The sequence below is a fragment of the Peromyscus californicus genome, unplaced genomic scaffold (assembly GCF_007827085.1).
Source record: "Peromyscus californicus insignis strain IS unplaced genomic scaffold, ASM782708v3 Scaffold_8__1_contigs__length_139910024, whole genome shotgun sequence".
In the NCBI taxonomy this organism is placed as follows: domain Eukaryota; kingdom Metazoa; phylum Chordata; class Mammalia; order Rodentia; family Cricetidae; genus Peromyscus; species Peromyscus californicus.
The window spans coordinates 93,772,339-93,915,890 of record NW_026294606.1 but is presented as its reverse complement, the minus strand read 5'-3'; the positions used below and the strand labels follow the sequence as shown (position 1 = coordinate 93,915,890).

At 45.5% G+C, this 143,552-nt stretch overlaps 4 protein-coding genes and 1 long non-coding RNA gene across 14 annotated transcripts; 2 read left to right on the top strand and 3 right to left on the bottom strand.

Annotated features, from left to right (window-relative positions):
• Positions 1 to 43,004: 43,004 nt before the first annotated feature.
• Cmc2 (C-X9-C motif containing 2) lies at positions 43,005 to 71,991 on the bottom strand. The gene is made up of 4 exons (XM_052726762.1): positions 71,861 to 71,991; positions 60,376 to 60,486; positions 48,281 to 48,352; positions 43,005 to 43,355 (listed from the first exon to the last, which is right to left on the bottom strand). Exons 2-4 carry the CDS (start codon positions 60,454 to 60,456, stop codon positions 43,269 to 43,271), a joined length of 240 nt encoding a protein of 79 aa, XP_052582722.1. The 5' UTR covers positions 60,457 to 60,486; positions 71,861 to 71,991; the 3' UTR covers positions 43,005 to 43,268.
• A 239-nt stretch (positions 71,992 to 72,230) lies between these two features.
• On the top strand, positions 72,231 to 94,442 carry Cenpn (centromere protein N). 6 transcript variants are annotated; one of them, XM_052726757.1, is made up of 12 exons: positions 72,231 to 72,301; positions 72,839 to 72,963; positions 77,522 to 77,702; positions 80,271 to 80,316; positions 83,917 to 83,976; positions 84,643 to 84,719; positions 86,629 to 86,805; positions 87,451 to 87,552; positions 89,011 to 89,074; positions 89,881 to 89,993; positions 93,428 to 93,554; positions 93,787 to 94,442. In XM_052726757.1, exons 3-12 carry the CDS (start codon positions 77,532 to 77,534, stop codon positions 93,867 to 93,869), a joined length of 1,020 nt encoding a protein of 339 aa, XP_052582717.1. In that variant the 5' UTR covers positions 72,231 to 72,301; positions 72,839 to 72,963; positions 77,522 to 77,531; the 3' UTR covers positions 93,870 to 94,442. The 6 variants fall into 6 exon arrangements, with proteins under 6 accessions (XP_052582717.1, XP_052582715.1, XP_052582719.1 ...); XM_052726755.1 differs by having other exon boundaries at positions 72,235 to 72,306; XM_052726759.1 differs by lacking the exon at positions 93,787 to 94,442 and adding an exon at positions 93,169 to 93,283 and having other exon boundaries at positions 72,235 to 72,306; positions 93,428 to 93,553.
• A 113-nt stretch (positions 94,443 to 94,555) lies between these two features.
• On the bottom strand, positions 94,556 to 98,950 carry LOC128102872 (uncharacterized). 5 transcript variants are annotated; one of them, XR_008215583.1, is made up of 6 exons: positions 98,836 to 98,950; positions 98,432 to 98,480; positions 97,470 to 97,595; positions 97,129 to 97,362; positions 96,456 to 96,614; positions 94,556 to 95,316 (listed from the first exon to the last, which is right to left on the bottom strand). It is a non-coding gene; the product is annotated as an uncharacterized LOC128102872 (long non-coding RNA). The 5 variants fall into 5 exon arrangements; XR_008215580.1 differs by having other exon boundaries at positions 94,556 to 96,614; XR_008215581.1 differs by having other exon boundaries at positions 94,556 to 96,614; positions 97,298 to 97,362.
• Positions 98,951 to 99,063: 113 nt separating this feature from the next.
• On the top strand, positions 99,064 to 117,272 carry Atmin (ATM interactor). The gene is made up of 4 exons (XM_052726754.1): positions 99,064 to 99,402; positions 109,436 to 109,561; positions 111,200 to 111,399; positions 113,059 to 117,272. Exons 1-4 carry the CDS (start codon positions 99,079 to 99,081, stop codon positions 114,860 to 114,862), a joined length of 2,454 nt encoding a protein of 817 aa, XP_052582714.1. The 5' UTR covers positions 99,064 to 99,078; the 3' UTR covers positions 114,863 to 117,272.
• Positions 117,273 to 120,207: 2,935 nt separating this feature from the next.
• CUNH16orf46 (chromosome unknown C16orf46 homolog) lies at positions 120,208 to 142,793 on the bottom strand. The gene is given in 6 exon segments (XM_052727787.1): positions 120,208 to 121,423; positions 127,810 to 128,253; positions 128,255 to 128,821; positions 128,823 to 128,912; positions 130,349 to 130,596; positions 139,932 to 142,793. Coding segments are annotated over 5 exon segments (1,416 nt in total). The 5' UTR covers positions 130,559 to 130,596; positions 139,932 to 142,793; the 3' UTR covers positions 120,208 to 121,318.
• Positions 142,794 to 143,552: the final 759 nt, after the last annotated feature.

Here is a 143,552-nt window from a genome sequence, read left to right as displayed (position 1 = left end):
TGCCACTCCCTATGGGATTGTGGAGACCAATTACGTTCAAACTACCACACTTACAAAACAACACCTCCCCTGCGGACAAAGTATTCAAACCAAAGAGCCTGTGAGAAATATTTCACATCCAAACTATGGCACCAGGCAAGGCTGGCCAATACGGCCTTTCCCTCATGAATGAATCTGTGTAGGATCAAGAGAACCCAGAGTATCTGCTCCCCAAGAGGTCTAAGTTTTCTCAAGATTAACCATTTAAGGATGAAGGATCTGATAAGCCTCATGCTATTAGAAAGAAATTTTCAGGCAGAGTTGCAATGGATTCAAGGGAAGAAAGCACAAGTTTTACATTCTTCTCTGGTCAACAACTATCTTACCTAGTCTCGAAGCAGAGAACCATGAGGGCCCTGAGTTTATGAAAAGGCTTCAGGGTTGTTTGGGCATGTCTCTAATGATCTCATCAGTCCCCTTTCCCTAACTAGAAACTAGTTCTGATTTGGAAAATCCAGGTACCATGGATCTCCATATTGAAAGTGATGCCTTGCTATTTGGAGCTAAAACTGCAAATTGTGTTCAATTATTTATTCATCCAATAAATATTTACAAGTGCCAACTATATGTCGAGCATTATTCTAAGCAAAGGGGTAAAATCAATAAGCTGGTGTCTGAAGACCGTGCTGCTGCTGGAGCCATGCTGATCTGGGTGGCCCGCACCACCAGCTGGGGGCCATGGTGACATCTGGACATGGGCTGCTGCAGATAACCATGTCTGGGTCAATGGTCCTACTGCAGATGGAGTCTGTGTTGAAGCCCGTGGCCCACATTGCCACTGAGGGCTGTGAATGCCCAGGGTCAGTTCAGCTACCTGAGTCCATGTTTGTGGCAAAGGGTCATGCTGCAGCAGGGGCCATGCAAATCTGAGCAGACTACACTGCTACCTGATGCCATGGTGATGCCTGGGCCACAGCTACAAATGAGGACCATGTCTGGGTCTGTGGCCCTACTGCAGCCAGGGTCTATGTAGATGTCTGAGGTTCCTGTTACCATTGAAGGCCACATGGATGCTCAAGATCTGGGTCTAGGTTTGTGTCTGAGGGCCATGCTGCTTCTGGGGCCAGGCCGATCTGAGTGGCCTACACTACCACCAGAGACAATGGTGACATCCAGACCCAGCTGCTACCAAGAACCGTGTCTAGGTTCATGGTCCCACCACAGCCAGGGTATGTGTTGCCATCAAAGGTTACACAGAAGCCAGGGGTCAGGGCCACAACCTGTGGCATTGTTGGCGTCCCGGAGCTGTAAAACCACCAGAACCATCCTGATCTAAGGGACCTGTGCTGCCACCCAGAGCCAGGATGTCATCTGGGCCCAAGCTGCCTGGGTCCATGGTCCTGCTGCAGCTGGGGTCTGTGTTGATGTCTGTGGCCATGGGAACCATGGGTGATGGAATCAGAGGGCCATGCTCAGCTGGCAGTACCCATCGCTGCCCCGGGATAGCTGGCCCTTCCCCTCACTGGATGCTGCAGCAAGAGAGCTGGCCCCAACCCTCATGGGAGAGCTTCCCCGCCTCCACCCACCCACTCCACACCCACCCCTGTGCTCACTTGGGAGAGATAGCTCCATCCCTCACCACAGGCAGGGGAGCCTGACCCTATGACATAGGCATGGGGGAGCTGGCTCTGCCCCTCGCCTGAGGGGGACCCCCTGGTAGCATGGACTCCCTAGCTATGACAAAAGACCATAAAACTGTGTCCTCTGAATATAGTGGTCGTTACCATCCTAATCAGACCAACCGTGGTTATCTGCAAGAGACCCTCAACAAGGTCTGGCCTGTTGTAAAAGAAGGGGTGGTGAGACCTTTAGGCTCTCGCCTGAGATGACAGCCATGCCTTGCTGAACCCCTCTGAGCTGTAGGTAATCCTGTCCCAGCTGCATGTGGTCTTGGGGTACACTATGGAGGAGGAATGTTAACTAAATCAAAGAGCCCACCTGTGCAACTGTGGGAATGTCACCACTAGGGTGGGAATTTTCATTGACACAGCTGTGTTGGGGGTCTGTCATGTTCCTGTAAGTCACCTCAATAAGCTCATTGGTTCACCAAGCTAGACTTGGATGGAACTGTCACTTGGATGTGTCATGGATGTCCTATCTGGGGTGAGTAGACAGTTGCTCACACAACAAAGATAGAGGAAAATATTTGATGAGATATATCAAATTTTGAGGTAATCCAGAATTATATAAGCACTTTAAGACCCAAGGCCTAGCTAGGGAAAGGGTATAAACAATGTATATGGGCCAGCACAAATAGTTCAGAAAGGCATAGGAGGAAATCTATGCTGTTGATTTTTTTAAAAGTTTATTGCATGTGTTTGTTTATGTCTGTGGGCACAGGCATGTCATGGTGTGTTTGTGGAGGTCAGAGGACAACTTGGAGGACCAGCTCACTCCTTACACTTTGTGAATCCTGGGACTTGAACCCAGGTTGTCAGGCTTGACAGCAAGCACCTTTGCCCCATGTCTTAGTAACTTTTCTATTGTTGTGACTAAATATCCTGCCAGGGCAACTTATAAAAGAAAACATTTGGTTGATGGTGGAATGAAGGCATGGTAGCAGGGACAGCTGAGAGGGCACAGCTTGATCCATAATCATGAGGCTGAGAGAGTTCACTGAGAATGTTGTCTTTTGAAGCCTCAAAGCCAACCCCTAGTTGTAGCACGAATTTTAACTTAATAATAAAAACTCAGAGTCAGATACAGGGGCAAGTGCTAAAAGATCAGAGAGACAAAGGAGCAAGCCACAGCCACCTCTTACCTCTACCAAATCCTCAGACCGAAAGGGGTGAGCTTCTGTCTCTACCCCACCTTATCACTTCATCCAGCCATATCACTTTCTGTCTCCACCTCCCAAGTGCTGCAATTAAAGGTGTGTACCACCACTGCCTGGCCTCTAGTGGTTAGCTCCACACTCTAATCTCCAGGCAAACTTTATTTGATAGAGTACAAACAAAATATCACCACACCCAGTGACACACCTCCAACAAGGCTACACCTCCTAATCCTTCCCAAAAAGATCTACCAACTGGGCACCAAGTATTCAACCATAGGAACCTGTGAAGGCCATTTTCATTCAAACTACCACACTGTGCTCTTTGGGAGGTTATGGGACATTTAGGACACAGAGCTTTGCTAGAGAAAGCACGTCATACATAGGAGGTGGGCTTTAAGAACTTACAGGCTCTCTCACTTCCAAGTTCACTCTCTTGGTTTCCTGGTGACAAAATGTCATCAGCCAGCTTCCTGTTCCAGCTGCCTGCTGCCATGCTTTCCCCACCGTATATATTCTAGCCCTCTGGGATTATAAGTCAAAATAAATTCTTTCTTCTTTAAGTTGCTTCTGATCTTGGTATTTTATCACAGCAACAACAAAAAAATAATAACTAATGTACACACTCTCTGAGCAATCAATCATCTTCCCCCTGTTAAATTTCAATGTGCCGCCAAAGAAACCTTGACATGTCATTTGCAAACTTCAGGATTTGGTGAAATTTCATACAAATAACCAATGTGTACAATGGGTCAGGTGGTAATGAAAAGAGAGAGGGAGGGCTTACCTTCATTATGGGTATCAGTATAAATAAAGATGACCTCTTTGGAAAACAGTTGTAAACATTTCCCATAATTTCAGCCTTGGAAATGTATTCTAAAAGAAATAATTCAGCAAAATCAAAATGTCATGTGTCACAAATATGCTTATTACATTGTCAGCTAATACAGAAAAATAACAATAACTAGAAATTGAATATCTCACACCAGGAAAATAGGATGATAAATTATAACGTATCCAGTAAAAATGACATCTGAAAAGCTGAAGAGACTTTAAAAATGCTAATGAGTATTTCTGGGTTTAAAAAATGATACAAAATTTCATGTGCAATAGCTTTTCACTACAAACAAGAACTAAATTTTATTGTCTGTAAACAAGAACAGCCTATATATTTCAAGATAACAGAAGGCAGTAACATTTGAAAAACAAGAACCGGGGTTGTGTGCAATTCCACCTCTCCTTGGCTCCCTCCCCTTACCAACTGTATAGGAGAATCACAGCCCATAAGTGTCACTCCGGGCTTGTAAACTAAGGTAAATAACAAGTGTCAGGGAGGGAAAAGCAGAGAACACTTTCTGTCAGTGGGGAAGGCATGGGACACAGCTCCACACTGTCATCTTTAGCAGCCTGAGGAGTTGTGCCCACCCATCACACGCGCGTGCGCGCGCACGCGCGCGCGCGCGCGCGCGCGCGCACACACACACACACATGCGTCCAATCTTTTAAGGACCTCAACACGGGCAAACCCAGGTTTGTGACTTTGACACAGAAAAGAATTGCAGGCTAGGCTGTGTGAGACAGAGTTAGATATTTTACTAAGGAGATCTTAATATAGACTTTAAGCACAAGAGTTAGGAGAAAGAGGTGTGCTCAGAAAGAAAGATTGGCGTACCTCAGGTCAAGGCACAGGCTTCCAGAAGAGCTACAGAAGTAAGGCAGACTGTGGGTACCACTCGAGCAAGGGATGCAACTGTCTCAGTATTAGCCTCGATGCTATCTCAGGAGCTTTCAAGTTATATTTGCAAAGATTCCTCCAAGACCTTTTGTTTTCACTCTCTCTTGATATGTGAGATTTTAGTCTTAGAAGGTGCCTTGGATAGAGTTATAATATGATAAGGTAAAACCAGAAGCCATAGGTACATAAGAAGGGTTTCTGGTGAGAACCCTAGAAAATGGCAGGTTTATACCTAACTGGGGAAAGGCAAAAGCCTTAAGTAGTTAATGGTGCTGAATTATTGTTTCTCAGCTGGCCAGCGGCTTCAGCCAGACTCGTTTGTTTGTTTATTTGTTTGTTTGTTTGTTTGTTTGGTTTGTTGAGACAGGGTTTCTCTGTGTAGCTTTGGAGCCTTTCTTGGAACTCACTCTGTAGCCCAGGCTGGCCTTGAACTCACAGAGATCTGCCTACCTCTGCCTCCCAAGTGCTGGGATTGAAGGCGTGTGCCACCACTGCCCGGCCCTCAGCCAAACTCTTAGATGAGGGGCTCCTTTTCATTCTCCAGTCTTCATGTTATTTCTAAACTATAATGTACTGTATAAGAAGAGTTTAAATCCCCAGGAAATTAAAAAAAAAAAAACTTAATAGTTCAACATGAAATTGTAAGATGAACCGCAGAACTGATGGCATAAGTTCTAAAAACTTCAGGGGAGTCCTGGTGTTTGTCTCTGTGTGTGCTCACATGTGCACATGTGCTCACAGGTGCCTTTGGAGGCCAGAAGAAGGTGTTGGATCAGGATCCTAGAGCTGGAGAGACAGGTCATTGTGCTGTGGGTGCTGCTGCGTGTGAACCAAGCTCCGGTCCTCTGAAAGAGCAGCAAGCACTCTTAACCACTGAGCCATCTCTCCAGCCCTCTCAAGCCCCTTTGCAAAAGCTGAGAATAGTTCTTTAAAACTTCATCTCTTCTTGTAAATTCTTACCTATGAGAACAACCGCAATTGGGTTAAACTGTTTAAAGCCGGTAAAGATTAATTTTTATTCTCAGTATGAAGAATCAAACTCAGTGCCTCAGACATGATAAACAAGAGCTAAGTCCCCAGCCCCAAGGGTTTGTCTTAAATGGCCATCAGTTGCTGACCAGAGAATATAACACCAGGATGTCCCTCCCCACCCCAGTCCCACCTACTGCAGTTCTAACCCCACCTACCCACCCAGCTGCTCCTGGCCACCCCGGCCCCACCCTGCTGGGGAGAAGGAAAGAGAAAGGGAATAAAGGACAGGGAAGGAATGGAGGGAGGGAGGAAGGGAGTTATTTCTACAGAACAACCAATATGAGTATAAATCTCAATTTTAAAAATTCCAAATAAATTGATAAAACACACAATGAGATTTTTCTTTTTTTATTGAGGCAGAGTTTTGCTAAATAGTTTAGACTGACCTCAAACTTGTGATCTGCCTGCCTCAGCCTCTTGTGTCCTGGAGTTATAGGCATCTATACCAGGCCCAGCTAAGATTTTTTTTTTTTTTTTTTTTTTTTTTTTTTTTTGGTTTTTCGAGACAGGGTTTCTCTGTGTAGCTTTGCGCCTTTCCTGGATCTCACGCTGTAGACCAGGCTGGCCTCGAACTCACAGAGATCCGCCTGCCTCTGCCTCCCGAGTGCTGGGATTAAAGGCGTGTGCCACCACCGCCCGGCAAGATTTTTTTTTTAATGGAGACTTTAGGAAACAAGTTGAGGACCCAAACAACAACACTATAGAGCTAATAAATTATAGAGGACAACAAAGAAAAAATAATTGTATGATGAAAGCTGGAATTATTGAAATAAAAGATCTGTATTACAATTAAAATACCAGATGTGTTAGAACTGTTAGAGAATTTAACAGAAACAGCAAACATCTACTGTGTTTGAACTATTTTTTTAGATAGACAATTCAACAAATAGACGATATCCCTAAAAACGTATACATTTTGTCTTCCTAACGTGAAGACAAAAAAAAATACTAAGATAATAGTCACAAAGGTATAAATGTGGGATGGGGTTATCTTGAAAATATTATACCCAGCCCAATATGCCTTCCTCAAGAAAAACAAGATTCATAAATCATTATTATTGGTGAAATTATTAAGGCCACTCCACGTAGTTAAAGGGGAGGCTTATTTAGTGGGTAACTTACAAATGAAGGGATAGGTAGGTTGCGGGGTCTGGGGAAGGTGTATTGCAGTCCAGCGGTGTTCTCTGGAGCTCTGCTCGGTCAACCTCTACTGTCTAGGGTCCAGGAACAGAGAGAGCGCTGGACCATCCAGATCCCGGGTCTCCAGGCGCCTCCCTTGGCCCCGCCTTGTAGGCGTGACAGTTGCCGAAGCCTCAATGGGGGTTGGAACTTCCAGATCAAAGCTGGAATGGCTACCCACCACACATTATTGAACAATTTCAAAATACAACCCAGATATAAGGAGATGGCAATGGAGAAGAGTGAACAAGGGGAAGCTGGGACCTTGCCACACACATCTGGAATCCCAGCACTCAAGAGGCGAGGCAGGAGGATTAGAAATTCCAGGTCTTCCTCAGGTACATTGTAAGTTTAAAACCAGCCTGGGCTACATGAGAACCTGCTTCACAAACAACAACAACAACAAAGCCCACCACACAAAACAAAAACTTAGTGGTAAGTTAGTGATAAGGATTGTGTCTAAACACAGATCATGGTGCCGGTGAGGTGGCCGCGGTGGGTAAAAGCTCTTGCCAACAAGTCCTACAGCCCAAGCTTAATCCCTGGGCCCCACACAGTGGAGGAGAAAAGCAACTTGTCCTCTGCTCCCTAAAAGCAAGCTGGAGTGTGTGTGTGTGTGTGTGTGTGTGTGTGTGTGTGTGTGTGTGTGTGTGTGTGTGTGTGTGTGACAGAGAGAGAGAGAGAGAGAGAGAGAGAGAAACACAATGGTCTGTAACTCTAGCTCCAGGGTACCCAAGGCCCTCTTCTGGCCTCCATGAGCACCAAGCACACACACGTACACAGACACATGTACAAGCAAAACATCTACACACATAAAACAGAAACAATAATTTAAAAAATTTTAAGGGAAGACAAAAAGACAGAAGTTCAAGGTCAGCCTGTCTTTTTGAAAATACAGATAAATAAATAACCAACACTGAAGACGGATGGGAAATAGATTTATGTAACTCAACATCGTTGTTACAAAAGCGAAAAATTAAAAAAAATCGTAGTATAACTTACAAATCCAGAAGCAAAAGAAGGGGTGGGAGGAGAGATGTGTGCTGAATGCCTTTAGTTTCCCTAGCAGGAATTCATTAACCAGCTAAATCGAAACACATAGCTCTTTCAAATCTCCAACCACTTAATTCTCCCCCTTCCCTCCCTTCTCCTTTCTCCATTTTCTTTTTGAATCTTTCCTAAAGGAATAAGGAATATTTTATTGTACATCCTGTAGTAAAACGCATCTACTTAAAAATTCAACAATTCTTTTCCATTTCACTGTAGCTCCTTGGATCCAAATAAAATTACTGAAGTGAGTTTTTTTTTTTTCATTTTAAAAGCATCTATTTTAAGTTTCGTTTTAATAAGATAGTTATCTCTTTCCTCTAACTGCATATACCCGTAAAATAAAATACACTTGAGTGGTGTCCGTTCTGTTAACTATGGCTATTCCTCAGTAGTGGGAATTTCGATTTTCTCCAGTGTGGAGTGTATTGCATCTTTTGGTTTACTTAAGACAAGCACGCTGCCTCCTAGAAGGAGGTGATAGTCTCGGCATGACGGAGGAGAGGAAAAGGGAGCAGCAGCAAGTGGGGGAGACTTGGGAAGGGAGGGAACCCGGGCTCAGGAGGTGCAGGAAACTCTCCAGGAGGCTGCTGGCCACAGGCTGACCTACTTTCTCAGTAGGGTTTGCAGCCAGCGCTACTGCAAGCCTTGAGCTGAGCCTGAGCCTCGGAGGGAGGAAGCCAGGCGGGCTGCGCGCCAGGGCTTTCTGCGGGGCGCCAAGGGCTGTGGGTTCCTTCCAACCTGCTTCCTGGCGGGACATCCCCTGACGGTGAAGGCCAGGCTTCTAGAAAGAGGTCCAATCGGCTTCCTCACGCCTACTGCGGTAGCGTCACGTCACGTACCTCTCCTTTCACCCTGGGGAAGACTAGACCCTGGTAGTGGGGGGAGGGGTGTCTCTGGGATCCTGGCCTCTTTGGTCCAGGCCCCCTCTGGTTCCCCAGGCCTAGGGACACCCCCAGCGGCCACAAGCCCAAGCCCATGTCCTTCCTGATCCAGGTAGCTCCAAGCACCTGCTACAAGACTAGAAAGGAGCTGGATTTGTCCTCACAGTGCTGGCTGGCTCTTTCCAGCCTTTGACCTTGGACAAGTTAGCTGCACCTGGCTTCCTCTGTTGGCCTCATGAAGATGCTGACTTCACCTCGGTCCTGGGGTGGAGAGTATAAAGAAAGTAACACGTGTGGAGTGCCTGGCAGAGCAGTTGGCACTTGGCACGTGCCTGGTGAAAATGTGGGGTTAGGTTGAAACTGCTTGGTACGACATCTCTGGTCCCTGCATGCTGTGGGATGTTCTGTATGTCAAATGTGTTGCTGATTAGTCAATAATTAAAATACTGATTGGCCATTGGCTAGGCAGGAAGTGTAGGCGGGACAAGGAGGAGAATAAAGCTGGGAAGTGGAAGGCTGAGTCAGAGAGACACTGCCAGCCGCCACGATGAGAAACAGCATGTGAAGATGCCGGTAAGCCACGAGCCATGTGGCAAGGTATAGATTTATAAAAATGGATTAATTTAAGCTGAAAGAACAGTTAGCAAGAAGCCTGCCATGGCCATACAGTTTGAAACCAATACAAGTCTCTGTGTTTACTTGGTCTGGTCTGACGGCTGTGGGACTGGCAGGTGAGAGAGATTTGCCCTGACTGTGGGCCAGGCAGGAAAACTCTAGCAACAAATGGCGTCCAACGTGGTGGCAAGAGTTTCCACCTAAAACCTGAGAAAAGATTCTAAAACGGAGCTAAAAACAGTTCCTAATTGTCTCTCTCAAATGAGCGGCAGCTGCTGGTTTGAGCTACTGGTGGGTTCCTAGCGTGCGTGCTCGACCTGCCTGTGGCGGGAATGAGGCCTTTGCAAGTGGCACTTTGAGCTGCATGGTGGATTTAGCCTTTGCTGGTGCAGAGCAAAAGGGGAGGTTTCTGGGCTACACGCTGCTTGGCTAAAAGCATAGACCCCCGATAGCTCCCAGAGCTGGCGGTAAACCATGGCCATGTTGGGAAGCTGAGGTGGGTGGATCCAGCAGCCACAGCTGCTGCAGTTTAAGGCAATAGATTTACAATAAGACAGATTCAGATGTAATAGTTTACAATGTGTGTAAAAGATACGTAGGCTTGAAAGAGACAAAAAAGATATATAGAGTTATAGAAACAAATACATAGTTTTAAAAAATAAAGTCTTTAAAGAGACAGTAAAGGTAGTATAAAAAATAAGCCACGTAAAAATGGATATTACACAGAGAATCTGCATTGTCTTGTCTTTGGGACTTTTAACTGCAGAAAAACATTTCATTGTAAAAGCTGTTGAGTTACGCCAAAATGTATATTTTAAAGGTACCTTGACTTCAAAATTTGGATATAAGGATATGTTACTTTGGAAAGGAGACTCTGCTTTTGTTCCCACAGAAAGCCAGAGGCTATGGATTTGTTCCAGATTAAGACACATCAGGTTTGACCAGCCAAGACCCCCTGAAAGGTCTCCGATGACACCATGGCCCAGATGATCCAACATCCAGAACGGTTTGAAGGCATCTGGCTCAGACGATACAGCCTCATGGACTATTCCATAATCCTAAAATTTTCTTTGTTTCCCCATAAGATACAGCGCCCCCCTCCAGCAGGAAGTAGTAAGAGAAGCTACGCCCAAATTCCCAAATTATATGTAATTTTACTTTGTTAAGGTTAAAACCTTCCTTTTTGAAAAAAAAAAAGGGGGAAGTGCTGTGGGATGTTCTGTATGTCAAATGTGTTGCTGATTAGTCAATAATTAAAATACTGATTGGCCATTGGCTAGGCAGGAAGTGTAGGCGGGACAAGGAGGAGAATAAAGCTGGGAAGTGGAAGGCTGAGTCAGAGAGACACTGCCAGCCGCCACGATGAGAAACAGCATGTGAAGATGCCGGTAAGCCACGAGCCATGTGGCAAGGTATAGATTTATAAAAATGGATTAATTTAAGCTGAAAGAACAGTTAGCAAGAAGCCTGCCATGGCCATACAGTTTGAAACCAATACAAGTCTCTGTGTTTACTTGGTCTGGTCTGACGGCTGTGGGACTGGCAGGTGAGAGAGATTTGCCCTGACTGTGGGCCAGGCAGGAAAACTCTAGCAACACCTGCAGGCCAGGCTTTGCACAGTGGACAGTCGGTCTCCAGTGATCTATGCCATCCTAGTCACGAGTCCTGAGGAAACAACTCCTTTCAGGACCATTCCTTATGAGATACTTTGTCCTTGTGTCCACTGTCTAAAGATCTGTTGAAAGAAGGGAGGGAGGGAGGGACGGACGGAGGGAGGGAAGGAGGGAGGGAAGGAGGGAAGGAGGGAGGGAGGGAGAGAGGGAGGGAGGAAGGAAGGAAGGAAGGAAGGAAGGAAGGAAGAGATAAATAGGCCAGCTGGCAGATGGCTCAGATGCTGGGCACCAACCCTGAGAACCTGAGTTCCATCACCTGGACCTGCAAGATAGACGGAGAGAACTAACTATGGCAAGTTGTCTTCTGACCTCCATGTGCCCGCTGTGACACATGAACACCCACCCACACAATAAGTAAATAAAGGTTAAATTTTTAAAAAGTAAGCCATCAACACTTAACAAAGCAGTTACTTTGATGTACATGGAAAGCAGGAAGTTCCCGGCAGAATCATAGCTCTTCAGGCAGTGGATGAGAGGCCGAAGTATCTCCTAAGGAATGCCCCTGGAAGGAGGCAGTTCCTCAGGACTCCGTGACTAGAACGGCACAGATCACTGGAGACCAGCCGTGCAAAGCATGGCCTGCAGGTACGAGCAGGTGCCTTTCGACGTGAAGTAAACCCCCCCTGAAATTACCCAAAGAGTAACAAGAGGATTTTGGAATCTGGGGGTGGTCTGACATCATTTCCCTCTGTTGTTAAAATTCTTTCTCTGGGGAAGTTGTAAACAACATCCACCCCTCCTTCTAAGGTCCCAACGACAAACTGAGGTACGTTCCACCTAAGTGCAGTCTGGAGAACCCACGAGTTCATTGGGCCAACTAGAGAGTATATGTAAGAGGTATTACAGGAGTGCCCCCGGCCCGTCCCCCCCCCCCCCCCCCCGGCCCGCTCCCGCCCCCAACCCCGCCCCCTTTCACTTGCGCTCTGATTCTGGCAAGAACCCTGCCTCCACTTCTGCCCACGTCAAGTGTATACAGAACCAATTTCCTAGAATATATCCAAGTCAGACTCACCCAAGGTCTTCACTGATCATGGTAAATGACAACATCCTAGGAGGACCCCCGCCTCTTGAGCCTGGGGGAAGGCTCCCCAGAGAACAGAGTCACAAAAGCCAGAAGAGATGAGAGGTGAGCCGCAGCATCTCCAGGCCCACATGGAGTTCTTCTCTCCATTCTGTGGCCGTCCCTCATTACATCCTGGGCAGATAGTCTCCATCTGTCTGGCCAGGTGTGATAGGCACCACCTCTGCCTTGAATTGCATTTATTTCTTACATTAGATCTCTGAAGTAAGAACCAGTGAGTAAAGGCAGTGAGTGCCAAAGCCTAATGACCTGAGTCCCACCCCAGGGGCCCAAACGGTAGAAGGGAAAAAACGGCTCCCACAAGTTGTCTTCTGACCTGCACACACAGAGAGAGACATATACATACACAAAATAAACAATATAACTCTAGTTATTTTGTTATTTTTATTTTATGCATATGGGTGTTTTATCTTCTTAAACCTGTGCACCTCACATGTGCAGTGGCCACGGTGGCCAGAAGAGGGTGTCAGACTCCCTGGAACTCATGACAGTTGTGTGGCTGGAAACCCAACCTGGATCCTCGACAAGAATAGCAGGTGCACTTAACCAATGAGCTATCTCTCCAGCCCCTAGGATTTCTTTTTCTTAAAGCTCATTTATTGCACTCAAGTTAGCTGCTGAGGTACGTCTCTGTTCAGCTTGGCTCCACGTGCCTCTCACTCCGGGACTCAGATAGAAGGGACAGCCACACTGTGGTACTTAGAGATCTTATGGCAGGAGATGCGAAAGCAAGAAAAGGAGAAGAACCCAGCTCTGCCATCTCGCAGACACTTCTGTTCATCCATGCTCAGAATAAATCACGTCTGCTCACATTCCAGTGGCTAAGCCTACAGATGTACTCCACCTACTGGAACCACTCCTAAAAGAAATCCTTTCTGCTTACTGGAGTGTTTTGCTGACTGGAACGCCTCCTGGAAGCCACACAGCAAAATGGGAGAGAGAAAAAGGGAGAGAGAAGAGAGTAGCAAACCATAGCAGCGCCAGTTATACCAGCCGCAAACAGCACAGCGGGACTCGGGAGGAGTCTACCTATCATCGGGAAGTCTCGCTGCTGCAGCAGGGCTGGTGGAGAGAGAACAGAGGAAACTCCCAGATCCCAGAATGGAGCCCTGGCTTTGCACAGGGTGGGCTCTACCGACAAAACAAGGTCCTGAACACTAGAGATTTCAACAGCTGGGGCCCAGCTGGGGACCTAACAAGACATCAGAACACAATGACAGGAGAAGGTAGATCACGACTGTCTGAATACCCATCGTCTCGGGCACTGTTGTTAATGACTAACTTCCCTCTGTGCTCTCTTGTGCTACTTTCATAATTGTATTTAAAAAAACAAACAAACAAACTGGGGGGGGGTTGTTATTGTTTTTAAGCCACGTGCCCTTCCTGAAGCCCCAAACAACACAAGCCAGCCAGCAGAAGTGGTTGCCTTTCCCTCCAGCCCTCTGGGCTGGGAAGGCTTCCCTTCAGATGATGCAAAGAGGTACCCATTTCAATCCCAGATAGTCCTGCCCATCCTGCCTGACAGATGGAAAGTCAATGCTAGGGTAACCTCCCTGGCTATTTTTGTTTGCTTGCTTACTTTGTTTCATACGGTTTGGTTTTGTGGTAGTGTTTTCTTGGTCAACACATTAGCCTTCACTTCCTAAAGCAAGACATTCCTGGAATTTTCCACTTGCAGATTCTGTCTGAGGTTGAAGGAAGAGAAAGGCCACCATGAGTTCACTATTCAGGACATCCTGAGTCTCTTCCTGGCCCAAGCGAGATTAGGTAACAGAGACTCAACAGTGTCCTGGCTGGCAGGGAACCTGTGACAAGCCAGCCGTGTGGCTTTAAACAGTTACACATCAGCTGGAGTCAAGTGAAGCGGCCACAGTGAACAGAGACCTGAGCCCTGGGCTTTGGTTACACAGGCCTTTCACACTCGGCCTTGTGCTTCACAGCTCTGCAACTTTGGGCAAATGATTTAACTTTCCAAGCCTCCATTTTCTCCTTTGAAAATGGGATAATCAGGCTGAAGATATAGCTCAGTGGTAGAATGCCTGCCTAGGAGGCATGAGGCCGTAGATTCAATCCTGGGCATCAGCAAGAATGAAACCAATGGAAGGGAGATGAGAGAGGAAAGGAGAGAGACAAACTCCAGTGTCTACCACACTGAGATATGTTTTTAGAATAAAATAGAGATATACATTGAAGAAATAGAAAACTTTGATTCTAAGTCCTAATAGGGACAAAGTTGATTAGTCTATGTATATTTGTGGTGTTCCCTGCCCCCCACCACCGTTGAAAAAAGGCATCCTTTACCCTTCTTTTCTCCCACATTTTCCACTCTCTCGGGGTCTTATTGGAGAAATTGGGCAATCAATGGAAGAACCAGAGAAGTAAGAATGGGAATTTGCAATAGAATAAGATAAACAAAGTGAAAATATAAAGAGTTTATGGGAGGAATGAGGGGTAGAGTAGAACACAGAGGAAGTGAGGGTGTGTTTGTGGAAGGTTTGAGAAGAGAAGAGAGCAAGAAACAAGCTGCTAGACTGAGGATTGTTCCACAGTGTGATGGAAGCTGCTCTAGACTCTTCCACAGTGTGATGGAAGCTGCTCTAGACTCTTCCACAGTGTGATGGAAGCTGCTCTAGACTGAGGACTCTTCCACAGTGTGATGGAAGCTGCTCTAGACTCTTCCATAGTGTGATGGAAGCTGCTCTAGACTCTTCCATAGTGTGATGGAAGCTGCTCTAGACTGAGGACTCTTCCACAGTGTGATGGAAGCTGTTCTAGACAGAGGACTCTTCCACAGTGTGATGGAAGCTGCTCTAGACTCTTCCATAGTGTGATGGAAGCTGTTCTAGACTGAGGACTCTTTCATAGTGTGATGGAAGCTGCTCTAGAATGAGGATTGTTCCACAGTGTGATAAAAGCTGCTCTGGAATGAGGACTCTTCCACAGTGTGATGGAAGCTGCTCTAGACTGAGGACTCTTTCATAGTGTGATGGAAGCTAAATGAAGAAACAAGTCCAAGTCAGCAATCCACTGCTGCAAAACAAGCTACTCCAAAACTAAAACATTGAATTTTATTCCCCTGCTTCTCTGGATCTGAAATTTGGGAGAAGCTTAGCTGGGTTTCTGTGGCTCAAGGTATCTTCTAAGTTTCGAGTTAGGATGCCTCCAGATAGAGCTGAAGGTGACTGATAGCTTGACTGACAGATCATCTCTAAAGGTGGTTCACCCAGGGCTACTAGCAGGAGGCCTAATTTCTCACAAGGGCTCTCCACAGGGGTGTGTGAGGGTTAGAACAGAGACATTAGTGGGGGCTGGAAAGGTGGCTCAGTAGTTAAGAGCACTCACTGTGCTCCTACAGAGAACTGGAGTTTGGTTCCCAGCACCCACATTAGGTGACTTATAAGTGCTTGGTGTTCCAGCTCCAGGGGATCTGATGCCCTCTGCTGGTCGTGTGGGCACACATATACATGTGCATGCACACATGAGCATACACACATAAATATAATTTTTATAAGGGAAGATGAGAGTCATTAAGTCCACCCCACACTGAAGGGGAAGAAAAATATTCTTCATCTTTGTGGGAGCAGACATGGTGGGTGGACAGATGGGCCCCATTTAATGTCATCTTAGGGATTTAGGGAACATGGTTGTAGACGGTAAGTTTGACTCTCCTGGGTATTTTTAGGAGATCAACTATGAATCTCAGAACGACTTTTGGTTTGGGTTATGCAGTTGTTGCTGCTGCTTTGATGTGGTCCTTAGATGGGTCTGTGCCCATAGATTCATCCTAGAAATGTTAATAAGCTTCAGTGTTACTGCTACAGACTAATGCACAAAAGGAAAGAGCTCGGCACCGAGAATCTGGCAACAGAGGAGAAAGTGGCAGCTTTCCTCCCTGGACGTGCTGCCAGAAACGATGAGGAAAAGAAAAGAAATTCCCCTGCAGGGCCTGGAGAGTGGCGTCCCGCTCTCCACACCAGAGCAGCTTGCTGTTAGACTGAATGCCAGCTTGCTACCTTCACTCCGCTCACTCCTACAGATACTGTCTGCCTAGAATCCTCCTGCCGCCAACCTTCCCATAACTTCTTCTCATCATTCCGATCTCTAATGACACATTCTCAAAAAAGCAGTCCCTGAATGTCCTCTTGGATTAGAAGCTCACCCTCTCCATTGTTTGTTTGTATGTTTTTGGGTTTTTTTTAATTTTAATATTTTCCTTTAATCCCAACACTTGGGAGGCAGAGGCAGGTGGATCTCTGTGAAATCAAGGTCAGCTTAGCCTATATAGCAAGCTCTGGACTATTCAGTGCTACATGGTAAGACCCTGTCTCAAAAAGCAAAGCAAAACAAACAAAAAACTCAAAACTTTAACTTTTAAGATTATATTTATTTGCTGGTTGTGGTAGCGAATACCTTTAAACCCAGAGCCCAAGAGGCAGAGGCAGGTGAGTTCTATAAGTTCCAAACCAGCCCATTCTACATAGTGAATTCCAGAATAGCAAGAGCTACACAGTGAGACCCTGTCTATGTGTTCGGCTATGGCATGTGTTGGGAGGTCAGGAGTCAGATCTCTCCTTCCACCATGTGGGTCCCAGGCATCAAACTCAGGCCTTTTGCCTTGGCAGCAAGCACCTTTACCCACTGACCCATCTTGCCAACCAAAGAAATACCTTGTATTTCTATCTTAGTACCATTTTTTGTGACTGAGTCTTACGTAGCCCAGGCTGGCCTCCAACTCCCTATGTACCTGAGGATGCCCTAGAACTTCTGATCCTCCTGCCCTTGCTTCCAGAGTGTTGGGATTACAAATATGTGCCACTACAGCTGCTTTATGGGATAATGGGGATTGAACCCAGGGCTTCATCCATGTTAAGCAAGCAGTCTATCAACTAAGCCACATTTTCAGCCCCGCCCCCCTCTAACCTTATTCACTTATGGTTTTGTAGATTTCCTGGCAACCCTGTGTCTGGTGCAAGGATTCTTTGTCCACAGTTGCTCTGGAATTTATGTGGAGGTGAACATAAAATGTCTCAAAGGAAGCCAGGAATTTATATCTTCAAAAGCATATTATCCAACATTTGTATCATACATCTTTATTACCTCTGCTAAAAATCTTTATTAAAAACCTTCTCTCAGGGGCCAGGTGGTGAAGCACACCTTTAATTTCAGAACTTGGAAGACAGATACAGGAGGATCTCTGTGAGTTCCAGGCCAAAATGTCTAGCTACATCAGTGTTTCTCAACCTGTGGGTCTCGATGCCTTAGGTTTCCTATCAGATATTTACATTATGATTCATAACAGTAGCAAAATTACAGTTATGAAGTAGCAATGAAATAATTTTATGATCGGGGGTCACCACAACATGAGGAGCTGTATGAAAGGGTCGCAGCATTGGGAAGGTTGAGAACCACTGATCTACACACAGACTTCCAGGCTAGCTGGGGTTACATAGTGAGTCCTTGTCTCAAAAATAAGTAAATTTCTCGGGGGCTAGAGAAATAGCTGAGCGGTTAAAAGAGCTCGCAGATTTTTCCAGAGGACCCAAGTTGGATTCCAGCACATGTGAAAAAGCTTACAACCTCTGGTAAAATCCAGCTCCAGACCATCCAACACCCTCTTCTGGCCCCACACACATGTGGTATTCACTGTCACAGACGCACACATAATAACAATAAAGATACCTTTTTAAAACCCTTCTCTCACGTGATGGATAAGCAGTTATCCTGCCTGAGTAAGAGGAGACTTAACACAGTCCAGGAAGCAGCACTAACCTGATCCTAATGCTCTTATTTAATCAACTAGTGCTGTGGTCTGACTATGAAAAGCCCCCACAGGCTCGTGAATTTGTTGTCCCTTTTGGGATGCCGTGAAACCTATAAGAGATGGGGGTTCTAGCTAGAGGAACTCTCTCTGCACAGGCCAGGCTTGTAGATTATAGCCTATGCCCCGCTTTGGCCCCTGCTCTGTTTCTCAGAACACGAAGATGTGAGCAAGGCGAGCTACTCACTCCTACTGCCGTGCACTCAGCTAAGCCTTTCCCATGCTGGACTGCACCTTCTCAAACTGTGAGCCATTTCTTTCTCCCTTGTTTGTCCTGTAGTTGGTCACAGGGACGAGGAAAGTAATCAATGCCCCAGGAGCCACCTGCTGGGTTGAAAACAGAACCGTCGTATCCCTGGTCACTATTAAAATCGCTACGATGAATGGCCATGTGGTTGGTTGACTGCTGATGTGCAGGCAAGGTGCATCAGATGCATCCAAGCCTGTATCTCCGGAATCTGCGAACAAACTCGGGTGTGTTTGGAGATCAGTGCTTGAAAACCAGGAGCAAAGTAAGGACCTTATGAGCTCATCCTGAATTGCCCAGGTGGTTCTATAGCCATGATATCATACAAAAGAGGGAAGACAGAATGACAAAGAGACCATGGGAAGCCAGGGGCAGAGAGTGGGGTGATACCAACAGCTACTGGAGGCTGGGGATGTCCAAGAACAGTCTTCCCAGCGCCTTCGGAGGAAATGGGTTTGCTAGTCTTTTGTTAGACTTCGAGTCTCCAAAACGAAGAGAGAATAAAGTCTCCTGAGCAAAGCCACTGCTTTGTGATCATTTGCTGCAGCAGACACAAGCGTACAGAAAGGAGACTGACACCTGTTCTCAGAAGACAAGGAACTGACAGCCACACTGGTCCCTCTCACAGGGTCTGGTTTCCTTGTGTTTGTGAGTCTAACCGGCGCCTAACTCTTGCTACTAGTTACAGCCAGCCATCAAAGCACGCTACTACTTAGGAGTGGTCTGTCCCCCAAAGTCACATGCTGGCAGCATGGTCCACCGTGTGGTGGTATTGAGAGGAGGGGAAGCTTGGTGGAAATCAGTAGGTCATGGGGGCATTGTTCTCAGAAAGGATTAATGCTGGTCTGATTCTGGAGGCAGGAGAGAGAGTTGGTTGTTACAGAAGAGTAAGTTTTGGGGACAATGAGATGGCTCAGGAAGTAAGGGCACCCGCAGCTAAGCCTGATGATCTGAGTTCGATCCCCAGAACCCACACCATGGAAGAAGCAAACTGACTACTACAAGCTGTAATCTGATCTAGATATGAGCATGTTGCAAACTCAGACACACCAGACAGACAGACAGACAGACAGACAGACACACACACACACACACACACACACACACGAACACAAATGTAGAAAATAAATGAATAAACTGGGGCTCTGAGTACCTCTCTGACTTTGTCTTGCCAGGATCTCTCCTTCTCACACCCATTTTCATGCTGATATCACTTGCCATGTTGAGATGCCACCGAAGAAGCCCTCCCAGAAGCCAAACTGATGAGGCTGCTTAATTTGGGGCTTTTGGAACTCAGTTAAATGCTAACAACTCTAAAAGTCAAACAAACTTCTTTATTTTGTAACGCACCTAGCCTCAAGTATTCTGTTACAGAAACAGAAAACAGGCTAATACAGAGACAAACATTGACATACAAGTAGGGATAATTAAGAACTGGATGAATGAAAACAAACTTTTTGTTTTGCTGATTTGTAAATAATTGTGTATGTACACTTCCATGGCAGCCCATGTGGTGTAGCTGGATGCTCCCAGCTGCCCAACAATGGAAATTCAAGCCAAAGCAGCTTCAGCTGCAAGAGCATCGCCTGGCTCACCCTCTAGAAAGGCAAAAGTGGGGTGGGCTTCAGAGACAGGATTATACGAACAGCACAGTCTCCCCACTCTGCCACTTACAGGTCCTGTCATTCGCTTCCAAAATCTGTTCCCTTGGGGGAGCAGAGCTGCATGCTCTTTTTAGATCTGCACGCTCTTTGTGGATTTAGCAAAACGAGAAAGGAGGCCGAGTAGGAGAGATCACTGGCGAGACTGATGGGTGGTTGTTCAGGTTTTATTTCTGCCTCTGTGACTTGGAGGGTCACCCAACCTCTTTGTTTCTTTTTATGTGCATTTGTTAACTATATCTTCTGCTTGACTCACTCTTGCTTATCTGTTTAATTGGCCTGTTGATGGCAGGTGGCCCTGCCCAGGTTGTTAGGACTGCAGCCACCCAGGCTCGGATCTGACAACTCTGGAAACAAGGGCAGTCTGGGGGATATTCATCTGCCAGGGAAGTCAAAGAGGGCATTGTAGATGCCCTGGAACTGGAGTTATGGATGGTTGTAAGCCACCTTGTGGATGCTGAGAATTGAGCCTGGGTCCTGTGCAAGAGCAACAAGTACTCTAAACTGCTGAGCTGTCTCTCCAGCCCCCACACCTAGCTTTTTAACGGGTGCTAGAGATCTAAACTTGTGTCTTCATGCTTCTAAAGCAAGCACTTTTCCCACTGAGCCATCTCCCCAATTCTTTTCAAACACATTCTTACACTGTCCTAAGCCATAGGCCAAAGTCCTAAAAGACACACACCCTACCCAAGACAGAACTGATGGTGACCCACCCCACATAATCTGTTAAAACCCAACTTCCTGTTATGGTTTTCAGTGAGGGGCAGTAGTGCCCCCTGGAGGACATGGAGATGTATGGTGACATTTGTAATGGTCTTCTGCTCGGGAAATCGCAGCAGATGGTGGGGAGCGGTGGGTTGTCCAACTCAGATATTGAATAGCCTGCAGTGAGCAGAATAGAGGGTGAGGCATTGTCTGGTCTAAAAAGTAGACAATACCCTTTCTGAACTCTGTCAACAGTGGAAGGCCAAGGTCATAGTCTGATGTCTTCATTGTTATGGTTCCAGCCCTGGACTGGACTCTGGCAGGGAGGGGTTCCATAAATGCTTGATGGGAGAAAGCAAAAATGAACTCAGAGTTTATGTGCTGGCTCTAGGAACTCGGGCACCTGCGGAACACACTGTGTAACAGAGGTGTTAAGGCATTAGTAAGAACCTGAAGGGAAAAAACACATCTTGTTAGGAAGAAAAGCTGGGATTCTCTTTATATGTGGGGAAAATCTTTTTGCTCTCTTTTCCTAAAAAAGGTAGGATGCTGTCCTACCTAGAAATCTGAGGAGGCTGAAAAGAAACAGTTAGTAACATGCAAACCCCCAGATGCCACAAGGCAGCTCGGCTCTGGGTGCGAGCCCTTTCTACTGAGGCCGACCACCACTGGCACAGCCAGACAGAGATTGCCAGAGCAGTTAGTAACAGGGGTGGGGAGAAGAAGGGGGTGAATCTCATCCTGCAAGACCACAAGGCAAGTGCTTAACAGCTGGGCTCTTGATCACAGCTCAGCTCCATGGCTGAGACTGACTTCAGGTAGGTGGCCGAGCTTCCCAAAGCCTCAGCTTCCTCACCTATAAAACGGAGACAATGGCACTTTCCTCAAGAGTAACGGGAGGTCAAGCCAAGTCAAGGAGAGTACAATGCATGGTGCTTGGCCCTTAGTGAACATTATTAGCATCACTAGTACATTGAACAGGAGCCTCAGACAGACGCTAAGTCATAAGGCCTGCGACCACCTCAGAACAGAACACATACTTCGCCTTTTACCCTAAGGACACAAGCAGACTGAGAACATCAAGTTCTTAAGAGACACAAATGAAATCATTTTATTCTACCTCTAAGTCACTTTGTTCCCTGGTTGAACGAGAGTGTTGTGACTCACACTTTCCATTATAATTGTGTTTCTATATCCCTCTGGTGATAAATATTTCATTTTTGAGCCTCTTTTGTCAAAATGAAGGTCTTCCAGACAGCTAACTCTACATGCAGACTTTACAGATTCTCACTTCCCACCCCACTGCCCTCCCCTCTCCCCGGCCTTTTGTAGGCATTGTGCTTTTACCAGGGAGTGGGTTTGTTTTCTCCCAATGACTCTGAACATCCACACTAATGGGGATGCCTGACATCTGTTTTCTGTTGCAATGTGAATGCTTTGGAGCAGTATTTACAAATCCCACTTCCCAACCATTGCTCTTACATTTGATGGAGTAACAGTAAAGCCTGGCATTCCACATCAGAGCTACAGGCTGTGTCGGGCAGATCCTTTAGGTTTCCAAATGCATGAGTACACTGCTTAAGAAACGTCACATGTCCAGCTAAGGGAGCAAAGACGCTCCTGTCTGGTTCCAAAGCAGTGTTGTTCAGGATCTCCTCCCTCAAACCCAGGCCCCTCCCACAGGTTGGAGGTTGGGGGTGAGTCAACTGTTGATGCAGTGTGCACCGGAGCATACCCGTGAGTTGACCTTTTCGTAAGAACGATCTGACATTAAACAAATCAAGATAATTAACAGTAGGACCAGGGCAGGGAGCAACTCACATCCCCTCCCGCCTCTCTCTGATTAAATTCAGGTATCCATTCAGAAGGCTGAGAAAATTCTTTCCTTGGCAGGCAGGCAGCAAGCTCCACACACGCTGTCACTAGCAGCCCACTTCTGAGAAGTACTATTTGCTAAGCGTGGCAGGCTGGGTAGGAGCCATCAGAAATCCAGTCTCTGGAACGTGCTGCTTTAAATGGAAAAAGGCTCTCTGAAGGTGTGAGGCCATGCTGAGGCCATGGCCGTGGGTTGTCTGCAAGGGCCTAAACGCCATCACTAGGGAGGGGCTTCATAGGAGAGAGGTAGAGGAAGAAAGGCCAAACTTGGGTAAGGAAAAGGGCACGGGACATGGAGGCTCATGGAGGGACCAGGAGCTAGACAGAGCCCCACGGACAGACAGACAGGAAAAGGGGCACATACCATGTAATGAAGATGGAAAACTTCTGATTTCTTCCTCACCCCTTGACCTGAAACCAAGGCCTGGAGGGCTTTTTCTCCAGACAGCATGGCCCCTCCTTCCAGAAACTAGACCAGGCTAGTTGGATGTGTCATAGGCTAGACCTGAACATGTTTACCTGAAGTTCCTCTTTCTCTTTTTAGATGACCAACCCAAAATCAGAGGAAAAACACCAAAAACACTTTAAAGATCTGGGCCCTCCCCGGAGGGGAGGATTTGGGTCCCCTCTCTGTGAGTGCTTTGTTCTGACTGTTTGTGTATGCGCACGCGCGTTCACAAGCACTTTTTTATCTGTAACAAAGTTGCTTACCCATTGCTACTTTCTATGGCTGAGATTTTTTTTTTTCCAAGAGATTTAATTGGTGGAAAAAATAAACCTGTTACATTGTAACAGATGGATGCCCCATAAGTCAAGCAGCACCAGCCACCACCAGAACAGGAAGGAGGCCAGGGTGGATTTTTCCCCAGAGTCTCCAGGGAGCACTGTCTCCTGAGAGGCTTCAGTCATTAACATGCACTTCAGAGCCAAAAAAGAAACTGTTGTTTCAAGGCCAACCACAACTGTGGTAATGCTAGCGAAGTCACAGGAAACTAACACACCGTCCAGGCATGGTGTCTCACACCAGCGGCTTCCCTTTACACTGCAGACATCCCGCTCTTGAGCACACATCTGGCGGTGCTTGCTTTGACCAACCGAAAGGTCCCTGTGTCTGACTGGTTTTCTCTTCTCTCTCTTCCCTGGGGGAGGCTGAGAAGACCAATCAAGTCCGAAGGGAGATGATACACATACTTGGAACCACACATCTGAGAAGTCATCTGCAGAAATGGAGGGAGTTTGCACAAATTCACTCCAGAGGAGTGAGTCCTCACACTGAGATGGATTTAAAGGAAGATAGAAGGCATGTACCAGAGTGTGGTCATGTGTGGAGAGAGAGAGAGAGAGAAACATTAGATTTCCAGAAAAACTATACTAAGTAATTTAAACCTCACCACATATGAACTGTGGTATAATTAGTTCTCCTTACAAGCCTATGAAGCAGATGCTGTAATTAATTACTCCCATTTCAGTGGAAGATATGGAGGTTCTCAGAGCTTAAGTGAGTTTGACCTTCATCACCCTAGCTCATAGGTGAAAGCAAAGATCTGAATATAGACCGGATTCCAAATTTCTAACCCAGGCAGTAGCCCACCCCTTAAGAAAATCTGAGGGCCAACGAGACAGCCCAGCCGGAAAAGGTGCTTGCTGCCAAGCCTGACCACCCAAGTTCAAACCCAAAGAACTACATGGTAGGAGAGACTTGACTCTTGCAGGCTCTCTTCTGACCTCCATATGTGCAGTACAGCATGTACATGTGTACACACACACACACACACACACACACACACACACACACGCACACGCACACGCACACGCACACGCACATACGTACTATTGTTTTAAAACTGATAAGCAGGACTGGTTACCAGGCAAAAGGTCACGGGCCATGACAAAACCTAGTATCAGAGCTTTTTTAGGAGGAGGTAGGGGGAGACAGAAAAAAAGTAACCAGGCCTGGGAAGAGGCATTTGTGGAGAAGGAAGTGAGGGGAAAGGAGGAGAGAGCAGAGAAAAGGGAGGAGGAGTCTGTGTCCAGCATTTTAAGGATTCCCATGCACACGCACTGGTGGGCTTTCAGAGCTTCGCCACCCACGCCCTGATTGCGCATTTACGCAAGACCCCTTGCTTAGCTGCCGAACTGTGCATGTGCAGCCATGCAGCTGGAGTGGCGGCAGAATCCTAACACTCCACATTTTTTGCTTATTATAAAAAGCAGGTGAACAGGAATAGGGATGTCATTTCTTCCAGAAAAACAGCTTCCAGCTGACTTGGTAGGCATTGGTTGACTCTTGCGGGAATAGGGAAGGGGGCTTCTGAGGTTAGACAGGCGTCCTGGGGTCATCTACTGCCCTGGAAATCATCTGACAGGGGGCTGTCCAGGTGGATTCAAGCAGTTTCCGGAGCTCGCTGACCTGTCCAGGTGGATTTTCAATCTGGTTAGCGGGTGTGTTGTGCAGAGTGGTCCCGGTGGTTGGGCAAATGAAAAAAGTGGAGTGGGCAGTTGCAGGTCCAGTAAACCTCAGTGCAGGGTCCCGGACGCAGAGCCCCAGATGCAGAGCGCCGGGAGAACCTGTCTCGTTACAGCACCAATGTTGTTTTGAAAATCATAAGCGGTGCTGGTTACCAGGCAAAAAGGTCACGAGCCACGACAAAACCTAGCATCAGAGCGTTATTGGGGCGAGTCGGGGGGACAGAAAAGAGTAACCAGGCCTGGAGGAGGAAGAGAGTGGGAAGGAGGAGAGAGCAGAGAAGAGGGAACCAGGAAGAGAAAAGCTTGTGGGGTGGGACCTCATTCTTCTGGAATTGGTGACAAGGTAGTGGATCCTGATGTCCTCTGGTACTTGAAAGAGAGCAGGGCCCTGTCTGTGTCCCTGTGCATGAGGAGGAGAAGCACTGCTGACCAGTCTGGAGTGAGGCACATGGAGGGGGCAAATGAAATGAAAGCTCCTACCTTAGCTGGAAAATCTTTTCCCATTAAGTAACCCTGAAAGTACAATTATGTCTGGTAAGGTGGGTAAGGCTGTCCCCCTACCCCAACAATAGGGAAATGGGAAGAAGAGGTGGGACCCCAAAACTCCCTCAGGACTGATTAAGTGGCTCAGTGTCCAACAGGAAGGAAATGGATCGCCCCATGCTGCATTCTGGGTTCCCCTCCATGGCCAGGCCTAGGAGGTCTACTGGAGGTCTCAGTTTGATGTCCCCCAGGCCACTGGGTGCATGGGGGCAGTCAGCTGACCAGTTATTTCTCTAGGTGGCACTTGATTGAACAAGGCTCAATTGATGGCCTGGCAGGGCACGCACTAGCCCAAGTGGCCTTCTAAAACAGGGACCTGGGAGCCGTTTCAGCCCTAATGTCAGGGAGCTCTGGGAGACAAGAGATGGATTTTATTCCATGTCTTGAATTACTTTTTTTTTTTTTTTGGATAGTTTAGTGGTTTGAGGACAGCTTTAGGAAGACCCACCAGGAGGCAGGCTATAAACTGATCTCTGGCTAGAGAGCCATCCGGATTATTGTGATCCCAATGTGGGTCCTGATCATAAACTTATTTGCATGCACCCTAGCCTGTTTCTAGACCTGTTCATGCTTAGCGGCCCGCCCAGTACCGGAGAACAGAGCGGAGAGCAGATAAGATAAGGTTCTTTGGAGTCAGAGATTCCTTATATTTAGGAATGTAAGTGGGCAGGAGAGAAAGACTCAGAAAGGGAGGGTCCAGAGCTTAGGTAAAAGCATAGGGATAAGGTAACTCTTTTCATTTGCCCATTCACTGGCAGAAGTTAGATAATTCCCATGAAATATTGGGGTTCAAGAATCCGTTATGTGGCCAAATTTACTGGTATCTGGGGATATTTAAGGCATTTGTCAGAGGAAGAAGCCTCCATGTCCCATGACTGCAGCTGAGAGAAAAAAATAAAATAACAAACGGGATCCCAGGCTCCCATCTCAGGCATCCCTGAGGTAATCTGTGGACCAGCATAAATTATCAGCACAAGTTACCTGAATCATCATCATGGAAGGGTTGAGAGCTGGGGGGCATACTTACCAGAGGACTCCCCGGGAGTCCAGACAGCATTCAAAACTTTGTCAAGAGAGAATGTGTCATGGTATGCAGCTGAGTACCCCCTGGGGTCTGGCACAAGAACTATATCTCAGGCTATAGTGGTGGTAAATGGCGGGGGATCAGAAAGGGAAAAATTTACCAACCCAGTCACAGCACCAATGTTGGCTTTAAATGTGGTGCTTTTACCATGCAAGGAAAGGTCAGAGGCACAACAGAACCCAGTATCAGAGCTTTATTAGGAGGAAGGGAAGGACAAAAGAACCAAGCCTGGGGAAGAAGCATGTGGAGAGAGAGAGAGAGAGAGAGAGAGAGAGAGAGAGAGAGAGAGAGAGAGAGAGCAGGAGAGAACAGAGAGCAAAGAGGAGGAGTCTGTGTCTGGCTTTTTAAAGATTCCCATGCACATGCAGAGGTGGGCTTACGGAGCTACGCCACACATGCACTGATTGCATGACCTCATTGCACGCATTTGCGCAATCACACAGCACACGATGATGTAAGATGCAAGACCCCTTACTTAGCTACTGAACAGCACATGTGTGGTCATGCAGCTGGAATGGCGTCAGAATCCTAACACATACCCAATCACACACAGAGATAAATAATGCAATTTAAGATTAAAAAAAAAAACCACACCTGGGGGAAAAAAGAAATTTAGATTAAAAAAAAAAAAAGAGGCCCTGGTATGGAAAAAAAAAAAAGTCTTCTAAGTAGTTTTGGTTAAGTTTTCTGTGTGAGAATACACATTCATATTTAATCCTATTCTTTTTCTGTGCTTGGCATTTCCATAGCTAACATTTGTTTTGGTTTTGTTTAGGGGGGTACTGTTTTTGAAAGGCTTTGTCTTTAGTAAAATACCCCAGAACTCTTCAGGGACAAAAAGACCAATAAACCCTAAGCATTTAAGAAAGGAAATATGTTAGTTTAAATCTTTTTTTTTCCTCAGAAAAGCACACATTTCTGACAAGCTATATTTCTAGATAAAATTGCTTCTCGACTTCACAAGTCTTGGATGTTAAAGATTTATTTTATTCTTATGTATATGGGTGCTTGCCTGCATGAATACACGTGCATTGTGTGCATGTTCATGGCCTTCATTGCCACCAAAGGCCACAAGTATGCCCGGCTTCTGGGCCATCACCTGTGGCCATGTTGGAGTCTGAGGGACATGGCCACTGCTGAGGTCATGCCAATCTGAGTGGCCAGCACTGCCCCCCATGACCTTGGTGTCAACTGGGCCCAAGCTGATGCCGAGGATCGTGTCTGAGTCTGTGGCCCTACTGGAGCTATGGACGGACCTGAAAACAGCTTGACCACACAGCTGCCATGACAGGCTTAGGGGCCTAGACAGAGCTTCTGTGACAGGCTTACTGGCAGGCAACACAGATCCAGGAAAATCCTTAAGCTGACACCACCCAGGGATCCACCCAGGGATGGGGAAGTACCTGACATCCCAAACATTCCAACCATTAAATAAGGTGACCAGATGTCCCTGAGCCTAGCACACTACCTATTTTTGTTTTACAGATACCCCTAGACAATTGTCAGTCATTCAGGGTCCTGGACCCTAGAAATCCCCTGACCCCAACCTCTGCTATGATAAAAATCCCACCCTGCCTGGGCTCAGGGCTCTCTGCTCTCACCAATGCGTCAGACAGACAGAGACCAAGCTCATAGCTTGAAGAGAATAAAGGCTCTTTGCTTTTAAATACATGATTCGATCTCCATAGTGGTCTTTTGGGGGGGTCCCTGTGATCTGGGCATAACACAGCCAGGGTCTGCATCGATGTCAGTGGCTCCTGTTACCACCAAAGGCCATGCCAAAGCCCGGGGTCTAGGCCAACACCTGAGGCCATGTTGCTGCCCAAGGGTTATACTGTTGCCAGAGCCATGCAGATCGGGGTGGCCTGTGCTGCCACCTGGGGCCTTGTTGATGTCCGGGTTCAAGCTGTGCCTGGGGGCCATGGGTGTCTTGAGGTCTGTAGCTCTTGTTACCATGGAAGGCCATGTGACTGCCTAGGGTCTTGGCCACCACGTGGGGCCATGTTGGAGTCAGGGAACCACACTGCTTCTGGGCCCATGCCAATCTGAGAGGCCTGTGCTACTACCCGAGGCCATGGTGACATCCAGGTTCAAGCTGGCTGCTGCTAAAGGCCATGTCTGGGGTCTGTGTTGATGTCTAGTGCCCTGTTAGCACGGGGGCCCATGCAAACCATGCATTGAATTACAATGGCCTTGCTGAGAGGACCCTGTCCCTCTCTAGCCCTGGGATAACAGACCCAGATGATCCTGGCATAGAAAAGCTAGCCCTGTACCCTAATAGTAGAGCTGCCCTCCACCTCACTTGGGAAAGCTGGCTCCACCACTCATCTGAGGTGGGTAGTCCCATTGGCTCAACCAAAACAACACAGCTACCACCCAGACACACATCCAGGGTTTGAGTGGGCACTCCCCAACATCTACCCCATCCCTGCTGGAGTTCGTGATAGGACTGGTTCTGTGGGACCATAGTCACCAAATCTCCATGACTGGGCAACTGCAGGATATCTCAGAGGAGTTTCAGTGAGGGTCCAGTATTGATGGTGTACCAGAGGCCATGAACCCCACCAACAACACATGACACAATGAATATTTGCAAGTAAAGCTGTGTGGACAAAAGGGTCTACTGCATGATACACAGCAGCTCCCAATGCATTTTTTTTTAATTTTTATCTTATCTTTATTATCTCTTTTTTAGTTTTCCTTTGAGGGGAAACACTACAAGGGTGAAAGGCAGATGCAGAGGGACTGGGAAATGAGTGGGATTGGAGTGCATGATGTGAAATTCCCAAAGAATCAGTTTAAAAAGTCAATTTAATAAAAGAAGAAAAAGCCGGTGGTGGCGCACGCCTTTAATCCCAGCACTTGGAGGCAGAGACAGGCGGATCTCTGTGAGTTCAAGGCCAGTCTGGTCTACAAAGCGAGATCCAGGACAGGCACCAAAACACCACAGAGAAACCCTGTCTCAAATAAATAAATAGATAAAGAAATAAAGAAAAGCAAGTGCTGGGGATGATTCCAAGCATTCCTGACAGTGTAACAAAGCTTTCTCAATCTTTCACAGCAGTCACAGCCATCTACCTGAGGCCAGCCGTTTCCTCCAATCCCTCTCCACCAACTTTGTTTGCGGGAACCACTCACATTCATTTCGCCTGTGAATACTTTAGTGCATCATCAATGACATCTTTCGAACATAATAGAAAAGTCGGTATCACATTTAACAAAATTTCAGCCATTTCTTAACATCATCCAAAACCCATGCTAGGATTTTTTTCAACTGTCTCAAGTCAGTTGTTTTATTCTTGTTGGTTTGTTTCCATCAGAACCCATATTCATGTTGCAGCTGGTTCTTTATATTTTTAAGAATTTAAAATTTTTAGCCAGGCAGTGGTGGCACACGCCTTTGATCACAGTACTGGAGAGACAGAGGCAGGAGGATCTCTGTGAGTTCGAGGTCAGCCTGGTCTACAAAGTGAGTTCCAGGTCAACCAGAGCTGATACACAGAGAGACCCTTTCTCGAAATAATAATAATAATAATAATAATAATAATAATAATAATAATAATAATAATTTTAAATTCTTAAATTACCCATCGGGGAGTTGGGGGTAACTTTTAGGAATCAGTTCTCTCCTTCCACTGTGGGTCCCAGGGACCAAACTCAGGTAGTGGGACCGCACAAGGGGTGCCTTTACCCATTGAGCCATCCTGCTGGCCCAACTGCACTGTTTCCCTCATCCTTAACCTAAAACAAGCCCCATCCTCTGTTCTATACCATTTACTTGCTAGAGCCACTGGGTCGGTTTCCCATAGCACATGCCATGCGGAGACAGCTATGGAGCTCGCTCCTCCAGCTCCCAGATACCCAAGCAGAAGCTAAAACTGGAGGATTGATTAGAGTCTGGAAACCATGGCCAGCAGCTCATTCTTTTTTCCTTTTTTTTTTTTCTTTTTTTCTTTTTTTGGTTTTTCGAGACAGGGTTTTTCTGTGCAGTTTTGGTGCCTGTCTTAGGTCTTGCTCTGTAGACCAAGCTGTCTTCGAACTCACAGAAATCCGCCTGGCTCTAGGTGTGTGCCACCGCTGCCGGGCACAACTCATTCTTTTAAAGGAGGCACACCATGTGCACGGCTCACTGTGCCTCTGGTGACTTACAGAATGCAGGACTGATCAGCATGTTTAGGGCTCATTGGTCTGATGTCTTTATTTTCCACTTCCCCATCAACGTTTCTCTTTGACCTAGCAGTTTCAATCAGACAGATTTTAAACCTCACTGATCGGTTATCGTATCCGGGTGCTGCAAAGTGGTACTTTTCCCATCACTCTTCCTGGGTTTATTAACTGAGGTTCTTCGAGAAAGAACTTTGTCATTATTCAGCAATAAAAAAAAAAAGGAGAGAGAATAAAGAGCTGATAGCACGTGGAGGAGCCTTGAAAAAGTTGTGCTAGGTGAAAGAAACTCACAAAGAATACATGTCATTCACTTTCACTTATGTAAAAGGTCTGGAAAAGGGAAATCCGGAGACAGAACAGAGATTATGGCTTCTTGGGCTAGAGAGATGGAGAATGGGCAATGACTGCTCATACGTACAGAGCTTCTAAGGGTGAAAATATTCTAGAATCCTAAATGGTCTTAATAAAAACCCGGAGCCAGATATTGGGGTAAATGAAAAATCAGGGAAGCAGAGCAACCAGCCACTAGTTCTTACCTCTATGAAATCCTCAGCTGGAAGGGCTGAGCTTCTGTCTCCTCCTGTTCAGCCATATCACTTCCTGTCTCAACCTCCCTAGTGCTGGGAGCAAAGGCATGAGATCCGAAGTGCTGGGATTAGAGGTGTGTGCCACCGCTGCCTGGCCTCTATGGCTAATAGTGACTGGCTTTGCCCTCTGATCTTCAGGCAAGACTTATTTGTTAGGTCATACACAAAATATCACCACAGGTAAATGCTTGCACAACTTTACAAATATAGCAAAACCATTAAATTAAGTAGGTGAGTTTTGTGGCATGTGCAGAATTATAGCCCAAGAAAGAAGCAAACAACTTTCCTTTGAGGGCTGGGGCTCAGTGGAAGAGTGTTAGCTTAGCATGCTTGAGGTCCTGGGTTCAATTCCCAGTACCAAGGATTTTTTTTCTTTTGAATATGACTTATCTAGTAAAGTTAATATAATTCCTTCTTTCCCTTCCAAGTCATGAGCTGATGCTCTAGCAGACCTCTGTGATGGCAATGCCTTTTAAAGTATTTCCACAGCTCAAGGATATTTATTCAATGTATCAAGTCTCATGTCCATTATTGTTTGGGGTTCACATTGTCTGTCCATGGCCAGTGGGTACTTCTATGCCTAGTGTGACCCCAATAATCTTTAGCAGTGTCCTCATTTTCTGGTACAAGATGTCGCTACCCAGCAGCTGGACTCAGTCTTTTCCAGAGGTCTGGTGTCTTTTAGGGACAGATCTTTGAAGAGCAACATCTGAGCCCTGAAGGTGGCAGTCATCAGTGTTCTCATCACTCCACACACCTCTTCAGTGGGCCAAATGACGAAGGTGTGTTTTCGAAAGAGAAAAATCATAAACTCCAAGTCCTATTTCCAATTCAAATGGGTGACTACAGTGTGGCTTGTGTTTTATTCTTATACTTTGTTTTGTCTTTGGCTGAAAATCTTTGTTTCTATTGATACTAACATGGTCATTATTTTCTGATACGTTCTATAGTAATGGTATAAAATAACAGTATCCAGCGCCGGGCGGTGGTGGCGCATGCCTTTAATCCCAGCACTCGGGAGGCAGAGGCAGGTGGATCTTTGTGAGTTCGAGGCCAGCCTGGTCTACAGAGCAAGATCCAGGAAAAGGCGCAAAGCTACACAGAGAAACCCTGTCTCAAAAAACCAAAAAACAAAACAAAACAAAACAAATAACAGTATCCAAAAATCCAAGATCTTTGTATTTTTAGATTCTTATTAATTATGTGTATATGTAAATGTGTCATGCTATGTACATATGCCATGCATATTCAGGTGCATGCAGAGGCCTGAGGCTTTGGATCCCCTGGAGCTAGAGTTACAGGTGATTGTGAGCCACCTGACTCGGATGCTGGGACCCAAACCCAGGTCCTCTGTAAGAATAGTGCTTGCTCTCTACAGCCATGCCAGCCCTCTAGCCCCAGCAAGACCATTACTACAAACAAATCATCTCAGACTTTGCTGAAGTTCTTACCCTCAGAATGTATCTCCTAGGGATGGATAGTCAAGACTGTTTGAATACCAAATAAATAATCCCCTGTGGTTACTTATTTTCAAAATTCAGTGATTTCTTTTTCTTTTGGCACAGCTATTGTTATATAGTCATACACACACAGAAAAGAGCCTTCCTTTTACAGCTCTGCACTACACTTCTGGGTAAGTGTGCTGCTTAGGCTTTTCTTTTGACAGTCTCACTACTTAGCACAGGGTGACCCCAAAACTCTTGATCCCCCTGCCTGTACCTCATGGATTACAAGCATGTGTCACCACACCTGGATGAACACACCATTGTTTATTCAGTTCCCTAGCAGCAGACACAGGCAGCCCTTCTCATTTCAGTTATAAATACCCAACGATGGGCCTATCCAGTAATCTACAGAGAAGTAAGAAACAATGAATGGTGAGGTCCCCCAGGTTAACAACTCATTCATTATTTCATTCAGTGTCCATTAAGACTTTATTCATCTGGAGGGCTGGAGACATGGCCCAGCTATTAAGAAGAGCACTTGCTGCTAGGGGTGGGATGAATAAGAATGGCCCCTATAGGCTCATTTATTTCAATGCTTAGTCACCAGGGAGTGGCACTATTTGAGAGGATTGGAAAGATTAAGAGGTGGGGGGGGGTTGGCTTTTTGTTTTTGTTTTTTGAAGTGTGTCACTGGGGGTGGGCTTTGAGGCTTCAAAATCACATGCCAGGGTCAGGCTCAGTCTCTCTCTTCCCGTCTCTCTCCCACTCCCTCTCCCCCACCTCTCTTTGCCTACATATCTGGATGTAGCTTTTGATTACATCTCCAGCACCATGCTTGCCATGCCCGCCGCCATGCTCCCTGCCATGGTGATAATGGACTAATGAAACTGTAAGCCAGCCCCAATTAAATGCAGTCTTTTATAAGAATTGCCTTGGTCATGGTCTCTTCCCTACAATAGAACAGTGACTAAGACATTGCTCTCGCAGAGGACCCTAGTTTGGCTTCTAGCACCCACATCAGGGGGTTCACAATTGACTGTATTGTATCTCCATCTCCTGGGGATCTGACACCATCTTCTTGTCTCCCTGAGTACTTACATACATGTGAGCATACATGCACACAGATACATACACATAAATAAAATAAATCTGTTTAAACAAACAACATAATTCATCTAATGAAAAGCATTTACTGAGTGTCAGCTATGTGGCAAGCACTATAAGCTACAGGTACAGCTATGAATAGAGAAGACTGGTTTCCAGTCAGTTCACCTCAACACCAAATATCCTGGATAGACCAAATTCTCTGCTAACTGAAGGGACCTACAAGTCCATCAGATGGGGCCAGCACAGTATCTTAGTGAAAGACCCTAACCCTTCAGGCTTACACCCGCCAAGCCCCAGGAAATGAGAAACTAAAAATCTAGTTCCAAGGGCAAGCTGACTCAGCCACTACTCAATCACCCCTGTAACAATATAACAATGTAAAAAGATTTCTGTTAAGAGATGTGCTCAACTGTGACTGGGATAGTTGCAAGTGTTCCAGGAAGGACCACTGTGACCTTTGTGCAAACTTCACTCCTACCCTGATACCCCCCTTGAGGTTTCAGGAAGAATGTACACGCGGACGTGACTGTAACCACTCTGTGATCAGACCATAACCACTCTGTGATCAGACCATGATCTTGTGAAATGAAATTGTATGGGAATTGTAATCTTATGGCTTTTGTGAGTTTTTCCTTTAAAAGTACCTATGTGGCTAGAGTACGATGCAACTCTTGCTCTTTGGAGCTGAGTTTGCCCGAGTGTACAGCCGCATTAATAAACACCTCTTGCTGTTGCATCAACTGGATCGGAGTCTGGGTTCTTGGGGCGCCCCCTCAAGAAGGTAGTACCCTGGGTCTGGGGTCTATCATTAGATGGTCTCTAGATGCTTTTTTGATTTGCTTTACATCTTTCCATACTTGGGGATATTGCTTGTAAGTCTAGTCAGCAGATCAACCATCAAGGGATACAGGTTTATATGGATATCCACCAAAAATGGGACAGGTCTATCTAAAAGAAGCACCTTACAAAGGTTGTATGTGTGTGTGTGTGTGTGTGACACACACACAATGGCCAGAAGAGGGCATTGGAACCATTGGAGCTGGAGTTACAGACATCTGTGAGCCATCCAGCCTGGATGCTGGGATCCAGACTCAGGTCCTCATGACAGAGCAGTGAGCAGTCTTAGCTACTGAACCATCTCTTCAGCCCCAAGGCCTACCTAACGCTCCTCTGCTGAAGTCTACACGGCTCCCACTTCTCAGTTCTCTACTTTCCACAGGTGAGAGCACAGCCTGAGAATTTCATAATGGTCTTGGATCTCCAGGAAGATTTAGCTATCGCATTCAATGTGACAACAACAAGTGTTATTTCCTCAATATAACACATCACTCATCAGAACTTTCCTCAAAAACTTCATGTGAACCCTGTCCCCTGCATATAACAGCCACAGCCATCTTAATCAGATCAGCTGTGACTGCTCAACAGGTCAGGCCTGTTGATGCTCCTTCGCAGGAGGGAGCGGTGGGATGGTGTATATCTGTACTACATCTATATTTAGATACAGATTCAGATAAAATGAATAAATAAGTGCCAGAAGCAAGCTATAGACACTACACCACATAGTGTTTCCCAAATAAAATGTTCCTTTATGTACACTAATATCCTGTTTATGGATACTCCCACATGTAACCATGCATGGGAATAAACTAAATCTAAGTCTGTGTAGTAGTTATCTCTGGCAACAAGAGGAATAGACAGGGATAAGAGACACGGGAGACTTTACTCATATTTTCAATTATTTCTTAAAAAGAAGGAAAACCTGGACTGGGAAGATGGTTCAGCAATACTTACAAGCGCACACTGCTCTTGTGGAGGACCCAAGTTTGGTTCCCAGAACCTGTGTCAGGCAGCACTCAGCTGCCTCAAACTCTTAATTTCAGGGGCTGCGATGGCCCTGGCCTCCACATGCACATACCCACAGACATATGCACATACACATAATTAAAATTTTTTTTTAACCTTGAAAAACTATGCTGAGGATATGTCTCTATTGGTAAAGGGCTGGCCATGACCTGAGTTCAATTTCCAAACTCCTTAAAACAAACAGGTGTGCTGGAAGCAACCCAGTGCTGGAAGGTGGAGAGTTGGATCTCTGAAGCTCCCTGGCCAGAAGAAGCCTGCCTGGAGAGTTCAATGCCAATGGAAGACCTTGTCTCAAAACTAAAATAAGTGTTCTAAAGGGTGAGCAGCACCTAAGGAATGACACCTAAGGTTGGGCTTGGGCCTCCATCAGCACAGAGAGAATCTGACAGCTATTCGTGGTTGTCAACTTAACTGTATCTGGAATTAACTAAAACCTACAAGGCTGGGTACACCTCTGAGGGAGTTTATTTTATTTTATTTTATTATTAAGAAAAATTTCCATTAATTTTACACACCAATCAAAGATCCCCCTCTTCCCTCCTTCTGCCCCCCCAGCCTTCCCCCTCCCAACCCATCCCCCATCCCCCCCACAAGAAGGCAAGGCCTCTCATGGGGAGGCACATTCAGTAGAGGCAAGTCCAAGCCTTTCCCCCTGCCTCAAGGCTGCACAAGGTGTCCCAACACAGGTAGTGAGCTCCAAAAAGCCCGCTCATGCACTAGGGATGGATTCTGATCTTACTGCCAGCTCCCTACCTCAAGCAGATGAAGCTATACAACTATCTCACCATGCAGAGGATCTAGTCCAGTCCCATGTAGGCTGCACAGTCATTGATCCAACTTTCATGAGTTCCCACTAGTTTGGTTTGGTAATCTTTGCAGGTTTCCCCATCATGATCCTGATGCACTTGCTCATAGAATCCCTCTTCCCTCTCTTTGACTAGACTCCTGGATCTTGGCCTGGTGTTTAGCTGTGGATCTCTGTATCTGCCTCCATCAATCATTGGAGAAAAGCTCTACGATGACAGTTAGGGTATTCACTGATCTGATCACTGGGGCAAGCCAGTTCAGTTCAGGCACCCTCTCCACTGTTTCTAGTAGTCCAAGCCGGGGTCATCCTTGGGGATTCCTGGCAACTCCCCTAGCAGTGGGTTTCTCTCTATCCATGATATCTCCTTGAGGGAGTTTTCTTAATTAAATCATTTGAAGTGGGAAGACCCACCTTAAATCTGTATTTTTTGAGGTGAGAAGACCCACCTTAAATCTGGGCCACACCTTCTGGTGGCAGCCTATATAAAGGACATGGAAGAAAGCCTTTGCTCTCTGCCTGCTTGCCCTCATTCTTTCTGGCAAGCCCATTCCTTCACTGGCATTAGAAACTATTTTTGGGGGGGCGGGGGGGGGGGGAGAGGGATGGTGATAAGGACTGGCATGTGCTAAAGACCAGCTGAGATATCCAGTGTCATGGACTGGACAAGTACTGGATTTTTAGACTTTGCATTGGTAGAGAGCCATTGTTGGACTAGCTGGACCCTAGCCTATAAGTATTCTAATAAATCCCACTTCTACATACATACATACATACACACATACATATATACATACATACATAGATGATATAGGTAGGTAGGTAGGTAGATAGATAGATTCATTCATTTATTCTAGCAATTCTGTTCCTCTAGAGAACCCCGACTACTACAGAAATCTACAAGTATGGTAGAATGCTGACACTAATAAAGCTGCGTAGTGGCTAGCACTCATCAATCTATGTGCTTCCCTGCAAAACAAAGCATTTCATCTTTAAAAGACACTATTAAATAAAAAGTTCTATTACAAAGTATAATGCTCCCTCCTCTCTCACTGATCCAGAAAGGATAGACACACTGAACTAGTTTCCACTGTTAGCTCTCTGCCTTCTCTTGTCTACTGCCCTCCTTTTTAGCCTCCCATCTTCCCACGTGACCAGCTGCTGGTGAGGTCAGACTTGTGCCCAAAAGAAGAACCCTGATACAATTATCCAGCAGGTTCCAACTTCAGTTTCAGGCTGTGGTAGAAAAGGCAGTGCCTCTGTGCCTGTGAGACATGTTTTGTTTGTCTTTACCAAGTACAAAATGATCTTTCTGTCCACCAGGCAAGTCAGAGGGAGACACAGTTTATTTAGTTCAGCCCAGGGTTTTTCAGGAAAACTCTGGGCATTCATCAAAAACCTCTGGAGATTAACTCGATTTTAAACTCCATTTACAAAAGGTCAGAAATAGCTCAGCTTTCTATCTTCACTCTTAAATAAAATTCTGCTTCTTAAAATAAGCATTAGTAAATTTGTTGTGAGTAGAGCATCAGGGCTCAGCATTCAACAAAATTAGATTTCTCAGGAAAACCTTGGTCTGAGGCCCTCAGCTTCCAAGAGACTGTACCTTATGACCCAAAGGAGCAGGAAGTTGAGAAGTCTATCTGTTCATCTACTCAGCATCCTGCAGACCAAATGCCTCCCCAGTTCGCACAGAAGGAAAGCTGAGTCTCGGTAGGTAACTTAGGCTACATTTGCAGTCACGAGACCACACTCACACCAACCCCTGTACTTCCTTTATACCCAGCAAAGGCAAAGGCAGAGCTCTACAGAACGAGAAAGAGGGTTCCAAGCCTTTGCTTGCACCAAGAGAAAAAAGTCAAAACTTTTGTTTGCTCTAGAAAGCAAACACTTACACTCTCATCTACAGTAAGCTGAAGAAAATCCAGGGAAGTACAAACATGGTGTAGATGAGAAGTGGTGTGATCATGGAGGATGACAGACAGCCTTTCCAACCATGAATGGGGCCAAGGAGCCAGGAAAGTGGGTCAGGTTGGGGTATATGCTGATGTTTTGACTTGACACAAGCTTGAGTAATCGGATGTACTACTTTTCCCTTGGCGTGATAAAACACCATGACCAAAGCAACTTATAGAAGGGAGGGTTTATTTGAGGTTTACAGTTCCAGAAGGTTAATATCCAAAATGGCAAGGACAGCGGGCAGCAGATGTGGCTGTTGGAGCTGGAAGCTGAGAACTCACATCTCAGACCACAATCAGGAAACAGAGTAAACTAGGCAAGTCACATGGCTTTTGAGACCTCAAAGCCCACCCCCATGACACACTTCCTCCACCAAGGCCACACCTCCTAAGGACCCCCAACAGCACCACCAACTGGAGACCAAGTATTCAAATGCCCAAGAGTATGGGGGACAACTCATTCAAACCACCACATTTGGTAAGAGGGAACCTCAACTGAGAGAATGCCTCCATCAGATTGGCCTAGAGGCAAATCTGTGGGCATTTTCTTGATCCATGATTGATGGACTAGTGGTACTGAGTTGTGTAGCAGGCTGAGCAAGCCATGAGGAGCAGGACAGTAAGCAGCCTTATTCCATGGCTTCTGCTTCAACTCCTGCCTTTAGGTTCCTGCCTTGACTTCTATGCAGAGTGGACCAAAGCCTGCAAAGTGATATAAACCCTTTCCTCCCCAAGTTGCATAGGTGGGTAGTGCTTTATCAAAGCTATAGAAAGCAGACTAGAGCAGAGTGAGCTCTATGGACCTGACCCCTCCTCCTATCTTCTAGCAAGCTGGACACCCTGCTCCTCCCCACATCAGTGGACTCCTGCCCAAATGGGGTGGACCCGAGTGATACGGAATACACTTTGAAAAACGTGGGGGAGCTGTGTCCAACACCCTCTGCAGTCACAAGAACAACAGTATTGACACAGCCTTCACTTTAGGCCAGAGAAGTTGCTCTTGTGTACATCTCAATGAATCTTCACGGTAACCCTGTGTGGCAGGCTTGTCACTGGCTTGAGTTAGTTTTGCTATCACTATCCTCTCCCAGAAGGCACAAGGATCAAATCTAAGGGATGCAACTGGAGAGCTGGCTCATGGTTAAGAGCATTCGTTGTAGGAAAGATGCAGACTGGGTGTGTAACCAGTACAAGAGAGAGAAATGTGTTGCAGTCAACAAAGCTGAACAGAGTTGGAGATCTGAAGAGAGCTTTGACATTAGATGTGGAGATTCCATTTGGAGTTTACCCTGGTGGTTTTTGCTTTGTCCAGTATTTCCTCACTCTGCTCCCTTTCCTCCCTTTTGTAACAGGAATGTATATTCTGTCCCATTGTATGTTGGAAGTATGTGATCTGCTTTTTGATACTGCTTTTACCAGGAGTAGCTGTTAAGAGATTTCTGAGTCTCAGAAGAGACTTTGAACTTTTAAACAGTGTTGAGACTGTTATAGACTATGGGGACTTTTGAAGTTGAACAGAAGACATTTCTGCATTATATGGCTACAAGCCTATGGGGGCCAGGGAGTGGAGTGGTGGTTTGCATAAGAATGGCCCCCACAGGCTCACAGATAGAAAGCTTTGTCATCAGGGAGTAGCACTATTTGAAAGGACTAGGAGGTGTGGCCTTGTTGGAGGAAGTGTGTCACTGAGGTGGGCTTTGAGGTTTCAAGGCCTAAGCCAGGCCCAGCGGCTCTTTCTGTTGCCGGCAGATCCTATTGTAAAACTCTCAGCTACTTATCCAGCACCATTTCTACCTGTGTGTCGTTGTGTGTCCTGTCATGATGTTAATGGACTAAACCTCTGCAACTGTAAGCAAGTCCCAGTTAAATGTGTTCTTTCATTGAAAAAAAAGAGAGAAAACTTGTTTTTGTGAAGGACTCAGGTTCGATTCCCCATACCCACATGGAGGCTCACCGTTTCCTCAGGCACCAGGCACATATGTGGTGTACAGACACATGTATAGGCAAACATTAACATGAATAAAATAAAAATCTAAAAAAAAATTTAAAGAATCCAAGGACTTAAAAGCATTCCATACAATATGAAATAAATAATATCTATGTTGCATGCTGTGGTTCCCAAGGCCCAGGCAGAGGCAGCATGGACCTGCCCACTTCCCCCTTTGTCTCACTCTACCTTGTTCACACTCAGCTCCAGGGTTTTCTCATCAGGCTCTAAGACACACAGAGCCTATGTTGTCAAAGCCTTGAGTGTGTACTTCACAGGGATTGAGAATGGCTGGAATCTCAAAAGACTAAGACTTTACCCGTGGCTTGCTGCCCTGGTAAGGGGCTTCCCTGGCAGTGCTGCAGATTGCCCAGATGGAAGTCAGACCAGAACAGGAGACTCATCCTGCGCAGCACTCCAACTCTCCACAGAACTTCAGTACTACTACTAAGTGGCTCCTAAAGGGGTGAGAAATGTCAGCCCAGGAAGATGAGAACTAGATCCGATGGGAAACAAGACAAACAAACAGAACCCCGACCAAACTGCTCATGAGTATAAAATTCATTAGAGCAAAAGAATGTTATCTCAGCTGGAGATGAAACTCAGCAAAGAGTGCTTGCCTATCATGCGTGAGGCCCTGGGCACATGGGCACACACAGGCTACATCCTACTTCTTTCTACCGATTACTTGGCACCCACACTTGCGATACTTTGGACTCTGTCAATCTCTAGTCTCTATACACATGCATACACACACACACACACACACACACACACACACACACACACACACACACACGTATACATAGCTACACACAAGTAGACATGTATACACACATGCCATGTGTACCATAAAAAAACAAACACCAATGTTAGAGTTGAACCAGAGGCTGAAGTGGCATAATTAACGAACTTAAGGGACAGCCCATGGTCATTAGTAGGATTCAACTGGAACTGGAGATGACTGCTGATCTAACAAAGAGTCAGGCTGAGGACTAGAGGCCTTTGAGACCCTGAACTCTGCTCCTGGGCCACAAACCCACACAGGTCGTGTTTCCTTTCTCAACCCACCCAGCATGTGGTCATTCAAACTTCAACAAGATGACTCGCTCAGGGAGCCTTTCAGGACTGAAACATAGGGCAACCCAGCCAACAGCAAGTTCCGTTAGTTCCTGTCACCACACTCCTCTGATGTCCATTTCCTGTAAATAAGCAAGGCCCCTGGGAGCAGGGCAAGCTGCTCCAGTTAGCGCACCTGGACTCTCCTTGGCTTTTCTGGCTTCCTTGAGCAAAAGGATTGATTTTTGTCCCCCAAACTTACAATCAGAAAAATCTCATTAAAATACAAACTGAACCAGCTCATCCTTGCAACTCCCTCCACTACCACACTAAACTCAGGTCTGCAGGCAGAAATCGCGGAATTCAGAGCTTTATGGGCTCTTCTTCCTCTGCCATCAGCTCCATCTTCCAGTCATACTGATTCCCTGCTGGCATAATTTATCAATTATATCTCAATTTATCTCGGCATAGGTCACCTTCACCAGAAAGCTTTCCTGGAATGACTCCACGAACACTGGGCACAAGTGCCCTTGCTGTTTTCTTTAACACCTCAATAATCATGCGGCTTTTGTAATTATAATTGACTATGATTAACAGTCAATTTATTGGTTCGTTATAAGATTCTGCCAGCAAAATGTCTGACTATCCGGATCAGCTTTCGTAGGAGGGACTTCAAGAACTCTGGTTCTGACCCCACTCCTTTCATCAGTTGTCTCCCCTGTTAACCACCCTGCAAACTCAATGTCCAGCTTCTCCTGCAACAGGAAAATCATTTATTAAACACCAAGGTCTCATACAAACATTACACACCAAACACCACCAGAACCTTAGCTTGGTCTGTCTTGGGGCTCCTCAGTAGCCCCGTGAGGCCCTGCTGACGCTGTGGCTGAAACTGCTGACTTCCAACTGTGGAGGGTCTCAGAAACCAGCGGGAGTAGTATTCGTGAGGTAGGAGCCAGGAGTGGACACGTGAAGAGCTCTGAGGTTCCAAAGCTAAAGCCCAGGAGTCAACTGGTACCCACGGTGGGAACATTTACCCAAATGAGAAAGCAGAGTCTTATGGGGCCTTAACTGGATGCAATGTTATCCATGTAAATCATCTCTCCAAAGGGCTGGGCAGTACTGTTTCTAGGACCCTCCACTATTCAATTCTACAGATGCTCAAATCCCTAAAGGGCAAAGTATCTGCATAAAACCTACACACTTTCACCTGTGGCCACACCAGTTCTCGCTTACTTATGAAGACTGTATAAGTAGTTGTTATGCTGTTATTACTTAATGAGTGGCAAGGAACATGTACATGTCCACTACGGGTCCAATTGTTTTTCAAATATTTTCCATCCATAACTGGAGAGCTAAATAGAAATATATGATCTTTCAGAAAACATCTGTTTAAAAAGATAAAATGGGGAACTTCGTATAGTTAACTCTGCTGGAATTTCCCCAGAACTCCCACGCTAGCTTTTGTCTTCAGAACTCAATCTTCAAGCACCATGTTCTCAAATAGAGGAAGCCACTAGCACCACTTCCCTCTTGCCCCGAGAGGGTTAAAGAAAAGGAGGACACCACTGTCCGATTACTTTATTTCGGGAGGTGAGTCAGTACTAGGTGGATGGAGACCCAGGGCAGCAGCAGAGGAAACTTTGGCAGGCACAGCCCACGGCACTAAGGGCTTTTGTTCAGCAAGTACTGAGAATCCACATTCTCATGTTTCTCCATGGTTCAGTTCTTCATGGTCACTTTGCATTCAAAGGGTCGTAGAGACCAAAAGGAAGGGATTTTTCCAGCTACCGGCCATCTTCAGGTCTCCAGTCAAGACATCCAGTGGACCTATCTTCCAGCTTCCTCTGGAAGGTCAGAAAGCCTCTTTCGCATGGCGGCACCATGCTCCCTGCTCCTGGTCCTCTTCTCTGTATACTGGCAGGAAATGGGAGAGAGGAGACAACAGGTCACCATCAGTTAAGCTAAACAATGAATGTTTTTACCGATGAGACTCTTTCATTCACGGAACCTGAGATTAGAGGCAGTGATCCCTTGTTCAACACAGACTGGTCAACAGCATCATGGACGGCCACTGAATCTCAGAGAAGTCAAGGGACACAGATGTGTTCTACCCCTGTCCCAAGCAGCTCCTCTGTATAATTACTGGGGTCACTACCTTGAGTGCAGTCTGTTCAGCTGCTGGGCCCTTCTGCTTCTCCGAAGTTGTCACAGTGAACCAGTATTTTCCTGTCAACTCCCTCCTGCCTTCCATCGTCCTTGCCTGCTTTAATCTTCAAGTAACTGATGGCCAACGATGACCCTTTTTCCTCTTTTCTGGGCCTAATGTTACTGTTTTCTCCAAGTGTTTACAGGGCATGGCCTTTTTCTTCTGATGCCTGCAAAATGGCTTATTCTACAGGGCACTTTAATAGCAATGCTCTTTATTAAATTTCAGAACTAGAATTGAACACAGTACTCAAGCCAGTGACTGACAGACAGGGGTGAGGGAGCCTACTTCTGGTGGTTCTCACAACATTATAAAGAGCAAACAGCTCGAGGAAGTCACGGCCTCCCATGGATTCCCAGGGTAATTAGAGCAGGTAAACATTCCAGGATTTCTGCTCCATCATCAGCTGTCACAGCTCTTGATTCTCCACAAACCCTCAGCTTTTGCAACTGGCTTGCTCTAAATGCAGCTTCACCTCAGAGGTCTGCAACTGCACTACCTGTCTGGACATACGGCCATCAGCCACTGTAGCTAACAGGTAACAGAGCATGCAGCCACTCACTATGAAAGAGCACTTTGATTTTTCTCAAATGCTTATTAGCCTGCATTCAAAATAGAATGCTTTAATACATGTGTTATATGCTATCGATAGAGAGATATGGACATATTTTAAAAAATTAATTATTCCTCCCTGGGGAAGGCGAAAGAGAGAAAATGAATTAAAACATGAACATATATCAACAATGGAACATCTTTTAGGAACCAGAGACATGGAAAGAAAGGACACAAAAACAGAAGATTTAGTAACATCCAATAAAGGACTGAATTACTCCCCCACTCCCAAGAAGAAAAATATAAAGATTTTCAACTTTTCAATTCCTCTACTTGTCTGGAGCAGGAACCACTAACATAAAGAGCCAGGCCACAGAACTGTTAACAAGCTTCAATCAATACAATTTCAAACTAAAGATTCTGATTAAAGAACTGTGTAGATTCTTTTGAATGGCAGCTTTTAAAAATTACATTTATTGCTACACATAATGGCACACACCTTTAATCCCAGCACTTGAGAGGCAGAAGTAGGTAAATCTCTGTGAATTTGAGGCCAGCCTGGTCTAAAAATGAATGCCAAGACAGCCAGAGCTACATAGTAGGACCCTGTCTCAAAAAAAAAAAACCAAACAAACATTTATTTTGTGTCTGTTTGTGTGTGAATGCACACATGTCCTGGTTCAAGTGTGAAGGCCAGAGGACAACTGTGAGGAGTCCATTCTCCCTTCCACCATGCACGTCCCAGTGATAGAACTTAGGTGTCCACTTGGCCGCAAGCATCCTCACCCACTGAGCCATGTTCTCAGCCCTTGAATAACAGCTTTCCAACTGTTTTCTTCACCAAAAGGCTACTCCAGGCAGGGTATGGCAGATCATACTGCTGATTCTAACTGAGTCCAAAGAATGGTGAGTTCTAGGACAACCTGGGCTACACAGCAAAATTTTGTCTTAATTAATTAATTAATTAATTAAAAACACCAGGGACGGGGTGAGGGAGGACAGACACAAGTTGTAGGTGGGGAGGCCAAGGCAGCGTGGGCTCTAAGAGACCCTGTGGCAAAAACAAAACAGAACAAAAGGACAATTTGGGAGAAAACAATATAAAACACTATTCTAGAATGCAGATAGACATGTGCTGTAGGAAAAAAAAAAATTGACACTGGACTGCCTGCCGCTAGCAGGACAGAAGGGAGTCTAAAGGTAAGTGTTCAGAAGGTGATGCATGTAGCAGGCCATTAAAATGAGTTACAGAGCACACTGAAGTAAAGTCTATACTAACGTAGGAAGTCCAGATGACCCCGAACAAAAAGGTGGAAAGGTGAATGCAAAGTCACTCCCAAGACGTCATCAAAACACTGGATAAAAGGGACGTTAACCAAACAATAAAGTAACAGGGACAAAGGAGGCGCAATCGCAGGGCCAGCAAAGGAAAAGGCAGCTGAGAGGCAGAAAAGGCGACCCTCTGAAGGGGGCGCAGGATACTCCAGCACTCTGGGGCTGAAGATGGCTCCCTGGTCTGGAGCCTGTGCAGCTCTTGCAGAGGACCCAATTTCAGTTCCCAGCACCCAGTCAGGCAGCTCACAACCGCCTTAACCTCCAGCTCCGGGGATCCAACACCTCTAGCCTCCGAGGGCACCCGCATGCATGTGTACAAACCCACACACATACACATACTTTCCAAAAAGTTCCAAACATGGAGAGACGAAAGAGAGCCTCTGAGGCCACTCTTTTTCTTTTCTTTCTTTTTTTCCCCCTTTGGTTTTTCAAGACAAGTTTTCTCTGTATAACAGTCCTGGCTGCCTGGAACTTGCTTTGTAGACCAGGCTGGCCTCGAACTCACAGAGATCCACCTGCCTCTGTGCTGGGATTAAAGGTGTGCACCACGACCACCAGGCAGAGCCACTCTTAAGAACACAGGAAATGAAGAGCAGGGCACTCTGGAGTAGAGAAGAAAGATCGGACAGGACAGCATTCATAAGCTACAGAATGAAGCAACATTAAATACAGGGGAGGTGTACTGACTAGCTTTAAGTCAACTTGACACAAGCTAGAGTCATCAGAGAGGAGGGAGCCTCAACTGAGAAAATGCCTCCATAAGATGGGCTGTAGGCAAACCCATAGGATATTTTCTTAATTAGTGACTGATGGGGGAGGACCCAGCCCATGGTGCCATCTCTGGGCTGGTGGTCCTGAGTTCTATAAGAAAGCAGGTTGACCTAGTCATGTGGAACAAGCCAGTAAGCAGCACCCCTCCATGGCCTCTGCATCAGCTCCTGCTTCCAGGTTCCTGCCCTGTTTTTAGTTTCTGTCCTGACTTCCTTTGATGATGAACTGTGATGTGGAAATGAAAGTCAGATAAACCCTTTCCCCCCAAGTTGCCTCGTTCATGGTGTTTCATCACAGCAATAGAAACCCTGACTAAGAGAAAAGGAAACAGGACATCATATGAAAACAGACAGACAAGAAGTTTCTATGATGTCCAATTGAAGAGTCACTAACAACATTCAGGAGCAGCTGGAAGAAGAGTCCACAGGAGATTTTAGTTGTGAAAACAATGGCAAAATTACTGAACTACACAGGGACAAGAAGCCTAAACATAGGTAAAATGCTATAAAACTGAATATGTGGGGGGGGGGGGGGGGGAGAGCAGGTGCTGGACAGAATAACAGCACAGGCTTGGCTTTCTGCAAGCATGTGAAGGAAAAACATTTTTCAGGAATCATCTTTAATCCTAACATACACATTTGTAATCACAAAGAAAATCTCCCTGGATACATTCACTGGGTGTGGAGGAACATGCCTTTAACCCCAATATTCAAGAAGCTGAGGCAGGAGAAATAAGAGTTTAAAAATCAGACTGGGCTATTAAAAAAATGCATCATTTTAAAATTTACTCCTATATAAACAGTTCTTCAAATAATAAGATGATGCTACAATGATAAAAATTTCCCAGAGTAGAAAATTCATATAATGCAATACAGCTTCAAATATTGTGTTTAAACCTTTCGATCTGAAACTAATGAGGGGGAGCAGCTGAAACACACACACACAAACTGGAACATGGATTTTTTCAGTTCATACATATATCATTATTTATTTTAAAAGGTTCTGGCTATAAAGTAACTGATGTGTAAAACAGAAATGGAATTAACTTATTTTCAAAAGTTTAAAATGGATCTGCTTGGTTAATAGTTCCTGGAAAAAGACAATGAACTGGTACTTTGGCTCTTGGCCCATGCCTAGGTCTTTGTCATAGCCTACATCAGTGTCAGGAGATGATCACACAAGGTCCCTGTGGCTTGTTCACAGCACAAAGAATCCAAGATTCTCATCAAAGATGGAAAAAGCCTAAGTTTAGCCTCCTCACTTTGCTTAAGGAAACTGAGGCCAAAGACTCTTGCTTACCTACAAACCAACTAGTCACTGTCTCCTAAGCATCTCCCTGATGCCAGTAGCTTGACTTCTTGAGTTCATCCACCTTGAATTTTTCAATGAAAGCAAAGATGGCTTCTCTACTTGTGTGCATGGAAGAAAGGGGGTGTGGTGATTTGAAAGAAAATGGCCCCCAAAGAGAGTGGCACTAATGGGAGGTATGGCCTTGTTGGAGTAGGTGTGGTCTTGTTGGAGGAAGTGTGCCACTGTGGAGGCCAGCTTTGAGGTATCATATATGCTCAAGCCATGCCCAGTGAGTCAGACCACTTCCTGTTGTCTGAGCCAAAATGTAAGAACTCTCAGCTACCTCTCCAGCACCATGTCTGCCTGCATGCTGCCATACTTCCCACCATGATGATAATGGACTAAACCTCTGAAACTGTAAGCTGCCACCTCAATTAAATGTTTTCCTTTATAAGAGTTGCCATGGTCATGGTGTCTCTTCATAGCAATAGAAACCCAAACTAAGATGGGGGCAATGTTCTAAAGTTGTTTCCAAAGCAGGGTTCAGTCCTCTCGGTTTAAAAGAGAACGCCATACAAATAAAGCTGATTTTCTGTTAGACTAAAATTATAGGAAATTTAATAAGGGCAACAACATAATATTTAAAAAAAATGTTATGCTGTTTAACTCTGGACACAGTTCTTACCTCATTCTTCAAGCACTTTCTCATTTCCCGATCAAGATCGTTGCAATAACCAAAAAATTTCAGAATGTTGTGCTAAAGGAGAGAAAGGGGTAAAATATTTCATCTCATAATATGCTAACATCTCTGAAACACAGACCATAAACAGATGCTGCTACGGAAATGGGGTCTACTGTGTGGCTCTGTCAGTAAGCAGCTAAGAGCTAAACGAAATCCCTAAGGAGGCCTACCCCTTGGCAGGAATGCATGTTTGCAGCACAGAAACAAACAAATGTGAATGATGGCATGGCTTGGGGGTGGAATGCTTGTAAGTACAAGGACATGAGTTACACCCCCAGCACCCACATAGAAGTCGGGCAGCCCAGAAAATGGGGGACAGAAAGGTCCTGGGCTCTCACTGGTCAGCCACCTAACTGAATCCATGAGCTCCAGGTTCAGTGAGAGACCTTGTCTCAAAACAGGGTGAAATGATAAAGACATCAGACACTGGCCTCCACACTCATGTGAACACACACACACACACACACACACACACACACACACACACACACACACTTCTCAGTTTAAAAACCAAAAAGTCCTCCTAACCCATCAAAATCTTAAAAGAGTGGAAAAGTTTAATCACAAGGCAGGAGAGATGGCTCAGCAGTTAAGAGCACTTGCTACTCTTCCAGGACCCAAGTTCAGTTCCCAGCACCCACAATGGGCAGCTCACAACAACCTGTAACTCCATCTCCAGAGGAATCCAATGCCTCTGGCCGCCAAAGGTACCCACATCCATGTGCTCTTACAGAAAAACACATACACATAATTAGAAAGTTAAAAAGTTTAATTACCTAAACCATTTCCTTAAGTGCATGCACCACCCCACCCACAGGAGCAAAGACTTATTTCACTAGCAAACGCTGATCCATAAAAGTTATTGAAGGGGCTGAAGAGATAACTCTGGTTAAGAGTGCTTGCTGCTCCTGTAGAGGACTCAAATCCAATGCCTAGAACCCATACTGGGTATAATTCCAGTTTCAGAGGATCCCATGCTCTCTTCTGGCCTCTATGGGCACCTGCACTTATGCATGCACACAGCGTGCGTGTGATTGAAAACATCTTTTTAAAAAGTCATTTAATAAAATGCTTGCTGGCAAAGCCACTTTCTCATGTGCCTCTATCCCAAATGTCATCAACATACATCAGATATATACTATACTGTATCATTAGATGACCTGTACAGGCCACATAAATAAGCCACTAAGAAAAGTCTGTGTTGGGGCTGGAGAGATGGCTCAGTCCCTGATCCTAGAGGACCCTGGTCTATTCTAAAGCTAACAAGGGGTCACAACTCCAGCTCCAATGAATCTGACACCCTCTTCTGGCCTCCATGGGCACTGCATGCACATGGTGCATGGATGCACACACAGGCAGGCAAAACACCCACACGCATAAAATAAAAATAAATAAACCTCCAAAAAAAATTAAAAATCTATCTAAAGTTCAAAGTCTGCTTTGTTAGAAGAGCAAAACTAAAAATCTAATCTAGGTTTCAAACCCTGTTGCCAAAACAATGAATGCCACATGGCCAATGCCTAGTAAAGCCAGGGTTGTTTGCCTGTCACAATGTTTGAGGCGGAGCGGGCAGCACAGCGATCTGCAATAATGATCTGCGGTAAATGCTGAACTTGTGCCTGTAATAAGCACGGTTTTTCTTCTCTTCCTAATTACGGCTTTCACGGGAACCAGACAACACATAATTAGTAAGCGACGCCTTGTGCTATTTCTCCCCTCCTTCATCACCACTACAGAAGCACTTCTCAGGTCGACGCTGAAGAAATGATCAGAGTTGTTCCAATAAACACTTAAGACAGTCCAGGATTTCCTCTTTGTTACCTAATGGTCTTTTCAGAACAAGCACTTCTTGTGTTTTCCCTAAATGACTTCTGTGACAGCAAATAAACAGGGGAAATATGTTTTCACCCTTTCTAATAAAAAAATAAAAGATGACACATATACATACATATATACACATCTCAGCACCCCAGTGCATATGTGACCATGTGTGGAGGCCAGAGGCTGATGTTGCTGTTTTCTTTAATTTCTCTCCACCTCATTTTTTGAGTCAGGGTCTCTCCTGAACCTGGAGTTTTCCAATTGGGCTACAGCGGCTGGCTAGCAAGCCCCAGGGACCCGCTTGTCTGAGCCTCCCACACCGCTGTGCCCAGCTTTCACACATGTGCTTGCCTCAGAACTCAGGCCTCACACTTGCAGTTAGCATTTCCCGGCTGAGCATCTCTCCGGCTGCCCTGTATACACACACCTTATTTTCCAAATCTAAGATAAAAGCTAACATTTATCCTTTCACCTCCACGTTAGCTAAGGCCAGATGAGAATTACACTGTCAAGTTTGTGGGACTGTCAAGCCCAAATACCCCAGGGGAACTGGGACAAAGTAACTGTTAGTACTGGATGTGTATTCTAAAGCCCGCCCAAAGCAGCGACTGATGAGGTGGTACCTGCGCACCTTTTATAGAAAGAACAGTGGAGCAAGCACTGGGGGGTCAGCTGTGAATGAAGTGAACCCCAACCCTGCTCTCAGTGCAGAGTGAAGACAAAATGAAGTCATTTCCAAACAACAGTGCTAGAGTTCAGGGACACCCTGGGGGCCCCGAGAATTTGTCACCAGGGTGCCCTGGACAAAATCAGCGGTGATAAAATAAAAAGCATGAACGTGGGGGAGGAGGGATGATAGCAGTATGGAGGAGATGAGAAGATGAGGGATGAGGATAAAGAGAAAGCACTGTATACATGTATGAAACTGTCCAAGAACTCAATAAAACAGACATACAATTTTGATATTAAATACTTGAAGCCAGGCAGTGGTGGCACACGCCTTTAATCCTAGCACTCGGAAGGCAGAAGCAGGCTGATCCCTGAGTTTGAGGCCAGCCTGGTCTACAAAGAGAGTTCTGGGACAGCCAGGGATGTTATACAGAGAAACTCTGTCTCAAAAAGCAACAACAATCATAATAATAATAAATTTAAATACTTGAAAACTTCCCCAATAATTCAAGTACTTATCTGCTCTGCTCACTCTCACTCTTCCACAAGAGTGACAGCAGATGTCCCCAGAGGCTGGGGAGAAATAGGGCAGATGGACTTACAGACACACTGGTTTCTGGCTTTGACAAGTGGATGTCATTAAGACAGAAAAGGGGGGACAATTTAAAAAGAGCTGAGTCTGTCTGGACGAGCTGAGTTTGTTTGTGGAAAAGCTAATCCATGGAGTTAATGTAGAGGAGAGGTAAACAGAATTCAGGGGGAAAATGTTTGAGCTGGAGATTTCAGTTGCCAAAATCACAGAAGAATTTCTCAGGAGGTATAGCTGAGAAACAGACGTAAGGTAGAGGGAAGGCTGCCAAGGAGACCAAGTGTAGTGAAGACTGAGAAAAACCAGGAAGAGACGAGGTTGCAGACGGGATCAAATGCTGCCTGGAGAGGTGAGGTGGCTGAAGATGCTGAGTTTACCATATACTGGCCAGTGACCTTGGCTGGTTCAGCATCCTCCCAAGGAACAGACAACCAACCGAAAGAGGAGAAAGCAGACCCTTCTTCCAGTCTGCTCTGAAGCCTGGGATTACTGCAAAGTTTTATGTGTTTGTATCCTCAGCGAGGGAAAGATGGGAGTCTTTTAAAACTAATAGGAAGACTCCCCGCAAAAGGAGGGGAACGCAGAGATAAGAAAATGCCCGGTAAAGCCTACTCTTAGTGACTTTATTTCTGGGTGGCAAAGGAATGGTAGCTTCTGTTTCCTTGATGCTTTCTTGGGTTTTTCATACTGTCTACAAAGACATGTATTACTTGAATATTGCCTTTATAAATCAGAAAAAAATAGCATTAAGGACTTCCAAGTGGCTTTGAGGAAAGCAGCTGCTTTACATTCTGTATTTTAAGTGTAGATGATTTGAGTCTTGCTGACAAATGTAGGCAACACAGGCCAGTAGATCAGAGGCGGCCTGTAGATACTGACAGCTATGGAAATGACATGTGGCTGCAAAGACCACAGAAAAACCATAAAACATGGGGGAATGATGAAAGTGCAGCCAGGCAGGCTCTGCGGAGATGAAGGGGCCCTGTACTTCAAGAGAACTACAGAGCACTGCACAATCCCTGCATGGAAAGGGATATCGAGAGTGATAGCCTCCTAACAGAGAAAGATAAAAACAGCTACACATATTGGGGTCAGAAGCTGGACAACTTGGTCTACCTTCCTATCAGTTAAACTACTGAGGCAGTGTGTGGTACATACCCAGCATCCTTGGAGAGTGCAGGAAAAGGCAGGAAGTTGCAGCTTTAGCAAAACTTCTATAAAAGTGCACATATGGCATGCTCCGCTTACATCAGATGCAAAGCCAGGGGCTCAGTCTCCTGTGAGCACGAGAGACTGTCAGGCCCCAGGGATGCTGCTTGAGGGTGGTGCGACTCTGAGAGCAGCCTCTCACTGCTCAACTCTGGGGTACACACAACACATGGAAGGCACTTCTCGAACTGCTAGCCACTGCCAGAGCCACACTCTACCAACAGCACCTCCATCCTTAGCCTATGTTCAAAATCTTTGACTTCAGTCATCCTCTCCTTTGGTGTGACTCATCTGGAATAAAGTTATAATTATCTGGTTTTACTCATGGCATATTTCTGAGTACAAGGATTAAAGGTATGTGTCACCGTGTCCAGCTAAAGGTGTAACCGAGGCTGGTCCTGAACTCCTGATCTTCCTGCCTCCGCCTCTTGAGCATATCATATCCTATCTTAGTAAGGGCCTGAGTTACCACTAGCTTCTCTGTATTTTACCACTGTACACAGCACACTGAAAGTCACCTGGTGTCCAAAGCTGAAACAGCCTGGGCAATAAAATTGTACTAGATTATAACCCTTGTATGCATGAGTCCACACTGATAGGAGTAAGTAAGTAGGACAAGTCTACAACACAGATCTTTAAAAATACATAACTACATAGGTTCTGCACCACCAAGGAGGGAGAACTTAATTCACTAGTCTTTGAATGTGCACAGTGACTTCCTTTCAAAGAACCATGGAAAGGAGAAAAGAACAACCTTCTTTATTTGTTTTTGGTTTGGCTTTTAGAGACAGGGTATCTCTGTGTAACAGAGGCCTGGCTGGTCTCGAACTCACAGAGATCCACCTGCCTCTGCCTCCTGAGTGCTGGTATTAAAGGTGTGCGCCACCACGCCTGGCTAGAAACAACTTCATAGACAGACTCTGTACTAATGACCTGGCAAGGCAGTCTTCCCACACGTTCAGGCTACACACTGGTGTTTCCCTAGAATTTGTGTGATTTTATTTCTGAGATTTAAACCCTGATCCACTAGACTAGATTCATAGGTCTGGAATAAAGATGTAATTTTAACTTTTTCCAATCGACTATGTAATTGTTCCAATGTCATTTATTTAAAAATCCCTTTGAAATCCTCCAATTCTGGGAGTAAATGGGAGAGAACTGATCTTCCAACAACCAGAAGCCTAGCCAGAACCCAGGAGAAAACCGTTTTGAGATATCTGTGAGCCCCGTGTTTGCCTGGCTTCCCGTCCACCACACCGCTGGACAGAGAACACTCAGGAGCATGGCTTCGGATGGTTGGCTTTGTCATCGAGGGGTATCACACGGGGCTGCCACACCTATCGGCTGCCACACCAGAGCTGCAGTCAGCACAAGGAACTACAAACGGAACCAACGGCTGAAAGCAGCTAAGAATCCATGGAGCTCTTACAAGTCACACGGAGACCTCACTCAAGACTCAAGCAGCAGAGAAGAACCTAGGGTCATGCTTAATCAAGCTACTCCAGACATGCCCTAAAAACCCTCACCAGATGATGTCAATCAGTAAATGAATTGGCTACCAAAAGTGAAAAAAAGCTAAGAACCCCAAAACCCAATTGTTCAGCATCAAATGAAAAGCACTTAGTAAAAAAAAATGTTCAAGTGACAGGCTAATTCTAAAACGTCTAAAGAAGTGAAAAGGTTCTAAGTTGGGCAGTGGTGGCACACACCTTTAATCCCAGCACTCTGGAGGCAGGCGGATCTCTATGAGTTCGAGGCCAGCCTGGTCTACAGGATGAGTTTCAGGACACCCAGGACTGTCACACAGATAAACCCTGTCTCAAAACACCAAAAGAAAGAAAAATAAAAAAGGCTCTAGAACAGCCCAAAGACACGGTCAAGCTCCAGGTCAGCCGGGGACACACAGTGAGACCCTGTCTCTAAAAGGAAAGAACACAGCTGGAGTATGGGTTGGAGACAGCACAAGGCAAACAGTACTCAAGGCTGTGACCCCGGTATTAAAGCAGACACATACAGTCAGGGAGAGAGCGCAGCAGAAAACAGTGCTCGACTCATAAACCTGACAACCTGAGTCTGGTGCCCCCAAACCATACAAAAAGCTGAGTCTGCCAGCCCAGTACTGCTAGGGCAACATGGCAGGCAGAGACAGAATGGGTCAGAAGCCCATTCACCCAGCCCAAGGGCAGAAATGAGAGGGATCCTGCCTCAAAACAAGGTGAAACCAAAGAACCAACTCCTTCAAGTTGTCATCTGCCTCCTACACACACACACACACACACACACACACACTATGGCACTTGTACCCACATACATAATACATGCATACATACATACACACATACATAAGGTAATATTTTTTAAAAGTTGAGGTTATTGTAGTGGTTTGAAAGAAAATGGCCCCCAAAAGGAGTGGCACTATTAGGAGGTGTGGCCTTGTTGGAGGAAGTGTGTTACTGTGGGGGTGGGCTTTAAGGTCTCTTATACTCAAGCTTCCCTCAGTATAACAGTCAGTTGACTTCCTGTTGCTTGCAAGGTGTAGGACTCTTAGCTCCAACATCTGCCTGCATGCCGCCATGCTCCTGGCCATGATGATAATGGACTGAACCTCTGAAACTGTAAGTGAGCCCCCTCAATTAAATGTTTTCCTTATAAGAGCTGCCATGGTCATGGTGTCTCTTCACAGCAATAAAAGCTCTAACTAAGACAGTTATTTTGTTTATTTATTGTGATAAGAGTCTCTCATGTAGCTCGGGCTGGTCTTGAACTTACTATGTTGTGAGGATGACTGAACTTCTGATCTTCCTGCCTTCACATCTTCTAAATTAGTGGTTCTAAACCTGTGGGTCATGATCCCACAGGAGTCATATATCAGATATTTACATTAACAATACATAACAGTAGCAAAATTACAATTATGAAGTAACAACTAAAATAATTTTATAGTTGAGGGGGGTGAGGTCACCACAACATGAGGAACTGTATTAAAGGGTCACAGCATTAGGAAGGTTGAGAACCACTGCTCTAATAAACGCTGTGATTACAGACATATACCAATACTGCTGTTTATACGGTACTGGGCACTGAACTCAGCACTCTGGCAACTGAGTTATATCCTCAGGCCTTCAAAAATCTGAAAAAGAGAAACAATTTTTATAAAAAGAAAGAGACAAGACATAAGAATGAGTAGGCAGACTGCAAAACCAGAAACACTCTTATTTAAGTACAGTCAGCGGGGCTGGAGAGATGGCTCAGGGGTTAAGAACACTGACTGCTCTTCCAGAGGTCCTGAGTTCAATTCCCAGCAATCACATGGTGGCTCACAACCATCTGTAATGAGATCCAGTGCCCTCTTCTGGCCTGCAGGGACACATGCAGGCAGAACTTTTGTATACATAATAAATTAAGTGGGGGAGGTCTGACAGTCTCTCCAATGGTGTTAAGACAACTAGGCATCTATCAGGAAAACAATGAACCTCAAAAATCACACCTCATACCAAACATGAAACTAAACTTCATCCACCAGAGATGGATATGAAAGAACCATATGACTCTAGTAAAAAACAGGGAAATTTTTGTGACCACAGGGAATGCAAAAAGATACTTAGGGCAGCTTTAAAAAAAAAAAAAAAAAAAAAACATAAAAAACGTAAACATGACCTTACCAAATCTGTAAGTTTCTCTTTGAAATACATCTTTCAGAAAGTGAAAAGACATGTGTGTTGGTACACAAGTTTAATCCCAGCATTAGGGAGGCAGAGGCAGGTGAATCCCTATGAGTCCAAGGCCAGCCAGGGCTACATGGTAAGACCCTATCCTAAACAAAAGATTAGCAATAGCAGAGAATGGAAGAAAATAACATACTTATCAGATTTATATACCAAATCATTAAAAAAAACTTAGATAACTCAAATTTTTCAATATAAGGGAAAGATGGTATAAGTAGCCAAAATGAACATGAAAAAAAAAATCTTAAAATCATTAGCCATCAGAGAAATACACTCTTAAAACCAAAAGGAGACATTACTACATCCTCATAAACAGGCTGAGATTAAAACACTTATAACAAGTGTTGGTGAGAACATTAAATAGCACACAATGGAAGAGTCTGGCAATTTCTTATAGACACCACACAAACTGGTCATTCCATTTCTATGCATCCAAGATACATTAAAAAATGTCCACACAATTGCTTGTAAACAAATGTTCATAGCAGCTTTATTCAAAACAGCACAACTCCAAACAGGCCAAATGTCTACCAGTATGGAGGTAAGCTGTAGAACCCTTGGACAATGCACCACATCTATGAGTATGGAGGTAAGCTGTAGAACCCTCGGACAATGCACCACATCTATGAGTATGGAGGTAAGCTGTAGAATATTTGAACAATGCACCACATCTATGAGTATGGAGGTAAGCTGTAGAATGTTTGGACAATGCACCACATCCATGAGTATGGAGGTAAGCTGTAGAACCCTCGGACAATGCACCACATCTATGAGTATGGAGGTAAGCTGTAGAACCCTCGGACAATGCACCACATCTATGAGTATGGAGGTAAGCTGTAGAACCCTCGGACAATGCACCACATCCATGAGTATGGAGGTAAGGTGTAGAACCCTCAGACAATGCACCACATCTATGAGTATGGAGGTAAGCTGAAGAACCCTCGGACAATGCACCACATCCATGAGTATGGAAGTAAGCTGTAGAATGTTTGAACAATGCACCACATCTATGAGTATGGAGGTAAGCTGTAGAATCTTTGGACAATGCACCACATCCATAAGTATGGAGGTAAGGTGGGCAATGCACCACCCTCAGAAATAAGAGCCTGTGAGCCAAGGGCACAGCAAATAGCAGATAACAGCCTCACAACAGAGGCACAATGTGCAAGAGGATACAGAGGATACATTTACAACAAATGCCACCGCAGCAAAGCCCATCTACATTGACAAAAAGGTAGTGGGGAGCAGTTCCCAGGGCCAGTGTGAAGAACACGGCAGACTCTGTGGGGCACTGATGTGAGGGGACATTTTGTATTGACTTCAACATGGTGGCAAGGGTGTTGGTCAAACTCAATAAACTGTACACTTACAATTATAAATTTTATTATTTATGTATGTATTGACGATATTAATTCTTAAAGTTTATCTTTGGTTCTAGAATTTGAGATGTTACCTTTACTGTATGAAATCTTTTAGAAAGAAAAAGCAGAACCAAATGCTTAAAAATATTCAAATTTATAACAGTCTGGGACCAAATGTTAATATACAAATAACAGGTGACACAGAATAACTTCTGAAAATGGCATGTGCACACTCACGCATGGCTGGCAAAGCACAGCTTTCGGGAGGTGGCTCTCCTCTTCTACCGTGCGGGTTCTGGGATCAAATGGAGGTCTTCAGCTTGGCAGCAAGTGCTGGGATGGAGCCACCTCACCAGCCCAACAAAGAAGAGTTCAAAGCAAGGGCTGAAACTCCTACCCCTAATTCATTACGCAGTGAGTACATATGAAAAGATGGCATCCCGTGTCTAGCGTAACAACCTAAGGACCCTCAATGACAAGACAGAACTGTCACTATGAAGTTTCACGGGCTCCCCGTCAGTCTCGCTCTTTTTCTGTCCTTGCCTGCAACTTACCATATACAGCACTGAAATGTCCTCTACTGAATCAGCACAATCAGCTCCTTTTTTAAATAACACTTTACAGTTTTACTTTAAAAACCCTAAAGCAGCCGGGCGGTGGTGGCGCACGCCTTTAATCCCAGCACTCGGGAGGCAGAGACAGGCGGATCGCTGTGAGTTCGAGGCCAGCCTGGGCTACCAAGTGAGTTCCAGGAAAGGCGCAAAGCTACACAGAGAAACCCTGTCTCAAAAAACCAAAAAAAAAAAAAAAAAAAAAAAAAAAAACCCTAAAGTTGTAGTTCACTTATTTCACCTGGCTCATTTTCCTGCTAGGTAGAGTGTGTACAAGAGCTCCTAAGTCTCCCCGACCCACCACCCCCCCACCACAGGATTTCTCTCTGTAGCCCTGGCTGTCCTGGAACTCACTCTGTAGACCAGGATGGCCTCTAACTCACAGAGATCCACCTGCCTCTGCCTCCCAGGTGCTGGGATTAAAGGCAGTGTGCCACCACCTCCCAGCATAAGAGCACCTAATTCTTGATCCGCATATATATTGGGAACTGTCTGTCCAAAGGATGTTGTCATCAACAGCATTCTTTGACCCAATAGAACATCTATCTGCCAGAGAAATGGAAGAGATATACATGAACAGCCTGGACATGAGTGGGGGTAGTGAAGGGCGAGGGCCGAGGGAAAGAGAGCTTAGGGGAGCGGGAGACCCCAGCTGGATCAAGAACAGAGAGGGAGAACAAGGAATAGGAGACCATGGTAAATGAAGACCACATGAGAATAGGAAGAAGCAAAGTGCTAGAGAGGCCCACAGAAATCCACAAAGATACCCACACAACAGACTGCTGGCAATGGTTGAGATACAGCCCGAACTGACCTACTCTGGTGATGGGATGGCCAAACACCCTAATTGTCGTGCTAGAAACCCCATCCAACTACTAAGGGATCTGGATGCAGAGATCCATGGCTAGGCCCCGGGTGGATCTCTAGGAGTCCAATTAGTGAGAATGAGGAGGGTTTATATGAGCGAGAATTGTTGAGACCAAGGTTGGATAAAGCACAGGGACAAATAGCCAAATGAATGGAAACACATGAACTATGAACCAATGGCTGAGGGATCACCAACTGGATCAGGCCCTCTGAATAGGTGAGACAGTTGATTGGCTTGATCTGTTTGGGAGGCATCCAGGCAGTGGGACCGGGTCCTGTGCTCATTGCATGAGTCGGCTGTTTGAAACCTATGCAGGATCGCTTGGCTTGGCCTGGGAGGAGGGGACTGGACCTACCTGGACTGAGTCTACCAGGTTGCTCTCAGTCCGCGGGGGAGGCTTTGCCCTGGAGGAGGTGGGAATGGGGGGGGTGGGCTGGGGGGAAAGTGAGGGGGGCGGGAGGGGGAAGAACAAGGGAATCCGTGGCTGATATGTAGAACTGAATTGTATTGCAAAATAAAAAAAAAAAAAATCTGTCTGCAAAGACTATAGGCATCACTATCATGTCATTCTTTGGGTCCTAATCTTGTTCATCTGAGTGGCAGTCACTATTACTAAATGTGATATACCTACAGTTTACAGTATCATGAGATAAATAAAAGCACAAGTTAAAGAAAAATGCTAATGCTTCTTAAAACTGTAAATATGAACCAAATATTCAGTATCTACAAAAAAAAAATGTCAACTTGATTTAATGTAGTCCCCATATGGGCTCATTTTCTACTCTCCATTCTACCAAGACTTAAGTAAAACCATCATACCCAGTCAATCAAAAACTGGAACTAGTTACCACATACTTACATAAAGGTGACTATCAAGGAGCAGACAACCTTAGAATGATGCCATGTGATCAGGAATTCGAGGTGTCCTAACTGTCCCAGCATCCTTCAACACGGAAGTGATACACCTCACTGTAAGGACATGCATTCCAACTACTGCACAGGACTGCACAGGCTCTCTACCTTACCAGTCACAAAGAGCACAGAATCACACACAAGCAGCGTCAAGCAGCTCACACCTGTTACTAATGCACTGCCACTGTCCCCTTGTGCTATAGGAGAACACTTCACATTAGTGTTGTACCTAAGTTTCACTTGTGCGTTACGGTCACTCTTCTGAATTCTTACATTTTTGTGACATTCCTTAAGCAAGTTAATCAAGACGTTGCATTCCTCGGTGTGCAAGTGTGGAGACAAGTCAGGATGCATCTTTAGGAGGACGAATAAATGCAGGGCGACCTGTGAACACAAGAATGCCTTGAGTATGCATGAATACACTTGTATTTTCAATGAAAGCCATCAACGACCTTTATCAGAATAGTGTCAACTGGGAACCAACTGTGCAGCCTTAGCTCCTTTACAGTGACGGAAACAGCCAGCACATTCCCTGGACTTAGAGAGCCTGCAGGTCCAGAGGAGGAAAGGCATTCCCTCACACAGGAACACTTGCCTACATCAACAGCTGGGCTGTAAAGACTGCTCACACTCCTGAAACTGGTTACTACTCATCTTATTCAGGTGAAAGTTTACCAATGTGAGAATTGGCTTTTTACTTCTTTTCAACTGTATGCTACTCTGAGGCAGTTATAAGGGGCTGTAAGTCAGTCTCACATTAGTGTGAATTAATGCAGACTGCTTTTTAAACATCTGGCTGAGGAAACTTAGCTAAATACTGAAGTGAAACAATAAGCCATTTTCAAATTTAGCAGATCTGTGCACAAAAGTAATTATTGCAGCAAAAACAGAAACCCAAGATGCCAGAAATTAGTGTAATGGGTCAACCACAAAAGAGAAAATTAGCAACCAAGGTTAAGGAAAAGCATTATTGTAAATTGTCTGCTTTAGTTATATAGCATTATTCTATAATTTAACTACACTTTCTAACTCAGAAACATGACCAAAAGAACCACTTAGTTGTTTTAATTTTAAAAGCTCCAAAAAAGAAAACGTAAGAACTACCCCAGATCTATTAAGTAAGCCACAGTCAGCCTGGTGTAGTGGCCTGTGCCTTTAATCCCAGCACTCGGGAGGCAGAGGGAGGCAGAGGGAGGCAGATCTCCATGAGTTTGAGGCCAGCCTGGTCTACAGAGTGAGTTCTAGGATAGCCAGAGCTGTTACACAGAGAAACTTTGTCTCGGGGGAAAAAGAAAGAGAGTGAAGGGGAAAGGAAAGGGACAGGGAAGGGGAAGAGAAAAGAAGGAAGAAAGGAAGCAAGCTATTGCCACCAGGCACAGTGGTGCACTCCTTCAATTCCAGCACTTGGGAGGCAGAGGCAGGTAGCTCTCTGAGTTCCTGGACAGCCTGGTCTACCAAGTGAATTCTAGGACAGCCAGGGCTACACAGAGAAACTCCGTCTCTCTCAAACCAACCAACCAAACAAAAGAAAGCTGAGGGGGGAAGGGAGGGTGCTGAGAGGCGGCTCAGTAGGTAGGAGGTATGAGCTTGCTGTCTTACAGAACTGGAGTTCCATTCCCAGCACCCACATCAGGCAGCTCACAACCCCCTGTAACTACAGCCCAGGGAATCCGACACCCTCTTCTGTCCTCCAAGGGCACATGTATGCACATGGTGTGTGTGGCACTCACCAATAAGAGTTGGGTTGTTTTTTTGTTTTTCTGTTTTTTGTTTTTTGTTTTTTAAGTAAAGGAAAGTAAGTGTGGGAGAGACTGCAAAGAAACTGGAGGACTGTAACCCTTGTACACTGCTGCTATGACATTAAATGGTGCGGCCACCCTGAGAGTCATCTCAACACTCAAAATATTCTGGGGACCCACACCTGCAATCTCAGCACTCAGGAGGCAGAGGCAGGAGAAACAAGCTCAAGGCTAATCTGATACAGTTGCATAGCAAATCTCGGGACAGCCTAGGCTACATAGCAAATCTCGGGACAGCCTCAGCTACATAGCAAGACTGTCTCAAAAAGGGAAAGAAAAAGACCAGGGTTTCATCAGTGAAGACTGCTTCCTGCTCTTGCAGAGGACCCAGGTTTCGTTCCCAGAACCCACATGGCAGCTCACCAGTGTCTAATTCTAGTTTGGGGGTTCCAATGCCCTCTTCTGGCCTCTGCCAGCAATGCACACACATTATGCAGGGGAATCCCTCATACTTAAGAAAGTTGATGTTTGTTTGTTTGTTTCAAAAAAGGGGAAAAATGAAAATACAATTACTATATGACCTAGCAATTCCACCCCTAGAAGTACCCCCAAAGAACTGCAGGCAGCATCTAGAAGAGATACCAAGACACTGACACACAGCAGATTATCCCAACATCCAAACAAGCAGCCCAAATGTCCACAGAACTAGGTAAGCACTACCTCGACCACACACAACAGGATACCATTAAGCCTTAAAAGGAAAGTAACTACATGCTGCAACATGGATGAAGTTGGGGATATGTTGAAGAAAATATTCCCATCTCAAAAAAAAAAAAAAAAAGCCCAGCACAATGGCACTGTCTGAAATACTTAGTCTACATGTCAAGTATAAAGTAGAGTGGTAGCTGTTAGGCACTGAGAAAAGACATGAACGTTGTGTAAGGGACAGTTTCCTCTTCACAAGAAAAACGTGTTGCCATGAAAGACGGTGGTGGTTGCCGTACAACATTAACCCGTTCGGTACCATGCCCAGAAGTGGTTAAGATGGCACATTTTATGTTAGGCATATTTCATTACAACCAAGACGAGGAGAGAAGAAAAAATTATGTTTGACAAAGAGTTCTCAGATCAATCAAAGGATCATCCATAAAATAAAAATTCGATTATTTCACCAAAATTAAAATCTTTTGCCCTTTAGAGAACACAGTTAAGAAAATGAAAAGACCCAGGCTGGCAAGATGGCTCAGCTGGTAAAGTTACTTGCTGCTGATGACCCAGGACCCACGTGGTGGTGAGAAGTAACTCTCAGAAGCTGTCCTCTGCCTGCCACACAAGCACCACAGCACACACGTGCCCTCTCCCCCCAAATCCCCACAACACACACTACTGTAGGGAGCTGAGGAAGAAGTCCCGAGTGAACGGGTGTTACTGACCTAATCCCAACCATGTCAAGGACTCTATAGCCTCAGACCCAGGGAGAAAATGACAAAGCCATCTCCCTGAGGGCAAGGCTCAACGGGAAATGACAAAGCTGTCCCTCGAGTCTGTGTCTGGATATTAATAGTGTGCAGAAATGTCCTCCATAGCTTTGTCCCCAATCCCACCCACTCCCGGATATTTATGGCCTGAAGACTGCCCCCCTTCACAGACTGCTCCTACAGAGATTAGCTAAACCTGTCTCCTTGGTCCAGCTGTCTACCATAAACCCTGTCTCCTTCTTTATCTGTATGTATCACCCACTGTCTTCCTTGATTTAGCTGTACACAGTAACCCCACCTCCCCATTCAACTCCATATAATAAACATGCCGAGTGGCTGTTTCTCCAGCCAAGAGCCCAGATCCCCTAATCCCAGCATATCTGTCTCTGTGTCTGTCTTTTCTCCATTCACTCATCTGCCCAGTCAGGTCTGTCCCTGGAACCATGCTCAATGCAGCAACATACAAAAATAAAGAAATGTAATTAAAAAATTAAATCTTGATTAAAAAAAGAAAATAGGAAGTACCATTGGGATGATGATGCTGTGACAATGTCATCAACTATGACATACATACAACTCTAGTTTCAGGATTCTGACATCTCTGGACGGGACGAGGAAAGGAGGGTGTGGGGGGACCTCCGTCATTTCTGATCAGTTTTACTACAAACCTAAAACTACTCTAAAAACTACAATCTATTAAAACAAACAAAAGAAACCACAAAAAGCGATTTGTAGACTTATCTAAGAATATAAAAAGGTGTACTATTCAGTAAAACAACCCAATTTGTAAAAGTCATAAGATGGACAAAAGATCTGAAGAGATACTTTCAAGATATAAGAATAGTTTAGTTAATGAGGCATATAAAAAGATACTCAACACCATTAGCTCTTAGGGAAATGCAAATAAAAATTAGGAGATACCAAACCAAGATGCCTACCAACATAGTTCAGCAGATGCCCCTTGATAGTGGAGGTACATCCAGATACACCCATTACAAGCTAAAAATATTGTAGCTGGGCTCAGCAGGTAAGACCACGTGATCTTTCAGAGTACTCGAGTTCAGTTCCCAGTGTCCACGTCAGGTTGCTCACAACCACCTGGAAGCTCCAGCTCCAGGGGATCTGATGTCTTCATCAAACTCTGCAAGCTCTTACACTCAAACATGCACACACCCACAAACAGATATACACATTTACATAAAATTTAAAACTTCAAAAAATATATTAAGCCAAAAATATATCCAGTATTTCTAACACAAAGTCTCTTTTATAATGAAGTACCAGTTACCTCAAATATTGTTGAATGTTGTATTGAAAGTGAAAATAGAAAGGCTGTGTGGGTACCGACCACTAACGTATGCACCTGGAAGCGCACTGAACTAGAATTAGTGGCTGAATGGCATGGATGCTGGAGCTGTTGACATGGTCATCAGTGACCTCTTCTGATGAGGCTGAAGTAAAGCTGTGGAAGGCACAGAGGTAATGATGACACTTGCTGGCTTAGTAAGCATCGTACTTTCCAGGAAAATGCCAAGCTTTGACTTCACACTTCGTTTTTTGTGATGGATTTCTCTACAGCAAGCAAGAGCATCCTGTACCTGCCTGTCGGCACTCACAAATCTCTCACAATGGCCGCCCTTGCCTCCTAGCATCTGCATGTCCTAGCTAATAGGAGCAAATGCTTCTGCCGGTGTCTTGGCTGTGAACTTTCTTGGTGCCTTGGGCATAACTTCCTCCTGAGCTTCAACTGCTTTACTTCTTTCTTCCTGCAGCTCCATCAGCTCTTCACTGGAGTTCCTCAGCCTTGCTGCTGACAATCTCATGAATGTCTTCCTCACTGATGTCCTATTCCAGCTGTTTCTAGAGCTAACACCTTTTTACTGAGCACATCATCAGCATCTTGGTCAAAGCCCTCGAGTGGACTCACATACATCTTCAGAACTCTCTCTTCACTGCTGGGTGACTTCTCCCCATGCAGCAGCCATAGTCTGGATAGCACTCAGGAGAGTAAAACCTTTCCAGAACCCTAGTAGTGTTTGGAAAGACTCAGTGGCTTCCCCAGTCTATGCAAATGCCTGGCATAAACGATGTGCTTTGAACACAGCTATCGCACCCTGGCCCATTCATTATAAAAGTATGGTGGTGTTCAGCAGCAGGTACACCACTTTCACATCAGGATGCATGTCAGCCACGTGCTATGGATGTCTTGGAGCATCATCTAGTATCAGAAGAATCTTGAATGGGACACTGTTTTGCCTATAATATCCCTGGCTTCTGGGATAAAAACAGTTCAGAAACCAACCTTCAAACAAGACTGATGTCATCCAGACTTTCTTGTTATGGTGATAGTAAACAGGAAGTGTATGCTTGCTCACATTCTTGACTGCTCTAGGAGTCTCCAAATGGTAGATTAGAAAAGGCTTTAATTTGAACCCTGCAACATTTCCTCCCAAAGGCAGAGTTACATGGTCTCTGAACCCCAGTATTATCTTGGGCTCTTAATGAGTATATGCACACTCTGGCATATGCTTCCAGAACAAGCTTATTTCATCAAAATTAAATATCTTGTCTGGCAAGTATTTCTGATACACAATTACCCTATGCAACTCTTCCTTACAAGCTTCAGCACATTCAACACCAGCAGCCACTGCCCCACCACTGACCTTAACAGTATGAAGATTATGACACTTTTTGAAGCACAGGAACCACCCAGGGCTTGCTGTAAACATCTGCGCATACATAGGATCAGCATGCTCTTTGAGAATATTGAAAAGCCCTCTTGCCTAAGCCTGGATCATCGGCAGGCTGAGTGGCATGCTCTGCACTTGCTCTTCTATCCACCACATAAGCAACTTTTCTATATCGATGATCAGCCCAGCCCTTGTCTTAGTGATGACAGTGGACTTAATGAATGCTGATGATTTCACTGCCTCACCGATTCGCTTATCCTTCAAGGTGGTTCAGATTGAGGACTGGGAAAGTCCTGACTCCCATGAGATGAATATCACTGGCTGGCCACCTTTGTGCTGGGCAATATTTTGAGTTTCATCTCCAGAGTGATCTCCCTCTTCTTCTTTACACCAGCGGGATACTCAGATGGGCATTTGGTAGACATGATAGGATGCAAAACCACAATATCCAAAAGTACTGGCCACACAGACACTGTAACATTTTCCCTTGTGACCCTGTGGCTGACTGGGAGCTATGGCTGGCCACGTGCGGTGACCTGCCTTCAAGACATCACATCACCAATCAGGAAAAAGACCAAATGCAGCACCTGACAGTGGGTTTCTGCTGACCGTGCATTGCTTTTGCAGCACTGTGAGTCAACCCACCTTTAAATCAGGTACATCTGTAATCAGAAAGTCAGACAATACCAAGCAGAGTGAGGGTGAGGAGAAATGAACTCAGGCACCACTACAGAGGACACATGCAGATACCCAGAGAGACAAAGTAGAACACACACACACACATACACACACACACACACACACACACACACACACACACACACACACACACACACGCTTACTGTAGCTCCACATCTGCATACCTGGGCACCTACCCAAGATGGAAAGCCCAAATTCACACTAAGACATGTGTGAATATATGCAGAAGCACTAATCTTTCATTATTATAATATTGGTTTTGTTTTTTAAAAATAGAGTCTCACCAGGTAGCCCTGGCTGATCTGGAACACACACTGTAAAACAGACTGGGCTTGATCTCAGAGATCTGCATGCCTCAGTCTCCCAAAGACTGGGATGAAAGGTATGTACATCAGGCTAGGAGCATTAGTCTTAAGAGTTAAGCCTGGGAATGTAAAGCCACCCAATGTCTAATAACCAGGTATAAATATAAACAAATGTGGCTTAATTATACAATAGAATACTCGTTAGTTACATGCTCTAATCCTGATGAAAAACCCTATGCTGGATGAAAGTGGACTCCAAAGACTATGTAGTGATGGCTCTATTTTCAGACAGTATTTACAAAAGGTTACATTCATGTTCACAGAAACAAAAAACCAAGCCACTGGTTGTACAGGACTACAGGTGAAAATGAGGTTAATTTGTAAATGGACACAAATAAACAGAGCAGTGGTTCTCAACCTGTGGGACAAGACCCCTTTGGAGTCTCCCATATCAGATATCCTGCACATCAAATATTTATATTATGATTCATAACAGTAGCAAAATTACAGTCATGAAGTAGCAATTTTGAATAAAATAATTTATGGTTGGGGGTCACCACAACGTGAGGAACTGTACTAAAGGGTCACAGCATTAGAAAGGTTGAGAACCACTGTCTTAGAGTGATGAAAATGTTCTAAAATTGGGTCCTGGTAATAGCTGCACAATTCTACAAACTTACTAATATCACTAAATTCGCTTATAATGGGCAATTTTTATGGTATGCACATTTTATACCTCAAATTTTTTTATTTTAAAAAAATCTGAGAAATGTGTATATATATACATATATATATGTATATATATATGTATATATATATATCTCTGAAATTCTCAAATTGCCTACCTCATTCCCAACAAATACAACAGAAAACTTAAATAAATAATATCCAAGGACTAGAGCATAGCCACTATCTTAAATTGCAATTTTATCTGCCCACGGTTCACTTCAGTAACTACTAAACACACATACACACCACAGCTAAAGGCTATAAATCAGGCAGTTCCACCCAGCTAAGTATTTGAAATGGAAAATGGAAACACAGGCAAGTTCAGATTTTGTTTGCTCTACACTGACTACATGTCATTTTAATGACACAAATTATATGCCTCAGAAGCATGAAGTTTGATATAGTTCAGCAATGTAAGTCATCGACTACTGTTATGGTGTTAATCACCAGACTCTAGCATGTATAATAATGTAACAGAATGGAGAGTGGAGTTAATCTTGTTTTCATCTCTTGTATTTTTTCTGAAAGTACACTGATTTACCATCTAGAAAATGACTTGAATGTTTTGTTTCAAAAATGTACTTGTCAAAATATTTTTGCACATTTTGATCAAGCAGCCCTCAAATTTGTTCCTTTACAGTTCAAATATAAATTCAAGATGCTCAGAAACAGCTTCTTTAATTAGCAGACACATGGTCTCCAACTTTTGATGGCCCACCTTATAATTTCTCAACTTCACTATCATAGCAAGATGACACACATTCAGAACCTGTTGTTCAAATCTTAAGCTTTTCATAAACTAGCAACATACAGGCCAATGCTGTCCGGTCTCATGGTGCTGGGCAGTGGTAACTAATCCTAGCTCCCAGTGAGTCACACAATGTAGAGAAACTATCTATGCACTAAAGTATACTGGATGGCTATTATTTTTAAAGCATTATGTTTTCTGTTTTCACAGTCTTTTCATGTCTGGAAAATGTGTATATGTGTATGCATAAAATATTCAATATTTTATTTAAAAATGAGGCTTTGTGTTTAAAGATTCTGCTCACCATTCCGGGCATGGTGACATAGACCAGGGTAAGCTACGGTGTTCAGTCTATTAGGTACATGAAATGCATTGTTTTTTTCAGAGCCAAGGGTCAAACCAAGGGCCACAATGCTAATCAAGCACCCATATTGCACTGCCTCACCTTGACCTTTAAATGAATCTTTGACTTACAGTATTTAACTTACAATGCAAAACCTGTAAATAATCCTACCAGAACTTATCTGTGCTTGAGAAGGCCTTGGCTGCTAATCTACATATGCATATTATATACAAACACAAACACACATAATTGTAGTATTTTCTTCTCACCATAGCCAAAGTTTACATAAATTATGTATACTACTACAGTGCCAGCCAGAAAACTTGTTTTTATTTTCTTTTTAACTGAGAAATAAAAATGGGCTCTTCTCATTGCTTACTCTAGATGGCTATTTCAAAGACTATAAAATGTTCTACTCTTGGCAAGAAGAATGCTATTTAACCTAAGTCCTAAACACTCAACCTTATCTAACAAATCCTTTGCTTTAGCACCAGGTGGCACATTTTTAAAATAAAGAGACTCTAGTACAAGGAAAAGCATGCTAATAACACAGAGGGTATCATAATAGGTAAGCTCCCTATATTTTAATGACATGTTTCTTTTAGAACAGTGGTTCTAAACCTGTGGGTCGCAACCCCATCGCATTAGATATTTACATTATGATTCATAACAGTAGCAAAATTATAGTTATGAAGTAGCAATGAAATAATTATATGGTTGAGGCACACCACAACATGAGGATCTGTATTAAAGGGTTACAGCATTAAGAAGGTTGAGAACCACTGTTTTAGAAAGATTGTGCTACTGTGTGGCTGCCTAAAAAAGAAATTTACACTACAGTTGCCATCTCTAATCGTTTAAAATAAGCAAGGAGCTGGGGAGAAGCTCAGTGGGTAATGCCTGTAACCCTTAATGAGGAGACAGACAGGTAATATCCCAGGAGGGTGCTCAATGACTGTCCAACCTAGCTAAAATAGCAGGCTTACCCAGGTCCATGAGAGACCAGGTCTCAAGCCAGTAAGGCAGAGATTGACAGAGCAGACTTGACTGGACTGAGCCCCAACCCTGCAACACACACCTACAAACACCATATATAAACAGCACACACAAACAATTAAAAACAAACTTAATTAAGGCCAGCAAGTTGGCTCAGTGCATGATGACTTGAGTTCAGTCTTCAAAATTCACATGGTGGAAGTGGAAGGAGAAAACTGACTCCAACTAGCATCCTCTAACCTACACACACACACACACACACACACACACACACACACACACACACCAATGTAGTGGTGCTGGGCACAAAATACAAGTCTAAAAGAGAAGTCTTGACTCTGAGATTTGAAAAATTAATAAAATGAAACACACAAAAAAAAAAGCCAAGGAGAGAAAAGTTATCTTTAGTCTGAAGATTTGTTTTCTAGTAAAAACTGAAAACTTACCTTTAGCGTAAGTTTTTTTAAATGCATCTTTTTTTTTTTAAGACAAGGTTTCAGGTAGACCTTGAACTCTTCATCCCCCTGCCTCGGCATGTGCTTGCTGCCTAGCCTAGTTTGACGTGATGTTAGGAATCAACTCAAGGGCTACCTGCACACTAGGCAAAGCACTCTAAGCAACTAAGCTACGCTCCCTGCCCCTTAAAATATATCCTTAAAAAGCCTACATGTGTGGCCCATGAGATGGCTCAGCAGAAAAAAAGGCACTTACTACCACACCTGAGGACCTGGGTTTGGTCCCTCGGACATATATGATAGAACAGACTCCTACAATTTGTCCTCTGGCCTCCACACATACACCATGGCATCCACTTGCTACCCATCCACACACACACACACATACACTCAACACACAAATTATCACATGTCAACTATCAAGAAAATAACAGCACATTGCCTACTACTTTTGAATTCCATCAAACTGCTTCTCAAGAAATAGGCCTCCTCTGCATTATTCTGGAACAATCTTATACCAGTACCAGGTAGGCAGGTAAGCATTCTGACAAGTGAAGGGGAATTTTAGAAAAAATCAGTCCGCACACATGTGATAGAACAGAAGCTTGTGAGGGAGTCGTCTAGTAAGTACATAGAGGAAGTGCCCAATAAATGTTTATTGAATGCTGAAATTTATCACTGAATGGGATGAAAAGAGGCTCATTTTCACTTCACTCAACCAAACAAATACAAAGGAGGGCTGAATGTACAAGACAGAATGGGTGTCACAAGCGAATCCCTTTGTCAATGCAAAGGTGTATACATTTAAAGTGGGTTTTGTTATTGACACAGTCACAGGAATAGAGAAAGAGCTATCAATCTGTCAATCCTGTCCGTGTCCGGGCTAGGTGAGGTTTCCCTGGCTCGAACTCACCCTATGTACCTGAGGATGACCCTGAATTGACTGATTCCTGCTTCCACCTCCCCAGTGCTGGGATTAAGGCACGAGCCACCATACCATGCTTGTTTTGTTTTGTGTGTGATTTTTGCGAAGTTTTTAGCAGAGGCTTCTAATATTTCGACTCTACATACATCTATTGTGAAAACACAAACACAGTCGTCCTCGAAGCCTATAAAACGGACACGAAACGTTACTTTCCTTGCCAAGTGTACCGTGGGCATCTTTGTAGATACCCACATCACCAGCCAGTTAAGTGACTTTTCTGTACAAGAACTTTCACGACACCTAAAACGCACTCCACCAGATGCCTGTTTCTGCAGGCAGATCCCTAGATTAGTAACCATCCAAAACAATTCACTGAGCCCTCAGTGTCACACATCTCCAAAGCGCTGAGACAGGGTACGCATGCTCAAGGTCGCAAAGCCAAGAGCGGCGGGGAGAACTCGGTAAGAGTGTGACAGCTCACGCCCTAGGCTCACCAACGGAGTGTCCCTAGCAAAAGTCCAAGGGCACTGACATGGGTGCACCCCAGGCCGCCTTAGCACCCCTCCGAGCGCGGCGTGGGAAGCCGAAGAGCCGCGTCTTCGCGCCGTAGGCTCCCAGAGGCCCGGAGGCTTGGGGCTGCCCGACACTCACCGCCGCTTAGCCCCCACGGGAAACACTGATGGAAATGTCACGGACATGGAGCCCGCAGCTCCGCCGAGTGAACGGCTCTGTCCCGCCTCTCTGCGCATGCGCCGCCCGGCGTGCATCGCCCCGCCTGGACTGGTCCACTATCCGAAGCCAAGGGGGGGGTCAAGTGCTGGTTCACCACCCACGGCGGGGACAGAAAACAACACGGACTGCAAGGAGGGATTCGAGGCAGAGGTTAATATTATTTTTCTGATTCTTTCCCTGAGGAGAGCGACGCCAGGGGCTCCACGCGTTTCCCACCGGGCGCGCCCTCAGCCGCGTCCCCCCCTATACTCCTGGAGCAGTGAGGAGGCCTTGCCCGGTGGGCGGGGCCCGAGCAGCCATTGGCGGCTTCGAAAGCGCCTCGGCGGGAACAGCTGCAGACGCGGCGGGACATGTGGACCGGTAAGGTAGGCTTCAGCGGCATGGATGGGACCCAGAGGGCGGTGGGAGGACTAAGAGAGCCAGCCCCAAGTCCTCTACGGGGGCCTTGTCACGGCGCAGTACCGCCGCGGGATCTTGGCCTAGGGGTGAGACTAGTGGAGTCTGAGCCCAGAGCTAGAGGGCGGCGATGCGCGTCCGTGGCGTCATATCCGCCCGGAGTGGGGCGGGACTTCACGTGCCGCTTGGAGTCTGCGCTGTGACAGCTCCGGTCTGCCCGCAGAAGGGTAGCTCTACTTTAAGCCGTGGGTTCCAGCTGGGCATTGGCTCTCTAGTTCCTTGCCTCGTGTCTTTTTTGTCTGTGCATTCTGTTGCTTTACTCGTTATGATCCCTGCGCGTCTAAAGGATTGTTACTTAACGAGAGACCTTTTCTGTCATGTGTTCATTCAACAACTGTGTGGTAAAGCGCTAGAAAATAGAAATTGAAGTAGTTACAGTAGTACTCAAGGGCTTGCTAACTTTGCTGGTATTTCACGCCGTTTCTATGATTTTTTTTCTAGGAATGGCATTCTGCAAGCTACTCAGAATTAAGAATCTTCAGAAGTGCTAAGGAATATTATATCTCATCCTTGGGCACCCCACCCTGAATGCCCTGACCTCTCCTGATTTAGCAGGGTCAAGCCTGGTTAGTATTGGGTTGGGAGAAATGCCTGTTTTGCATACACCTTTCCCGTTTAGCTTATAGATGCCCAAGAAAGCCCACCCAGATGTTCTTCCGGGATGAAGTGTTGGTTTGACAGTTGACAGACCGTTGAACCCAAATCCTTCCCATATGCATACTGCTTAGGGAGACTGTCCAGTCCTTCGTCCTCCAGGCATCTGTCAAGTGTGTGTGAGCTGGTTCTTGACTGAACTCCCTGGGATGATTTGATTGACAGTCACTAAAATTGTTTGGGTCAGAGCCTGGGCCCTGGCAACGCTATCAAGCTAGGCTCAGTCCCCACTAGGGGACTTTAATCCTCACTAGGCCAGTTAAAGGACAAGTCATAGTGAAAAGCAGAGAAAAGAGATTCATTCAGTGTGACCACGCTGGGAAAAACCAAGAGGTCCAGTGGCCCACCCTCACCAAGCTCGTCTTTGGTGTCCAGACTTGAGACAGAAGTTTAAACAGAAAGTAGAAGGTACAGGGCTAAGCAGTCCTGGTCACGGTGTGGTCCTGCCCGTCTCTGAGCCATCGTTGCCCTGGTTTCAGTCTACCGCAAGAGGGACTGACAAGTTGGCAGAAAAGCTCCCTGACTGACACCAGGTGTCAGCCTTTCCCTCTGCCATTATATTCCTGGGTGAGTTTCATTTTCTTGGTGTCTGTTGTCTCAAAAGGGAGGCACACAAGTGGCTGTCCTTGGAATGACTTTACTCCTGCCAGGACAGTAACAGGGCTATAGATTTTAGAGACATATTAATGAATAAGACAAACGTAGTCCCTCTCTTGAGCACAAAAAAATTACTGTAGCTGTGATCAAGTAATAAAGCTGAGGGCAGATGGTTCTGTAAAGACAATAAGCACTGGAAGATTTTTTTTTATAAAATAACTTTTTTTTTTTTTTTTTTTTTTTTTTTTTTTTTTTTTTTTTTTTGGTTTTTTGAGACAGGGTTTCTCTGTGTAGCTTTGTGCCTTTCCTGGAACTCACTTGGTAGTCCAGGCTGGCCTCGAACTCACAGAGATCCGCCTGGCTCTGCCTCCCGAGTGCTGGGATTAAAGGCGTGCGCCACCACCGCCCGGCTTAAAATAACTTTTTATTGGATGGTTGCAGTAAGTGTCCGAGGAGAAACTAAGCTGAGAACTGAATTACAACAAGAACCTTCTAGTCAAGGGTTGCTGCAAGTACAATGCCCCATCCCCAGAGGGATCCTTGAGTCTTACAGGAACTAAGACACAGTGTGGCTGAAGAGGTGGGCCTGGAGAAGTAGCTCAGTCGTGGTGTTGGCCTCCAGGAGGCCCTCAATTCCATCATCAACTACACATGCACAAGTGAAGAGGAAAAGGAGACGGGCAGCAGAAAGGAAGCAGGGGCCAGGCAGTACATGGTCTTGGAGACCACGCTGAAGGTTTAGGTTTGACTTTTAAGGAAGAATGGGCTCATAACTGAACAATACAGCAAATAATACTCCATTTTCACAACCTTAATTCAGCCATTTTTTTTTCATCCTAAACCATGCTATGGTTTTCAGTACCTTTTTCAAATACAGTCAACTGGGACTGGGGATATAGCTCAGTTGGTAGAATGCTTCCCTAGCATGCAGTAAGCCCTGGGTTCATCTCCCAAACCACATGAAACCTGTAATACCAGTCCCTGGGAGATGAAGGCAGGAAGATCAGAAATTCAAAGCTACCCTGTGATACATGAAACTCTGTCTAAAAAAATAAAAATAAGGAGCTAGAGAGTATTCCTTGGTGCTCTTTCAGAGGACTTGAGTGAATTCCCAGCAGCCACATGAAGGGCTCACAACTTCCTGTAACTCCAGCTCCAGGGGTCATGACACCTTGTCTAGATGGGGTACCAGCATACTCATGGCATAACTAGTTCACACAATCACATACTCATACGTAAATAAATAAAAATAAAGTACAGTCAGTTGCATGTCTTTTAGCCAGCAGTCAGCAGCAGTAAGTTGCATACAGTGTTCAAGAAGCTCTTATAATATTAGATGTCTCTCACAGTTGGGACTCGTGTGGAGAACAGTCCTCCATTTATTCTTAGTAATTGTAGGATTGTGGGGATACCTGCCTTTCATCTTAAACATGGATAGCAAAGTCTCTGTGTTCCCTTCTAGAAGACAAGCTGTTCAAGGAAATGAAAGTCTACAGAGACTTTGTGTAGTCCTCATTTGAAATCATGCTTGTTTTCTGGGCATAGTGGCACCAGTCTTTGATCCCAGACCTGGGAGGCAGGTGGATCTCTGAGTTCAAGGCCAGCCTGGTCTACATAGTGAGTTCCAGACTGCTAGAACTACATAGTGAGACCATGTCTCAGGGAAAAAAAGAAATTGTGCTTGCTTGTGTTTTACCTCCTGCATCAGTTTTCCAATTTAGGTAATACTAGGATTAGCTGTACCCTTTAAAGGCTCTGAAGAAAGTAATAAAAGGCTCAGGATCTCCCTTCCCTGTAGCACAGCTTTAATACTCCTGAGGGTCACCTGTTGTTGAGGGAGCTATCCCATGTTTGGGGCTCAAGACTAGGTGGGCTCTGAGACTCTACCTGCAGACACAAAACAGGACAGTAAGATACAGTTGTCAATGCACTGAAGCCTGAAAACAAGACACTGCAGTTGACCACACTTCTAGTTTCACATTTCATCTGCCACTGGCTGAAATAGTCCGTGACAAATTCTAGAAATACATTGGTTTGTTTATTTGTTGTTTTTATTGTTGATGTTTTGGTTTTTCGAGACAAGGTTTCTCTGTGTAGCCTTTTCTGCACTGTACTACAGAGCACTTGCTTTGTAGACCAGGTTGGCCCTGAACTCACAGAGATCCCCTGCCTCTCCCTCTTGAATGCTGGGATTAAAAGCATGCACTGCCACCGCCCAGCTCAGAAATAAGTTTCTAAGTAACTTTCATTATATTCGCTGTATCACAGGATGGCAAAGGACCGTGTGTGAGGGTCGAGCTATATAGACGGAAGAGTGGTCAGATGGCTGGAGGGAGCCAGAAAGCTAGTGGGGAAAGCTCTACACACACTTTCATTTTTGGAGACAGTGCAGCACTCGATAGCCCCAGGCAGCCTCCTGTCTTTGTCCTTCTGAATACTAAGTTTATAGGCCTGTTTCCCTATATATTAACACACCCCGCCCACCCTTTGAGATGTGTGTGTGATGTCAGTGCGTGTGTGTGCAAGTGAGTGTTAGTTATATTTGTGCTTGTGGGAGTATATGGGTGTGTGAGTGTGTGTGTTCTAGAGGTAGACATTCAGTATCTTCCTTAGTCCACCTTATTTTTTGAGACAGTCTCTCACTGAATGTTCAGGTCACCAATTTTGCTAGACCTCCTGGCCTTCAGGCTTTCTCTCTACGCCCCCCTGCACCAGCATTTTTACAGGGGCACAAGGCATCAAACTCGGGTCTCATGCTTGTGTAGCAAGCCCTTTACTGACTACATCATCTCCGCAGCTGTCTTTAAAAAAAACAACAATCCTTGAGGAAACTAACCTGCCTGCTGTGAGAGTGCATCAGTCCCTTCTGAAGGTTGTAGCCCAGTGACCTACCTCATCACCTTCATTAGGCTTCTTAAAGGTCCACCACCTCTCAGTACCATTAAGTTGGTATTTAGCACAAAAACTTACTAGCACAAAAATGTATGGCGTACAAACCATATCCAAATCATGACAGCACTTTTCCTTCTTTCTTTCTTTCTTTTTTCTTCTTCATTTTTTTAAATTCTAAAGCATCCTGGCTATAATAACTCACACTTCTAATTACAACTTTTAGGAGGCTGAGACAGGAGGATTGCCACCATTTTGAGGCCAGGCTTGGCTACATAGTAGATTCCAGGCTAGCCTGGACTACAGAGTAAGTAAAACTCCTCCAGAAAAATAAAAGGAAAAAAAAAAAATCTAGAGTTTGGGATGTAGGTACAGCTCAGTTGATAGGGTCTGGCCTGGCCTGCAGGAAGCCCTAGGTTTAACCCATGCTGACTAGAACCCAGCACAGTGACTCACTCCATAATCCCATACTTGGGAAGTAGAGGCAGGAGGATCAGAAGTTGAAGGTCAGGCAGGAGAGATGCCTTAGCAGTTAAGAGCACTTGCTGTTTTTCTGGAAGACCCAAGTTCAATTCTCAGCACCCACATCAGGTGGCTCACAACCAACTGTAACTTGAGTTCCAGGGAATCTGACACCTCTATCCTCCTCAGACACCCACTTTCATGTACAAAGACACATACCGTCACACAAAGAGGCATGGTTAAAAGTAAAAAACAAAATACATACCTATTTTTTTAATGGTTCAAGGTCATCCTCGGCCACATACTGAGTTTTCACCCAGCCTAGGCTACATGAAGCAATATGTCAGTGCAGCTTAAAGAGTAATTAAAGTCTGCATTCTCTAACAGTGCGGACTGTTGAGAAAAGGTCAACACTGGGTGTCTGACCTAACAAGCCCTGGGTTAAATAAGATACTGAACAATTCACACTGGAGTTTCTGTACTTGATTAATACATTACTATGTTCTTTTTGTTTTAACCAAGGGCCAGAGAGATGGATGAGAATGTTGCTGAGTTCCTCCGGAGGAGCATCTTGAAAATCCCCTTCTGTGAGATGAAGACCATCCTAAAAGCCTGGGACTTTTTGTCTGAAGACCAACTGCAGACCATAAACTTTCGGCAGAAAAAGGAATTCCTAGCCCAGGAAGTGATTCTGATGTGTGAGGTAACAGTGTTGAAAATTATCAGCCAAATGAATTAATGCAATAGAATAAAGTTAGACCAATATGTACATATGATTAATGGATTTTTTTTTTTTTTTTAAGCAAAGCTAAAAAAAAACAATTCTGGGAAGGAAGAACAATCTTTCCAACAGATGGGCTAAAATAGTTGGATGCTTGTGTGCAAAAACACCTTTGCTGGTTGAGATGGTGCATCTGTTCAGTCCCAGAACTATGGAAGCCAAGGCAGAGATATCTAGAGTTCAGGTGAAGCCTGGGCTACATAGTGAATTCAAGGTCAGCTGTATAGGAGGATTGTCAGGAAGAAAAAAGACAAGTTCAGTCCATCCCCTCCACAGTAAAGAAAGAAAAAGAGACTCAAAATAGATCCAAGACCCAACTGTAATACTTAAAACCATAAAATATGTAGGAAAAAGAAAAATTTTGTCATTGGACTAGGCAAAAGTTTCTTAGACCACCAAAAAGGTGGTCCATAAAAGAAAAAACAAGGGGCTGGAGAGATGGCTCAGCCGTTAAAGGCTAGGCTCACAACCAAAAATATAAGAGTTCGGTTCCCAGCACCCACGGTTGTCTCTCCAGCCACCTAGAAAAATTAAAAAAAAAAAAAAAATTGATAAACTAGTAGAATTAATCCATTTTTCTTTGAAAAATAGTATTAAGAAAAGCCATAACCTGATGGAAACTATTTCTAAGCTCTGACCTGTAAAGGACCTGTGGCTAAAATATGTCAGGAAGTCTCAAGAGTCAGTAATAAAGAAAAGATCTTAGATGGCTCAGTGGATAAGAACACCAGCTGCTTTTCCAGAATACCTGATTCCATTCCCGGCACCAACGCAGCAGCTCACAACCATCTGTAACTCCAGTTCCAGATCTTACACCCTCTTCTAGCTTCCAGGGTACCAGGCACACACATGGTGCACAGACATAAATGCAGGAAAAACACCCATACACATTAAGAATATTTTTTAACACATAGAAGATTTGGTTGACGCTTCCTGTCAGAAAACGTGCAGATGGTAAATAAGTATACGAAGAAGGGTCCGGAACCCTAGTCATCAGACAAGTGCAAATAGAGCCACAAAATATGGTCACTGGAATGGCTAGAATTGGCAAGGCTGATCATACCTATTTGAAATAGTTGGGATTTTTTTCCTTTTTCTGATGCTGGATATTGGACCCAGGGACTGGCGTGTGCTAACAAAGGCTGTCTGCTGAGCTGTTTGTACCCCAAGCCCAGCCTTTATTTTGTGTTTTAGTGCTTGGGATTGAAGCCAGGGTCTCATACATGCTGAGTAAGTGCTGTATCCCAAGCTACATTTCCAGCCTTGACAGTTTGTCTAAAAGTCTAAATATTTGCCACCATAGATTGAGCCATTCCACTGCCAGGCATTTGCTCAAGAGAAATAAAAACACATGCATGTCCGCAAAAAAGACACATATATTAACACAGTGTTTATCATAGCTAAAACCCAGAAACAACCCAAGTCCATCCATGGGTAAGCAACAAATTGTGTCATATTCACATAACAGAAAACTACTAGCAATAAAAAAGAATTGAACTATAGATGGAAAATATGGCTGAGTGTCAAAATAATTATGCTGAGTAAAGGAAGCCAGATCAAAAAAGAACCCAACCTTATGTTAACATTCATATAAAACTAGAAAATACAAATGTTGTGACAGAAGGAGGGTTCGTAGTTGCCTCAGCACCAGAGACTGGGAGGAAGAGAAGTCGGCACAGAAAAGGATGTGAGAGTGAGAAGCACAAGGAAATTGGACGTGGAGATTGTTGGGCGTGTTCACCACGTTGCCACAACAGTGGTTTCATAAGTATATTTGTGGCCACATCTGAAAATTTTAAGTACATTGTCTTACTTGTCACTGTGATAAAATACCCTAACAAAAACAACTTCAGCAAGAAAGGGTTTGTTTTGGCTCACATTCCTGGGGGTTCAGTCCATCAGCTCACTGGCTGGTCAGGCTGCTTGGACACCCAGTGAACAGGAAGTATGACCAGGCTCCAGAGCCTCATGGCACCACTCCCAGTGACCCACTTCCTCCACTGAGGCTCCACCCTCCCCCAAAGAGCACCCCCTCCTGGAGACCCAAGTGCTCACCATGTGCACTTGTGGGGACATGTCTCGTGCCAACCACAGCATGGATGCAGTTTACTGTATGTTCAAGAGTGGTGTTTTGTTAGGAGACAGTCTCACTCTGTAGTCCTGACTGGCCTCAAACTCAAGCAAAGGCCTTCTGCCTTTGCTTCCCAAGTAGTAGGATTACAGCTGTGAGCTACCATACCTGACTTTTTAATGTTTTAAAAATCTAAAAGTTAAGTCATAAATGTGGAGTGAATTTCAGGAGAATGTGGACTGAGGCAAGAATTGGAAGCGTGACTGTTGGTTAATAGGAGAATGTAGACTGGAGATAGATTATCAAGACATTACTTCAGGCATGCTAATAGAATGTTCTGACCAGCCCTAAAATAGGCTTGAGAGGACCATTAGCAGACCTCGTGCCTCCTTTCCTAATCAGTTTACCCTTTCTTTCAGGGGAAGAATGCAAGTGTTGATGACATGGCCCTTTTAGACATTGTGTGTAAGTTTGGGGGATTTGTCTTTACACGTTGGAGTTTTTTTGGAGTTTTGTTTCATTGGAAGGGATTTCTTATGTTAATGCAGATTCTAGGGTCTAGAGAAGTGACAGGGCAGAAACCTGGAAGCAAGAACTGAAGCAGAGACCATGGAAGAATGCTACTTACTGGCTTACTCCATGGCTTACTCAGTTTGCTTTCTTATAGTACCAGAGGACACCTGCCTAGAGGTGGCACCACCCACAGTAGGCTGGGCCATCCCATTCAACCATCAGTCCAAAACACTGCACCACAGCCATGTTGACAGGCAGTCCAGTGCAGACAGAAGAGGTCTCCTTTCAGATGTGCCTGGCTTCTGTCAAGTTGGCAGAGAACTAAACAACACATACGTTAACTGCCTGTATGACTGGAAGTGTACCAAAAAATCATCTCTCTCAACTTTTTTCCAGCTGGGCTATGGCTGAATCTGCCTCTGATTTAGTTTGCCTCATTTTCTGTCGTTAGCTTCTAACTGAGCGGTAAGGTGGATCCAGGGCTGAAGAGATGGATCAGCAGCTAGAGTACTTGTTACTGGGTTCTATTCCGAGCATCTATGTAGCGGCTCACAACTGTCTCTAACACAGTTACAGAGGCTCTAAAATCCTCTTCTTGCCTCTATAGGTACCAGGCATACATGTCGTGCACTTACATGCCTGTAGACAAACACTCATACACATAAACTAAAAATAATTCCTTTAAAAAAAAAAAAGTGGATCCATAACGCACTGCTGAGCAGAGCCAGTGATTGATGATCTTTTGAATACTGAGGTCTAGCTGAGGGGAGGTTAACCAGCCCACCTCACAGTACCTATCACAGTGGTAATGAGTATGTGAAGGAGAATTAAGAGCTTATGTAGCCGGGCGGTGGTGGCGCACGCCTTTAATCCCAGCACTCGGGAGGCAGAGCCAGGCGGATCTCTGTGAGTTCGAGGCCAGCCTGGGCTACCAAGTGAATCCCAGGAAAGGCGCAAAGCTGCACAGAGAAACCCTGTCTCGAAAAACCAAAAAAAAAAAAAAAAAGAGCTTATGAGAGCACAGAGCACATGATCTTTTTCAGTGATCGTGGAAGGAAACTTCCTTGAGGAGATGATGTTTAAGTTGAGAGCCGAAGGATGAGCTAGCACTAGCCAGGCAGAGGAGAGAGGGAAGTTGAGGAGGAAACTGATGGGCATGGGTTGGGAGAAGAGTACCTGTAAACAGAAATTTCTTGTCCCAAATGCCTGTTCCCAAATGCCCACTCTGAGGCTTACATTAATTGTAAATGCTCGGCCAATACTCAAGTTTATTACTAACTAGCTCTTACATTTTAAGTTAACCCATATTCCTTATTTACTCTCTGCCACATAGCAGTACCTTTATTAGCATGGCACGTTCATCTCCTGCTTCCTCTGCATCTGCTGGCAATTACTGACTCCGCCCTTCTCCTTCCTATTATTCGTAGTTTGGTTGTCCCGCCTATACTTCCTGCTTGACTACTAGCCAATCAGCATTTTATTAAACCAATTCGAGTGATAAAGCTTTACAGTGTACAAGAGGATTATTCCACAGCAAGTGCCAGAGATGCAAGAGAAGGGACAAACTAGGCTCCAGCGGAAGGGAACATGGAGATAATACAGAGACTTGGAAGCCACTAGAAGGGTTTCAGCCTCTATCCTAAGAATTATGTCAGCCCTTGATAGGTTATGAGCCAAAAGAATTAGGTGCTTGTTTTTGAGATCATGCTGGTTACAGCACAAGACAGACCAGAGCAGAAGAGAATTCAGACACCTGAAATGGGATCATCTGGAGAGATATAAGCAAGAGAGGGTGGTAGCCCACGTGAGGTGGTAGTCGGGATGGAGAGGAGGGTAGAGGGCCAAGGGATGGAAGGAGCTTACACCTAGCCCGTGGACAAAGACAAGTGGATTGAGCTTACAGGACTCCCATGTCTGCACACGAGCTAGGAGCCCTCCCAGCTATGAAGTGGAAGCTGCAGGTGCAAGTATATCACATCTTTCACAGGTGAGGATAGGCTAGCCTGTGCCTGTTGCAGGTGAAGCTGTCCATGTGTATCTAAGTCCTTGATGTTTACCTTTTAGGTGACAAAAGTTCTAACTTTCTGTCGCGCCAGTCTTATTCAGAGACAAGTCTTCTCAACTCTAAACACAGAACCAGATAAAAAAGTGCCAGAAGAAAACCACTTTGGGAGATGGCATCACACTTGCCTTTTGACACCTCCTGTAGATACAGCCAATCAATCGGTGATCTGTTGCCAGGCCCATTGGCATGAAGAGAAATAGGGGCCAATAACGGGGACATGCAGGCCCAGGAAAGGAAAAGATGCTAAACATAGGGCGAGACAAGGAGAACATTGATGCCGAAGTTGATGGTACCCTAAGTGCTGGGTCCATATCCCCTTCAGAGATTAGAAAACCTGATCTGAGGTGAAGACACAGAAGGAGGTCAGTAGATAGATGGAGGTCGGCACAGGGACATCCTTTAAATCCAGGGTGAAGGGAAAGAGTGGAGCTTGCTGACCCGTAGATCCCATTCCTCCTGCGGTACTCCGCATCTCCTGAAGGGCATCTTCTGTGTCACACACCTGCCCTTGCCTTCATTCCACATGCATGCATTGAGTGCTTTATGCAAGTAGGGCTAGCCTGGGGCTACAGCCCTGAACAAGTCCCTTGTCTTCACAAGTGCCATGAGAGGAGCAGGGCCAGTGTGGGTGTAATCAGGGTAGGACATTGAGGAGTTGGTGCTGAGGAAGAGCAGGCTGATGGGGAAACCGGAGGAGAGGCCTCAGGCCTCCAGGCCCTGCCATAACTGTGGTCAGTCATTCCATCTTGTGGGTGCATGCATAACAGACGTATGTAAAAATGACAAATGAGGACTGAAGAGATGGCTCAATGACAAATGAGGACTGAAGAGATGGCTCAGTTATAAAAAAACACTTGTTATTCTTCCAGAAGACCCGGGTTTGATTCCCAGCACCCATATGATCCCTTCCAACCATCTGTAACTCCAATCCAAGGGCTCCTACGCCCTCTTCTAGCCTCTATGGGCACCAGGCACTCATGTGCATAGACATAAACTCAGGCAAAACCTCCACATACAGAAAATACTTCTGCCCATTTTAAAAATGTAATTAAAATAACAAAAAACCTGGCAAAAAGTAATGATAAACACCAAAACTGAACTGTATTATCTGTGTTGAAGTCAGTAATTGGAATTTGTTTGTCTGCAATAAATTTACTCCGTTTAAATATTATGTTTCAGGTTTTTTAAGTTTGCACTTTAATTTCAAAGCTTTGTCACCTTGTTCATGGGTTACTTTTTTTTTATAACATTAAAACTATGTATTTGTGGGAGGATGGGAAGGAGACCCACACTATTTCTTTATAATATTAAAACTCTGTATTTGTGGGAGGATGGGAAGGAGACTCATGAAAACATGCCTTGTTCAAAACTGTCAGCGTTGTCTAACACATCTTTGCTGGTTTCAAAAATGAGTGTATGTGTATGAGTGTATTAGGACACTTCAAAGTCCTAATATACACACTAAGCTGTAAGCCCTTTTCTCTCAGATACTCAAGCTCATCGGCACCAGAAGCTTTGGAGTGTCTTTCAGATGAGTAAAGAACCAGGTAATGTTTTCCACTTTAAATTGAACATCTGAATTTGGCAATTTAAAAATGAGGAGCAAATGTGGTCTCTTGGTGGGAGGGTTTTGTTTTGTTGTTTCTGAGTCATTATATCCCTATGTTGCATAGGTTATCCTTGAACTCACTATGTAGCCTAGCCTGGCCTTGAATTCACTATGTAGACAAAGCTGGTTGTTTTGAACTTGTGGTTTTCCTGCCTTTGCCTCCAGAGTAGTGGTTCTCAACCTGTGAATTGCAACCTCTTTGTGGGGTCAAATGACTCTTTCCCAGGGGTCACCTAAGACCATTGGAAAACACAGATATTTACATTATGATTTGTAACAGTAGCAAAAATTACAGTTAGGATGTAGCAATGAAAATAATTTTGTGGTTGGAGGTCACCCAGCAAGAGGAACTGAATTAAAGGGTCGCAGCATCAGGAGGGCTGAGAACCACTGCTCCAGAGTGATGAGGTGACAGGGATATGCTTCCACACCCAGTCTAGCAGTCTGCTCTCTCAGGCTTCTTTTGAAAGATAGGACTCTTGCTCATTTATATCCCCTGGCACTCAGGGGTGTGTATGGGGTGGCCATTACTGCTCCGGGATGCACAGGCCAAAGACATTGTAGCTCCCTTAACCTCTTTTTATATTTCTGTACACTTTGACAGGTGAAGATGTTGACTTTTTTGACATGAAACAGTTCCAAAGTTCCTTTAAGAAAATTCTTCAGAGAGCATTAAAAAATGTAAGAAAATAGTCCTCATGGATTTCTACAAAATTCAATTTAGTAATATCTGGGGGGTGGGGAGAGATAATATGCCATTACCTTAACAAACTAAACATTATAAAAATTTCCATCTCTCACCTGCCCATCTCACCCAGTGCTTTTTAGGGGCAGTACTGTCCACTGGAACTCTGCCATGGCATCTGCTGCTGCTGACAGTGGCCAGTACATAGCTGGTTGCCACGAGAGGACTCGATAGGTGGCTGATGTGACTGAGCAAGTGAATCTTTAAACTGACTTAATGAGTTCCCATTAGATGGTCCACGTGTGGCTAGTGGCCTGCCAGTGGTCAACAGTCACTTTTGCTTTTGCAGTGGGAAGTGAAGGCACCCAGAGTAAGACCCTCTGCTCTTCCAGCCCCTGGGGGCCACTGAGCCGCAGAGGAGAGCAAGCTCTCTACTGCTCACCAGGGGATGAGACACCATTCTGCAAACCCACAGCCAGACAGGGAGCTTCCTCCTCCTTGCACCAGGGGATCAGGAAAAGCAGCTGAGTGCAGAGTGGCAGAGTTTGCTCTGAGCCAGCAGACAGCATAACCACCTGCTTTTCCTGGAGTAAGATCCCACAGGGAGGAAACAGCAAGCCAGCTGGCCCTCTCTTCAGGTTCTCCTTTCCTGGTCAGGGCCCCAAGGGAAGGTGAACTGGGGCTAGCTGATGACCTAGCAGCGACTATTAAATTCCAGAGCAAGTGCAGTCATAGCTGCAAGTTTAGAAAGACTGATGACTGGCTGTGACATGATACCACACAACCTCATGTGCTGCCACATTTCTGAGTGGCTCTAGCTGCTGAGACTTGTAGAAGAATATCAGGATCAGTGCACTCTAGCTCATTGCCACATAGAAATCCTGCTGTAACTATAGAGGGGCAAACTAAGTGTGCTAGCCAGCACTACTAAAAAGGCTTCATAGGAAACACCCCTTGCCTTTGTTTGTTTTGTTTGTGAGATAGGATCTCACTGTGTAGCCCTAGCTGGCTAGAGCTCCCGAAGATCTGCCTGCCTCTGCCTCCCAAGGCTGGGAATAAGGTGTGCCGAGCCAGATAGATCATTGTTTAAATTTTGTTTTATTTCTTGATGTGTGTTAGTGTTTGTCTGAGTGTATCTGTGCACTGAGTGCATGTCTGGTGTCTGCAGAAGGCGGAAGAGGGCATCAGATTCCCCTAGAACTGGAATTACAGATGGTTGTAAACCACCCTGTTGATACTGGGACCAAGTCATGATCCTCTGCAAGTGCTTAACCTGTGAGCCATCTCTCTGGCCCGATTATAAGGATTTTTAGGGATTTTTCTTTTCTCAAAAAATACTTTGCAAGTTGTAAATATATCTTTATAAAATAATCATAAAATGTTTTCCCAAAGAGTCTCAAAACACTGTCTAAAAAGTAGAAATAGGAGAAAAAAAAAAAAGTCAGGCAGTAGTGGCTCACGACTTTAATCCTGGCACTCAGGAGGTAAAGCCAGACAGATCTCTGTGAGTTCGAGGCCAGCCTGGTCTACAGAGCGAGATCCAGGACAGGCTCCAAAGCTACACAGAGAAACCCTGTCTCGAAAACTCAAAAAAAAAGTAAAAAGCTGGTGTGATGTCACTGGTAGTTACTTGCTGCCCAGCCTGATGACCTGAGCTGGATCCCTGGAACACGTGGTAGAAGGAGAGAGCTGACTCCTGCAAGTTGTCCTCTGACCTCCACATGTATGCTGTGGCAAGTGTGTGCCCTCACACTTACTTATAAATAAATAGAATTTTTAAGTAGACAAAAAGGCTGGGGTGTCCACACACATGACAAATTACAGTAACATTGCTTGTGTCTCAGGTGCCTGTAGTTGGTGCCACAATGAGATATAACCAGGAAGCTTAAATCTTTTCTTTATAAGGTTACGGTCAGCTTCAGAGTCGACGGGAAGAATGCAGTGTGGATTCGGGTTGCCTGGGGAACACAGTATTCACGGCCAAACCAGTACAAACCCACTTTTGTGGTGTATTATCCCCAGACTCCATATGCCTTCATTTCCACCAGCCATCTGAAGAGCACTGTACCCCTTCTCCATCAGGTAGGGAACAGATTACAGCAGCTGGAGGACTCGGTACCCTTGTCTCAAAGGTCCACATAGTATTAAGTCCAAGAAGACTTAGTGTAGAGTAACTTAGTTCCTGTTCTTTTAAGGTAAGGATCAGAGAGCTTTCTTACCTACAGTGGAAATGTGACAGAAGGTATTAGCTTTTTTTTTTTTAATTTAAAAGTAATGCATGCTTAATATAAAAACAAATGCAACCAGTTCAGAAGTCTCTAAAGGTCAAAGGTGAGTCATCAAATTCCACCCCTTCTTCCTACTCCATTCACCCCAGATAGCTATTGTCACCTTGCTGTCTCCTTCCAAAGCTGTTTTGTTAGTGTCACCAGTAGTGCTTTTTGTATTTTTCTTTAAGATTTATTTATTTATTATGTATACACTCCATTGTCAGCAGCAGGCCTCGGGGTCCCAAAAGTGAGTAACAGGCGATAGGATTAAATTTCTTCAGTTTCTTTTCACTTGTGAGGGGTGGGGGGAGTTAGCTTTGTTTGGAGACGGGGCTCACCCCTGCCTCAGCCTCCCCAGGGCTGGGGTCCCAAGTATGCAGTGAGCCTCTACACAGTGTTCTTAACAAGATGTGCAGACCTGGGTGCATCCTAACAGTCCTGCTCCTTTCCCTCCAAGGCCCTGAAGGTTGCTAGCAAACACCATCAGATCGTGCAGATGGATCTGAGAAGCCGGCACCTGGACTCGCTCAAGGCTATTGTTTTTAGAGAGTATGATCAGGTGAGTCTTTAAAGTTGGGTTTCCCTTTACTGCTCTGCACACTGAACAGGTGGAGGGCCACTCTCAGCACGTCCCTGGCAGGGAGTCGTTGAACCTTTCAATCATTCACTTTGTTCATGTGTGCTTGTTTTATTCTTTCACAGTGTCATACATATATAATGTACTTTGATCCTACTGTCTCCATCATCCTCTTAACCCCTTCCTCCCAACAAGTCCCTTCCTACTGTCATGGGCTGGTGGAGGTTCTTTTGAGCCCCCTGCATTTAATTAGGGCTGCTTGCCTGAGTCTGGATGTGGAGTTACTTCCTAGAGCAAGAGCGCTCCACATTGGCTGCACCACTGAGCAATTCAGCTTCTTTCCCCAACAACCATCAGCTGCCTAGAACTCCTCAGAAAAGGGTGGGGCCTCATGAGCCCTCCCCTATCCAGGATAAAATGATGAAATGTTTGGATGACAAGGACAGGTCTGCCCCTTGGTCTTAAGGTTTCTTCTGTACAGGGCAAATGTTTGCACATGTTCAGATATTTTAGGTGGATGGGATTCCTTAAGGAGGGTATACTGTGTGTTATGTTCTAGGTAGGGAGAAATGATGGCTGTCTGCAGGTCACTCTTTAAGGGGAAGGGTAGAAACTTGAAGATGTTTTTGCCTCAGGGTCCTGCCACCCACTGTAGATAGGAACATCTAAATGTGAGCCAAAATAAATGCTTCTTCCTTTTAAGAAAGAAAATAATTTTTACTTTCCTTCTTGAGGGTTTTAAGATGGGATCTCATGTACCCCAGGCTGGCCTTAAACTCATTACTTAGCTGAGGCCTCTACCTCCCAAGTGCTGAGATTATAGGCTTGAGCTACCATGCTGGCCTCTTAAGAAGGTAGATGGCAAGTCGGGCCATGGTGGTGCACGCCTTTAATCCCAGCACTTGGGAGGCAGAGCCAGGCAGATCACTGTGAGATTTGAGGCCAGCCTGGTCTACAGAGCGAGATCCAGGACAGACACCAAAACTACACAGAGAAACCCTGTCTCAAAAAACAAACCAAAAAAAAATGGGGAGAGAGAGAGATCTGCCTGCCTCTGTCTCCCAAGTGCTGGAATTAAAGGTGTGTACTCCCACTGCCTGGAAAATCTTATTTTTTTTTTTAAAGAGGTCTTGTATATTCTTACTAAGCAGGCAGAAGCGAGGGTTCTGCCATAGGCTAGCTAAACGGAGCATATTTCTTAGGACAGATGCCTCTGCCTCCCAAGTGCTGGGATTAAAGGCATGCGCCACCACCACCTGGCAAGGCAGATCTCTTGAGTTTGAGGCTAACCTGATCTACAAAGCAAGTTTCAGAACAGCCAGGGCTACACAAAGAAATTTTGTCTCAAAAAACGAAAATAGTGATTTAATACATTTTACATCTTAGAACCAATTGCTATCTATATATCCCAACATGTTCACTTTTTCTTTCTCCTTTTAGACCTTTGAAAGTCACAACTCTACAATGCCTCTACAAGAAGAAAGCCTTGGACTAGACCTGAATTGTATGTGTGCTTTGAGACAGCTGGGGTTGGGAAGGCATCTTTGCCTTTCAGGTGGCTGCTACACAGGAAAGCACTTGTGCTAGGATCTCATTGCAGAGCTGGTTCATACTTCAGAAAAATCAAGCTAAGTATTTGGGGCAGAAAGCCAAGCTACCACAGGTGTTCTTCAGAGTTCACCAGGATGGCTGACCGTCATAGAGGGTCTTCCATGCCCAGCAGCATACCACAGTAGTCGCATGTGATTGTCACTTCGGTTCTGACAGCCGTCCTGTGACGAAGCACTGTCCCCTGGGAAACTGGGTTTCAAGAAGGCTTGGTAACTCCAAACAGGGTCACAGAGATAGGTCTATCCAAAGTGGAGCCCGTGCTCTTAGTGAGCGGGGACGCTGGTTCTAGAACAATATGATGGTTGTGTTGCTACTCGCTCACAGAGAACCCGAGTCTCCCTAGGAAAGCTAAACTCAAATTAACAGTGGGAGAAAACAACCTGTGTTAGGAACAGAGCACAGACCCCAGAGGCCTAAGACCTGCTGTGGGTCCCCTGTGAAGTAAAGAAACTTGATACAGAATTACTCATGATAACTACACAGAAAGTGTATTAGAACCTAGACAGTGTGATGGCACTGTAGTTATTTCTCACTCCCTTTTGTCAGCTTCATAGCTGTTCCATGTAATGACTGTTTCCATGAGAAGAAGGGACAGGAAACAGATCTGAGCTACACAAACCATCTCAAGTTTAGGATGGGAAGAGCACTGTATGAGATGAAGTGATTCCTAATAGTCTCAATCCAAACTCTCATCCACAGTGGATTCAAACATCATTCATGAAAACACAGAAGAAAGAGAGAGAATCCAAAGAGTCACTCAGGAGACCTTTGGAACCTATCCCCAGCCACAGCTGGAATTTGCACAGTATAAGGTAGGATGGAGCAGTGAACAGTGCCTGAAGTTAGTGCCATTTTTTTTTTAAGGTACAGAAACCCTTAACTGTAAAACATGTCCAAAAACTATTCCTTTTCAATTTATCACTTCAACAAATTTGTAAATTACATAGATCTTTTTACTGTATTTGTAAGTTCTCTTGTTAGCAAAGGAGACATTCTGAAATTTTGAATTTGCTTTTGCATTTTGTCTTTGTAGTAATTCAGTTGTATATTGCTAGCTGCGGGAAGCGGGGAGAGCTATACCCTACTAGCCTATGCACACCTAGAGTAGTATTTGGCATATAGTAAATGCTCATAAATACTTGAATGAATGAGCTGGGTATGGTGGCACACACCTGTAATTCTAGCACTCAGGAGGCTGAGGCAGGAAGATCTCAAGTTCAGACAATCCTGGACTACTTAGCAAGTTGGTGGCAAACCTGCCTGCCTGACCCAGAAGCACAGAAACAAGAAGAAAGAAAGCACATGTATACTACCTAGCCCCGCTGGCATCAGATGGAGAGCAATCAGTAGTGCAAATATACTGTAAATTAAACTTGTTCTAAAGGGGTACTGCCCACCACATACCCGAATAGGAATACAGGAATACAAGCGCATGGCCACCATTAGAAAAACTCTAATATATGTCATAGTCATCCTAACGTAAGCCCATGCTCCTCCTCTCAATACCTTCCTTCCCTGACCCCCAATAAAACTGTTTCGGATGACTCTTAGAGCTACAGGGCACACAAAAGATCTGCTGTCCGTTGAGCTGCTCACTTAGGCCCAAAGTCTATTTGGTTTGATTTGTTTTTAAAGGAAGATGTTGGCGTTTTTCATGTTTTGAGAGGTTTTATGTTTGTTAATGTGTATGCACACACAGCTTTGCTCACTTACGCTCTCAGTCAGGGAAGCCCAAGGTCAGTTCTTTGAGACAGGGTCTGTCATTGAACCTAGCGCTCCTTTTCGGCTGGACTGGCTGCAGGGAGCCCCAACTTCTTCCTGTCTCTGCCTTCCTCCCAAGTGCTGGGGTTGCACATACATGCCACCACACCTAGCTTTTACCTGGTGCTGGGGACCCAAAGTCCTAGTGCTCAAGCAGCAAGCACTTTACCCACTGAGACATCTTTCCAGCCTGCCTGTTTGTTTTTCAGACAAGGTCTTGTAGCCTAGGACAGCCTCAGATTCACTATGTAGCCAAGGCTGACTCTGAACTTCTGACCCTCCTGCTTCCTCCCTGTCACAGGTGTGGCTACTACACTTGGCTGTGTTGTATTAACTGAGCTTTAAAGACCTAATTCAGGACAGTAGCTCTCAGGGTGTGGTCTCTGAACTGGTGGAACTAGTCTTGTGGGAATTAGGAAGGAGCATAGATCTTAGCTCCACCCTGTTCCCCCTGGGGTGGGCATGGGCACAGTGTCCAGCCATCTGTTTCTGCATGCTGTCTGGCTGCTCTGGGCTGTACACTAACAACTGGAAAGCCACTGGTTCAGGAGATAGTTTTCTTGTTCAAACATCTTAGAATGGTTGTGTTCTGATAGTCTAGGTGTGCACTAACTCACTCACACCTGATTTTCTCCAACCTCAGGAAATGGCCAGATTATACTGAATGCCATTTGTCCACTTTAACCAGCCAGTGGCTACATTTTGCCATGTCCTCTTTCTCTTTATTCCACGTATAATTTGAATTCATTGCAGACATTAAGTATCTCATAGATATTTCAGCATAGTGCCTCAAAGTTTTAAGAATCACTCACATTTTTGTTTTTGTTTTTAAACATGAGCATATAAGAGGCACAGGCAGAAGGATCACTCCAAGTTCAAAGCAGCTGGTCTACCCAGGGTTCCAGGCCAGTCAGGCCACAGTTGAGGCACTGTTTCCAAAAAGAAAAAGAAAACCTAAGGTCGCATACTATGTACTTAGGTATGTGTTGATGTTGAAGAATTATTAGTGTTCTAGGCTGGGCCAATAACTCGGAAGTAGAGTGCTGCCCTAGTCACTATTCTGTTACTGTGAAGAGACATCATGACCATAGAAACTTACGGAGGAAAACATGTCATTGGAGGCTTGCTTATAGTTTTCAGAAGTTTAATCCATTATCTTCATGGCGACATGCAGGGAGGTGCTGAAGCAGTAGCTGAGAGCTACAACCTGATCTGTTAGTAAAGAGAAAGACTCCTGGTTTGAAATGGACTTTTGAAACCCCAAAGCCTATCCTGGTGACATGCTTCTTTCACAAGGCATACCTCTTAATCCTTCTAATCCTTTCAAATAGTTACCACTCCCTAGTGACTAAGCATTCAAATATATGAACCTATGGAGGCCATTCTTATTCAAAACGTCACAAGTGTTTTTACATACCTTAGGCCCAGCACCTGAAAAATTAAAAATAAGCGTTCCAAAACATTCGCCATAATCTGTACACTTGGGAGACTGAGGTTGAAGAGCAAGTTGAAGACCTGGTCTACATAGAAAGACCCTGTCTCGAAAAAAACTAAATAAAATGTATGACAATGGCATAGAGATTCCCTTTGGGCCTCTTTTAGATACATACTGAAATATTTACAGGTCAAATACTACGTTGTTTTAGATTTACTCCAAATCTAAGTAGAGTGGGGTGGGGGAACATTAACAGATGAATCCAGAGCTGTTGGTAACTGGTTCAGATGGATGATAGCCACATGGGAGTCACAGTGTGCTGCTTCTATGTGATATGGCTGGGTTGGGAGGGACTCTTGGGGGCAGTTGGCTGTTGAGATGGTGTCTGGCCTCAAACTTGGAATCCTTGTCTCAGCTTCCTGGAGCTAGGATTATAAGCATGTGCTGCTACATCCAGCTTCTAGATATGTTCTCAGTCTTCCATAATAAAAATCTAAGATTTTTTTCTGTGTGTGTAAGTGTTTTGCCTGAATGTGGGTAGTGCACCAGATGTGTGTCCAATACTTACAGAGGCCAGAAGGCAGTGTAGAATCCCTTGGAACTGGAGTTATGGACAGATGGTTGTAAGCCACCATATGGGTATTAGGAACCTAACACAGGTCCTCTGCAAGAGCAGCAAGTGCTCTTAACCACTGAGCTATCTCTCCAGCCCTGAGATTTATTGCTTTTATATTGAATGCAAAATATAATGGGCAAGTGAAGACAGCACAGACTCTTGGCTTCTCCTGCAGGTCAGGTGCTATGCTGAGGGCAGTGCTGACACTCAGCCTCACCTATGGGTCAGTACCATGCTGGCACTTTGTGTTGGATGTCTTTCCTATACCAGATGCTCTCTCTTTGCAGTGAGTAAGTCAAATGGGCGCTGCCTGTATTAATCCGTGTGTTTCTTGAAGGCAGGAATTAATGGAATATGTAAATTGTTTATCATCTCTCACCATCCTAGCTGATCCCAGTATTTAACCTTCATTTATAAATATTTTTTTTTGACAGCTGGAGACCAGATTCAAGAGTGACATTAATGGGGGCATCTTGGCTGACAGGAAAGAACCTCTGAGGTGCCTTATAAAGTTCTCAAGCCCAAACCTTTTGGAAGCATTGAAGTCCTTAGCACCAGCCGGTGAGTGGTCAGCATGTCTTACCAGCCAGACCACTGCTTTTGATTCTCAGTAGCTGACTAGCTGATTACCTCTGAATGTTCCTGCCTCTCCAATTGCTGCCCATCAAGCCCTATTTTGCTTCTGCACTTAGTGGGGGTTAGGAGAAGGTACCCATAATTTTCTTCTGATCTTGGCCATTTTTAAGTTAATTGTCCCCGTGATTATGCTGGTTTTTTCTTTTTTTTTTTTCAGGTATAGCTGATGCACCGCTTTCCCCACTGCTCACCTGCATACCAAGCAAGAAAATGAATTATTTTAGAATTAGAGATAAATGAGATACATATGGCTTTGCTTGTATTGTACATGCAATTCCAGTTATGGCTGACTAGCTTCTGTATATAATCTTGTGTTTTAGAAATCAACCCTTGGCATTGGAAATTCAGTGTTTTTAATGTAACTGTTGGGATTAACTATGTCCTTCCTGTGTGCTTTCGCTTCTGTCTTCTACTAAATACAGCAGCTGTAGGCATTTGAGAAGTGATATCACACACGCACACATACACCACACACCCACAAAACACACAACACACAAAACACACAACACACACACACACAGAGTCGCTCAGAAGTCAAGCATGACACAGTGGCTGATCCTGCCTTTATCCCACTCCTCCTCATCCTTGGAAGTCTAGTCTCAGCCCCTGGTTTCTGTGGGATTTCGGAAACTACTCAACCCAGAACTTGTAGGAGAATCAGAGGGGAGAGCTCACTGCGTTAAGCTACTCCACAGACTGCATATCTGATGGCTTGTTTATATAAAATTATTCTGTTCTATTATACATACGTGGAGCATTCAAACTGAGCATCACTGTTACACTGACTTGTGAATAAAGATACTGGAAAACTGGTCTATCAGTTGCTTTGGATGAGAATCAAACAGGCTGAGTAGAATGCATAAACACAGCATTAAAGGACTAAGTAATGCTTTATACTGTGATATGTACAGACTGGGTCATCTGTTATGCCCAAAAGACCACCACAGAGATGGAATCCCACATGTAAAAGCAGAGAGCCTTTATTATAAGCTCCAGGCCTTGGTCTCTCTGTCTGTCCAATGCAGTGGTGAGAGCAGAGAGCCCTGAGTCAAGGCGAGGTAGAGTTTTTATCATAGCAGTGGTTGGGTGAGGGCATTTCCAAGGTTCAGGACCCTGATTGGCTGACATTTGTCTAGGGATATCAGTGAAACAAAAATAGGTGTGTGCTAGACTTGGGGACATCTGGCCACCTTATCTAATGGTTGGAATGTTTGGGATGTCAGGTACTTCCCCTTAGATGTAGGCCACCCCTGGGTGGGGTCAGCTTATGGCTTTTCCTGGGTGTGGGTGTTGCCAGAAGCTGTGCTTGGGCCTCTAAGCTTGTCATGGCAGCTATGTGGTCAAGCAGTTTTGGGGCCCCTCTAAGTCATCCAGTATGAAAAACTATGTTTTTACATGTAATGTGGTCAGATGTGTCAGGTACATCCCTTGTCCCTCAGTGATAAGAGTATATTGGGCTTTGTGCTGGTTATGCCCAGATCACGGGGAACCCCAAAAAGACTACCATGGAGACTGAATCCCAAGTATAAAAGCAAAGAGCCTTTATTTCAAGCTCTGGAGCTTGGTCCCTCTGTCTGACACAGCAGTGAGAGCAAAGAGCTCAGGTGGGGTGGGGTTTTTATCATAGCAGAGGTTGGGGTGAGAGGGATTTCCAGAGTTCAGGATGATGACAATTGTCTAGGGGTATCTGTAAAACAAAAATAGATGTGTGCTAGACTCAAGGACATCTGGCCACCTTATCTAATGGTTGGAATGTTTGGGATGTCAGGTACTTTCCCCATCCCTGGGTGGATCCCTGGGTGGTGTCAGCTTAAGGATTTTCCTGGATCTGGGTGTTGCCTGCCAGCAAACCTGTCACAGAAGCTGTGTCTGGGTCCCTAACCCTGTCATGGCTGCTGCATGGTCAAGCTGTTTGGGGGCCCCTCCATAGTGCTGGCTAGTTCTGTGTCAGTGTGATGAGCTAGAGTTATCTGAAGAGGGAACCTCAGTTGAGAAAAATATCTCCATAAGATCTGGCTGTACAGCTCACACACAATTGAGCCTGTATGATAATGAGTATTCAGAGATGGGTAATATCCGGGGGGCACTCACCAACCTAAGACAGAGCACCTGTGTGGCCTGGGCAGGCATCTCCATGATGAGTAAGGTGACCTGCTGACATCCCACACAACCTAAGTCAGAAGCTCATTTTTTAGTAAAAGGGGGACCTGTAGGGTCCTGGCCCCTGTTTTGGGTAACTGTTGCCTTGCTTGCTGACCTTGACCTTGATATCCTCCCTGTGCTAATTCCCTGCCGGGTTCCACCCTCCTGAATGCTTAAGGGAAGTTCCTTGTCTGTGTATCCGTTAACAGCTTAGATGTAAGTAGTGAACTTCTGCCCTCCAGGGTTCTCCCATTGTGCTGTAAGCCTGTATTTAAGACCTTTTCCCTCCTTCAATAAACAGCATTTGACATTAAATAAAAATAAAAAGATCTGGCTGTAGGGTATTTTCTTAATGAGTGATTGATAGGGGAGGGCCCAGTCCACTGTCAGTAGGGACACCCCTGGGCTGGAGGTCCTGGGTTCTGTAAGAAAGCAGGCTGAGCAAGCCATGAGGAGCAAGCTAGTAAGCAGCACCCCTCCATGGCCTCTGCATCAACTCCTGCCTCCAGGTGCCTGCCCTGTTTTAGTTTCTGTCCTGACTTCCTTTGATGATGAACAGTGATCTGAAAGTGTAAGTCAGATAAACCCTTTCCTCCCCAACTTGCTTTTTTAGTCATGGTGTTTTCATCACAGCAATAGAAACCCTAACTAAGGTTTAAAGATGCTAACTCCCCCTATACATACCTTTTTTTTCCCCTTTAATAAGATTTTGGGATTTGGCTGGTCAGTGGTGGCACATGCCTTTAATCCCAGCACTTGGGAGGCAGAGACAGGCGAATCTCTGAGTTCAGACCAGCCTGGTCTACAAAGTGAGTTCCAAGACTGCTACGGTACACAGAAACTCTGGAGAAAAAAAAAAGATTTTAGGATTTTATTTTGTGTATATGTATTTTGCTTGCATCTGTTTATGTATATCACAGTCATGCCTGGTGCCCTCAGAGATAAGAAGAGAGCATTAGATCCCCTGGAACTGGAGGTATGGATGGTTTGTAAGCCACCATGTTGGTGCTGGGAATCAAACCTGCTCTTCCTAAGAACAGTAAGGGCTCTACCACTGAGCCCTCCCTCCAGCCCCACTAACTCCCTTTGACCCTTGTCACGACTGGTCACATACTAAGGCATTCGGCCCTCAAGGTGCCTGAATGGTCAGATTGGAACTGCAGGAGTCCTTGAGCATCCTGGGGTATTCTACTACTTCAAAGTTCTCCCTGGTATAACGGCAGGGATGAAGATTGGAATCTGGATAAGACCCATCATATTATCCTGCTCGAGTAGTATCATACACTGCATCCTGTGGACCTCCCAGAGTGAGGCTCCTGCTTAAGAAAATTCTGGATTTGGGGCTTCTCAAACTTACCTATTAGATACTTGATGGCCATCTGCAAATGCCTGGGGATGGCTACTGCAGGAAATGCAAAGCCATCTGAGTCAGAAGAACTGACTCAGAATCCCTGTCTTAGTTACTTTCCTTTTTCAACAAAACACTGTGACCAAAGCAATTTATAGAAGGACGTGGTGGCACACACCTTTAATCCCAGCACTCTACAGGAGGTAGGAGGAGGCAGATCTCTGAATTTAAGGTCATCCTGGTCTACAAAGCAAGTTACAGTACAGCGAGGGCCGTTACACAGAGAAATCCTGTCTCGAAAAAAGAACAAACAACAACAACAACAAAAACCAATTTAATTGGGGGCTCACAGTTACAGAGGATTAGAATCCACACCCATCATTAGAGGGAGGATGGTGACAGGCAGGCGTTCGTGATAGTGGAGCAGTAGATGAGAGCGTCTATCTTCTCCACACACATGAGGCAGTGAGAGGAACCTGGGAATGACATGGGCTTTTGAAACCTCAGAGCCCACCCTCGGTGATACACCTCCTCCAATAAGGCCATACCACCTAGTCCTTCATAAACACTTCCGCCAACTGAGAAGCAAGCTTCTAAACATGAGCCTATGACAGCCATTCTCACTCAAACCACCAGTCCCCCAAATAACAGCAGTTTATTGAACACTTCATATGTGGCCAGCATTGTGGTAGTTATCTCATATGCATTAGCTCATTTCCAAGCTCTTATAAGCAGGTGCATCCTGACCTTTGTGGGAGCAAGCAATGTTTAGGACAATTTTACCTCGTAACCTAGCTGCCTTGAGCCTGTGACAATCCTGCCCCTACTTCCTGAGTTCTGTGGTGACAGGGGAGCCACCATTTCCAGTAGCATTACTGACCTTATTTTACTGACATGACTATCCTCCCAGCAGTCAGTCTTCATACCCTAACAATTGTTGGACAATTCTCAAAGACATCTGAATCATAATCCCTGGAATCCGAGTATGTTCCCAAGGCAAAGGGATCCTGCAGTTGAACGAAAGGCTCTATGGTACCCGGACAGGCCTGGTGTAATGGGATGACTGAAAATGTCGGTTATGGAATGTGACAGATTCAACTCGCCATTACTGATGTTGGTGAAGGGGGCCCTTGGCAAAGAAACGCAAGAGACCTCTAGAGGCTGGAAAAAGCAAGGTCCCTGGAGCCTCGAGTAAGAACCAGCATCTTGATTTCAGCTGAGTAGATCCACTTCAGACTCCTGCCCTCATCAGAGAGAGAAGATAACTAGTCTTTGGGAGCTGGGGATGTAGCTCAGCTGGCAGAGTACTTACCTATCTTGTACAAGGCCCTCAATTCGATCTTCAACACCACAAACCAGCACTAGGGAGGTAGAGGTAAGAGAATCAGGAATTCAAGGGCTCCTTGACTATATGGGGGAGTCTGAGGCCAGCCTGGGCTACATGAGAATCTGCCTCAAAAATAAATGTGTGCTGTCTCTCTTTCTCTCTCTCTCTCTCTCTCTCTCTCTCTCTCTCTCTCTCTCTCTCTCTCTCTCTCTCTCTCTCTCTCTCTCTCTCTCTCTCTCTCTCTCTCTCAAGTGCTACGGGATCAAACTCAAGGCCTTTAGCATGCTAGGCAAATGGTCTACAATATAAAACTAACTCCTAATAATAATAAGGCAACAACCCAAAAAATAAAACTAAAAACATCCCTCTTTCTTCTGTGCAGCTAATACCTGCGCTCAGGTCCCTAGGAAGAAGAACGGCTGGGTCCATGGAACCGATCCAGTTCACCTGTTCTCCCAGCCGTTGGCTCCGCTGATGGATGCGCCTCCGATACGCGCTCGCCGCGGCCGGCTGGGGGCGCTGCAGCGGCCGCCCCGCCGGATGCTAATGAGCCCGGCGGCCCCGCCCCCTGCCGGAAGTGGCTGCGGCGGGGGCGGGCACTGAGAGAGGGGCCTGGCGGCCGTGCGGGAACCATGGCGGCCACGGAGGCGGCGGCGGCTGGGTCCGCGGCTCCGGCCCCGGGTGTCCCGGCCATGCCGGCGAGCACGCGGGGAGCCGCCGCCGCCTCAGGCCCGTGGAGGCCGTCGGAGTCGCGGCTTCAAGGAAGCCGACCGCGACCGGCCAGGGCTCGGGCCGCGGCCCCGGTGCCACCGGCCCGGGAGCTGATCCAGCCGTCTGTGAGCGAGCTGTCCCGGGCTGTACGCACCAATATTCTGTGCACTGTGCGTGGCTGCGGCAAAATCCTGCCTAACAGTCCTGCGCTCAACATGCACCTAGTCAAGAGTCACCGACTGCAGGTGAGCGGGCCGCGGCGGGGGGCGCGGGGCGTGCGGGGTGTGCGCGGTGCCCGGCCACCTGCACTCGACCGTGCACGGAGGGAGCGCGAGAGCGCGGGGCGCGCACACGCAGCGGGCCAGCCGCTTCCCGGTGGCGTGCCCACAGCACCTCGGCGAGCTGCCGGTTACCTGGGTTCCTTGGATGAGCGACAGGTGATGCCACTAAGGCATCCGAGTGCAACCCCACGCGCTTTCCACTCCTCCCACGAAGCCGCCGGTGGGTCCTACCCGGTCATTCAAAAGCGGCTGCGGGTTGAGCTCTGGGCACTTGAGCTACAAGTTTCACAGGGTTGCTAAGATCAACTCTGCACAGGAATGAGATGGGAGGGGAGGCTTCTCTGTGGATTGTTAAGGAGGAGATCCACCGATAGATAGCACGACAGTCCTCTGAGCAAGACCGCCCCGCGTTACGTAAAAGGAGACAGTGACTTTCAAACCTATAGTATATTCTGGAAGCTTGGTAAAAATCAGATGCTGAGACCCCACCCCAGACCTGTAAAGTCACAACAGCTTTTACAAAAGGAAGCTTCCTTCCACCGTCAGATAGATCTCTATGCCCGCAGTTGAAGATTTGTGCATGTTCCCCGAGTCGGATTTGAGGGTCAGATCAGAGGGTTGCAGGCTCTGTGTGACCTTCAGGTAAATCCACCTTCGGCACTTCCCATGAGAACTGACCAGCAGCAACTCTGAGTTTCAGTCTGTAGTAGGGCAAATAAGTATGTACTTGAGGGGTGACCCGCCTTAGCAGCTGCACACAAGCGGCGACAGTGATCTCATAGAAAGGTCAGTCAGGAAATGTCAGCAGGGGCATGCTGAGGAAGTTCTGTGCAAACGTTTGGGCCTCCTTCCAGCACAAAAGTACAACTCACCATGGGCTTCGATCTGCAGTTTTCTCTTTCATCCTAAATGTTAATGAAACCCTCCCTTTTTTCCTACCACAGTTTGGGCGAAAAGTGAGTGTATAAGAATTCTACAACCTACTCCCCGAGTACCTGGTAACTTGCGTTCAACAACCATAACCTGCCTTTAGTATTGTCCCCTTGCTGATAGGTTCCTTCATGTCTTGTGTGGTCCAGGCTATCCTCAGACTCACTATGTAGCTGAGGATAACCTTGCACTTTTAATCCTCCCGCCTCCACCTCTCAAATGCTGAGATTGCAGGCATGGACCGTCATTCCCAGTTTATTCAGTGTGGGGATCAAACCCAGGACTTCCTGAATGCTAGGGGAGCACTCTCCTGAGCTGCATCCCCCGCCCCAGGTGGTAAGTTTCTTATCAGAAGCCACTAGTCTGATCAAAGGCTTCCTCAGTCTTGGCTGCTGTGACTCTAGCCAACATTTCTTAGCAAGTCGCTTGTTCTTTTCTCTGTTAGGAGCTCTGTACCCTCAAATCTTTGTTATGTCTTGGAAGCACTAAGATGCCCTGACTGTGGAGAACTAGTTTAATGATGTACAGTAGATTCTTTTTGATTATGTTTTTTAAGTGCCCAAAGCTCAGGAATACACATAACATGTGGCTGGAGGAACCTGTGTGAGCCAATACAGGTTTGGTTTCATTTGGTTCGGTTCTGAGGCAGGGTCTTACTGTGTAGACCAGGGTAACCTTACACTTGCTGGGAATGTCCAAGTGCTGGGACTACAGCATGCACCACCATGCCCTGCTCTAGCAAATGGGAATGTCAGCAGTCAGATCCTTCCTCGGATCTGAGCATGTCAGAGTACTGGTGTCCTCTTTTGCCTAGAGCCTGTGTGAAGTCATGTTTTCCAGAATCGTCCTTCATTTTTCAGATTCTCTCATCTGGAGATAGCAGTAAACAGGCCGGTCCCTTCCAGAGCCAGTATCTAAACTGCCTCAGAACTGTGGCTGCTGTTTCTCTGTCAGGCAGCTAGCTCACTTCCCTGTAACCTCTACCCAAGTAACCTCAGGACCCACAGCCCCTGGGCATCTGTGGTCTGATGGAAAGGAAGTCCATTTTTTTTTCTAATGAAGAGGCTTGTGTGATGTAGCCATACCTATGTGGTAAGGCCTCAGGTAGCAACTATGTGTACCCTCAGGCTGGCTACTACCCAGAGGCTCTTCAGTTCAATTCTCTTTTTTTGGACAAGGTTTCTTTTCTCTGTGTAGCTTTTGGAGCCTGTCCTGGATCTCGCTCTGTAGACCAGGCTGGCCTTGAACCCACAGCGATCCTTCTGCCTCTGCCTCCCGAGTGCTGGGATCAAAGGCGTGCGCCGCCACCCGCCACCACCACTGCCCGGCCAGTTCACTTCTTGATGTATGTTATTCTCAAAGTATTATTAGGGAAGAGAAGAGTGTGGCATGGGAACAAATGTGTTTTGGGGAGATTGATCAGTCAGGTATGTGCACCCCCTTCCTGCTCAAAAGCTACTTTGAAACTGCCTGATTGGCTGAATTTTTTTTTTTTAATTATGTGTCTGTTGATATGTCCACACAAGTATAGGTGCCCTTGGAGTCCAGAGAGGGCATTGACTCCCGTGGAGCGAGAGTTAGAGGTGGTTGTGAGCCACCTTGGCTGACAGGAGTGCTGGGAACTGAATTTGGGTCCCCTACAAGAACAGTACACAGTCTCAGCCCCTTTTGCCATTTCTCCAGCCCCCATATTGGTTGACTGTCTTCAGCTCAGTGGAAATTTTCATTGTCTTGGCTACAGCTACTTGTGTGGTTCTGATTTCTTTTCTTGTTATTCTATTTTTCCGGCCATGATAGTCTTTATTCCCTGTCCATTAGTTGTATGGTTATTTTATTCTAGTTCACCCCCAGCCGAATACCTAAGCTTCTGAAGGAAGCCGAGTGAGATGGAGGAGCTGGAAGCCACCTTTGGTTTTATGTGGGTTCTCAAAATAAATGTCTATATTCCACGCCCTGAAAGAAAATCTGGACGTGTCACCAGCCAGCTGTGCCTGGAGTGGGCTCGGCCGAGAAAGGGAGCAGTGATGCTTTGGAGTGAGAGCGAAAATGATCCAGAGGAAGAGTGGGAGGAAGCAGGCTCTGCCTGACTGCTGGAGAAGCCTGTGAAAGCAGGGCAGGGGCAGGTGGGCACTTACAGAGCCTGTTACCAAGCAGCATTCATGTTTTAAAGCCTGGCTTAGCGGGTTCTGCATTCTGCTCCATCCAAGGGTATGTTTTCAGCAATTTCCTGGGAAATTATTTCAGAGAGGAAAGAAAGGCCGTGGCAGGTTGCTCTGTAAACCATAGTATGTGAAGATCCACTGACTTTCAGTTTAGAATAGGTTAAAAAAAAAAAAAGTAGACTGGGCTCCTTGGGTGCTTTCTGTAAGGGTGGTGAGGTGCTAGGCAGTTTCTGCCACCATCTTTATGGTCTTCTCCTTCCTTGCCTCTCTTCAGCCACGTCCTTCCTTACCCTCCTTTTTCTGTTCTTTAAAGTATTTTTATTTGTGTGTGTGTGTGTGTGTGTGACAAAAGTGTGGGTGCTTATGGAGGCCAGAACCCGGCACTGGGTCCCCTGGAGCTGGAGGGGGACCCAGGTGCTTGTTCCAGGTGGTTATGAGCTGCCGGTTGCCACATGGGTGCTGGGAACCGAGCTCTGCAAGAGCAGCAGGTGCTCTTAACCATGGAGCCATCTCGCCAGCCCCTCCTCCTTTCATTGTGTGTTTTTCTCCCAACCTTGTTTTTTGGGGGGTTTGTTCTGTGGTGCTGAAGATGGAACCTGGGGCTTCACTTCTTGGCCCCCACCATCCTGTTTGGAATTGTCTTTTTCTTTTGTAAATCTTTAGAATATACAATTATTGTTATTATTTAAATGTAACTGTTTATTAAATTTAATTATTTACTTGTTTAATATTAATGTCACTTAAATAAAGTATTCCCACGTTTCTATCTGAGAAAGGAGTGTTTGGTTGGAGTAGAGCACCCTCTGAGAAGAACACAGAACACGGAGCCAGCAGCAAGGCAGGAGGGTAAACATGTAGCGGTAGGGTGTGGACCGTCTTTAATCGTACACACGAGACGTAGGCCCCTAACTGGCAAGTGTTTGTGACTGTAGACTGCAGGTAACTGCTTTACCGCTATGATTCCTAGTATGGTGTGCCATCGTGTCTCCTGTCCCTAGCTGACTTTGAACTCACTGTCTCACAATGCAAGTAGAAAGAAATCCCAAAGCCCTGTGGGTCTCTGTAATGATCTGTGGTGAAGGAGTTGGCCCCCCGAAGGTGGGAATATGTGTGACAGTGGGTGGTTGCTATGGGCAGGGGTTTTAGCATCCACTTGCACAAGTGTTGAGGTCTCATCTCCACATGAAGTGCAGTTCTGGCTCAGGCAGGCCAGGTGAACAATATACAAGCTCGTATTGAACATTTACTGGTTCTGAATAATCCTGGAGCCACCAGGTAACACAAATGAAGAGGTTGGGAAGTTAAAATTACAGGCTGAGCATCTTAAATGCCTCCAAATCCAGAACTCTTGGAGCACCAGCACGAAGCTCGAAACCTTCAGATTTGGGAGCATTTGGGGGTTTTTAGCTCAGCAAGGGAAGTCTGTGCAGATATTTGAGTCTCAGGTCAGTTCTAGTTCCAAGCACTCTGTAAAGGATATTTCAGTCTGAGTTCCATTAGGTGTAACAACAGTGCAAGGAAGGGTGGGGACTTTGAGTGTCCAGGCTGCTGAGGTCTGGACGTGGGGTGCACTGGAAGCTGGTGAAAATGATCTGAACGAGGCAATGGCATGACTGAAGGTAAGTTTTAAAAATACTAATCTGAAAGCCGGGCGGTGCTGGTGCACGCCTTTAATCCCAGCACTCGGGAGGCAGGAAAAGGGACAAAGCTACACAGAGAAACCCTGTCTCGAAAAACCAAAAAAAAAAAAATACTAATCTGAGCTGGGCAGTGGTGACGCACACCTTTAATTCCAGCACTCGGGATCTATGAGTTCGAGGCCAGCCTGGTCTACAGAGTGAGTTCCAGGACAGCCAGAGCTACACAGAGAAACCCTCTCTCAAAAAAAAAAATTACTCTGGAGGCTAAAAATGTTTTAAAATTAATTTAAAAATATTAATTAAAGAGATAGCTCAATGGTTAAAAGTGAATGCTGCTACCCACCCCTCCCCTCGAGCTGAGGACCGAACCCAGGGCCTTGCATACCACTGAGCTAAATCCCCAACCCCGAATGCTGCTTTTAAAGCAGACCAGGTTTGGTTCCCAGCACCCCCATAGATGCTCACAATCACATGTAACACAGATTCCAGATAATCTGATGCCCTCTTCTGCCCTCCACAGGCCATGTTTGTGGTATGCAGAAACTCATGCATACACACACAGTATTTCAGAATAAATTTTTCATACAAAATAGATATCTGGAAAAATATGCAGGATGCCATCTTTTGGGCAATTTAAGAGCTTAGAATTTGATGATGGAGACAGCTCTGAGCAGGTTGTTGCGCAGAAGGGTCGGCGAGATTTTTTTTTAAATCTTAATTTTTATCTTTTTGGGAGGGGAAGTTACAGGGGTGGAGGACAGAAAGACTGAGAAATGAGTGGGATTGGGGTGCATGATGTGAAATTCCCAAAGAATTAATTAAGAAATTATGTTTCAAAAAAACTGATGGGGCTGGAGAGATGGTTCAGTGGTTAAGAGCACTCACTGGGCTGCTATTCCAAAGGACCCAGGTTCAATTCCCAGCACCCACATGGCATCTCACAACTGTTTCTAGCTCCAGTTCAGAGGATCCAACATCCCCACACAGACATACATGCAGAAAAAAACAACAATGCACATAAAATAAACCAACCATTTTAAAAAATGAAATTCCATTTTTTAAAAAGCTGATAAATTGGTCAAGGAAATGAAGTTGGTGCTGAGGGACATTGTCGGTTGTCATCACCCAGCAGGTGCCAGTGTTCAGCAGAAACTGAATTCACAAGGGAACTAAGACGCCAGTTTAGTTTATTGATGGTAAGTCTTTTGGCAAAACACAAAAAGAAAAGGTTTGGGGAGTGGCTGGGTTAGCCCCACAAAACAATAACAATACAACAACAACAAAAAGATAAAGACTGAGGCTAGAGAGAAGGCTCAGTGATTAAGAGAGCTTTCTGCTCTTGCAGAGAACCCGAGTTCAGTTACTAACTCCCACATCAGTTCATTCACAGCCACCTGCAACTCCAGCTCCAGGGACTCTGATGCCCTCTTCTGGCCTCAGTAGGCACTGCACACGTGTACACATAACACATATACACATAAATAAAAATATTCTTAAAAATGATGATTATACAGGCAAAATGAGTAAAGTAAAAGCTGTGAAATCCTTAAAGGTGATTGGGGCAGTACATGAAGAAACAACAGAAAAAGACAATTGTAGTGGCAACTTAGATTAGGAGGAGTTGGAATTACATACTTCAGTTAAACAGTGATCGATAAATACTTTCACTGGAAACCGAAGAGAATGGAGAATTTTGGGGGGAGACCACTTAAATATCCAAATGAGCATGAGTCTAGTTAAGTGATTCTCAACCTGTGAGTCTCAACCCTGCATATCAGATATTTACATCATGATTCATAATGGTAACAAAATTACAGTTTGAAGTAGCAACAAAAATAATTTTATGGTTGGGGTCACCACAACATGAGGAGGTGTATTAAAGGGTCACAGCATCAGGAAGGTTGAGAAGCACTGCTCTAGAGAGTGCCATGGCATGGTCCTGATGGAGTAGGCCAGCACTGAAAACCTGGAGGGATGACTACATCCAAATGAACAGAGGCGAGTGATGGAGTTTGAACAAAACAAGGCTTCGTTCCCTCTCAGTGAGTGGGCCGTCATCAGAGTCCCATGTTCCTCTTCAGAACCAGGGGAACATCCATGATCTACTGGAGCACGTAGGGGGCTGGTCCTGCAGTCCCTAAGCTGCGGGATTTCTACGACACAGGGCAACAGCAGGATAACCAAGAGGAGGTTCCATGAGGGCCCAGCATTGATAGTGTAGCAGAAACCAGAGGCCTTGACACAGACCAGTGACTGCAGTGAACACTTACAAGTACAGATATATGGATAAAAGGGTTTACTGCGGGACTCACTGTGTCACACTACCGCTTCCATGACTAGATTTTCCTTTTTTTTTCCCTCCTTTCTTTTCTTTTTTTCTATTAAATTTTATTTTATTTTGCAGGGGAAGTTGCTAGGGCAGAGGGCAAAAAGGCAGAGACAGAAATGAATAGTACTGAGATGCATGATGTGAAAGACACAAAGAATAGATAAAAGAAAGTTTTAAAAAAGGAAGAACCCGGGGAAGACTTGGGCCAGGTAGCTAGTAGTGTCTCCCACCCTGAGTGCACAACAGACAGAGGAGGACGTGTCCCAGGACCGTGTGCCTCTTAGCAGGATGCCAGAGGAACGGGATTTCTGGGTGTTCAGCTGGAACCTGAACCTGCCACCCATTTCTTCCTCTGATGACCCATAGACAGGCAGGCCACCACCCACCCCCATCTTTAGAGCCGGCTAGGAGTGATCAGCAGGAATTATGTCTGAATCCACCAAGAATCTCAGGCCAAGAGTGGACAGCCACACAAAGGACCTGAATTTGTTCCCCATAGAACCCATGTAAAAATGCCTGGTGTGGTAAGGTAGCATGTGCTTGTAATCCTGGGGCTGGCAAGTTCCAGGCCAGTGAGAGACTCTGTTACCCAAGGTGTTCTCCAGCCTCCACACATAGGACATACATATGCATTTAAATTTTTTAAATTTCCGGTTGACATCACTTATAGCCTGGTGTGGTAGTGTGTGTAAGTATGGACCTGTCTACTCCAGAGACTGCAGAGGTAGGCTTACTTGAACCTCAGCAATCCTGAGCAACGTATTAAAAACCATGTTTCTTAAAATACATTTTATTTTATTGTTGTTATTATTGAGGGGATGTCTCATGTATGGATGTCAGAGGACAACTTTCAGGAAATGGTTCACTCCTGTCTGGTTCCAGGGATTGGACTCAGGTCATCAGGCTTATGTAGCAAGTGTCTTTACCCATGGAGCCATCTCACTGGTCCAGAATAAAAAATAAATAAAATAAAACATTTCAAAAGCTAGGTATGATGACACAAACATTCCAGGCTACTTCTGAGACTGAGGTAGATGAACAAATTCAAGGCCAGCCTGGACTACTTAGTGAGGACTTGTAAAGGAAGTTAGGGAGGAGGAACTGGAGATGGGAGAATATTGGGTTAGGAAAAAATGAATTACACATAGAAAAAATGTTAATGGACTAGACACTGTTAATGTAATTCTTGACTGTATATATTGTATATACTTATTGTATATACTTTATCTTATATTAGTTATAAGCTTCCTTTATTATTTAGACAAAAAAGGGGAAATGTGATATTGTGTCCCCCAATATATTGTGCACCCTAATAAACTTATCTGGGGTCAGAGAACAGAATAGCCACCAGATAGACAGAGAGGCCAGAAAATGGTGGCACACACACCTTTAATCCTAGCATTCTGGAGACAGATCCATCCGGATCTCTGCGAGTTCAAAGCCACACTGGAAACAACCAGGAATGGTGACACATACCTTTAATCCCAGGACTTGAGATCTCATATCTTGCTTGGGAAAGACTCATGCCTTTAATCCCAGGAAGTGATGGCAGGAAGCAGAAAGGTATATAAGTCATGAAAACCAGGAACTAGGGCTTTTTAAGCCTTTAGGCTTTCAGCAGCAGTTCAGCTGAGATCTATTCGGATGAGGACTCAGAGGCTTCCAATTTGAGAAAACAGGATCAGCTGAGATGTTATCGAATTGAGGTTAGCTGTGGCTTGTTCTGTTTCTCTGATCTTTCAGCGTTCACCCCAGTATCTGGCTCCTGGTTTGTTTTTATTGATAAGACCTAACAATTTGTGCTACACAAAAACTTACCAGAATTGGGGAGGTGGCTCAGTGGTTAAGAGTACTGGCTGCTTTTCCAAAGGACCTGAGTTCAATTCCCAGCACTCTCATGGCAGCTTATAAGATCTGGTGCCCTCTTCTGGCCTTGGTGGGTACCCGGCACACACAACACCAGAATTGGGGAGGTGACTTAGTTTATATAAAGTACATGTGATGTAAGCATGGGGACCCAAGTTTGGAGGCCATGCCTACATTAACACTGGAAAGGTAGACAGGAAGATCCCTGGAGCCTGGTGGAGTTGATGATCAAAAGATCTCTCACAGGTGTGCCCTCCATTTCTGGACTATAGTTCATTCTAGATGTAGTCAAGTTGACAACCAAGAACAGCCATCACAGTGAGGGACTATATCTCAAAAAAATAGGATGGCCAGTGAGACAGCCCACCAGGTCAGGGTGCTGCCTGCCAAGCCTAATGACCTAAGGGTAACCCCCTGGGCCCATATGATAGAATGATAGACTCTTTCAAGTTGTCCTCTGACTTCTACATGTGTGCTGTGGCACATGCATGCACATACTAAGTATATAAACATAATTTCTAAAAGTAAATAAAATGGAGACTGATCTAGGAAGCTGCCTAATGTTGACCTCTGACCTCTATACACTTGCACAGGATGCATGAGCACCTTCGTGTGTGAGGACTCAGACACCCATCCTGAAAAATAGAAAGCCACAGTGCTCCCAATGAGGCCCAGGTCCTATTCACAGGAGGTTTTCTCAGGGGCTCAAACTAAGAATGTAGGTGAGGATTAGAAACAGGAGCAAGGACAAGCCTGGGAGCTAGGGAACGGTTCTACTTGCAGACATGCTGACTGGGAGGGCAGATGGATGCCTAGTTCCGATATTTCTACCACCAGCCTGTTGTGATGGGTTTTGTGAGACGATTGCTGAGCCACGTGTGGTGCACCCCTTAATTCCAGCACTCCAGAGGCAGAGACGGCAGAACTCTGATTTTGAGGCCAGCCTGGTCTACATAGTGAGCTCCAGGCTAGATAGGACTACATAGAGAGACCCTGTCTTGAATGAATGAATGAATCAATCAATCAATCAATCAATCAATAATGATAATTGCTGGATTTTACTTCCGCAGGATGGCATAGTAAATCCAACAATAAGAAAAGATTTGAAAACTGTCCCAAAATTCTACTGTTGTCCAATCAAAGGATGTCCTCGAGGCCCTGACAGACCGTTTTCTCAGTTCTCTCTGGTTAAACAGGTATGTCACTACTGTACCTTTTTCAAAGCGGATGTGTTAATGACTTTTCTGTTGCTGCAGTAAATGCCAGGGCCAGGTTGGAAAGACGGCCTAGTGGTTAAGAGCATTGGATGCTCTTCCAGGTTCGGTTTCTAGCAGCCACATGGCCATTTAAAAATGTCCGTAGCTGCAGTTCCAGAAAACCCAATACTCTTCTGGCCTCTGTAGGAACTGCACACCTGTGGCACATACATGCACATTTAAAAAAAATTTTTTTTTAAGTAAATAAATAAAAACCCCATGACTAAGGCATCTTATAGAAGGAAGTGTTTATTTGGCTTACAGTTCCAGAGGGATGAGAGTCCATCATGGCAGGGAAGTGGGGCAGCAGGCAGACATGGTGGCCACAGCAAAAGCTGAGTGTTCCCATCTTAAACTGCAAGCAGGATGCAGAGGGAGCAAACTAGGGAGGCATGTGGCTGTGAAACCCCCAAGCCCGTCCCCAGTGCCATACTTCCTCCAACAAGACCACACCTCCTGTACCTACCCAGACAGTGCCACCAGTCAATGGGGGACCAAGTATCCAAACATTGAGCCTCTGGGGCCGTTCTCACCCAGAGCAGCACAATGACACACAGATGGGGAAACTCGTCTGTGCTCTACCTGCTGAGCAGCCATAACCAGGCTGTCTCGTGAGGAGGGAAGGATCCTCTACTGGGGACAGAGAGGTTCAAGACTTGAAGAGATTGATCCTGAGGGCTGGAGAAAAGGTCCAGTGGCTGAAAGCACACATGACTCTCGGGAGGACCTAAGTTCTATTCCCAGCATCCATGTCAAGTGGCTCAGAGCCATCTGTAACTCCATGGAAATCTGATCTCTCTTCTGGCCCCACAGACACTATACTCATGTTCACATGCATGCACAGACACACATACATAAAAATAACATTTGAAAAACAAAAGTGAAATGATTCCTAAAGTTCTGCTGGAGGGTCTTGAGAAGGGCATGGCAGAGACTGTATGTCTTAGTTAAGGTTGCTATTAGTGCGATGACACACCAGGACCAAAACGGCAGGTTGGGGAGGAAAGGGTTTATTTGGCTTACACTTCCACATCATAGTCCATCATTGAAGGAAGCAGATCAGAAACTCCAAACAGGGCAGGAGCCTGGAGGCAGGAGCCCATGCAGAGACCAGGGAGGGTGCTGCTTATTGGCTTACTCATCATGATCTGCTCAGCCTGGTCCCGTGTCTTAGAGAACCCAGGACTACCAGCCCACGGATGGCAGCACCCACCATAGGCTGGGCCCTCCTCTATCAATCACTAATTAAGAAAATGCCCTACAGCCAGAGCTTATGGAGGTATTTTTTCAACTGAGGCTCTGTCCTTTAGGGTAACTCTAGCTTGTGTCAAGTTGACATAAATCTAGCCAGCACACTGTATATTCTTGGCCCACAGCACTTAATGTGTAGTTGAGAGTCTGAATACACGGATTGGTTCCAAGGCAGCCTGCCCACTCTGCATAAGGAGAAACATATGTTAAACTGAAGTTTGTCTGCTTGCAAATGCTATACCTGGTGATGGCTGGGAAGTTGGGTGTGTGGGTGGATCTTAATGGGATGCTGTCTTCTTGTCTTAATCCCAACTGTGTTTTTTGCAGCACTTTATGAAAATGCATGCAGAAAAGAAGCACAAATGCAGTAAATGCAGTAATTCCTATGGCACCGAGTGGGACCTGAAACGACATGAGGAGGACTGCGGCAAGACCTTCCAGTGTACGTGTGGCTGTCCCTACGCCAGCAGAACCGCACTGCAGTCTCACATCTACCGAACTGGCCACGAGATCCCTGCAGAACACAGGTAAAGCACCAAGAGATGGTGTTGAGGAGCTGTGAGGGTTGGAAAGAGGGCTTCCTGGGGAGCCAGCCACATCGGGAAAGAGCCTGTGGCTTTGAAAAGGTTCTTTTGGAGTAGCAGCAGTAATAACAGAAGAGCCCCCTAGCCAGGATCTCTTTTTATTTTTGTGTTTGAGGCTGGGCTGATGGTCTTCCCGCTGCAGCCTCCCGGGTGCTGGGGTTATGGGTGTGTACCCTAGTGCCCAGCACGGAGCCTGGGATGCTGACCACTTGCTTTGTATTTCTCCTAAAGATTTTTATTTTTACTTATATGTATATGCGTATATCAGTGTGTGTGTGAATGGCACATGTATGCAGGTTGCTGAAGAGGCCAGAAGAGCACATTGGACTCCCTGGAGCTGAAGTTACAGGTGGTTGTGACCTGCCCAGTGCAGGTGCTGGAAACCAAATTCAGGTCCTCTGAAGAAGCAAGCAGCAAGTGTCCTTAACTGCTGAGCTAGCTCTCCAGCACATGATTCCTGAGGCTCCTTTCCTATTCCATTTGAAAATGTCAGCTTTCAGCATCTTCTCTGTAGAGAAATGGATTGCTGGGCACTAAAAGTTGTATTGTAACTCAGTTTCATTTTGTCTGTTCACTTACATTCCATGGTGCTAAGGATTGAATTCGGGGCCTCATACATGCTGGGTGAGTGCGCAGCCCTAAGTCACATCCCGTCCTCATTTTACTTCTCTTTTGACACTGGCCCTGAACTCATTCTGTAGCTAAGGCTGGCCTTAAACTTCATGCCTCAGCCTCCTGTGGAGCTAGGATTATGATTATAGGCCCAGCTTTAAACTTCATTTCTAAAGATCAGATTTATATTTGGTGTGATGCTTTCTGCTGTAGGTATGCTACTTACAAGTTTCTTGATCTGATTTGCAAGATCTAAGTTAAGGGGCCAGAGGGACGACTCAGTGGGTAAAGGTAAAGGTTCTTGCCATAAGCCTGATGACCTAAGTTTGATCCTCGGGACCCACATGGTAGAAGGGAGAACCGATTCCTGAGAGTTGTTCTGAATTCCACACAATACATGTGCTGTGGCACATGTGTTTACACACAATAAATACATGTAATAAAAAAGTAGAAGATTTCAAAACCCCAAGTTGAGGATGGGGTGTATGTAACATATGCCTGTAGTCCTTTAGGAGACAGAAGCAGAAGAGGTCCCACAAGTTAAGGCCAGCCAGAGCTATATTGAATTGCTGGAGAGAGGGAGTGAGAATGTTTCTGAGTGCCATTCTAACTCTCAGGGATGCTGAAGGGATACATCGGCACTGTCTGGATCCCACCTTTCCTGTGGGAAATGGCATTAATAAGTAATGAAGATAATAGTATTGTAGTCAACAAAAGCTACATTTTAGGGGCTGAAGAGATGGCTCAGCAATTATCCAGAGAGCTTTCCACTCTTACAGAATACCTGATTCTGGTTCCCAGGACATAGGCCAAGCATCTCACAAGCACCCATAACTCCAGCTCCAAGGGAGCCTATACCCACTTCCAACCCCTGTGGCCATGTACACATACTGACACAGAGACACACACGTGCACATACATTTTTTTTAAATAAACCTTTGTAGTTCCATTTTAAAATTGGTTTTATTTTTGTTTTGTCACTGTTTCCAGAGACCCACCTAGTAAAAAAAGGAAAATGGAAAGCTACCTACAAAGCCAGAAGTTGTCCAGTAAAACCACTGAACCACTGAGTGACCAACTAGCCCCTCACCAGGATGTTCATGAACTGGAAGCATCGGCAGTAAAGCTGGTGGCGTCGTTTGAAGACTCTTGCAGCCCTCATGCCAAGAAGCCAAACATCGCAGCGCCTCCCCGGTGCCCCCAGAAGTTGCTTTTACCAAAGCCCAAGGTGGCTCTGCTTAAACTTCCCGTCATGCAGTTTTCCCCCGTGCCTGTCTTTGTGCCTACAGCGGACGCCTCGGCCCAGCCTGTGGTGTTAGGTGTGGATCAGGGTTCTGCAGCAGGGGCTGTGCACTTAGTCCCCTTGTCAGTAGGAACCCTGATCCTCAGCCTGGATTCAGAGGCCTGCTCTCTGAAGGAGAGCCTGCCTCTGCCGAAAATTATCAGTCCTGTTGTTGAGCCAATCAGTACAGGTGTTCCGGTGAACTTAGGGAAGAGCCCTTGTAGTCCTTTACAAGAACTAGGGAATGCATGTCAGAAGAATGGCATCTCCACCAATGTGCAGACGGATCTGTCCTATGCCTCACCCAACTTGATACCTTCCGCTCAGTGGCTTGGCCCTGATTCCTCCGTGTCCTCGTGTTCTCAGACTGACCTGTCATTTGATTCTCAAGTGTCCCTTCCTGTTAGTGTCCACACCCAGACATTGGTGCCCAGCTCTAAGGTCACTTCATCCATAGCTGCTCAGACAGATGCATTTATGGATGCCTGTTTCCAGCCGGGTGGGATCTCCAGAGAAACCCAAACCATCAGGATGAGAGACCCCACAGATGACCCTGTGCAGGTGGGCCACACTGGCCTGTGTGGGGACATTTTTGAAAGTGTCCATTCATCATACAGTGTTCCCACGGACAGCATCATCAGTAGTGGTTTAGTTTCAGAGACAGTAACTCATGGTCTGTTACCTCAGAATGACCCTAAGATATTAAGCCAAGTCATTGAAAAGTCTGCACCCTTGTTACACTTCAGTGCCCAGAACAGCATGCTTCCCTCACAGAACATGACAGATAATCAGACCCAAACCATAGATCTACTGAGTGACTTAGAAAACATCTTGTCAAGCAATCTGCCTGGTCAAGCACTGGATAACCGGAGTCTTCTGTCTGACACGCACCCAGGGCCTGATGCCCAGCTCCCATCAGGCTCAGCCCAGAATTCTGGGATTGATTTTGACATTGAAGAGTTCCTCTCAGCCTCAAATATCCAAACTCAGACTGAAGAGAGTGAACTCAGCACCATGAGCACTGAGCCTGCCTTGGAGTCCCTGGACATCGAGACCCAGACTGACTTCTTCCTCACAGACCCCTCGGCACAGCCCTATGGGTTCAGGGGAAGTTCAAGCTTCTTAGGCCTAGAGATGTTTGACACACAGACACAGACAGACTTAAACTTCTTCTTAGACAGCAGTCCTCACCTGCCTCTGGGCAGCATCCTGAAACACTCCAGCTTCTCCATGAGCACTGACTCTTCGGACACAGAGACCCAAACTGAAGGCGCCTCCCCGACTCGACACACACCCGCCCTGGAGAGCAAGGTCCAGCTGAACAGCACAGAAACACAGACCATGAGTTCTGGCTTCGAGCCCCTGGGGAACTTGTTCTTCACCAGCAACGAGACTCAGACAGCAATGGGTGACTTCCTTCTAGCTGATTTGGCCTGGAACACAATGGAGTCCCAGTTCAGCTCTGTGGAAACCCAGACATGCTCAGAGCTGCACGCTGTCTCCAGCTTCTGAAGGTGCAGCCAGCTCCCCTCTCCTTGTGGGTTTAGAACTCGGGGACAGGACAGCTTCACCAACTGAGGATGTAGTTGGTGGGACAGCTCTGTAGATTCTCTGCAGTTCTTGGCGTTTTGTACTTGTGAACACAATTGGTGTACAAATGTGAGTGTATTATAAAGTGTAAGGTGTTAATCTAAAACGTTTCAATGTTGCCTAAGTTTGCTCCTGTGTAGCTATTCTTTTCATCTTTAAAAAAAAAAAGCATTTCGCACTGTAAAACTTACAACCATTTAGCCGAAGCCAAGCTTACCAGGTAGTAGGGCGCAAGCTTTGCAACTGCTTTAACCCAAGTATAGCGCACTTGAATGGCACCTCCAACGTTAGACAACCATGTGTGGCTGCCGACTCTTCCGTTGCCACCCCTTGCTTTGTCACCTCCCTTCTGACTTGGAAACACTAAGGGAAGCCCTAGCTGTCTTTAGGTTTTATGACAGTTTTTACACAGTCACTGCTGTCCCTTCTTTCCCGAGCAGTGACTGCTGCCGGCTTTGTATGTCCTTTTCTGTCTGTGAAGTCACTGGCCAGCACTGGAACAGCAAGCACTCTGTGTAACTAGCAGTCCTTCTAGTAAGAGGAAGGCACCCAAACCGTGGAGACAGCGCTGTGGAGTCCCGCCGTTTGGGCTCACCCTGCGACATGGAAAAGCTTTCTTCTCACGATTGTTGATCAAGAAGATCTCAGTGACCAAATTTGTGGGATTGCCACACGCTAGCAGGCAGCCAGCTGTGAGCACACAGGGGCTAGAGGATAGTCACTTCTGTCTGGGGCCCAGGACCCCAGAGCTTCTAACTATAAATTGGGGTTCCTGTGACTCCCCATTCTTTGGGCTCAGTTAATTTATTAGAGAGGCTTACAGAACTCAGGGACACAGTTATTGCAAAGGGTAGAGTGGGTGGGAAAGGGGCACAGGGCTTCCATGCCCTCTCTAGGTAGAGCACCCATCAAGAATCTATATATTTAGCCTTGTAGAAACCCTCCAAACCCAGTCTTCTGGGGTTAATGGCTGCTTTGTTGTTTGGGTAGAGTTGCTTAAATCATTGCCATTAATGATCAACTTAACCTTGAGTGCCACCTTCCCCACTGGGTTGGGAGATAGGGATGAAGCTGAAAATACCCCAACCGTTCAATCATGAATCATGCCTTGGTCTCTCCTGTGACTTGTCCCCACCATAACACTACCTGGAGGCTACCGGCTACCAATGACCTCATAGCAAGCAAAAGCAAAACATTTCTTCTAAATATTTTGGGGTCTGGGGGTGTTGTGTGCAAATACATACTTCACACCCACAAACATCCTTCCCGTTCCACAGTAGACCCTGGGGGCTACCCAACTGCTTCCCGTAATATACGCACAAACTTTCTAAGAATTAAAAAGGAAAAGTAGGGTGAGGAAAAGACATTCCTGCCTAGTCCCTTTCAGTACTTTACACTTCTAATCTTGATAGGCGCAGCATGCCTACAAAGTCTTTCCATCCACCCACCTTTCCCCTCCCCACTTCACACACACACACACCCGCTTTTCCTTGAGGGAAGCACTTTGGTCTGGCAAGCGTATTATGTGTACCTTGAGACTAGCAATTGTAGAGTAGATCCATCTAAAGTATGCTAGTCTCGATTCTGTTGTGATACATTCTTTAAAGACAAAAAGCTGTAGACCATTTGCTTCAATAATCAAGAATAGTTTCTGCGTTTTGAGGGGAGAACGTGGTCCAACATGCCTTGCAGGCTCTCTGCACTAAGTAGATCATGGATTAGTAGTTGTTGTCCAACTCTCAGGCAAACCAGGTTGAGCAGAGCCTGGGGAACCGTCCAGTCTACCCTGGAAAGCCCTGTGCTTTCTGTGGTGTATGCTTGTGCTGCCAAAAGCTGAACCCTTAGAATAAAACCTAAGGGGGCTGATGATTCATTAGATACATTGGTGGTATTGCCACTGTTGTATCCCATTCACTTGACGCAAAGAACTCGGTAATGGGCTGATAACACACCCAGCGGGTGAGTGCACCCCAGTGCTGAACAGTGGTTTTGGTTACAGTGCCCGTGAATGTGAGTGTCCGAACAGACATAAAGCCTTAACTTAGATTTCTTGTTGTGTTTTGGAATTGTCACTGCCTTAACTGAAGCATCTATTTAAGCCCTCCGGATGAAGGAGAAATGCATGTCTGCTTGTGGCTCTTTGTAAATATAAGATCTATGGCTTTAAGTTTTTGTTTCTGTGGCAATGTCTCTTTGATAGTTACAGAAAAAAAAAATGGAGCATGTAATTGTCCTTCATGTGCAAGAACTGTCCCAACAAACCCTTAGTCACCTGAATTCTAAGGTTGTTTGTAAACACAAATTCGGTGATTAAAGAGAAACTAGAATTCTACCTTCTGGTGTGAGTTTTGTACATACTCATAATGTGACTCTGTTGCCCTAATTTCTTACAAACTCACGGTTTGCAGAAGATGGCAGTGGGATAGTTGTGCCCAGCTGCTTTCATGGAAAGATGATCATTTTCCCTAAAAAAAAAAAAAAAAAAGATACCCCAAAGGATGGAGAGGTGGCTCAGTGGTTCAGACAGCTTGCTGCCCTTCCAAAGGACCCAGGTCTGATTCCCAGCATCCATACCACAACCACCTGTAACTCTAGCTTCAGGGGATTTGATGCCTTCTTCTGAACTTGGAAGGCGCCCTCACACATGTGCATACACACATTCATAAATAAAAAATAAAAGTATAGCCAGGCATGGTGGTGCATGCCTTTAATCCCAGCACTCAGGAGGCAGAGGCAGGCAGATCTCTGTGAGTTCAAGGACAGCCTGGTCCACAAAGCGAGTTCCAGGACAGGCTCCAAAGCTACACAGAAAAACCCTGTCTTGAAAAACCAAAGAGAGACAGAGAGATAGAGAGACAGAGACAGAGAGAGAGAGAGAGAGAGAGATCAGGAGGAAGGGATATGCAACTTTGGGGTCAAGTGCTCTGAAGTTGTGTTCTCTCATCTCACAGTTGTATCAGAAGTGTTCAAGTGTCATTGATTTGACACTAGGAGAGGACAACATAGACCCCTGCACACTTAATATCCAGATGTGACTCCCATTGTTAGGTGACATGAATTTTCGTCTAGTGTCTTCAGCCAGATGCCACCTAGTACAACATTCTTAGGACCGAAGAGCGACTCAGTTGTCTGGTGCTCAAAGGACCCTTTCTGTTGCTGGGGCTGTATTTAGCAGTAGACACACTGATGCTTTAGTTCACACATCAGGAGGCGTTGCTGTGGAACAAATGGAGAGGGTCTCAGGCTCTTGGTTCTCAAGCAGTTAATAACATGGACTACATTGAAAAGGGAGTTTTTTGGAAGGAGCAAGGCCCAAACTGTGTAAATGAACAAAGACATTGCTTGAACCGCATCAGCAAGGCTCCTTGTTCTTTCAAAAGACTTAGGGAAAAAATACACTATCTTACTAAGTAACGAAAACATTTGGAACATGGTTCAAAATCTACAGATTTCACAGGTTAGCCTATGAGAAGCAGATGGACTTTAATAGACCTCTATTAAACTTCGGTTCTTTGAAGCAAGTTAGTATCACAGGACAGAGGCCACTCAAGGACAATGGCGGCAACAAAATAAAAAGTTTTGATAAAACGATAGTCATAGTTTATAGAGTATGTCTAAAATGAAAGTGAAGTTGAAAATATGTATCTATGGTGACTTGTCATCGCCTTCAAAGTCCTTTGCACAACAAGGGCAAAGACCTGTTGGGTCTGGAAGAGTGAGCGTTTAAGCCTGGCATGTGCAAGTGAAACCTTGGTCTAAGCTTGGCATCTTCTTGCTGCTGCTGCCGCCGCCGCTGCTTGCAGCCATGTGAGCTCTGCTGTCTGGTGGTCTGCTGCTTTCCCACGCCCCAGGTGAAATGTGGATGCATGACTGCATCTCAAATATGCTGACTGGAACCGAATTTAAAAGGGATCCCTCTCTATTCTTTCCTGTGCTGGGCAACTTCAGAAAATGTAGAGCTCATGCTTCAAGCAAAGCATGGCAGGAGTCAGTGCCTCTGAATTGACTTGCCATGGACAGATATGTAACTATTCAAATTCTCCTCAGCTGGGCTCGAGAGATGTTCTAGGGCACTTGCTGAGGACGTGGGTTCAGTTTCAGCACCCACATGGCAGCTCACAACCACCCATGAATCCAATTCTGGGGGCTCTGATGACCTCTTCTAATCTCCGTGCATGTGGTATACATACATACACGCAGACAAAACACAAACATAACTAATAAATTCTAATTCTCAGCAACTTTTCTCTAAAATTGAAATTTCCATATTACATGTTTGAGGAATCACGCCAACCTTGGCAAACTGCTTTAGGAATTGTTTATACTGCTTTATTTCAGTTCACAGAAATTATTTTTGTCTCGCTATATTTGAGAGTCTGGTACTGTTAGCAAACTACACTGGTTTCGATCCCCCTTTTTTTTCCTTTGCACCTTTTTATAACAAGGTGTATTTTTGTGGTTTTGTAGACACCGAGATTCCCATCTACTACAGGAAAAAGAAGTTTCTCGGATGATGACTAAACAAGGCACTGATCTCTGGGAGTAGCACTAGTACTAGGAGTCATTTTATTGCTATGTTCCTTCAGCAGAATAGTAGGGTATGTTTTCTCCTAGGTTCATGATCTAGCTAGTCTCAGGTTCTTGGCCACTTGAACAGTGGCCTCTCTCTAGACCAGTTTAGCTTGTTTCTCTGTGGATGGAGTCAGTCCATCTACCAGTCTTGTGATAAGTTGAGGGAGAGGCCAAAAGTGAACAGAATGCACACTCCCATTGGGATTCCCAGCCACTAACATTGAGGGGAACCCATGTGTCATGTGTTGAGCATGTTAGGATGGAGGTGCTGTGCCTCTTCCTACTTAGAGGTGATGGCCTTGCTTAGGTCTAGTCTCTAGTCCTCTGCAGACCAAGCACAGACAGCCCAGGTGTCCATGTGTCATTCTTCATCCCTTCTTTTTTTCTTTTTTTCTTTCTTTCTTTCTTTCTTTCTTTCTTTCTTTCTTTCTTTCTTTCTTTCTTTTGTTTTTTTTTTCGAGACAGGGTTTCTCTGTGTAGCTTTGCACCTTTCCTGGATCTCACTCTGTAGCCCAGGCTGGCCTCAAACTCACAGAGATCCACCTGCCTCTGCCTCCCGAGTGCTGGGATTAAAGGTGTGCGCCACCACCGCCCGGCCATCCCTTCATTTTTGATATAAACATTTCCTTTAAAACTGCCACATGGAATTCTGGCAGGACCCAATGGGGTTCCCACATAATCTGGGGTCACTTGTTGCAGCTGGGCGGGGGGGGGGGGGTGGTTGAGGCTAAACTGAGGTCAGGTGAGGCAGGGGAAGGGACAGAAAAAAAGGAATTCTCTCTTATCTCAGACAGCAGAGGCATTGCATAGAGATGAATGGTATCACTCTTGACAACAGAAAGACTAAATCAGAATAAAATATGGCTAGGTTTAGACAAATGTGTAGACTACCTTCGGCTCATTTGGAAGACTCATCCTGTTTTGTTTTGTTTGGGGGGGTGTTTTGTTCTAAATTTTCTTGTTGTTGTTGAGTTTTTTTCTTGTCATTTTTTGTTTTTGAGACAGGGTCTCTTATTCCAGGCTAGCCCCAAAGTTGCTACATAGCTGAGGATTACCTTGAACTCCTGAGTCCCCTACCTTCACTCCACAGTGGCTGGGATCACAGCTATGTACCACCATGCTAAGTTTATGTGGTGCTAGGAATGGAACTCAGGGCTCTGTGCATGCTAGTGAAGCATTCTACCCTCTAAGATACATTCTTGGCCCCTAATTTTGTCATTTTAGCACAGCTGCCTAAACTCAATGAAGACCCAGTTGTGGACAGTTCTTTATGCCCCAAGTTTCTTGTTCCATTCACCATGTAACCCTGGCTGGCCTGGAACTTGCCATGTAGATCAGGCTGGACTCCAATTCACAGAGATCAGTCTGTCTCCAACCCTGGAGTGCTGGGTTGGTTAAAGGCATGTACCACCACATCGTCTTAGATTTGCCCTGGATCCTGGACTTTCTAGTATGCTGAAAAATAAAAGTGAAGGGCTGAGAGAGGACGCAGCAGAAAGGACACTTGCTGTGGCTTCCAGGACACTCAGGTTTCATTCCCGGTACTCACAAGGAAAAACACAGCTTGGCAGTGGTGGCCCATGCCTTTAATCTCAACCCTCAGGAGGCAGAGACAGGCAGATCCATGAGTTTGAAGCTAGACTGATATACAGAATGAGTTCTAGGACAGTCAGGGCTACACAGAGAAACCCTGTCTTGAAAGGAGAAGGAGACGGAGAAGGAGAGAGAGAGAGAGAGAGAGAGAGAGAGAGAGAGAGAGAGAGAGAGAGAGAGAGAGAGAGAGAGAACACAGTTGGTTAGGGGTGACTAGGACTTACCATCTCCGCAGCATTTCTGACAGCCATACTTACACAATAAGCAGAAGCCTGGGCCCAGTTCAGAGGGAAGGGAGCGAGCATCCAGCCTGTCTGTCTGTGAAAGGGAAACATATCCTCATTGTGTTCTGGTCCTTTTGAATTTTCAAAAAAGTATGTTTATATGTGTCTGTGTATGAAAATGTGTATGAATGTAGGTTCCTTCAGAGCCCAGAAGAGGGTATCCGATCCCCTGAAGCTGGAGTTACACGAGGTTGTGAGCCACCCAGCATGGGTGCTGAGAACTGAACCTGGGTCCTCTGCAGGAGCAGCAGGTGCTCTTAACTGCCAAGCATCTCTCCAGCCAGTGCCCCCGCCCTTATGGTGTGCTTGCTCAGGTCTCTGGAAAGAAGCAATCCCAGACCTGTCTGCTCCTCTCTGAGGAAAGTTGCTTCTAATAACTGTGCTGACTAGTTCGACGTCAGCTTGACACAAGCTAGAGCCATCAGAGAGCAGCAAGCCTCGTGAGAAAACGCCACCATAAGATCGGGCTGCAGGCAGACCTGTAGGACATTTTCTTAATTACTGATCGATGGGGGAGGGCCCGGCCCATTGTCGAGTGGTGCCATTCCTGTACTGGTGGTCCTGGGTTCTATAAGAAGGCAGGCTGAGCAAGCCATGAGGAGCAAGCCAGTAAGCAGCACTGCTCCATGGACTCTGCATCAGCTCCTGCCTCCAGGTTCCTGCTGAGTTCCTGTCCTGACTTCCTCCAGTGAAGGACTTCCTTTAATGACATGAAGTGTAAGCCACATATACCCTTTCCTTCCTAAGTTGCTTTGGTCATGGTGTTTCATCATAGCAACAGTAGCTACAACATAACAAAATGTAACCATAACATAACCCATTCAGGAAGAGCTATAAGCGTTCTCTTATCCAGGACTGTTTTTGAAAGGTTCTCATAATTCCAAGATGTTCATTTAATATTTACAAGTTGGAGACTGAGCTCAGTTGATAGAATGCTTACCTTAACATGCACAAGGGTCTGGGTTCAATCCCCAGGACCATGTAAAACTGGGCATGGTGATGCATGCTTATAATGTATATTTAGCCCCTACCTTTCAAGTGATCCCAAACCACGCGGGAAACCCATTCCTGCCAGAATTCCATGTGGCAGTTTTAAAGGAAATGTTCATATCAAAAACGAAGGGATGAAGAATGACACATGGACACCAGGGCTGTCTGTGCTTGGTCTGCAGAAGACTAGAGACTAGACCTAAGCAAGGCCATCACCTCTAAGTAGGAAGAGGCACAGCACCTCCATCCTAACATGCTCAACACATGACACATGGGTTCCCCTCAATGTTAGTGGCTGGGAATCCCAATGGGAGTGTGCATTCTGTTCACTTTTGGCCTCTCCCTCAACTTATCACAAGACTGGTAGATGGACTGACTCCATCCACAGAGAAACAAGCTAAACTGGTCTAGAGAGAGGCCACTGTTCAAGTGGCCAAGAACCTGAGACTAGCTAGATCATGAACCTAGGAGAAAACATACCCTACTATTCTGCTGAAGGAACATAGCAATAAAATGACTCCTAGTACTAGTGCTACTCCCAGAGATCAGTGCCTTGTTTAGTCATCATCCGAGAAACTTCTTTTTCCTGTAGTAGATGGGAATTAACTGACTCACAACTCAACAATGCGCAGACAGTTGAGAGACTTGGGAGCACTCTGTCCTAAATGTCCTCACAGCCCTTCCCTCAAGGCTCTGGGATCTATTCGGAAGAGTAAGCAGAAAGATTGTAAGAACTGGAGGTGATGGATGACTCTGAAGAAACAGTGTCTTCTAGACACAGCAGGGCTGATTGGTGCGCACGTGAGTTCAGAGCCTGTGGAAGCATGCACATGGCCTGCACAGGGTCAAGCCAGAGGGTGTCAGCGCTGAGAGGGGAAGTGGGCACCCTGAGCCAAGAAGCTATTTGCAGTCGGTACTCACTGACAAAAGGAAAATGTTTTCTCCAAAGGAGTGTCACTAGGGATGTCAACCGCACTCTAGGGCAGGCTCCATGCCTAGGAGCAGTTGGCCAACACAAAACACACTTCACGTTTTATTTTTGTGGACTTTTTTGTTTTGGCATTTTTTTTGTCTTACTAGTCTTTTTCTTGTTTAATTTTCATTTTTGTGGTGTTTGTTTCTGAAAGTGAGAGGAAGAACATAAAGTTGGGTGCAGGGAGGTAGAGGGATCTGGGATGAGTTGGGGGAAGGGAAGAAACATGATCAAAATATATTATATGAAAAAAATTTCTTCCCAAAACGTATCCACTTCCAGAAGTGTCGTAAGACACACATACTCAACCCCCTTGGAGCACACTAGAGCTGACACAGCATTCTTGAAAAGAAATTATGTCGGGCATGGTGACGCACTCCTTCAATCCCAGCACATGGGAGGCAGAGGCAGGAGGATCTCTTAGTTTGAGGCCAGCCTGGTTTCCAGAGTGAATTCCAGGACAGCCAGGGCTACACAGAGAAACCCTGTCTCAATAAACAAACTACCAAAACAATGGACTTCATGAAGTGAACCAAGAGCATTCAAACACCCCCCCATGCCTTTACCCAGCAGTTCTAGAAGTAAATGCCAAGAAATAGTTATAAATGTGGACAGAAATTTCTATGAAAACTTCAGTATGAGGAAAAACAAAAACCACTAAAAACACTCTAATGATTACTAGAGTAAAGCATTTCTGTGGAGTAGAATGGCAGGCAGCCACCTGTAATTCCATTTATGAAGTATGCTGATGATATGGCCAGGGAAAAATGATCAAAATATATTATATGAAAATAATTAATTAAAAAAATGATTGTAGGGAACTGTATCAGGCACTTGAACAGCTACCTGGGCAGGGAAGTGCCTAATGCAAAAAGTGCTTCATGTGTCCACAGAGGCATCTTCTGCATATTTTGTTAAATTATCTGGTATTCCCAGCAATACTGAGAGGATCAGCCATCAAGGCCAGCCTGGACTACACTATGAGATCTCACTTCAAAGGAACAAGGGAAGAGGGGCTGGCAGGATGGTTCAGTGGGTAAAGGAGCTTGCCGCCAAGCCTGATGACCTGAGTTCGATTCCCAGGACCAGCCTGGTGGAGAGAGAACTGACTCCGGTAAGTGGTCCCCTGACCTCCAAATACACGTCATGGCATATCCATGTATACACACATGTGCAAACACAAATACAATACATTTGTAAAGGATACTACAATTTCCATGGGGTTGCTGGGGCTCTTGGATTAAAGCCAGGGCCTTGTACATGTTAAGCACAAGCTAACAGTGACTACCTCTCCTGTGTTCCCCACAAACCTAAGGAAAAGTGGGCTCTTTGTTCAGATTGGTCTTCCTCCTAATTCTAGGTTACTCTGAGGTGCTGGGGGTGTAGCTTAGCGGAAGAGCGCTGTTGTGTGTTTCCACCAAGGTTTGTAGACTTTTCAAGCTTTTTTGTGTATGTGTATGAATGTGGGTCCATGCGTGTGAAGGTCAGAGGACCACCTTGGGTGTTGGTCCTCACTTCTAGTGAGATGGGGTCTGCAGATGCCTTTCCAGTGTAAGACAATCTGGCTGGACCAACTTCCAGAGACTTTCCCGTCTCTGCTCCCTCCTCCTTGTAAGAGCACTGGCGTTATAGATACACACACTGAGTGCGGCCTTAATGTGGGTGTCAAGATTTGAACTCAGATGCTCACACTTGCACAGCAAGCTCTTTTACCCACTGAGGCATCTCTCTAGACACTTAAAAACATTTTAACACTAGCATACAAAGTAATTGTGGGGAGCATGTTGAGGTCAGAGGACAACTTTCAGGAGTCTACTCTCTCCTACCATGGGATCCAGAGGTTCAACTCAGGTCATCGGGTTTGTGCACGTTCCTTTACTTGCTGAGCCAGCTCCAAGGCCCAGTAATGGGTTGTATAGTAGTATTTCATGCACAACTTATTCTAACTTGTCCCTCAGAACTTAACTCTTATCTGAACAAAACACTTTCTAATTTTCAAAAACATTTAATTATTGTATATGTACATGGAAACACTCCTGCACTTGTCTATCATTCATGTGGGGCCCGGGGATTGAACTCAAGTCATCAGGCTTAGTGGCAAGTGCCTTTACCTGCTGAGCCATCTTACCAGTCCCCACCCCAAAAAACTTTTTTTCAAAAATTACTCCACCAGGTGTAATCCTTTAATCCCAACACTCAGGGAGGCAGAGGCAGGAGGATCTCTGTAAGTTCAAAGCCAGCCTGGTCTACAGAGTGAGTTCCAGAACAGCCAGAGCTACACAGAGAAATGCTGTCTCAAAAAACAAAAATAAAAACAAAAATTACCCCATGCACGAATGTCATAATGAAACCCATGACTTTGTATGCCAACTTAAAAACTTACATTGTGTGAGCTGGAGAAATGGTCTAGTAGTAAAGAGCACTGGCTGCTCTTACAGAGGACCCGAGTTTGATTTCCAGCACCCACACAACGGCTCACAACCCTCTAACTCAGGTTCCAGGGCATCCGAACCCTTTTCTGACTTGTGTGGACACCAAACACACACATGGTATGCAGACATACATGTAGGTAAAGCATTCCTATACATAAAATAATTCTAATTAACTTTTAAAACATTTTTACATTGTGACTCAGTCTTTTCAAACTGTCTTAAACACTCGCAGGTAAGGCCTGGCCAAGCAGGGAAGGCCTGGCCACTCATTACTGGTGGTGCTTTCCCAGTACATGCTTTTTGCCTGTTTTACTTTAGAGCTTACTCATGCTTCTGCTGCTTTAAAAAGCGGGCTGGGGTGATACCCCTGGCTCAGGCGGGCAGGCCCAGGGGCCTGGGTCATATGCCACAATGCCCAGCAACTGAGATACCCAATTTCTCTTTGGGACAGATCAGGTGACTTCTTTATTTGGAGAAGGAAGAGGGGAGAGGAGAATCTCTAACAATTCCTTCTAGACTACCAAGTATCCACCAATTAACGCAATCATTATCTTCCCGACCCTGTGCTGTGGCCTTGCCTTTCCTTCCTAGCTTCTTTGGCTCTGTTTTGGCTTTCTGAGTGTTGGGACTGCAGGCTTATACTACCATTCCTGGCTAGCGTTATGGTTTTTGTTTTTCAAAAAGGCTAGGCGTTGTAGCACATACCTGTAGTCTAAGCACTTGGAAGGCTATGGCAGAAAGATCAGTTCAAAGCTACCTCAAGGCCAGTGTGAGTTAGATGAAACCAAAACACCAGAAACCATGAAAACAAAATAGAACAAAACCTAAGCTAAGAGACAAGATGTTAGAGACCAATTCTGTAGAGCAGATGTCTAGAGTCCTATTCTGTCATCATTGAGGAGATGGAAAAATCTAAGAGCTCAAGTCCAGCCTCTTCTAAGCAATTCAAACTACGTGATTACAAAGCAGTTTAATGATTACCGCTATCACAAAATGGTCAGAGCATCTGTCCACATAGCTGTACCACTTGGCATTAAAATATGATTCATTTACATTTAATATACAACTTAGGGAGCTATGCACCGGTGAAAATAAATGAGAGCAGAGAGAAGACAGAAGGGAGAAAGTAACAGCTCATTCCCTAACTGTCCAAAAACCGAGGGTTTCCACATAGGAGAGGCAAGTTAAGTTAAGACCTGCCTGGAGAAGGCAGGTCAGGCCAGCTCACAATGATCAGTGAGCTTTTCTCCCCAAACAACGAGTTATTCCTAACCTACTTCCCAGGCTGGATTTTATTAATCTGTGACTAAGTCTTCCAGGCACAGAGATTAGCCTGAGGCTGCAGTATGAGGATGGGACTTCCTGGGCAGCTGAGGCACTGGACAATATATGTCCCTGAACATAATACAAAGATACGGCACCTTGGACACTGGTGTGTCCACTTGGATACAGCTGGGATTTTCCATTCATCAAGTAGTTTAGATCTTAAATAGGCAGCAGGAGCTGCCTGCTTCAGAAGACAAGACAAGCCAAGACAAGCCAGCGCCTCTCTAAGCTCAAGGCACTGTTGTGGGCAGAAGCCCTGTCAGGTGGTTCCTGGGCTACTAGAGTAGAGGCAGCACAGAGCACCTTTCTGACCCTCCACCTCCCACCATGGGAGCCACCAGACAAGGAGAAGGCCAACACAGGCTGGCCCAACCTAATTTTGTAAATGGCTTAGCAGCAGAATCAAGTAACATGAATACAGTGGGTTCTTTTATTTTTGATTGGTTAGTTTAAAAAAAAAAAAAAAAAAGTGTCTCATTGCACGGCCCAGGCTGGCCTTGAACTCTGGCATCCTCCTGCCTCGGTCTTCCAAATGCTAGGATTATAGGTGTATGTCACCTAGCCCAACAGGGTGTTTTTGAGAATGAAGCCAAACCCATTCAAATCTGCTCAATTTCCCCTGATTCTGCGATTAAAAAAAAACCAAAACTGAATGGGTGAGGCGTGGAGAGGAGAGAGGGAGGAGAGAGGAAGACCGACCGAAGGGTGGACATGAAGAGGAGCGGGAGCAGCGAGAGGAAGCGGGGAGACAAACGAGCTCCAGGCAGCACTTCTTCCCAGGAAATTATATTGTGACAAATCAGAGAACTCTGTGAGCAGAGACGGGATGACAAGTCTGCTCACTGTGAGGGACGGCAAGAGAGGCTTGGGGAACATTTTCTTCTCTAGCGCTCGAGGCCTGTTTTCCTGCTTGGCCTCTGGGAGAAGGTGCTTGTGGGTGCTCCTGGCAGGTTTGGGTTCCTTGGCTTTGAGCCTGGCTCTGCAGTTTTGCACTCCCTGTTTTTGCAACACCTGCAAGGTGGCAAGATAGTGGATGTTGGTGGGGTTGGATGGGTACATAGAGCTCTTCTGGGGCAGGAGGGACCAGTGCAGGCAGCACCTTTGAGACTCTGCCCCCAGCAGGTGTGTCTGGGCCCCAGGGGGGAGAGAAAGGCAGCATGTCGGTGACCTTCATGTGGCTGGCCAGCTCAAAGTGTCTCTTTTCACTTTTCCCATCAACTGTCTTCAGTCCATCTGTACAAGCCACACACTCCTCCTTTTCCGTCCTTAGCGCCTTTTCTTCCGGCTGCCAGAAAATATTTCTGCCCTTCTTACTCAGCACATCCAAGCTGCTGGGGGGAGAGTTTTTCAGTGGGGGCAGAACCATGAGGGCCTTGGAATTGAGGGAGTCGGAGATGGAGAGGCCCTGGTCAGTGCTTCCGCAGGGGTTTCTGCAGGTCTTGCTGCTAACTGTCTCGGGAATGCCCCAATCTTCCATGCACCAGATAAATTCCTTGATTTGCAGGCTTTTTTTTTCTCCATGCAAGTATGTGGGAAAGCAGAGTTTGTTAGGCTCTCTGGAAGCAGTGCTGGGGCCCTGGGAGGGGCTGTGGCAGCTCTTCTCGGGGCTGACCTCAGCCACAGCACCGGCCTCCGGTTTCCCGACCTCTGAGAGGGAATGAGCCTCCAGACTCCCTTGAGAAAGGCTCATACAGAACAAGCAGTTGCTGCCCGCCACTGGTGCCTTCTCCCACCTTCCCCTTTTTCACTTTCTTTCTTGACCAGATGCAGGCAGTTGGTGAGGTCCTTCCCCAGCCGTGGACCTGCAAGAAAGTAGCGTGTTACCCTCGAGCTCGCTGTGCTAGGGCCCTGCTGCCTCCATTTTGGCCACATTCCTGTTCTGGCCGTCTTATTTGAACCACATTTTTTTTCCTAAAATTGACTTATCATAAATACACACACACACACACACACACACACACAGTCCTTATCATGTAGACTAGCTGGCCATAAACTTACAACACTCATGCCCCAGCCTTTGCTATTTTACCCTCACACAAGCAATGGTATTACAGCCATATATGCTAACCTCAAGTACCAGCAGGAGTAGTTGTTTACTGACACACTGACAGTGGCACCCTGAAAGCCACCTGAGTACTGACCACAGCTCCCTTCAGAGGCAATTCAGTTCAGCACTACGGACTCAAGCTGCCATTCTCGTCCAAGGAGTTCTTGTACTGTCAGTCAGTTTCCCAAACACAAGGAAGGTTGCTCAGAAAGGCTGGAGGGGCAGCAAGGAACAGAGGCAGTCCTGGGAACCCAGGATTCCTGAGTGCCCAAGCTACAGCTATGCCCACCTACCCCTGAAGCCTCTGGCTGTGGCTGCCATCTAAAAATAAAGGACTGTAGCTGTGATAAATGTAACACTGAGTAGTTAGGGGTCACTCATTTGAAACTCAAATAGGACAACCTGTATTTTTTGTTGTATAACCTGGAAACTCTGCATTTAATCTTGGATTTGACCAAGTTTCCTTATTATTTAAAGTTTTTATTTAGGCAGTGAGGGTGTATGTGTATGTGTGTGAATTCACACAGGCATGTATGACCAGTGTGTGGATAAGCATGCCATAGTGTGAGTGTGAAGGTCAAAGACAATTCTGTGGAGTTAGTTCTCTCCTTCCACATTTCTGTGGGTTCCAGGGATCAAACTCAGGTCTCCAGGCTTGTATTACAGGTGCCTCTACCTGCTGAGCCATCCTGCTGGCCCACAGTTCAACCAACTAAGTCATAAGGCCCCACATTCCTAATGAAATTGCGCTACCAAGGCACTTGCCTTACAGTTTTAAATGTCGGCTTCCACTCCTGGCTCTGAGAAACCATAGGCCTCTAGAGAGACAGGAGGAGACAGCCTATGGGTCTCCCAGGCACTGAGCACAGGGCTGGAAATATTCCAGCCCTCTCTGCCCAGTTATTGGTCGAGTGATCTCTGTGTACCGCATTTCACCTACTGGGTGCCTCAGCATCCTCATTCACAGAGGGAGGCCTCAGGTGGCTACTGAGATGCTGAAAGAATAACTAAATGCTCAGCTGTCTGTGCAAAGCTGTGCCATGTGTGCCCAGGAGCACACACTCCTGTCACTCTATTTCACTTCTGTCCCAAGGCTCCCACACTCATTCCAACATTTCTGGTAACATAAACTACTTTGGAAAAAGATTTGTAGTGAAGACCCAAGTGAAGAAGACCCAAGGAGACACTCACGGCTTCTTCCCACCCGGTGTTGATGGCAAATTCGCTGGCCCGTTCATCCTCTTCCAACGTGAGGTCGCTGACCCCGAGAAGACAGCAAACATGATTCCTCTCACTTCTCTCATCTGGACAACCTAAGGTCAGTGCGGTTTCTTCTGCGTCTTCAATTTTCTTACGTTCATTATTTTCTCCAACAGTCTCACTTTCCGGACAGAGATCCATTACTGGGGTGATTCCTTATAGTTTTAAACATCTTCTTCCTGCAAAGTCCAATTAAACTTGGTTTTAATATTAGTTTTTTTAAATCAAGTCAGTATCTCAAGTGGAATTTTTTTTTTTGGTTTTTCGAGACAGGGTTTCTCTGTGTAGTTTTGCGCCTTTCCTAGGACTCACTTGGTAGCCCAGGCTGGCCTTGAACTCACAGAGATCCTCCTGGCTCTGCCTCCCGAGTGCTGGGATTAAAGGCATGCGCCACCACCGCCCAGCGGAATATTTTAATGTATGCAAGAAGACTGAATAAACATTTCAAAATTACCCATTTCCAACTGCTGACAGAAAAGAGATGGCTAATTTTAATTAAAAAACTATTTTTTTTTAAATTTTGTGTGTGTGTGATGGGGGTGGTGGAGGGACATGCCAGGGCACTCTAATGGAAGTCAGAGGACAGATCATCAGGATTGTGAGTTGAGTGCATTTACCGCTGAGTCATCGGCCAACCCGAGATTGATGAATTTAATAAAGACCAAAGGAATGAAGAAAAGGCAACCGGAAGACACTGGCATTGGCTCTGTCTCTGGTTACTACTACAGCGCTCACAAGGGACGCAGGTCTACAGATGGCACTGTGCTGCCATCAAGAGAACAGTGGGAACTCCCTCAGAGTTGGCTGGGGGTCCACAAGCTTCCAAGGAAGCTGGTCAATCACATGCTTCACTCTCCTTCCTACACTTCTACCTGCCCCCACTCTGCTTCCCTAAAACAAAACCAAGCAGTGAGTGTTGGCAGAGCTATGGAGAAATCAGAACCCTCATCCCCCACTGTGGGAAAGCATCTTAGTAACCCACCATAAGGTGAAACCGGACTGCCACAGAACCTGATTAACTCTGCCCTGAGGTCTACACTTAGGAAAACTGATTCTGGGCTGGATAGTGGTGGCTCTCGCCTTTAATCCCAGCACTCAGGAGGCAGGTGGATCTCTGTGGGTTCGACAGCCTGGTCTACAGAGCTAATTCCTGGACAGCCAGGGCTGTTACAAAGAGAAAAGAGAAACCCTGTGTGTGTGTGTGGGGGGGGGGGGGGGATAAGAAGAAAGAAAGAGAGAGAAAAGAAAAGGGGAAAAAAAAAGAAAATTGATTCTCACCCCTCTGCCAGAGTCTGGACACAGTGTTAAGTGCTGGGAAGGACTGAGGGACTTACAGAAAGATGCATGGATTTTTTTTTTCTTTTTTTGCAACAAGGTCTCTCTGTGTTGCCAGACTGACCTCGAGCTTCCTGTCTTAGCCACCAAGTAGCTGGGAATTTGGATGTGGGCCATCATTTCTAGCTCGGTGCTAATGCATATATGTATGTACTGTTTGGGGGTGAATATGTATGTTCCACCTTTATATAGGTTCTGGGGACTGAACTAAGGTCATCAGGCTTGGAGACAAGAGCCTTTACCTGCAGAGTCATCTTGATGGCCTGAGCTGTGGTATTTTTTAAACCCTGGGTCATTCTAAAGACCCATCAAATTAGAAAACTGCTGCTTTTGGAAAGCTCTTCCCAACACTGAAGCAACACTGGTTTCTACACACCAGAAACATCTTCTAGGCCTGCAAGCAGAGCGAGGCTTTGCAGTGGGAAGCGGGTGCATAGGCTAAGCCTGTGGAACCTGAAAATATCTGCATCCGAATCACAAAATGCCCCATCTGGACAAAAACACAAGCCTATCAAAGCCCCCATGTTCTCTCTTACAGAGTAGCCATTCCAGCTCTTAGAATATGACTCATGGGTCATGAGAAGAATTTTTTTTTAAGATTTATTTATTTATTATGTACACAGTGTTCTATCTGCATGTATGCCTGCACTCCAGAAGAGGGCATCAGATCTCATTACAGATGGTTGTGAACCACCACATGGTTGCTGGGAATTGAACTCAGAACTTTTGGAAGAGCAGCCAATGCTCTTAACCACTGAGCCATCTTTCCAGCCCTGAGAAGAATCTTAATGTGTCTATACAGATTGATGGTGAGGACCAGCAAAGAATGAAAGATGCAGTTTAGGGTGAGCCCCATGCTGCGGCAGAAACTGGAACCCATGGTGGTTTAAGAAGATGGTCCAGTTGCATTCCATCATACCGTAGCAAAGAAAATACAGGAAAGCAATTTATACATCCATTATAAACAATGTTTTTATATGTACTTCACTCATGATCTGCACTGACTCCTTTGACGTCAGGAAAACTAGTCAAAATTTAGTTAGATCAGTGCAAAGCAATTCATTATAGACATTATAGACACTTGGGAACACTGAGCTTCTTCCTTCCTTCCTTCCTTTCTTTTTCTTTTTTTTTTTTTTTTTTTTTTTTTTTTAAGTTTTTCAAGACAGGGTTTCTCTGTGTAGCTCTGGTTGTCCTGGATCCGCCTGCCTCTGCCTCCAAGTGCTGAGATTAAAGGCGTGCGCCACCACCGACAGGTGAGAGAGAACACTGAGATTCTTGAGGTTCCACTAGCAAGAGAATGTGGCTGCCTTTGTCCTAATTAAAAAAAAAAAAATCAGGGCCACTGAGATGACATGGCAGATGGTAGGTAAAAGCCCTTGCAGTACAAGACTGATGACCGGAGTTCAATCCCCAGAAGCCAGAGGATCTAATTTAAAACAAACAAAACAAAAAACCTGAGGCAGTGATAGGTATCTATAACTCCTCCTACACCCCCAGTGAAAGGGGAGGCATTGACAACAGAACCTCCTAGAAGCTTATTAGCCAGCTAGCCCGGAACACAGAGCAGAGAAGATAAAAACCAGATGGAGGAGGGAGAAGATCAACTCCAGAGAGCTGTCTTCTGACTTCCACACACAGCCTGGGCACATCTGAGTGGCACATACATGCCAATGTAAACACCCCCACACATTAATAAACACACTTTCATTATTTTAATTATGTGGACATGAGTGGAGGGGATAATTTGCATGTGAGTACAGTACCCATGGAGGCCAGAGACAGAGAAGCCCCAGGAACTGGAGTTACAGGAAGTTACGAGGTACCGGATATGGGTTGATAGGACCAAACTTGGTCCTCTGTCAGAACAGTTGGTGCTCTTTCTTCCCAGCCTCAAAGTTAAAAACAAACCAGTTCATGGTCTGGATTTTAAGTTTTCCTGCTATAAATACACCTTCAACTTTTGCTACCCATTCTGCCATTTAATACATATTAACAGTTTAACACAAAGCAAGGATAGGCGGGTGGTGGTGGCACACACCTTTAATCCCAGCACTGGAGAGGCTGAGGCAGGTGGACCTCTGTGAGTTTAAGGCCAACCTGATCTACAGAGCAAGATCCAGGACAGTGAGAGCTATACAGTGAAACCCTGTCTTGAAAATCCAAAACAAACAAATAAGCAAAAAAACAAGACAAAAAAACAAAAAGCAAGCATCAACTAAAGCATGATGGTATACATCTGTAATCCCAGCACTTGGGAGGCTGAGGCAGGAGGAGTTCAAGGCCTGTTTCAGTCTTCCCCATCACCATCACCAAAAATAAAAATAAAATCTCTAAAAGAATAGATTGTGATTTCTAATCTGCAAAAAAAAAAAAAAATACATTGTAGTACTTTGTTTTTTGTTTTGGTTTTTTGAGACAGGGTTTCTCTGTGCAGCTTTGGAGCCTTTCCTGGAACTCACTCGGTAGTTCAGGGTGGCCTAGAACTCATAGAGATCTGCCTGCCTCTGCCTCCCAAGTGCTGGGATTAAAGGTGTGCACCACCGCCACCCAGTGTGGTTCATTCTTTTGTTTATTTTTAGCTTTCTTTTTAATATTTATTGATTTATTTATTTTGGAGCTGGAAAGGTTGTTTTGCTTCGCTTGGAGAGGACCCATGTTATGTTCCCAACACCCACATGGCAGCTCACAATTGTCTGTAACTCAAATTCCAGGGAATCTTATTTCCTCTTCTGGCCTCTGCAGCACTGGACACATGTGGTACACACGTACACACACACACACACACACACACACACACACACACACACACACACACACAGGTAAACACTCATATTCATAAAATAAGAACAAAATTGTATTAGATTTATTTTATGTATATTGGTGTTTCCCCTACATGTACATATGTACATTCAGTGTGTGCCTGCTGCTGCAGAGGCCACAAGAGAGCATTGGATCCCCTTGAACTGGAGTATGGACAACTGTGAGCCACCATGTAGGTGCTGGGAATCAAACCTAGTTCTCTGCAAAAACAAGTGCTCTTAACCACTGAGGGACCTCTCCAGGGACCTCTAATGTGTCTTTGAGACAGAGTTGGCCTTAAACTTGAAGCAAATCTCCTGCCTCTGCTTCTCTAGTACCTCAGTGCCTAGCTTGCGGTTTCTCACAAATTACATGCAGATTTACTCTTCTGTTAGAATGCAGAAGTTTGTACTGATATATTTTCATTTTTAAATTTATTTATTTTTATGTGTATGGGTGTTAGATCAGCACATATGTGTACCACATGCTTGCCTTGTGTGCTAGGAGAGGAGAGGAGAGTATTAAATCCCCTGGACTGGAATTATAGGCCATTGTTAGCCATCATGTGGGTGCTGGGTATTGAACCTGGGTCCTCTGCAAGAATAGCCAGTGCTCTTAACCCCCTTAGCCATCTTTCCAGCCCATATTTTCCATTTTTTAATTCATTTTTTTGTTTCCGAAAACAGGTTTTCTCTGTGTCCTGACTGTCCTGGAACTTGCTTTGTAGACCAGGCTGGCCTTAAACTCACAGAGATCTGCCTGCCTCTGCCTCCTGAGTGCTGCCATTGAAGGTGTGTGCCACCACTGCCCAGCTCTTAACTCAATTTTCACACAGGGTTTCATGTACCACAGACTAGCCCTGAACTCTCATAGTGAATTCATGAATCCCTGATCCTCCTGCCTCTAACTCCTGAGTGCTGTGATTACAGGCATTGGCCAGCAAGCCCAGGGCTTCAAAACTAAATTTCATGTGTGTATGTCTACTCACGTGATCAGTGAATGTGTGTACAGGAGTGTGCACATCAGGTGGCCTGCTCTATTACTCACCTGCCTTGTTCCCTTGGGACACTCTCACTGAACTTAGAGCTTACTATTTTCTGATTAGACTGCCTGGCTAGCAAGCCCAAGTATTTCTCCCAGGGTAGGCTTAAAAGATGCCTCAGTCATACAGTACTTGGCACACAAGCTTAAGAAACAGAGCACCCCAGTATCCACATAAAAAGCCATGTGCTGTATGATACGTGCCTTTAATCCCAGTGTTGGAAGGGCAGAGACAGGAGGACCCTTGGGGCTTGCTGGCTAGCCAAGCCAGTCAAAACCAGAGAACTCTTGAGTTCAGTGAGAGAAGATGTGTCAAAAAAAATAAAGTGGGTAAGGGCTGGAGAGATGGCTCAGCAGTTAAGAGCATTTGCTACTCTTGCAAAGGACCCAGGTTTGGTTTCTGGCACTGAACTCACACGGCAGCTCACAAGAACTGGTAACTAACTCCACTTTCAGTGGATACGACACCCCTTCTGGCTTCCATTGGCACCTGACATGCCCATGATGCACATACATTGAAGCAAAACACTTGTATACATGAAACTAAAATGAATCTTAAAATTATACAGATATAAAAAAAAAATAAGGTAGAGAGAGATTGAGGAAGATGCCCAAAGTCAACCTCTGGCTCTCTGCACACCTGCACGCACTCAAGCACATCTGAACACATACACACAAAGACACACAAGGAACATGGGGAACACTTTATAAACTAGGAGGTGCATATGACTGACATATCTTCTCACAGAGCTGGGAGGTTAATCATGGAATCTAAAGCCTCAAACAAAAAGTATGGGGGGGTGGATGGGCAGTGGTGGCACACTTGGGAGGCAGAGGCAGGCAGATCTCTGTGAGTTCAAGGCCAGCCTGGTCTACAAAGTGAGTTCCATCTACAAAGCGAGTTCTAGGACAGGCTCCAAAGCCACACAAGAAACCCTGTCTTGAAAAACAAACAAATAAAAAACAAAACAAAACAAAACAAAAACACAACAACAACAACAAAAAATCCCAAGAAGTTCACATTTATATTGGCTGGGGCCATCTCATGTAAACAGCACAACCCTCACCAGTGTGGAGTTTTGTGTTTTGGGTATTTTAATTTATGCTTATTTTATGAACATTGGTGTTCTGCCTGCATGTATTTCTATGTGAGGGTGTCAGATGCCCTGGAACTGGAATTACAGACAGTTGTGAGCTGCCATGTAGGTGCTGGGACTTGAACCTGAGTCATTTTTAAGAGCAGTCAGTGCTCTTGACCATTAAGCTATCTTGATTTTTTTTTTGTTTTTTTTCGAGACAGGGTTCTCTGTGTAGCTTTGCGCCTTTCCTGGATCTCACTCTGTAGACCAGGCTGGCCTCGAACTCACAGAGATCCACCTGGCTCTACCCTTTTTTTTTTTTTTTTTTTTTTTTTTTAAAGAAAGTTTTGCTATAGACCTCAGGATGTCCTGGTACTTATTAGCCTCAAATTCATGATCCTCTGGCTTGTGTCTCTGAAGTGCTAGGATTACAGGGGTAGGCCAATATACATACATCTACAGTGTATTAATAGGTAAACAACCCTAATCAGGGCTGGATACATAGCTCAAGTCAATAAAGTGCTTGCCTCATAAGCATGAGACCTGAATTTAATCTCCAGCCAGGAGCCAAAATGCTAGGTATGCATTTGTATTTCTGATGCCAGTCAGGCAAAAGATAGGTGGATCCCTGGGGTTTGGTGATCCAATTGGTGAGCCTCAGGACCCAGGGAGAGACCTTACAGCAATGAAAATTATTAAAAGTCACTATGTAACCTGCAGAAATCTTCAGGGAAGAAGTGAGTTCCAAAGCCAGACTTTGAAACTGGGAAGCTGGGAACCATGCCCAGCCACATTACTTAATATCACTTAGTACATGACCTTACTCTGAGAGGTAAGACACTTGGGACTGGATTGTAACACTGCCACCTCCAGCTCTTACAGCACAAAGAATCTTCTTCCACCCCTCTGCAGCAGATTCTTGTTAGTCACTCTCATTGTGTACAATGCAAAGTTATTCAATGACAGAACCCAGGTCAGATGCCAAATGCTCACTGTATGGAGGAGGTTGGGGGTTTCTGTTCTACCTTGAGGAGGCTATACATACATGGGCCAAGTGTGCAGGGCACAGAGATGCTGTGCCCCTACAACAGACCTCCAAACACAGCAGATCTCTGAAATATTTTGATTTTGAACTATCAGTTGATCAGCTTAGATAATTCAGAAAGGGACTCTGATGTCCTATAGTTTGTCCTTTTGCCTGAAAATACCTTTAATTTGCCAGGTATGGTGGTACACACTTTTAATCCCAGCATAAGGGAGGCAGAGGCAGGTGGATTTCTGCAAATTTGAGGCCAGCCTGGTCTATATAGTGAAGTCCAGGATAGCCAGGGCTAGATAGAAAAATAGAAAAAGTGCTTTTCCAGAGAACCTGGGTTTGAATCCCAGTATCCACATGGCAGCTCACATCCATTTTTAACTCTAGTTCTAGCCCCTGAAGGCACCAAGCACCAACTTGGTGTCCAGACATACATGGGACAAAACACCATACATATTAAAAAAAAGTGTAAAGAATTGAAAAAACAGGGCTGGAGAGATGACTCAGAGGTTAAGAGTACTGACTGGTCTTCCAGAGGTCCTGAGTTCAATTCCCAGCAACCACATGGTGGCTCACAACCATCTATAATGATATCTGGTGCCCTCTTCTGGCCTGCAGGCATATATGCAGGCAGAACACTGTATACATAATAAATAAATAAATAATCTTTAAAAAAAATTTATGCCGGGCGGTGGTGGCGCACACCTGTAATCCCAGCACTTGGGAGGCAGAGACAAGTGAATCTCTATGAGTTCGAGGCCAGCCTGGTCTACAGAGCTAGTCCAGGACAGGCTCCAAAGCTACAGAGAAACCCTGTCTCAAAAAAACAAAACAAAACAAAAAAAGAATTGAAAAAACAGGAGGATATAGATACAGTTTTGTAAATGGAGCGATTAAACAGCACATACAAAGCACTGGGTTCCACCCACAGCAAACAAGCATGAGAAAGATGTGGGCAGGAGGATTACAAGTTTAAGGTCATTCTTGACTACCTAACAAATTCAAGGTTAGCCTGAAGTACATAAGACTCTATCTTAAAAAAAAAAAAAAAGTTAATAGTTAATTCCTATTCCAATTATCAACTCCACACAAGCAGAGGCTACCTAAATGTGTTGAAGAGCTTGACACCTGCCCACAGCAAGAAAAAGTTGTGTGGTTGATTAATTATGTCTGCCACAAAAATAAAGTGGTAGTGTACACGTTTGCGTATGTCAGCGCTGCCAGAATATGACCGACTAACCTAAGATTCCTACCTCTAAGTGACACATTCCTAATCTATCAGCGAGCATGGAAAGCAGGCTGACTGGCAAGAGACAAAAGCCCAGGGTACTGAAGGCAAAAGCATGCTGCTGATGTCAGGGCAGGCTACCTCGAACTTCCTTACCACCTTGCCACAGCTTCTCATTGCTCTGCATCTCATCTTACTAAAAGCTATGGCTTTAAGGGACTGGTGTATTAGCTATCAGGATTCAGTCAGAGTAGAGGTGTGGTAGTATATGCCTCAACCACTCAAAAGGTCTCTGAGGCAGGAGTATACCAAGTTCCAAGCTAACCTTGGCTACATAGCAATACTGTCTCAAATGGACAAAACTAAATAAAATAAATGTATCTTCCTATGTTAATTAGCTGCGGCATACTTATATGCCTATGGGGTACAGCTGCCATGATGAAGCAATCCTTGAGTTCTTCCGAATTCAAGTAGGACATGTACAACCTTGAGATGAGGCCACTTCTATTCCAACCACTTACAACTCTTGCCCTTTTTCTTTTTTGCCTAGGGTCTCGATTTTTGTTTTTTGGCAGGGTCTCACTTTGCCCTTTTTCGACTTTTTGTTTCTGAATTCACTAGGTGCCTAGTCCTGAAAGGATGGCCTTCCGAGGGCTCCCAAGGTTCAAGGCAGACAGAAAATACAAGCCTGAATCCTGGCGCCCAGACCTTCTCATCAGGTCCCTCCCTTCATCTAGTGGTCCCATTACACTCCTTCCACTTCATCAGGCTCCTCCCCTTCCTCCCCGCGGCTCCTACCGTGCTACAAGCTGCTGGTTTGCGCCTTCTTTCAGGAGGTCACTGAGGGCTGCACCAAGCTCCTCCCTTGAAGTCTCGGCCACGCCCTCAAGGGCCACGCCCATCAAACGGCTCCTCCCCCGAGGCCCGCGCGGCTTCCACGCCCCGCCCAATGCAGGCCCGCCCTGAGCCGTACCTCCTTTTCGTCTCGCTTACCCGCCTTGAGGGTTGCTTCCTTCCTCGGTTCTGCCACCCGCGAAGTGTCCTGGACACTTTTTCTTGGGAGAGGACGTAACCACGTCCACTCAGACGCTCCGACGGGGCCGCGAGGGAAGGAAGGCCCGGAGCGGCTCGTCCCCGGCCGGCGGGCATGAGCCGGGCCGTTGCCCTAGGTTACGGCCGCGTCGGGGGCGGGGCGGGGGGGTGTGTCCTGGCAGCTTGGCGGAAGTGACGCAACGCCTCAACAAAGCCTCTCAAGGGAGGTAGGTCTCTCTGAGGGCGGGGTCAATGAACGTTCCCTTGGTGCTGTGCGCGCGGTTGCCAGCTGGGATGTAGTTTCCGGCGTCTGTCCAGCGGCGCCTGCGCGTGGTGACATCACTTCTGGGAAGCTGCGGCCCGCGTGCTTCGAGGGTTTCGAACTGTCGACGTTGGGCGGCCCAGTTGCGTTGGGAACAACCTTTTGCCTTCAAGAAGGGACACAATATCTGCAGATCTGGCACTTGTCCCTTCCTTCTTGAGATCCCGCGTGCTAGTGGAATGCATACCCAGAACTTCATGCAAAGACTCGTTTTCGGTTTGCGTGCTGTATAGCCTGGTGTAGCCTCGAACTCTTGGCAGCCCTCCTTCCTCAGTCTCCTAAATCAACATTAAGAGGATTACGGACGTGGCTTCTATACCTGCTGATAAGAAGGATTTCTTGTTTTGTTCTTTTCAGTGCCGCCCGCTTTACTGGGGCAGTAGCAGCTAACACTCACTGATCTTTTGGCAAGTTGGTCCCCCCCACCTCGCCGCCATGCTGCCCTCTTTGCTTTTGAGTACTGAAAGACATACCCCAGGCTGGAAACCTGTGCCTGAAGTGAGGCATTGGGTGGTAAGTCTAGCACCCCAACTCAGGTCTAGTACCAGGGCCCCTCTGCTTTCTGGTTTAAAAAGTATTCCTACAGCAGGAAAGCAAGTCTCCAATACCACTATGACTCAGTTTTTCCCCATATATTGCTATCCCAATATGTTTTATAACATAGAAGTAATGGTATGATGCATTTCAAAATTTTATTTATATGTAATTTTAGATTTATTCATGTGAATGAGTTTTGCCTGTGTGTATGTATGTTTGAAGTTAGTTTGTTGTTTTCCAACGCTGATGAGCAAATCCAGGACTTCACATGCTAGTCTATCACCAAGACGTGTGAGCATTTTGTGTTTTGAAGTAGGGTTTCACTTTGTTGCCTAGTCTGGCCTCCAAGTCCATATCTTCCCTCTGTCCCTGGGTACTGGAATTACAAGCATGTGTCACCAGACCTGGCCACTCAACCATAATTTTAATAACCGAAGGTGGACAAAAGGCTTTTAAACATCCACAGGGCCGGGCAGCGGTGGTGGTACACGCCTTTAATCCCAGTACTCAGGAGGCAGAGCCAGGCAGATCTCAGTGAGTTCGAGGCCAGCCTGGTCTATAGAGCGAGATCCAGGACAGGCACCAAAACTACACAGAGAAACCCTGTCTCAAAAAAACAAAACAAAACAAAAATCCACAGAAAAGCCCAGCAATTTGGAAAAAAAATTAAAACTTCCAGTCTGCTGAGGACCTGAGTCTGTTGGTCTGAAGCACTGGTCTTTTATACTGGAGCCTGTGCCCAGAACTCTCTAGTGGTTCACTAAAACCCAATACGGTCAACCTTAGGTGATTTTTTGTGGGGTTTTGTTGTTGCTTTGAGTTTTTGTTGTTGTTTTAAGTTTTAATGCTTTCTGAGCAATCTCGTTTTTTTGAAACTTTGGTATATTTTATTTTTTTTAAGCACTTAAAGTTTTTGACTGCATGTATATCACGTGTATTGGTGCACCACTTCCATGCCTGGTGCCCATGGAGGCCAGAAGAGGGATTGGATCCTCTGGAACTGGAGTTACAGGTGTTCTTGAGTCTCCATGTAGGTGCCAGGAATTGAACACAAGTGTTTTGGAAGAGCAGCTAGATCTTTTAACCACTGAACAATCTACACACACACACACACACACACACACACACACACACACACACACACACACACACACACACGTTATATTTCTGAGGTTTTAATTCCTTGAGAACATTCAAAAGCTTGAAGTCAGGCCCAGTGTGGTGGCACATGCCAATCTTGGGAGAGGAAAGCAGGAAAACCTGGAACTCAAGATTGTTCAAGCCAACTAGGGTGGCAGGAGTGGTTTCCCTGCCAAACATAAGCACTGCCCCTGGAGACCTCCAGCCACCAGGTTCCTAGACTACTCTGGTGGCTGGGACCCCTTAAGGCACAGAAGCAGCCAGGCCCTGCCTCCCCTTCCCTAATCAAGGTTCCTAGCCCCTCAAGGAAGGAGAGTGGCCAGGCCCTGCCCTACAAGAAAAAAAAAATCCCATCGTCCCTGAGCCTGCCCCAAGATTAGGCCACATAATCCCTCCATTTCCAGGCCACCCTGGAAAGTGGGTGTGGGTATGTGGGTGTGGTTGTAGTTGTCCCCCAGCAAGAAACCCTATATAAACTCTGTGTTCTGCCCAATTCTCTGCTGCTTCGCCCTCTCCCCCCTCCCCCCCAGCAGAAAGCAGCCACCTTCCTGGGTTTTTTACTCCTAATAAATCTCTTGTGTGAGGTATTCCTTGGGTCCCAACTGCCAGGATACCTTTCATCTGAGCTGTAACACTTACAAAGGTAGTCCTTGGCTACACCCTCCATACCAGCTTGGGCTACATGAGAGCCTGTCTCAAAAATACAAAACAAGCCAGGCAGTGCTGGCACTCAGGAGGCAGAGGCAGGCAGATCTCTGTGAGAACAGCTTGGTCTAGAGTGAGTTCCGGGGCAGCCAGGACTACACAGAGAAACCCTTTGGCGACAAACCAAAAAAAAAAAAAAACCCAAAACAAAAAACATCACAAAACATTGAAGTCAAGCATGGCTCAAACCTGTAATCCCAGCACTACAGAGGCTGAGGCAAGAGGATTGCCGTGAGTTCAAGACCAGCCTGGGCTATAGTATGAGATCCTAAATCAACTGAAGCAATCTAGAAAAAGAAAATTCCACTAACAAACTATGTTTAAGAGGGCTGGGGATGTGGCTCAGTGGTTAAGAGTGTTTGCCTGCTGTGCATGAGCCAAATAAAAGAAAAAAATGTGCCACAGAAATGGTAATAGAATAATTGAGTTTATATTCCAGATAGTTGAAAAAGCAAGTTAGCATATGTTCTGTTCAGTGTGTGTGAGAGAGACAGAGAGACAGAGAGATGAGGTTTGCATGTGTGAGAGAGAGAGAGAGAGAGAGAGAGAGAGAGAGAGAGAGAGAGAGAGAGAGAGAGAGAGAGAGAGAGAGAGAGAGAGATGAGGTTTGCATGTGCCTGGAAGGTAGAGGTGTCTTTTGACCTCTTCCATTGAGATAGGGTTTCTCAGAACCTGGAGCTAGCTTAGAGGCCATCAAGCCCCTAAAGATCCTCCTGTCTCCTTGCAGCCATACTTAGCTTTTTAGGTGGGTCTCAGAAATTTGAACGCAGATCCTTTTGCCTTCAAAACAAGAGCTCTTACCCACTGAGCCATCCTCCAGCCTGATTTTAAACTATTTTTACTACACATGAATTTTGACTTCCATATCACATGAGGTC

Coding starts and splice junctions, on each gene's coding strand:
- Cmc2 (XM_052726762.1), bottom strand. CDS start 60,456: ATGCATCCTGACTTGTCTCCACACTTGCACACCGAGGAATGCAACGTC. Junction 48,353..60,375: donor TTAAGGAATGTCACAAAAAT/GTAAGAATTCAG, acceptor TCTCTCCTTTAG/CACAACATTCTGAAATTTTT. Junction 43,356..48,280: donor GAAAGTGCTTGAAGAATGAG/GTAAGAACTGTG, acceptor ATTTCCTGCCAG/TATACAGAGAAGAGGACCAG.
- Cenpn (XM_052726757.1), top strand. CDS start 77,532: ATGGATGAGAATGTTGCTGAGTTCCTCCGGAGGAGCATCTTGAAAATC. Junction 84,720..86,628: donor TTCAGAGAGCATTAAAAAAT/GTAAGAAAATAG, acceptor TTTCTTTATAAG/GTTACGGTCAGCTTCAGAGT. Junction 89,994..93,427: donor TGGAATTTGCACAGTATAAG/GTAGGATGGAGC, acceptor TTTTTTTGACAG/CTGGAGACCAGATTCAAGAG.
- Atmin (XM_052726754.1), top strand. CDS start 99,079: ATGGCGGCCACGGAGGCGGCGGCGGCTGGGTCCGCGGCTCCGGCCCCG. Junction 99,403..109,435: donor TCAAGAGTCACCGACTGCAG/GTGAGCGGGCCG, acceptor TTACTTCCGCAG/GATGGCATAGTAAATCCAAC. Junction 109,562..111,199: donor AGTTCTCTCTGGTTAAACAG/GTATGTCACTAC, acceptor TGTTTTTTGCAG/CACTTTATGAAAATGCATGC.